At 41.0% G+C, this 144179-nt stretch overlaps 1 protein-coding gene and 1 non-coding gene across 2 annotated transcripts; both read right to left on the bottom strand.

Annotated features, from left to right (window-relative positions):
- Window positions 1-2082: 2082 nt before the first annotated feature.
- CCDC6 (coiled-coil domain containing 6) lies at window positions 2083-111956 on the bottom strand. The gene is made up of 9 exons (XM_029931726.1): window positions 111648-111956; window positions 60540-60689; window positions 43189-43317; window positions 29237-29340; window positions 27424-27584; window positions 21862-22018; window positions 19196-19296; window positions 7902-8026; window positions 2083-6387 (listed from the first exon to the last, which is right to left on the bottom strand). Exons 1-9 carry the CDS (start codon window positions 111954-111956, stop codon window positions 6193-6195), a joined length of 1431 nt encoding a protein of 476 aa, XP_029787586.1. The 3' UTR covers window positions 2083-6192.
- Window positions 11707-11810, bottom strand: LOC115286148. The gene has a single exon (XR_003905903.1). It is a non-coding gene; the product is annotated as a U6 spliceosomal RNA (small nuclear RNA).
- Window positions 111957-144179: the final 32223 nt, after the last annotated feature.

Below are 144179 nucleotides of genomic sequence, written 5' to 3' on the forward strand. Positions count from 1 at the left end.
GGGGCCCCTAGGAGTTGCCTTTTAAAAAAATAAAGAGCGCAAACAGAAATCCACAAAAGATATAAGTAGCAAATGTGTTGTTGGTTTAAATTCCAGATATTGTATCCCAAACACATGGAGAAGGCTCTCATATTCCTGTCTACTAATTCTATCATCCATTTCCCTTCAGAGTCTGGCTTTTCCTTTTTAAGTTGAAAAAATTTAAGTAATTACTAAGATCTCTTTTGAGGATAATTAGTAATCTTGAAAGTTGTACTAAATCATTTATAGGGGACCAGAAGATATGATCTTCAGAAAAAGCTCTATTTGGTTCAATAGCATTCAATGTGCTATGGAATTAGGGATGATACCAGAACACTTTGAAGGGCCAGAATTCAATCTCTCATGTCAACAAAAACATTAGACACAAAATACAATCTATCACCCACTGACTTCTTCCTCTATTTCCAAAGAGAATATTAAAAACGTTTGGGCCTAGATTAGATATTAGTGACTCAATACAATTGCATTTCCACAAAATTTCTTATTTAAATACCTAAAACAAAAACCCAGACTTATGTATATAGTTTTATTTACATAAACACAGAAGTTTCTATCAACTGTTTCAATTTCGGATGCACCAGGTGGGCATACTGCCTCTAAAAGGTATTAAAAGAAAAAAAGAGAAGCACACATGTAGCTTAAACTTTACTTACTTGTTAAAGCACTTTAAAGCCTGTTATCATCAAACTCTACCTAAAATAAGAATGGCTATCCCCATTATACAGATTCGAAAAATGAAGCTGGCAAATAAATCCAAGACTTGAATTCTTGAGGTCCTGGGTAACTCTTTGGGCAACGTTTTCTGCTAAGACCTGCTGCCAGGAGTGCAGAGGTCTTCATCACAGGGCTAACCAAATTAAAAATTCCTTCATTAAATAATAGTTAACATGGAATCTGGCTTAAGCCAGAGTGAGTCAAAAAAATCACTCGAGATTCATTTAGTCCTTTTATTCAGAAAAAGGCCTAGATTCAAAATCTGTCCTCATTAAGATTTTATTCACAACTGGGTTCTTGAAGACTAGCCTCCTAAATAGGACTATGCTCCTAAGGCAAGATTCTGCTTGGTACCGTGTTTTCCCCCACTAGATTTTAGAGGCTCACAAAAATCCAACTGAAGAATGATACTGCCCCCAAATGTGTGAAAAGTCACCTGAAACATGCATTCTAAGTTTCTTCCCAAATGAATGGCTGTGGGCTAATCTGTATCTTGTGTGAAGGAATACATTAGAGGCTTCCGTCTCCATCTTCTCATGTTAGTAAGGCAAGTATTTCACAGGTAAAGGACTGGCGTTCCAGAGAGGTTACATAACTGGCCCAGTTACAGAGCTGGTACTCAAACCTGGAAGTGATTCTGGAGCCATGCTTCCTTCCTAAAAAGTAGAAAAGTAAAGCACAGAAACTTTAAGAATAAGCTCGCAAATATACTAGATGTAATATCCAAAGCATCAATGTGTGTGTGCACGTGTCTATACACACACACACACACACACACAAAGACACACATATATATTTACCTGTAACATTTTGGGACTGTTACTTTTCATAATCTCATAGGTTTATGGTTTTAAATAGAAATATAACAGTTATGGAACAGTGCCCACAAATCATAAGCATACAGCTCAGTGAATTTTCAGAAAAAACTTAATACACTTAGTTAATCAGCACATTCCCAGCCCCTTTTGTGTCCTGTCTTTAAATTTACTTTCTAGGAGTGCCTGGACAGCTCAGTTGGTTAGTGTTGGACCCTTGACTTTGGCTCAGGTTATGATCTCACGGTTCATGAATGCAAGCCTCCTGCTTGGCTCTGCGCTGACAGTGTGGAGCCTGCTTGGGATTCTCTCTCTCTTCCTCTCTCTTTTCCTCCCCTGGTTGTGCACTCTCTCAAATAAATAAACTTAAAAAAAAAAAAAGGTGTCTACTTTCCTAGGCAGGCTTTAGTATCTAGAATCATTAGATGTCCATCAGAATCAACAGGGAAACAAGGTTCATTTTCCGACTCAAAGACCAGAAACAGAGAGAGAGGTTTTAAGGCTCAAGAGGTACATTTAAAAAAATTATCTTTATTTAGGTTTCTGATTCAGCACATGTATCAAAGACTAATCAACATAAAGAAGTAAATAAGACATTAATTGGAAGTCTTACATCTCTCTAAACTCTGACCAAAAATGTCAAGATTGCCACTATCACCAGAACTGCAACCTAGTCAAGTTGTAAACAAGCTATCATGAACAACATACAATGTGCACGGAGATGCAGAGGCAAAAGACAATGCTAGCACTTGGCTCTCCTCTCTTCCTTGTTGATGTCTTTCTGTTTGACAGTCCGCTTTTGCTTTCCATGCTAAGTTCCAAATGAAGTCCAAAGGCTCAGGGTCAACCTGATCAAACACTCTTCCGGAGGAATGCATTCTTAAACTGTTGTGCCTGCAACTTTGTTTTTGCCAGGATGAAGTTCAGATCGAGATGTACAATACAATCTCGATGACAGTGCAGACCAAGTCAAGAACTGAAGTTAAGCAGTAACTTGAGTTAAGGCATGAATGCACACACACACGTGCACACACACAGCAGCCATGCTATCCTCAACGCAGGGTTCCTTCTACTGCCTAACAAGAGACAACCAGAGCTTGGCAGTTAGCCGTAACTGCTGAGCATTCTGGAAGATGCTCCTCATTTTATGCTAACAGCTGTGTGTGTATGTGTTTTAAAAAATAGAAAAAAAGAAAAGAAAACAAGAAAAAAACAAAAAACAAAAAAGAAACAAAAACCCCTTAATCTCTAACAATGGCTCTTGAGCATGGAACTCATGTAGCAGCGTCAATGGCTGGTTCTTTAATAAATTTGGAAATAAAAGGTTGTTTCACTATGTACTTCTTTGGTAGTTACCACTACAAAGTTTTCAGTGTTGGTTACCTATAAGACAAGTACTAGACAGAAGATCAAGTTACATAGAAACGATTCTTCTGTACTGGTAAGATAAAAGTATTGCGCTCTCATAGCACAGTTACTATGCTTTTTCTTGCCTTATTGGGCATCCTCTATAAGCAAGGCTTCGTGCAGGAAAAGTTCATGTCTACCTAATAAAGGGTGATACATACTCTATTTTCCTACAATTGAACAGTTAACAAAAATTCACATTATCAATTATCTCTGGTCAAATCAGTTAGAAGCCAATTACAAAGGGACAGCAGCACTTAGTGTCAAAGCCACATTCTGGTCACACATTCATTCCATGGTTATGGTATCTCAGGAGCTTAGAATTTAAAACTCCTTTCAAATAGCAAAGGAGCAAGTTAAATTAAACCTTAAATACTTCCACCCTCTGCCAAATTTCTAGAATTCTGTCCAGAATGCCAGCATGCTTCATGAGAGAAAGCAGTTCAGAGCCCAGAGAGGTGTCAGGTATTACAGAAGTTAATTTGGTTTTGTATAAAAGGCATGGTAGTCTGGCAACAGAGTACTTATCCTATTAGCAGCACAGTGGTAGCCAAGGGTCTCTGTCAGCAAGACAGGAAAAGGAAGCTACTGAAGCTACTGCTGTTCCCGCCTGCCTTCGGGATGGCTACGGATTTTACCAAGGCCTTTGGGGCATTAGTCCAGGGTTACCCTGGGTGAGGGGGCAACAGGAATGGCAGGAACCATATTTAGCCCCCAAGAGAAGAGCCTGAGGGAAGTTAGCTTTCCATGGGTGAGGGGACACCTGCCTCTATGAGCTTGTGGTCGGAATTTTATGGGTCCCTCATGGCTAAACAATCACTAAGTAATGGCCATAGCAGGCATACCACCCATGCATGACAGGCTCTACACAGGGTCAAAAACCCTTTAAAGGACACAAAACAGCATAAATTGAAAATAGTAGTGTTTGCTTTCTCAATTCTGAATGTCCGCAGGGAGAGGCAACAGATTTATGTTTAAAAGTGCAGTTTGAAGGAGCTGTGTTCTATTTTGAAAGGAACTGACTAGTCCAGGGGCAGCACTACATTTCTGCAAAGTCTGAGTTATCAAGAACCTGCTTCTAAAAGGCGTTTGTCAGGAACGGTTTGCTCATGCCAAGTGCTTTCCGTTCACCACACGGCAATGTCTGGACTAGTGTGCTTTCAGGAGGTAACTCAACGGACAGGAAGCAGAGGGAAGCTCATTACTTTATGGACGTTCTGATGAGAGTGCAAGCTGCCATCCAACAGCATCGAATTCTATCATCTCGTGAAAGATTCTTGTAAACACAGACCATGCTTCTCCTAGGAGAAAAACCAAGAACTGTACCATGAAGGCGAAACTTGTTTACCCCTTCTCAGAATTCCTCGGAATGGCAGTGTACCGGGAGGGACAGTGGGCTGTTGGTGAGATCTCCGGGTTTGGTATGACTTCGTCTGATCGAATTAAAAACCTAAAGCCTCAATAATTAAATGCCGAACTTCTTCCCCATATTTGAGAACTGCACTATGATTATGTATATTACGTACATGTTATAAATAACATTTATATAGACCAACTGGGAAGTGAAGTTCTCAGTCCAGGGGTGGAAGCAGGAAGAGGTGACAAATCCTATTGTTGTTGCTTTTACTCTCAAGTTCTTAAAATGCTAGTCAAACACTATTATCCAACAAGACTTGTTTCATTCTGTAATTCTTAAATATGCATTCGAAGGCAAAAATGGAAGTTTCTATACTGTACACTATTAAATATCTACAATGTCACGGTTCCTTATTTTTAGGAGTGTGTTCAATAAAGAGCTAGCTATTAGAGATGGTTGTCACAAAACAGGGACTCTTAAAAATTACTGATAAATTAATTTTCAGTTCTCTGATTATATCCAACAGATACACATTCTCATCATAAAATATACATTCTCTAGTAAGTTATTTTCATCCACAGCATATATAAATATGCAAACACAAGTGGTAAAAATCACTTTACTACCAAAGTACAAAACAGTTAACTGCTGAAAAGCAAAAAATAAAGATGTTGCAAGTATTAAGAAAAGAGTGACTCACAGTGTTCCACTTCAAAGTGAAACCAAATGATTTATTTGTGCTGAATGAATGGAAATAATGTATTCAGAGTATACTTCTTTGTACACTGCACTTGCTTATACTGGGAGACGGAAGCGGTCATCAATGCTAATGTGCTACTTTCTTCTACATCTCTTTTCTGCCAAGCAATAAAGTATTCTGTGGCCATTATGCCAAGATATTCCTATAATGTTCATTTCAAATAGCATTTTCTAATATTTTGCACCTTTAAAATATTTGTTCAAACTCTATTTTAGGGGAACACAAAGAATGTAAAGGGAAAATAGCTACTTTTGTTACAATCACATTGCCCTCTGCAGCAGAAATAAAATAGCATGTTCTAACCAGCCATCAAAACCACTGGTGGGTAGGACAACATTTATCGACTCATTAGAGGGGCCGGTCTGGGTAGATTAACACTAAAGATAAGGGAAGAATCACACCTTAATATACAATAATTATCCATCCCACATGTGCGTGGAAAAAGTACAGCCATGTGATCCATCACTTCGGCCTGTTTTACAAGAGACACAGATGTTGACATATACTGAAAATAACCTATAAAAAGTGTATCTGTAGAAAGCTCTATTAAAGAGTTTATTGTCTTGGGCACTGATCCATCTAACTTTCCACTCTATACTGAAAGCTAGATTTTCAAAGGTCTGAATTGTAGTGCTGAATTATTGGAAGTTTGGTAAACACCACTATAATGGGGGAGGGGGGTGGCTGGGAGTAACAGCTCAGTAATTTTCTGCAAATTTATGAAAAAAAATATAAAAAAGATATCCCTTTTTATTTTACAAACCTAAAAGCCAGGAAAATGAAGCTCTGGGGCCAAGCAAAAATTGCACGCTGCTTCTGAATTACCAAATATTGACTAGCAGATGCTCCAGCCAGGGAATGGACGTACATGTAGATTCAAGTAAAACACTGATGGAAAAAGTCGTCTGTTTAGTGTTGTAGATCCACAACACTGGCTGCATTTCCGAAAAACACTTACAACACAATTAATAGTGAAGCCTAGATAACCTCAGTGCAATTAAGTCAGATCCAAATATGCCAGGGAAGGAAGCCTTTGGCGTCGAGGAGACGGCTCCACTGTGCGAGTCTCAACGTGAGATGCAGACCAAGCACATGCATTAAGGCTGGGAGGAGGGGTGCCCTGGATGTTGCGAAGGGGCGGGCTGCGAGGTGGCTACCGAGGGGGCCGCGGGCTGCAGGGGCGGTGGAGGTGGAGGTGGAGGGGGCTGCACTGGGGTCTGTGTGTTGGGAGACGGAGGAGGCGTAGGCCGTTTGAATTTGTCAGGACTGTTGCTTCTCCGTGGTGAAGGCCTCTGTAGACAGGACAAAACAGGAAGTCAGTCTGGGTCCACACAGCTCATTTCTAACACAGCCTGACAAGCGAGAGCTAGTTTAAAAGGGGAGCAAAAAGACCACAAACCAGCGATTTCCTGGTCTATCCCTATTGGCTTCTTAACTACTAATAAAAACTTAAGGTGGAGCCTGCACCTACACTCACGAAAAAGCTATGCACAATTACTACGAAACTTGCATTGACCAAACCACTGGACTTGGGCGGTTGCAGAAGACAGACCTAGAATTAAAAAACAGACGTCTCGGAGGGCGCCTCGGTGGCTGTCTGTTACGCATCCTACTTTGGCTCAGGTCATGATCTGGCAGTTCCTGGGTTCGAGCACCTTGTCGGGCTCTGTGCTGACAGCTTGGGTCCTGGAGTAGTGCTTCCAATTCTTTGTCTCCCTCTCTCTCTCTGCCCTCCCCCATTCACACTCTGTCTCTCTCTCTCAAAAATAAACAAACATTTAAAAAATTAATAAGGAAACAAAAAAACAAAAAAAAACCACAGAGCTGTCTTGGGGCGCCTGGGTGGCTCAGTTGGTTGAGGTCCAACTTCGGCTCAGGTTATAATCTTATGGTTCCTGGGTTTAAGCCCTGTGTTGGGCTCTGTGCTGACAGCTAACTCAGCCTGGAGCCTGTCTTCAGATTCTGTGTCTTCCTCTCTCTCTGACCCTCCCCTGCTCGTGCTTTCTCTATCTCTCTCAAAAATAAATAAAACATTTAAAAAAATTTTTAAAAAACCCCAACAGCTGTCTCATCCTCCATTTAAATCTTTTCTGCCCATTGTATGTCTCCTAGTTCCTTACATCACTCAAGTAAGTTTTCAACCTCCTAAAGGCTACACCTTAACCAAATGTTTAATAAAGCCATCAAACCACTAAAAACGGCTTCAGGAATACCTTACCACTTTTCTGGAATAAAAGTCTTCTTTTAAAGATTTTCTAATTGGACATACTTCTCTCCTATTCTCAGACCCGTTAGCTACATTTCTAGCTGTTCTATTAATCAACTAAATAACCAGTCCTAAAGAAAAAACTCCCCTGAGTGAAGTGTGAACTAAATGCACTTAAGTTCCTTCTAATTCCAGGGGAGAAAATTCTGAGTGAAACTAGAAACAAGGCTAATTTCAGAAAGAATACTGGGGATCAGTGAAGTGTGAAGATGCAGACATTGTGGCAACCAGCAATGATTTGTTATGGCAAAGAGCCGGCCAGAATTTAATCGAGGCATTGGCCAGAGTTCAAATTACATTTCACAAAGGGCAATTTTTCACAGAAAGTGAAGCTGAAATTTTGTTTCCTGGGAACAATTTTAGTTTCAACACCAGAATTTAGTATCAAGCTGCTAGGAAGTCTCTAGAGTTTGAAGGTGAACTGATGGTGGGAAGGAGAAGAAAGGTCAATGTGTAAGGGCATTGGGCCTGGTCTCCTAGGGAGGTTCCATGTTACCAGCAGCAGGAGTAAGAGGCCGCCACCTGCCCTATGCTACTTACTGTGATGCCGTGGGATGCTCCCATGTGCTGCACATGAAGACCCGGGGAATTGTAGTAAGACATTCCGGCTCTAGTCAGTGAAGTTGGTGGCGTGAAGCCAACTGTGTGACTTGCATATGATAGACCTGAAATATGACAATAACAAATATTATTTCAAACTCAATTATCTTCTGTCTTCAACCATCCAGAAGACTTTAAAATGCAAAAGTTCTCAGTCACCAATAAAAATGAACACATACGAGAAGAGTGCTGCTCACCGAATGGCCTGCTGGGTCAAAGGGGAAATAACAGTTGAGTCCTGGAACAGAACACAGCGCCCAGAGACAGGTCCATGCTTAAAAGATCAAATAATCTTCAACAAAGGGGCCAAGAATTCGTAATGGGGAAAGCATAGCCTCTTCAATAAATGGACTGAGAAAACTGGATATCCAGATGCAAAAGAATGAAAATAAATCTCTATCAAACACCATACACAAAAATCGACTCAAAATGGACCAAAGACTCAAACATAAAACCTGAAACTATAAAACTCTGAGAATAAAACAGAGAAAAAGCTTCATGACATGGGTCTTAGCATTGATTTCTCAGATGTGACACCAAAAGCACAGCCACAAAAGCAGAAACTAGACAAGTGGGACTATATCAAACTCAAAAGCTTCCAGAGCAAAGGAAACAGTCAACAGAAAGGTAATCGACGGAATATGAGAAAATATTTATAACCCATGTATCAGATAAGGGATTAGTATTCAAAATATATAAAGAACTTCTACAGTTCAGTATCAAATAAATAATACAATTAAAAATGGGCAGAGGACTTGAGTAGATATATCTCCAAAGACATGCAAATATTCAAAGGCATACGAAAAAATGCTCAATATCATGCAACATTATCCACAATAGCCAAGATATATTAACAACCTAAATTCCATCAACAGATAAGTGAATAAAGAAAACATGGTGTATACATACAATGGAGTATCACTCAGCCTTTAAAATGAAATTCTTTTAAAGGAGAACAGGGATGAACCTGGAGGACATTATGCTAATATAAACTAGTCAAAAATGGGCAAATATTGCACGATACCAATTATATGAGGTACCTAAGTCAAATCATAGGAGGAGAATACAGAGGTAGTTGCCAGGGGTTAGGAGTAGGAAAAAATAAAGAATTATTGCTCAACCAGCATAAAGTTTCAATTATACAAGAAGATTAAGTTCTGGAAATCTACTGTACAAAACCGTACCTATAGTTACAGTTTAGGAAGTGTTCTTATCCCAATTTAAAAAATAAAACAAAATCAGACCTTGTCAGGAGTCCAACTAAAATGTAGGGAAGCAGTGTAAAGACACGAGAAAAAGTAAAAATCAAATAGAAAAACATAAAGCAAAGAGGTAAAAACAAGATGCAAGAAAAGAGGAAGTGTCAAAAGAGGCATCAACAATGAGACAAAACAACAGTGTGTGTGTGTGTGTGTGTGTGTGTGTGTGTGTGTGCGTGCACGTGCGCACACACGCATGCAGCGGTTATAAAGGCAAACAAACAAAAAATTACCACTGAGAACTTTGCAACTTCAGGATATTCAACAAAGAAAACACAGCCCTATATATGCCACTGTTCCCCCAATGAAACTGATGTTTTGGGAAGAATCAACCCCCAGCTCACTCTCATGTTCTATACAATCTCCATCTAGGACCCTAGAATCATCTCCAAAGTGTTTTTAAAATACTCAAGACCAGACTTTCCTCAGATAGGTCTGGGTTGGGGTACAAACAGCTGCATTTTTCAAATAGTCCAAAATATTCAACCTAAGTAGCCCTGGTCTTAGCAACTTAGGCACTACTGGTCCTGTGGTCTGGGGCATCACTTATTTATCAGTGAATAAATATAGCTATCTTTACATCTTTGAGTTCCCAGCATCCACCAGGGTATCTAGCACAGAGTACATCCCATATGAATCACTGGAACAAAAATGGAAACAAAGGGGCAATTTGGGGAGTTTGAATAGGACTTCCTACTTTTAATCACTTTGGTTTTGTTGTTGTTTTATTTATTTAATTTCCATACAGCTACTATACAGTGGTATATTAGTTTCAGGTGTACACTATAGTGATTCAAGAACTCCAATCATCCTGTGCTCATCACAACAACTGCACTCCTTAATCCCCCCATCATATATATTTCACCAGTCCCCAACCAACCTCCCTCTGATAACCACCAGTATGTTCTCCATAGTCTGTTTCTTGGTTTTTGTCTCTCTTTCCTCTTTTTTCCTTTGCTCATTTGTTTTGTTTCTTAAATTCCACATATAAGTGAAGTCATATTGTATTTGTCTTTCTAATTTATTTCACTTTATAGTGAAAAGAGCATTATAGTCTCTTAGAGCCATCCATATTGTTGCAAATGGCAAGATTTCGTTCCTTTTTATGGCTGAATAATATTACATTTTATACAAACACACACACACACACCCGTCTTCTTTATCCATCCATCAATCGATGGACACCTGGGCTGTTTCCGTATCTTGGCTATGGTAAATAAGGCTGCTATCAAGATAGGGGTACATGCACACCTCAGAATTAATGATTTTGCTTTTTTGTGTAAATACTCCATATTTTTATCCAGTATTATTACTAGATAATAGGGTAGTTTTACATGTTAACTTTTTGAGGAATTTCCATACTGTTTTCCACAGAAGTTGCACCAGTTTGCATTCCCACCAACAGTGAAAGAGAGTTCCTTTTTCTTCACATCTTCTTACCAATACCATTTGTTTCTTTAGCCATAGGTTTGATATGATCACTCATTGTAGTTTTTGATTTGCAATTGTTGTGCATCTCTGATAATGAGTGATGTTGAGCTTCTGTTCACATGTCTGTTTGGCTATCTGCAGGTTTTCTCTGGAGAAATGTCTGTTCATGTCTTCTACCCATTTTAAATTGGATTATTTGTTTTTGGGGTGTTGAGGTTTTTTTCTAATTAAAAAAATTCTTATTTATTTTTGAGAGAGAGGGGGGGGAAGAGAGGGAGGGAGAGAGGGAGAGAGGGGGAGACGCAGAGACAGAGAGGAAGACACAGAATCTGAAGCAGGCTCCAGGCTCTGAGCTGTTAGCACAGAGTCTGACACAGGGCTTCAACTCACAAGCCATGAGATCATGACCTGAGCAGAAGTCAGATCCTTAACCAACTGAGTCACCCAGGAGCTCCTGGGTATTTTTTAAATAAGTTCTTTATATATTTTGGATATTGACCCTTTACTGGAAAGGCCATTTGCAAATATCTTCTCCCATTCAAGAGGCTGCCTTTTAGCTTTGTTGTTTCCCTTGTGTTGCAGAAAATTTTAATTTGAGGTAGTCCCAACTGTTTATTTTTGCTTTCATTTCCCTTGCCTCAGGGGACATATCTAGAAGAAGTTGCTCTTGCCAATATCTGAAACATTACTGCCTATGCTCTCTTCTAGGATTTCTTTGGTCTCAGCTTTTAATCCATCTTGAATTTATTTTTGTGTATGGTGTAAGTAAATGGTCCAATTTCATTCTTTTGCATAAAGCTGTCCAATTTTCCCAACACTATTTGTTGAAGAGACTTTTTCCCTTTGGATATTCTTTCCTGCTTTGTTGAAGATTAACTGACTGTATCACTATGGGTTTACTTCTTCTGGGTTTTCTAACCTGCTCCATTGATCCATGCATCTATTTTGGGGCCAGTACCATACTGTTCTGATTATTATAGCTTTATAATGCAACTTGGAAGTCCAGAACTATGATGCCTTCAGCTTTGCTTTTCTTTCTCAGATTTGCTTTGGCTAAAAAATATGGACACGTTACAAATTTGCATGTCATCCCTGTGCAAGGGGCATGCTAATCTTTGTATCACTCCAATTTTAGTTAATGTGCTGCTGAAATGTGTGCTATTTTTAATCACTTTGAATCTAAGATCAGCCAAAGGATGCCAAGCAACATGAACTCACTTAATCTCTCTTCTGAATTACACAAAAATAAGATGCTGTTAAGGATGCTTTTCTTTCAGCTTCCATGGCTGAGACATGCAGCCCAAGCCTACCTTTAGTTGTCTTGTCCCAGAACTTTCTTGTGCCCTCAACACCTAAGTCGAGGGTTTATTCTTGGTTTGACTATCAATTCGTGCTTCCTATTTGACATGTTTGTATTCCATTTGTGGACCTGGGTTTGACATTTACAAAATGGAGGGCTGGAGTAAAGTATAAGTGTTTGGAAACTAAGTGGTCATATTTATTTTTACCACAAGGACTTGTTCAGCTGGAGGAGGAAAGAAGAGGTTTTATTTAAACACTGATTCTGTTTCTCATGCAAGTGATGAAATTTAAGAGATAAGCTATGAAGTGGATCCTTACCTCAAGATGGAGAAGCTCATAATAATAAAAAATATACAGCCTATATTGTAGCATTACAAGGTTATTGGTATGCTAAACGCTAATTAAGAATCTTCAAAGACTCCCTACTGTCTACCTAAATTGAAGAAAAAAGAATCCCTTCTCTGGCTATTATAAAGGCCTCTCTGCACTTGGCTCCAAACTACCTCTTGATTATCAAAGCCTTTGCCTACCCCATATCAAATAAAATCAGAATCCATGGGAGCAGGACCCAAAGCAGCCAATGGGAAAAGCCACAGTGACCTTATCACTCTGGATTCTCACCTCTACTGCTCAGTTCACACCATGCCCTTTGCCCGGATGTCTTCTCTGTACCTTCTCCCATGTCAGTCAGGACCTTGATCAGCCTCTGAAGAGGCAAAATCGGCCCAGACTCTAGAGCCAACTGAACTGTCATATTAGCTCAGACTCTAGTTCTGCCTCTTGGCACCAAGTGACAGTGGACTTCAGATCCATCAACTGTAAAATGAGATTACTGTAGTGGCCTCACAAGGTTGCTGTGGGGATGAAATGAGTAAATATCACAAAGTGCTCAGAATGCCTGGCCAACTATGGCCTCATTAAGCTTCAGCTCATTAGGCTTCTTTAAGGCCCATATCAAAAGTGCTCTAAGCTGGTAGCTCTTTCTTTGTTTAATCTTTTTTTTTTTTTTCAGGTTCATTTACTTATTTTTATTCACAATTTTCTACCACCTGCTCTATGCCGCAGCCTGAATAGTGTGTATTTGGTTTTTTTTTGTTTGTTTGTTGTTTTATTTTTTTTTATTTTTTTTTTTACTTTATAAAGTTTCATATTTTTTTAACATATGCAATTATTTTCCATCCTTTACAATACAGTAGTTGCAATGACACTCAAAACAGAAAAGCAAAGTAAAAAATCAAAACACCAACTTCTGTTTCATGTAATTAGACTTATACAGAAATTAGAAGGTTGAGTAACACCTAGTTAATCACCTAATTTCACAGCTATCTGAAGTGGCAATCGTTATATAGCAGCTTATCTATGATACATTCAAGATAAATGATACAATATATTACTTGTTTAATCTCTTCTTAAACGATTTAGATTTTTTTCAATTATAACTTTTTATTTTGAAACCATTAACCACCCACATGAAGTTGCACACATACTACAGGGGGCCCGTGGACCCTGCAGCCATCCTCCTCAGGAACACCTTCCAGAAGCAAGCACAGTGTCAACCCTGAACACGGACACAGGTCTACCACTAGTGACCAAGGTAGACACTTAAGTTGGATTTCATCAGTTTTTACTGCACTCATCCTGTGTGCATGTGTGTACACAGCTCAGAGTAATTTTATCACATGTGCAGATACAAGTAACTCACCACAACCAGATGCAAAACTGCTCAACACCACAAAGAAAGCCCCTCATGCCCATCCTTACCCTGGTCACACCATCCCCCTCATCCTACAACCTGGCAATGACTGGTCTGCTCCCCATCACAGTAATGTCATCACTTTGAGAAAATTCTAGAAATGAAATTGTACAGCACATAACCCTTTGAGAATGGCATTTTTCATCTATCGTAACATTCCCCATGGTCCATCCAAGTTTTTACACATTATCAGGTTGGTTCCTTTTTACTGCTGAGTAGTTTTCCACAGAGTGGATGGACCGCCCGTCAACTACTCAATTTTTACATAAATTTATTATGCTTGGCGTTGTAAAGTTTCTTGCAAAGAGTTTCTTGTTTATTGTATTTCAGCCCCTTTCCCAGGCCCTGTTTTTGATGATAAGCTCTTAGAGGCCAGAGACCAGATCTTAGTACTTTTTGTTTTCTCTTAAGTTCTAATCATCTTGCATCTGACCCTCTGGCCCATGAATACAATACAGGATGAGATGGGGTATCTGGGTAACTTAGTTTCTTCATTTTGCCTCAAGTCACGATCCCAGGGTTGTGGGACTGAGCCCTGTGTCAGGCTCCATGTAAGCTCGGAGCTTGCTTGCAATTTTCTCTCTCTTCCATGCTCACACAATAAAAACAATTAAAAAAAAACCCCAACAAATACAGAATAAAAATCCAAATGCCTAGGCCTAAAATGCCAACTCCCAAATATCAGCCTACTCAATCAAATACTATGGCTTTTCAAAGCTATTGCTTCAATAAATTTCTCTTGCTCTCATATAGAAATGCATTAACTAAAGTAAAAACGTTAAGACTTATTTCACTGTCCACAAGCTCAAGGCTGCAAAATTAAAAGATGATTAATTAAAAGCAGTTCATGACAAAAACCACTAAGCAAAATGAGGCAAGTACAAAATATATATAATCTGTATGAAACCACCTCTTAAAGGAACATTGTAAGAGGAGGGGGGTAGGAAAAGGACACACCTGGAAATGCTAAAATATTAACTCCATCTTTGGATAGAGGGATTCTGGATGATTTTATTTCTGCTTATACCCTTCTGATTGTCTCCAAATTTTCTTTAGTATCTTTTTGCTAATGAAAAAAAAAATGCAGAACTGAACTTAAAGGAAGATATACCTTTTCTTCCTTTTAAGATTACTTTAAATTATAATTTTAAGATATTTTAGTTCTACAATTCACACTTAAAAACACTGTCCTTGCAAAACACAGACAATATAGAGGAATTTTCTCTTTAAATCTCCCTAATGTGGCTCCGTCTCCATCCCTCCATCAGGACTACTCTTGCAATGTCAGCAGTGTTTCTGTTCTGCCAGCTGCAATAACCATTCTCCACTCCTCATTTTACTTGACCTTTCAGAACATTTGATGAAGCTGACCACTCTCTTCTTATTGAAAGGCTTTGTCTTAACTTCAGTGAGATCATATTCCAATTTTCCCTTCCACTCCTGTGGTGTGGTAGCCACTTCCCAATTTCCTTTGCCAGGTTTTCCTCCTGAACTTGACCTCTAAATATTGCAGGTGCTTCAGGATCAGAAAGGAGGGCTTTTCTCTGCTCCCTTTATCTACTGTGACTAGGTGAGATCTCATCTATTTCTGTGGCTTTTTTTTTTTTTTAATAAATGTTTAGGGGGCATCTGGGTAGCTTAGTCAGTTCAGTGCCTAACTTTTGATTTCAGTTCAGGTCATGATCTCATGGTTTGTGAGATTGAGCCTCATGTGGGGCTCTGTGCTGACAGGGTAGATAGAGCCTGTTTAAGATTTTCTCTCTCACTCCCTCTGCCCCTCTCCCTCTTGCACACACTCTCTCCCTCTCAAAATAAACAAACATTTAAAATAAGTAAGTAAATGGGGCACTTGGGTGGCTCATTCTGTTGACAGCTCAGAGCCTGGAGCTTACTTTGGATTCTATGTCTCCCTCTCTCTGCCCCTGTCCCACTCAGGATCTGTCTCTCTTTGTCTCTCAAACATAACATAAACATTAAAATTTTTTTAAGTCAATAACTGATTTTAGAATAGTTTCAGGTTTACAGAAAAGTGGCAAAAATAGTACAGAGAGTTTGTATGGACAATATTCCGATTCCTGTTAATTAACATTTTATGCTAATATGACACATTTGTCACAAAAAACAGTTACTAATACATTATCATTATTACTAGTATTAACTCAGTCCATACTTTTCTGATTTCCTGAGGTTTTACCTAATGTCCTCTTTTATGTCCAGGACCCCATTTAGGATGACACTTTATATTTAATTGCCAGGTTTCCTTGGGCGCCTCTTGGCTGAAACTGTTCCTCTATTTTCCCTGTTTTTGATGAGCTTGTCAAATTAGGGGTATACTGATCAAGTATTCTGTAGACAGACTATCCTTCAATCAGGATGTGTCTTATGTTTTCCACATGGCTCAGGTGGAGTTACGGATTTTTATGGAGCAAGACCACAGCAGTCAAGTGCTACTCTCACATCAAGGGTTACATGCTCCCGACACGGGTCCCCACTGTTGATTTGGACCCCGATGGCCGTGGCTGAGGTCGCATATGTCAGGTTCTTCCATGATGATGTTACTCTTCCCCTCCCCCCTTTTCCATACTTATTCTTTGGAAGGAAGACCTTATGTGCAGCCCACGCTTAAAAGAGTGAAACGTTATTTCCACTGCCTTGACAACAGAGTATCCACAAATTATTTAGATTTCTTCTGTATGGGAGATTCGTCTCTTTTCCCTTGTTTATTTATTCATTTATTTATATTAGTATGAAGTCATAGATACTTGTTTTATTTTGGGGTTACAACCTAACATGATATTATTTCTTTTGTTCCTCAGATTGTTCTAGCCTTGGCCTCTGGGAACTCTTCTGGTTGGCTCCTGGGTCTCTTTCACATACCTTCATCTTGTTTTTTGAGCACTTCCTTACTTGGTAGCATTACCAGATTTTTCCGGTTCATCCTGTATATCCCGTTCTCCAAGCCTTAGAAACATCCAGTTCTTTTCACTGGAGAATGGAATTAAAAACCAAGTTCTGGGCAGTGGGTATGCTTGTTGCTAGTGAGATGTAGACCCTTTTACAAACTGCCTTAGTCCCCATATCTGATTTAGGCACATCAAAATATGTGCCTTTTGTCAGGCTGCATCATGTAATAGACAACCTGAAAGATAACTGTTGACAATACTCGCCACATATATAATCCATATACATAACACGACATATTATTAGAAGAGGATCTTTTGTAAATTCTAGGAAATACACTTTTCAGTCAAACTGAAAGAGAACTTAAAAACAGTTCAACAACTTAATGAAATCCAAGACTGCCAATGTTAAGCAGAAATGGTAAGGCAAGAACTGAGCCAAAATGGTCAACACAGAAATGAAAACTGCTTTTATGAACAATTCTACTAAGAAAGTGATTAGAGATTCTTAATACTAAGTAAGAACCACAACTTCTTCCAGTAACAACCAAATTGAAAAGCAAACTTGGAAATTCAGGTTTTGCTGATGAACTATGTATGGGACAGCAAGGGACTAGATTAGGAGTAATTCTGCTGCCAAGTACTAGATAAAATAGACGTCCATGATATTATAGAGCTTAAAATACGACACAAATGTTCTTCTCACTTAGGCTGGCTGAAAGAAAAAAATGTCTAGGTGTTACTTATTATTTAGTTTAAGGGAAAAGCAAATGGCTTGTCTATACAGGCACGTCCCCCACTACAGGGACAGGCGCAGTGACAGTCAAAATTACGTACAGAGTAAGATCTTCCTATAGAATATGTTACAATTGAAGTTAATATTCCCGACCAAGGTCTGACTTTTTTTTATTCAATGACCACAACATTAGACTTACTGAATTGGAAAATACATGTCTCTACGGATTTCTTCAGGTTTAAATAAATCAAACAGAAGGCTAAATTATACTTCATATGAATCAACATCACCATCACCTTTAAAAGCTACCTCCATCTTGCTTCTTCTTAATGTATGCCTTCCTTTTACATCAATAAATGAGAAGGCAAAGGCCTTTATCATGGTAATGAAACCTATGTGTTATTTGAGGAAAACTGAGAGGCAGCAAAGAAGAGCTTTTGGAGAGACTTAAAGGTCATCAGAGAACAGGAGAAACAGATTCCAGAACACCCTTTTGGGCAAGAACAAGGGGGAGATGATCATGCAATTATCCATGATATGAAGTCCTTTTGGGTTGCAAACAGCTCCTCTTTACCCTGCCCAAACCAGACAAAAAGTGCCATGCTTTGCGCTGGATGCTCTTTTGATTTCTTCTCTTAAAAAAAGTCACAGCAGTTTAGCTGAAGACTGGGATCCTAACCTCACAGCATGTCTGTGGCAACATGCATTGCTGTAGCATTTCCCACTCATCCACCTGAAGGGCATTCCTCCTCATCAATTACTGCAACAGAACAAAGTGAGGCCGCACCCTCACATGCAGCTGTTTTACTTTCCAAAACCACAAAGCCTTTCTTGTGCCACTCTTCCAAGCAGGGACATCCTTTATTCTGCTGTGAAACTCCTCCCCCCCCACACACTCTTTTTCCCCCAACTCTGTTTAAAATCTGTTTACCAGCAAGCACAAGAAACTCAGACTCGTCCCCTCAGTCACAAGACAGGATCCTTTGGCTTGCTACCTTTTCTTTCCTCCCTCCACTCCACTCCCCCTCCCCCGGCTTCCTCTTTCTTCTGCTGGATCATTTACTTGCCCTCCTGGCCTGAGAGCCCCACACTGTGCTGGTTCTGAGCCAGGGACCCTGGAGGGAAAGAGTTTTCAGGGTCAGATGAAGACAAGCACGCCTTTGAGGGAACGGCTTCTGAGGAGCAAAGCCAGCTGCAGAAGCAAAGCCAAGAGCAAGGCCAGTTCCTTCTTGTACAGCCTGCCTACTGGGGCCCAGTCCCACTCACCCATCAGTGCAAGTATCAGGAAGCATCTTGCTCTCAAGAGAATCCAGGCTCTGGAAAGAAGAGCCACCCTGCCTTGCCATTTCCTTGGATCTATGACCAATAGCCCCTGAACTTCTGAATCACTGCTTCCTCAATTTTAACATGGGAAAAATGATGCCTACACGAACTATTCTGAGGATAAAAATGAGATAATGTATGTAGAACATAAGAGAACCCACAGGAGTTACCTAATGTCCTCTTTTTTGTTCCAGGACCCCATTTAATCCTATGATCCATCTTAGACATCTATCCAATGCTTGGTCAATCCACAGGCACTTAAAATCAGTCCAAGACCATCTTTTTAAAAAGAATTTTTGGAGTTAAATTCCTTTTAAACAACAAAAAATCTAAAAACATCAGCTGGCATGGTAACATTTATGTTAAAAATTTCAGATTAAAACTCAATCTTATTTGTTTTTGAGGTTTCTGAAAAACACAGGACTGTTCTCCCTCTGTTTATGTTTATATGCTAGAAGGGAACATATTTGGGGATTTCTATTAAACGTCCCAGAAATCAGTCACAGAAGTAGCTGAGGATGTATACTCACCAGGTGATATAGGCCTGCTGGAACTTGGAGAAGGTGTGTAAGGGATCGGGCTGGACACAGTGCGAGGTCTTAATCCTTGTGCAGACATCTCATTGAAATACCTAAAACGATAAGGATATTGTCAGTACTGCCTGCATTTCGGTAGTTCCTCAGAGAGCTCCTAAGAGAAAATGTTGGAAGTTCATATCCTGAGGTCAAACTCTGGGTATTTAGAGAGTGATGTATAAAGCTAGGAGACATGTATAAAGTGGACTCAGGGGTCACACAGCTCTACTGCTTGGCAAAGCCCTCTCCCTAGGGGTACATATTAGGGAATCTGGAATGTTCTAGCTCCAGGTGGAGGTTTGCCAACAGAGCTGCTCCATAAAAAAGAGAGGACTGGACTTTCCTTCATCACACACCAGCTACGTAGAAATCTACCTCCATTATCCCAAGAATTACAGACACATCCATGTTTTGATGGCTACATTTAAATTATTATTTGAAACTCAAAACCAAACAAGTCCTCTAAGATTTATGTCATCAAATTAAAGCTTAAAGATAATGATATTTCCATGAACTGGAAGTCAATCATTTAAAAGGCAAGCTTTGCTTAACAGTCACACACCAGAACAGAGTGAAAGACACCAGCACGGCACACATACCGCAGCCACACTTGGCCACGCCATTCCTCCTGGATGTGAAGTCACTTCAGACCTGAGAGTACTCAGGCATGATCGTCAGGAACATCAGCCTTCGCACTGTGAACAAGCACAGAATGCTGACAAGGAGAGACTTCTGGTTGAGAGACTTTCCAGTAACCTTCACAGGCCGAAGGAAGGAACAGCCCCGTGTGCAGGCACCTTTATCCCTGGGGAGATCTCAGCCTTGACTGTCGATCAGTTCAAGAGAACATTAACACAGCCATTTCCATGCTGCTTTATTTGGCTCAAAGAAAACTAGGCTCCCAAATTTCACATTCATCTTTTAGCTACCCACTGCTGACTCTTCCTGACCCTCCAGAGCAGCCAACCGTGGTGGCACCTACATCCTGCTCAGCTGTGAACACTGCCTCTTCATCTTTAAGGAATAAACAGACCTGGAGATGTCTCAAGTTTCCAACTATTTTCTTTCTCTCAAATGTGATATCATCATTTCTAGCAGGGAGAGGAGAATTCTTAATTGAGCAGCTATAGTCTAGCTGGGATCATGGAACCTATGAAAGACACAGCAAGTCTTCTGGAGTGAATACCAGCTCTGGAGGCCTGAAGAAGCTTCAGTATTTTCCCCATGGTTGGAAGATACTGTTCCTCAAAGTGTGTCCTATTCAAAATCAAGTACAGGGTGCCATGTCAATACACAGCTTGCTCCATGTTTTAAGGTAGTTAATAAAAGTTTTTTAGTATTCTGAGGATGTTTTTAGTCAAATGGTTTTCAGAGGCTAAGGATTTCAGAGAGAAGGGAATAGAAAGAAATCAGTAAAATGCAAGGCTAATGACAAAAGTTTTATGATATAAACTTTTAAGAAAGAATTATCTTTATTCTTTTCAAATGAGGAAGCACATATACAGATATTTTAAGTCAGATAACCCATTATTCTGTTTTTATAAATTTTTATTATAAAAATACAGACCTTCATGATAGAAAATCTCATATTCTTCTTAAAATGATAACACTGCTGTAAATGGCAAGTTGATAAAAAGCCCTCTTAATAACTCTCTGGGTCTATTCAAATCACAGAAAGAGAAAGAAAGTGCTAATGCACTGATACTGCCCATTTGTTTTCAAAACAGTGTGTTTTGGTGTCAACAGCCAATACAACTCATGGTGGCCATTAGCAGACCCTGGTCTCAGAAACTGACTGCCCAGGCATGTTGGAGTGGATGTCCAAAGCAGCTTGGTCTCACTCTTCACACCAACACATAAGGCCAGGGCAACCCTGATCCTGAACAGAGAATTTCCTTGCACAAATGGTTCAGAGAACGCCCAATTCCCTAACCAATAGATTTCTCTGCTGACTGAACAACTTTTTCAAGTTGGACTTGTTGCTCATCTTAACAATCACCTTACTCCCAAGAACCGAAGAAGAGGAGATGGGGGGGAGGGGACTCCAGATGTGTGACCATTTCCTACAGTTAGCCAGAGAGGGCTCTCTTTTTTCAGCCCATTTCTCACTGGGGGAATATGAGGGGGTTTGACTAGAGGCCTGAACAGATAAATTCACTGCACTGGTTTTATATTGTATAAGTAGCTGCAATAAGGCTCAAAAGTCTCCAAGTTGCTAAGGTGAGGCCTTTGTCTTTCAACAACCTCCACGGGTCTCCCGTGATCTTCCATCCCAAGAGCGCTCATCCCCTCAGACTGTGCCAGCTGCTCATCCACAGCTAGGCTTCCGGAGGCTTCCCACTTTGTACAGACACAACAACTCAAACTCTCTCTACACACAACCCTCCATTTCTCTCTCTACCAAGTAGTAACTTTGCAAAGACTTGTGTGAGTGTGTGTCTTTCTGTGATTAAGGAAAATGGCCAATGCTCTGCACTTCCCCATCCTGAACATCTACTTGGATGCAGTGGTGACATCACCACCACGAGCCATCTCCTTCCACATCCAGTGGGATGCAAAAGGAGACCTCTCGGGGCCTGGTTTCCTTTATTTTTTCTGCCAGGCTCAGAGGACGTGCACACCTTTCGTCATCCATCTCCAGGCTGGACTCGCTCTCAGAGAGCTGCCGACAGAGGGCTTCCCTTCTCTCCATCTCCCTCTGCAGCTTCCTCTGCAGCCGCAAGTTCTCTTCCCGCATGTGGCGTTCCTCCTCCAGATACTGCGCCATCTTCTCGGAATCTGAAAGGCCGGAATTCTCGGTTAGACTACGGCTGGCGCTGGCGCAGTCACACCCCCACGTGAGCGTCAATGCTGAGGCCGTGGCTCTCCCCCAGCCCCCTAGAGGGGCCCGGGGAGATCTGGATCTAAGGTTTCCTCCACACATCAAAGTTTACTGACAGTTTGCATTTAGAAAAACACAGATATAAAGCGACACTGGGAGTCGTTAGGCACCTTCATTCCCACTTACTTGCCTTCTGAAGTTATGTTTGTGGAAGGGGAAATGGTGGAACTGGAGCCGAGTCAGGGCGCCGCTGGAGCCAAGGGGCAACCAGGGAAATCGAGTCAGCCCTGGGGTCCCCTCGAGGAGGCACCAATTCTGCTGGCCCTCAGCTCCAGACACACAGGGAGCCCATCAGCCTGTGTGAGAACCAGGCTACTAGAACACTTGGTACGTTAGAATTCCCTTTATAAAAATAGAAATTGAGGTAGTTAATAGCTTTAGATGAATATGTCGTCACCTCTAACTTTCAGGGTGTGTGTGACTCCACTTCCCTGACTCATGCACAGCCTCTCTGAGTCAGGCAGCAGATATAGACCCGTGTGCAGCTGGGCTCCAGGGACGGAGTCTTACTTATGACAAATGCCCATTCCTCAGGAGCTGCCCCATAGAGCGAGGCCTCCCTACCTTACGTCTCCTGGGCCTGGGCCAATTAGCCTCAGGGCTAGCCGGGATCCAGGCTGAGCCCATCAGATTCTCTGATAGGAAGCTGAAATGTGGAACTGACATCTTCATGGGGTTCTTAATGCCCTCATGCTGAGTTCCCTAGAGCTTTCACAATCCCAGCCCTTCTGAGGTCACTCTGTACAGGACTGTGGGGTACATTCTGGCACCATTCCAATGAACAGTAAAACATGCCCACTCCCAGACCTTTGCTGGTTTACATCTGACAGGATGTATTATTACTAAGTCACAAAATAATATTAATACAAAATGCAATGTCAACCCATCTTCTTGCTTCCATCCTTTTTCCCTGCCTCAGCCAATGAACCTCCTGGGAAAAGTAAAATCTCCACCTAGTTCTCATTTCTGGAAAAATAGCTATAAACTCAGAGTGGTCCTGATCATGTTGAGGAGAGGGTCCTATAGGTTACTGCTCCATATTACTAGCCCACTCCAATTTAAGAAGGAAGGAAGGTGTGGAATGCCACAGACCACTTCTTCCCCACAAAATGACCCTACATCAACTCCCCAATCCAAATTACTTTTAGTTTTAAGCACTTCTATGAAGTTCTGGTGTTTTAGAAAATAATGACTTTTGATGTTAAGTATTCAGTGGTTTCTAAGACCGCATCATTACAGGATATATAAAAGCCCTTGAGTATTCTTATTTTAGAAATGCAAACAAAAATACCAAAATTATTAAACAGTTATGTGCACTAAACACTAAATCCCTCAGTTGTTTTCAATATAACCAGAAACCCTGCTGCCTAATCCAGATGCAAAAATCTCTTTAATTGAAGGCATGCTGGGAAAATATTTACAAAGTACACTTTTAATATAAATGATTTAAATTATTTCATCCCAAATATGCAAGCATGCAGCATTTTTCATAAGCTCTACAGGAAGTATTAGATTGGCCCCTTGGAGTATTATTGTTTCTAGAACAAGAGAGGCAGCTGTTGGAGCAAGTTGCCTTTCTCTTCCATAAATAGGAAAGCTTCAGAGAAGTGAGGATTCATGAGGCTTCAAGAACAATCATTTAGGAGAAACACTGTCTTTCAGATACAATCCTTTAGCATCTGAGGAAATCAGCAGGGGAATCACTAATAATCTATATACAAGAACATCAGTCAGCAGGAGTGATGGCTGGAAGACGTTCCTGGCAGTTGGGCAATTAAACCAGAAACTAACTAGACGACAGAGAAGGCACCAGGCCCAACACCTCTGGGTGTTACAGACCCAGCTGGAGATGGCTGAAGTGGCAGTATTCCTTGGGTGCCCTCTGCTGGCACACCATCATACTGGATTTCAAGAGAAATCCGTGAGTCACGACCCTCTCGCCCTCTCTCCCAGAGTTCCCAGGATTCAGGGGCCACAGCTAATGCCTCCCCCATCTTCAGCCATCTCAGAACACTTATACAGTTAGCATCAGTAGAGGGTGACTTCCAGATAGACTCCAAAGAGGCAGTTCCCATATGATCCAAAGGTGATCTGTACATACTGCATCCCCTTTCAAGTTTACAGTTTTAGAAAATGCTGATGCCCAGATCCCACCCCAAACAAATCAAAATCCTAAGGATGATGTGATATTGAAAAGCCCCTAGGTGATTCTCATGTTCCCCCAGGGTTGAAGAACTAACTATTGGGGCAGAGGTTCAAGTTTTGATACTGCTGCGCTTGGAGGAACTGCCCAGCAGCATGGCAGGGAGGTGGCCTATCTGACCTCTGGAGGATGAGGAAAAGTCACTAACTCATCTTCTCAACCAATCCAGACCAAATGTCGGTAGCAGGGGGCCACATGCCTCCTCTTCCATTCACGTTCCTCTTCCATGCTCTGCCCTTACGAAATTGAAATAGCACTTATGGAGGTTGCTGTAGGTATCTGCAGTCTCTTCAGAGACCAAATAGTGCAGTAGGAAGAAAAGTTATGGGAATGAAAAATTCTTCCCCAGTTTCTTGTAAAAATTTTGTCTGGGGCATAAGAAAAGTATACATGAGAAAGAAAACTAACCTGCCAGCACTGGAGGGAGTTCAGAGAGGTGCCAAAAGAGATCTGTCTGACACACCAAAAACTCAAAAAATATTCTAACATAACTAGTATTTGAGAACTCACTGGTTTGTTTTCATGCAATGTATGTAGTGGTTTTCAACCCAAGGTTCACATCAGAATTCTTTGTATTAAAACAAATGCAGGATCAGGTTCTATTTCTAGAGTAAGCCTAGAATCCTGTATGAAATTAGACTGAATGATGGACCCACAAAAGATGTCCACATCCTGATCCCTGAAGCCTGGGATTATGTCACCTTACATGGCAATAGGGACTTTTCAGCTGTGACAAAGTTAAGGATTTTGGGATGGGATTTATCTTGGATTATCTGGCTGGGCCCAAGGTAATCAAAGGGTCCTTATAAGAAAGAGGCAGGGGAGAAAGAGGGAAAAGATGCGATCACGGATGCAGGTAGGAGTGATGCCAATGCAGGAAGAAACTACGACCCAAAAAGTACAGGCAGCTTCTAGAAGCTGGGAAAAAAAACAAGGAAACAGAGTCTCCCTAGACCTTTTACCAGAAACCAGCCCTGCTGACAGCCTGAGTTGATCCCAGTGAGACCTATCTTGGACTACAGACCTCCAAAACTGTAAGTTAATATAGGTGTGTTGTTTTAAGCTACTAAATTTGTGTTCATTTGTCACAGCAACAAGAGGAAACTAACACTATATATTTTTTTAACTAACACTATTTTTTAAAGGTTCCAAGGACGATTTTGGGTAACTGTCACCATCCCAGATGCACTACTAGACTAGAACCTGCAGTGAACTTTAGAGAAGACAACATTAAGAATTGCCAAAATTTTAAATGCACATTTACGTGACTCAACAAATCTGCTTCTGAAGTTTCTCCTGAAGGTGCCCTTGCTCAGGTGTCAAATGTGTAGACACAGATATCTACTGGGGTTGCAGCATCACAACTGGTGTGGGACCAGTTAAATAAATTATGATAAAAGTTACCCACGGGGGATGTGCTCCAAGACCCCCGTGGATGCCTGAAACCAAAGACGGCACCAAACCCTATATATACTATGTATTTTCCTCAACATACACACGTATGATAAAGTTTAATTTCTAAATTAGGGACAGTAAGAAGTCAGCAAAGTAATAATAAAATAGAACAATTATAACAACACAGTGTAATAAAAGTTATGTGAAGTTGTCTCGGTCTCTCTCATAGGGAGGGCGTATTCCTCAGGCACGCCCCAAGATGGGCTACTTCGGCATGAACATTATTTTGAGGTAAAAGCAATCCAAATCCAGCAGATTTAGGGAAAGCTCTTTACCTACCCCCTCCAATGCCTGCTTGTACCAGGAAGAGAGCTATAAATAGAGATTCCTCTTTACCTAAAAAACTTCTCTACATAATAGAGCAAGCTTTATTTTCCAAACATCTCTTCTCACTTGTTGTGGTCTGTCTTCCCTTTGTATCTTCAGACCCCTCCTCCCTCCTTGTCAAAATAAGCTTCATGTTGCCTGTCTTTGGAATTTCCACTTCTGTGTGGATTCCCTGTGTATTATGCTATTAAATTTTATTTTCTCCTATTAATTTGTCTCATGTCAAGTTGATTCTTAGTCTGACTAGAAGGACCTTGAAAGGCAAGGGAAGGTCTTTGTCCCCCGACACTCTCAAAATATCTAACTGTGTGTGCTCATCCTTCTTGTGATGATGAGACATGATTAAATGCCTACGTGAGGAGATGAAGTGAGGTGAATGACAGAAGCATGTGACATATCATCAGGCTACTATGGACCTTCTGACGATAAGTCAGGAGGAGGCTCATCTGCCTCCAACTGCAGGTGACCACAGGTAATGGACACAGTGGGAAGCGAAACTGGGGGTAAGAAGGCACTAGTGTATCCACATAACCGAATATCAAACAGCCTTTTAGAAAGAGAGTAAGACAGCTCTCTGCATGCATAGGCAAGGAAAAAACTATGAGATACAGTAAGCAAAAAAAAGAAAAATATGAGTGTGTTCATTGTGCTACTTTTTGTATAAAATAATTTTATCTGGAAGAACAGATAAAAACTGTATAATTGTGAGACCTAGGTGGCAGGGGTCAGGTGTGAGAGGGAGCGCTGCTTTTCCCTGCATACCTTTCATTCACTCCGTGGTCTATTCAGATCCATGTGAGCAACACAACTGCAGAAACAGGAGCAAATGCACAGGGCCCAAGGCAAGTGTTCAGAAATCTAGTTCCTTTGATTTTCAACTCAACATCTTAACATTTTCCAGAATAATCAGTATAAATTTTTAAAGCATTTGTTCCTCAAGTACAATGAACAAATGTTAGCTGATGCTAAAGTTTAGTAGTAAGAAAAATAATACTATATTCTCTGCCTTAATCCCCCAAAAGTACATTTGTTACTATAATCTTAGAGATGACCATTGGCCACAAGATTAAAAATAGTACCCGATTCTGGACTCAACTAAAATTATTTGATTTTCTGTAAGTATTCTAAACTTTTGCCTTGTCCTACTATTATAATCTCTTCCAGGATGATAGGAAGATTTCTAGACACATGTACTGGTAATGAAATACACTGTGGATTTGATTTATGCAAATTCAATGGTAAATACTGGAAAATCTTGAAACTGGGAAATGGATTAATTCCGCACTCAGAAGACCAGTGAAATCAGAGGCTACATACGCTGTAACTGAGCGGCCCTCAGCTGCTTCTTCAGTCTCTCCACTTCATTCTTTAAAAACCTGATGTGGCGCATCATGTTTTCTGGAGAGTCTATCTCCATGGAGATGTCTCTAGGCGACGGGGGAGCAGAGACCGGCTGGTCTAATTTCTCCTGCAGGATTCTTCCATGAAAAGAAAAATTCCAACAATGAATAACAGTTTGCCTTAAAAGACAAAACAACATACCCGCTGGAGGGTTTGTTTTAATAGCAAATGCCTGTAAATCACTGGAATCCACAGGGTTGCCAAATTCCTCTGCCCCTTTTATATCCACTTCTGGGCTCCCTTACCTAAGATCCAGGTCAAGGTCAAAGGGCAAGACCATAGGATCCACCCTCCTTTTTTTCTTTTCAGGGACCACTGATAATTAAGCATTAGTTAGAAAGTCTCCAACATCTGCTTCTGATTATTATGCCTGGCATACGGTAGGCACTCAGAATTATGTGCTACCTAAGTGTTCATCATGTTGGTTTGTAGGGATGGAAATACTAAAGAAATTTCACTCAGTGCTGGTGAAACTTATGAACTCTGTACTGTGAACCCCCTTGGAAGGTGGCTTTACAAAGACTCCACTTCTAAAATTCCCTCCTGAAAAACCATTCCTAAGGGCATGGCAAACTGGGCTGAAGGCCCTTTGCTTTTGGCCACAGCAGAGGCAAAAAGATAAAGAACAAAATAAAACCAAAATCATTGAGTTAATAATTGGTAGTCCCACCTTCTCTACCAATTATCATTAGTTTGAAGCACATGGAATGTGAATATTCAACAACTTTTGACGTACAGTTGATAATTTCATATTGTTTAACATAATATTTTGGTATTTATCTATATAAAACCTCCAACTGTGTTCTGCAAAGGAAGACCGACTGACAATGAACCTCCAAGTTCCCTTTTATAAGCTGCTAGGGTTTTGGTTTGGTTTGGCTTTGTAACTTTTTACCTTTAAGATTGCCCAAATGCAAACTATGAATCACCTTCGGGCCTGCGCTCGTTGAGAAAACTGGTATGTTAAATTATTGTAATGGTCCCTGCACTTATTATGTTAAGTAAATTTTAATAACTCATTAGTACCACTACAATAATGCAAAACATTTTTTTAAAACTCCATTTCTACACCCATGAACACATACCACATACAGAACCTCCCTGCCATTCTTCAAGTCCTGCTCCATCACCCCCAAAGTATGCAGTACTTAAAAATTAGGGCCTGACAGTGGCTTGCAAAAAGGGGCTCAAGAAACATTTGCTATTGAATAACATTTCACATCCATGTACCTACATTTAGCACAATTCCTAACCTTAACTATGTACAGGTTTTTCTTTACAGTAAGTTTTAAAACCAAAATTAATTATCCTATTAAAATTTTGGCTTTCCTAATGAAGTACATTCTAGAGACGTGCAATCATTAATCGCACACAGTATACATCCCAACCACGTGAGAAAACTGGGGGGCCAATTCAATAAGTAAAAAGTTGAAACTGCAGCCATCTTTCGAACAATTTAAAGGTGAAAAGTAGCATGTTGGATAACCTCTTCATAGCCTTTAACCCCAAATGAAAGGAAATTTTACTGGGACGATAAGAGAGAAATATAAAGAGGTGACCAGCATGGGAAGAGTTTAAAGGCTTTCAACACTTTATTGGTTTGGCAAATTAATTAATGAGTGCATCACCCAGGGCATTACAATGCCCCTTTTGCTGTCCCTGTCACACCCAGCTCGGCACCTCAGACATGCAAACACACCCCCATACTGAACAGCAAGACTAAACAAACCGCTTTTCAGCTTCAAGTTTGTCCATCCTTTTCCAGAGACGATTAACTAGTGCTTCTTGTTCTTGTTCCAAAGTATTTTCAAGGTCAATCTTCTCTCGTCTCAACTAAAGGAAGGAAAAAAGTTTTACCAAGAATAGAAGGCCATTTAAACTTTGTTAATGAGATTTTTTGATTGGACCATTAGGACTCTTGCTTGGAGAAATCTGCAAAGAAATGGCCAATTTCCTGGCACAGACACATTAAGCGCATCTACTTCTTAAACTTTAATTGAAAAAATCGAGACAGGTTCATTCTTTGATGTGAATGCTTCATTGCTGCCTGGTACACATGAATCACACTGCTTGTTTCAGCATTTAGTCAAGACACATGAAAGTCTTCCTTAAAGAGTGTCAGGGAGCTGAGCTTACCACTCACATCAGGACTTATCTGGGTCTGTCCCTCCCCACCCAGGTCCTGCATGTGGCTCAATGTTAAAGCAGAAAGGTTATATTACCATTTATATAAATAACTAAAACACCTTAAGACAATTCTATATACTAGTTAAAGGATGCACAATACTAGTTGCCTCTGAGCATGTAGGGAAGAGGAAGCTCTGATTTGGGGGAAAGTATGCAGTTGCAAAGGAAACCCCAAAGAGCACTGCACTTTACTCTATGAAAGAAGCAAACATGGAAAAATTCATGTAATCAATCAATATTGGGCGATATGCAAATACTGTGAACAATGCCAGCCACTGGCAATGCCCAGCCTATTGGCAGGGAACCAAAGTCAGAATTTTCTGCCCTCATGACACTCAGATTTTAGTGGGGTATAGATAGTAAGTGAAATAAGTTATATACTTTTGTGGAGAGTGAAAGCAATATGAAGACAAACAGGGCTGGCAAGAGGCACAGAGAGTGCAATACTATATTTCACAGCCACAGTAGAGGGAATATGTTATATCCTTCTTTGTATTTCTCTACATGTTTGAGATATTAAATACTTTTAACAGAATTTTTTTTTTTTGAGAGGAAGGCTATGGTACTGCTCCTATGCTGTCTCTTCAACCAGTAGCAATTCACCTTTTCAAGCACTGAGTCAACAAATTACTTTTGATTGCACAGCTGCACAGATGTCCTTAGCAGGTCACAGAGGCTCCTCACTGATCAAAGGTCCCTGTGTACACAGTAAAATGAGACCAGTACCATGTATAAACCAGAGGCTTTTAAAGCAACCAGAGCAGATCTTATCAACAGTGAATAAACCAAGATCACATGGTCAAATACCATGGAAATACCTTCCCTGCATGGGGGTAGAGACGGGGGTAGTCAGAGCATTCCATGCACTGAAGCTGGGAGCACACAAATGCACAAATGCTCATCGGAATGTCAGACACTTCCGACCTGCAGCAACCGGGACACACCCTGGAGCAGCTCACAGAAGCCCTATTAAACTGTGTGATTCTCTGCACTGACCACATGTTTGGCCAAGATTTGAAGTACAATTCACAGCCATTTAAAAAAACAAAACAAAAAAAATTCCAAGGCATTTACCCTCTAAGGATCCTGTTCCTGTTCTTAACTAAAAGCATTATAGAGAGTACCTGGTAGGAAAGGAAAAATTCAAGCAAGGCATCATTTTACAGTGGGGATGCCTAATAAACCTATACCCAATTGTTTTTAATTTTAGAGTAATCATGCGTAATGCTAATCAAGAACTCTGAAAAGCAAAATCAAGACAAAGCTGTCTGTACCCATGTACAACTATTTAATAGGCACGTGGCTGTGAGCAGATCCTTAGCCACTAAATGAGAAGCCTGGCCTAACTAACCTGTGCAGTCCCCTCCAGGACTAGCCACTATCATTCTCTGTCAGCCTTAAGATGGCAGCTGTCTTCAGTCTGAGCCACTTCAGCCCTAGACCCTTAGAGATTGGAGGAGCAAGAGAACCCTCGAAGTCCACCCTTTCATTTCAGCACCAAGGGACCACTGGCCTGGGAATGGTATGACTCCAGCAAAGCAGTATCATCAGGATAGGAATGGCAGCAGTCACCATGGTGGCCAGAAGACCTGGGCTCTGTCCAACCCTCAACTATGGAGATCCTGAAGGTAAAGTAAGATTTAGGGTAAATTATTCTGATTTGCAAGCCAACAATTCTCGGAAGCAGCAGAGCAGAGGGTAGTTTAGGGAATCTGAGATGATGCCAACACAGCTATGAGAGCAGGAGAAACAAGCTGAAAAGATGTGTGAATCCCGGGTTCCTTTCACCACTTACTAGTTGAGCTAGAAGCTGTCAATTTACTGCCCACTTCAGTGAACCAAGGCTTCCTGTGAAAGCCGGGTCTGCTGTACCAATGCTCTCCAAACTTACTTCCACGGGCAGATGTACACAGGAGGCCCCAGCTCAGCGGCTCTTACAGGGCGGTTTCATTACACAGGCAGACAGTACTGTAGGAGTCCACGTTATCTTTAGCCTTAGAAAGGGTAGGGTCTTTCAGGATTTTTTCAGTTTTAAAAAATCTCAACGTTTCAATGAATGAATGAATGAATGAATGAATGCTCTTAAAAAATTAAAAATCTCAAGTTGTCTGCATTACTGAGGAGGTCTCACTGACATGAAAGGGCAAAGAAGTTAGAGGAAATGGTATTATCATGATTAAGTATGATTATGTTTAATACTCCCTTGAGTTCTGGATCAGAGTTGCCCTTCCACCTCTCGCCTAATTCCACAACCTATATACATCTAGAACCAGAGCACACACACCAGCTCTGCCAATTCAGGTAGAAGTAGATTTTCTGTGCTCACACTGTCCTGATACTGGACAATCCTCAAAACTGACAGTGTATGTTGAGTTTACAGAGTAGTAAGTCAGAGATTCTTGCCTGAGTGGAAACAGAAGCCCAGTGACACACTGCTTTCATTATGCTGGTCTCTAACTGTCATACTCTCCCCACCTCCTTCCTAATAATATCTGAAGGCTTTTTACATTCAGTGTTCACGCAACAGGCACCCATTCATCTATTGCCAACATCAAATCCTCAGGCAAACCCAAGCCCCTCTGACTGCTGATTCTGCGAGCACTCAGCACCAGTGGATATTGCAGATTTGTATACTACTCATTTGAAAGCCTGCTTTATAATTAAGTCAGTTCAATGGACTGTCAAATTCTTTTCTTCTCTTCAGTGGCCCTCCTTTCCATTGCAAGTTAATTAACGTTAGACCAGGAGTTCTTATTATGCTCCCAAAATAAATATGGAAACTTCAGTGTTTAAACTTAGAGTATAAAAATCTAGCTGGCTCATCTCAATTCACAGCCCATCCTACCTGTAGCTTTCAGTGGGCAGATACCAACCCATCACCAAAAGGTAGGGGGCAGCCGAGAGATGGCTCCAAACACCACCACACTTCTTTCTCACAGCAGCATTTTCTGATTTAAAGAGAACTGGGACACTGGGATCGGAGCGGAGGTGTGGGAAAGAAATGGTTGGCCAAAAAGTCTCATGAGAACTTCAGCCTCATCATTGTGCTCAACTGTAGAATTCTGGAAGGTCCTAGTGGCCTTTTTTCAATCTATATTTTAAAGTTTTAGTCTAACCATATTATCATTGTTTCCACAGGAAAATGTATTTTGAACACTAAACCTATAGCTTAAAAAAGCAAATTTTGGAAGGCAGCCCATTACAACTAATCCAAGATAATAAAGGAGAGGGGAAAGACCATGGAGTAAGAGCTATCATACAGCCAGAACACAGACACAGAGTTTGTTACAACATACAGTAGAGGGCAGCTAGGTGGTGACAATGTACCCCATGTTTAAAAAAGAAATCACAGTCCTTGAAGACCTACATTAACCAAACTCTTAGTTGGCTAGATATTTTTCCTGAGAGAGAGGGAGATAATTCCTAAGAAAACAAGTGGGTACTGGGGATTGGCAAAACAATCCCCCCAAACCTTCCAAGTTAGATAGTATCTGAAGGCTACTAATAATTTAGCCCAATTTCCAATCAATTTGTTATATAATACCAGTACAGATGTTCAAAGTGGTGACCCTAGAGATACAACAGAACAACCAGGGAAAATAACAGTATAATATTCAGAAAATGACTAAATTACAGTGAAAAAAAAAATGTTTGTGCTTCCCCCCCCCCCCAAATTCATATGGTAAAGCCTTAACTGCCAAAGTATTCCACGTAGTCAGAGATGGGGCCTTTAGAAGGTGATTAGATTTAGTTGATGTCATGAGGTCAGGGCCCCTGTGATGATGGGATTCCTGCCCTTTCTAGAAGTCAAGAAAGACCTTGCAGCTTGCTGCTGTCTGCTCTCCCCCTCATGAGGGCATAAGGGGATGTGGGCAGCCTGCAACCTGGAAGAAGGTCCTCCATCACACCGGGGCCCAGATCCAACCTCGAGAACCATGGGCAAGGAGAAATAAAGCGTCTCTGTTGTTTTAGCAGCCTCAATGGGATGACCATTTTGTTTCTACAACAAGGAGTAGAGCCAATAAAAGATCTTACCTCATTCCATTCTACTTGGCCAATATATCCAAGTTAATCAAGGTTTTACATAGACTTAGGAAAGAATAGGATTCATGAGGAGGGGCTATTAAAACAGATCAGGTGCAACTCACATGAAAAGAGCTGAGTATAATACATCATGTCCTTGCTCCGTGACAAAGCCTTGTTCACAAATTAAAGCCACAGACACAGAGTTAAACTTAAAAACACTGCTGGTGCCTCTCTTGGTGTCTGTTCAGGCAATCAGTGGAATTCTGCTCAGATACAACAATGTTCCTCCTAGCTGGAAGACATCTGACCCTTGCCTTCTGAAAAAAAGGTTTTTTTTATAGAAATCAAACAGCCAATTTTTATTACAGATGAGTTAAGACAGGTGTTCACAGACCGCAGAGCCCCTAAGGTACCTATTCGATTAACCAAGCTGCAGCTGGTTTCAAAATTAAAACCAAGTTCTAGGTCATCACCACTGCTTGTGCAATGCAGAGCAAGTAAGAACTGAGGGGAGCTGGCCAGTGAAGAGCAAGAAAAAAGGAAAGAAAGGCTGCTCACTTTTAATCCAAGAAGTCAAAAATAACAGGTGAAAAATGTATGTACATCAGGAATATACTGACAGAGGAAGAAAAGGAAAAAGATGTAAAAAAAATTCATAAAGAACTATACAGCAAGATAATTAGGGCTGCCCTTTGGGTGAACAGAATATTGGTGATAATTTCTCTTCCTGCCTTTTCCTGCTCCCACCCAATTCTTTAATGAACATTTACTATTTTTGTAACAGAAGAAATTTAAAGATGTCTGATCTTAAAAGCTGACAATTTCCCAGTGCAATTTAACAATACATCCATTAACTGAAGATGGTAATTTATATATACAAAATCCAGAATAAGCCAATAAACTCTCAGAGGATAATAGTGAAGTGTGAGTTATCTGCAGTACTCTGAGAATTTTCCAGATAACCCAGGGTCAACCTTCTATACTATAGCTTCCAAAAACTTTTTCTCTACTGCTATAAAAATTAGATTTGTACTCTGATGAACAGAACTTCAGGACAATATTAATATCTCATCAATATTAACATGTAAAAATGATATTATTTCATCATTTTACCAGTTTAATCAATTTTGCTTTTGTTCAGTGATAGAAATAAAGGCATTTTATGAAAAAAAAAACCCCACATATAATTACTCAGATTTATATGGTTTCTGGACTTATGTTTTCATCACCTAACACCAGGATAATATTATACAAATTTGCAAAATGGGTTCATAATTCTAGGAGACTTTTACCAAAGAAGTACCACCGATGGAACAAGGTGTACATTCTTTTGCTACATCCAGACTGTAGAGAAGTCCTAGGAAAGAAGTCCTATCACAGTGTATGTTGCAGATACAGTATCACATCAGTGGCTACCACCAGTCCATTATCTAAAATAAGCTTAAGAAAATAACATTAGGAAAACTTCTCTTGATATGCTTTATCCAAAATGGAAGTTTCCAAGATAAATCATTACTGCATCCATCCTACTTCCTTACACAGAAATGTTGGATTTACTTAGCCATTCATTCATTAGCCATGCATGTTTAGCTAAGGAGAATGCCCTTTCTAAATCATCAACCAAATTACTACTCTGGTTATAAAGAAACAGATTTCATGTATTTCAAAGTCACAAGCAAGGAGAAAGTCTGAGTACAGTACCCTCTGGATGTTACTGCCCTTCCTGTAGCATGCCAACAGCCTTCAATTTAACCGGCAAGAGTTTGACCAGAAACACACACTGTTGGATCATGAGGATGTATCTCTTTTCTTACACAGGAAACACATTTTTAATTTTTTCCCTGCCACTATGTGACATCATCTGCACCAACTGATCCACATGGTAGATGTTATCTGATGCTTCAAAATAAAGTCTGACAAGATGAAACACTGAGTTTTTCTGCTTATTTGAAATGAGATCTAGCAAAGAAATTCTGAGGATTTTCCGCCCCCCACATCCTGCAGAAAGACTTACTTGTGTCCCTGACAGAGCTCAGAGTCTTTTTTCCCCAAGTCTGGAGTTGCGACCTCTCAGTAGGCTTCATGACATCCTGACAGCTTCTGGATTACAAAACAAATCAACTGAAAAGAGAGCCCACTAATGCTTCCTTTGAGTACTAAGGACTGCCCCCAGCTTGCCTGCTTCCAAGGCACAAAATCCCACTAATTTTTCAGCTTTGCTTTGAGACTTTTCCCTGGCTTTCCCAAATAAGCGGTAGGTAAGATGCTTGTACCCAAGCTTCTCAAGAAACCCAAACATCCTCAAGGATTTGCTACTAATTGCCACACAGCTGACTACAGGATTTATTTACTATGATTATGTCTGGTGATGCCATAATGCAGCTTGCATAAATGTGCAAGCAGAAGTTAATGTTTTATTAAAAAAATTAAAAGCAGGGTAGCAAATTATAATACCCTACCATTTAAAAAAAAGAGAATAAAGAAGGAAAAAGGTAAATTGAAGAAATATGAATAGCAGCTGTTTGAGGGGTGGACTGTAATCCAGGTAATGTTTTTGTCATTTCTGTACTTCTGTGTTTTCCAATTTTTCTTGAAAGAGCAATAGATTAATTTCATAGTACAAACATTTAATTAAAAACTCCCAAGATTTCCATAATTTGAGATTAGCATTTGAAGTCAAATTGCGAAGTATGCAGTGGTCACCAAAATTCATCTCTTTAGTGGAAGTGACTCTCCAGTAACATGGTTATTCTTTGGGGAAAAAATGGCATACAGAAACAATCAGGTACCACCCAGATGCTTTGCACTGCCATGATCTGCAAGGGCAGCTGTTAGTGTGAATGGAATCCTAACAGAACTCAGTAGGGCCACACTCCCTGTGAATTTAAAAAATACCTTGATTCCACAGCAATTAAAAAAAGGGCAACCAAAGATGCAAAACTGGATGTATTCTGAGTGAATTATTTTGTATGTAAGTAAGTCAGAAAGGCCATCTTGTATCCTTGACTAAGAATAACTATTCTAAGAGTTGGAAACCTAAAATTTTACTTTCTTCTGTAAAATTTTTATTTGAGAGGGGTGGGGGATACATGTGCATTAGCAGGGGCGGGGGGGGGGGAGAGAGAGAGAGAGAGAGAGAGAGAGAGAGAGAGAGAGAGGGAGAATTGTAAGCAGGCTTCACATTCAGCCCAAAGCCCAATGCAGGGTTCCATCCCATGACCCTGGGATCATGACCTGAGCAGAAATCAAGAGTCAGATGCTCAACTGAATGAGCCACCCAGGCGTCCCTCCTTTCTTCCTAGTAGAACTTAAAATATACTAAATGTGTCCTAAGGATTGAAATGGATCATTCTTTTAAACCCCAGCCTCTGAAACTTGCGAGTTACAGATGGTGAAAGACACTAGGATAAGTAGGTATCACCTCTGCAATGATCCTAGAAGCTGGGGTCATGTCAGGCCTCTGGAAGCACCTGATGTTGCCCGGTGACTGAAGGTAACCACTGAGGCCTACAGCTACTCGGCTGCCTCATGCACAGCTTATCTTTACAGTCGTGTATCTTACATGTATCTTACATGACTGTAAAGATAAGCTGTGCCCTCAAAGACACCAAAGATGCACCTTCTTCCTTCCTTGCCCAGTAGCAAAGAGGAAGGATTCAATTTCATATCTTCTTCATGAGCTCTGTTGTTTCCAGCATCTCTGCTCCATGCAGTGCCTGCACTTGCTTTTTACTGCATGTCTTCTCTCCCATTTGTCTCCTTTCACATCTTTGCTTCCCTGCAAGAAGGCTGGATTTAGATCTATCCAATCACGTGCGTTCATTAACAAATAATTAAACCAGGTGCTAAGAGGCTTTGGGGTGTCTCCTGGGGGCGGGTCACCGAGGCGGTACTGCTCCCATCTACCACAGCCAGGCACATGGTATCCTTCCCAATCCCTCCTCACTGGCCTTCCAAGACCAGGAGATCAGACTCCACGAGACTGGGACCTAACATCATCTTTCTTAGCAGAGTTTGTGTAGAGAGCAGGCACATAACAAAAGTGTGTTGAATTAATACAGGATATGTACCATACACATGCATTAATTAAAGCATGGAGACAAAAGAAAGCCAAAGGGGCTGGGTCACAAATGACATTTGAGCACATACTGACTCATAAATTGAAGGGTCAAGGTCAAGGGAGGTGGTAAAACATTTGTAGCTCAAATATTATGCATTCTCATTTTCCTGGAAAATGGGTAGGGCAAAGTACCATAGAAATTAGATGGAAACTTTCATTTTTAACAGCAGCAGCTACCATTTTTGGAGAGTTTACTATATGTGAGTCACCAGGGTATAGTGGTGAGGTCAACATTGTGTTTTCTCTCCTTTAATTTACTAGAAAACTTATAAGGAAGAAACACTTTGTATAATTGTTTGCTAATCGCTGTTTGTGTACCAAGTATTACAAGAGAAACACTGATCATATAGCACACCCCCTAACTGCCTGGAGGAGAAAAGTCAGGTAAGATGAAGGGGAATGGGGCCGGCGAGGGAGACAAAATGGTCCAAGCAGAGGAAACAGATCCGTGGAGAGACACGGGGGCAAGAAAGCACTGTGCATAGCAGTGCATGATTTTCAAACTGCAGGTCATGAACCATTACTGAACTGTGAAATTAGTCCACTGTGACCTACATTTTGCTAAAAATGAAAATAGGATTCAATAGAAAATCAGAAGAAATGTTGTTTTATGGAACTTTTCCCAGTCATATATACGGGTTCAAAAACATCAGTGTACTGGGTTGCTATGGTAACTTATCTCTTGCTGTGCAGTCCACCCTGGAACAATTCTGAGTGGAGGAATGAAAGAACTTCAGTATGCACAGTGTGAGGAGAGGCAGGATGCAACATGAATCCCCTCAACACACCTAGGAATTAGGTGCTAATAATGTCTATTTCACAAAGAGTTCAAATTGCTTGCCTGAAGTCATTCAGTTTATTCAGATGGAAGGAAGATTTGAACCAAGGTAAGAGCTTCCCTAAACCACACAGGATACGATATTGTCATTATAAATGGATGCTAATGAGGGGTGCCTGGCTAGCTCAGTCAGAAGAGCAGGCAATTCTTCATCTCAAGGTTGTGAGTTGGAGCCCCACACTGGGTGAAGAGATGACTTAAATAAACTTTAATATAAATAGATACATAGACAGATTAAAAAATGGATCCTAATGAATGAAATTACCATCCAATTCTGAATCCAACTTTAGACAACAGTGCCTTTGCTTTGGGAACGGGAGATAGCTCAGATAAAAGACAACCCAGAAATAACAGAGAAAACTATAATCAGTAAGCCAGCTACAGAAGAAAAGAAAGCGTCAGGCATCTGGTACCTGACAGTCAACTCTGTTCATGATGTAAATATTAGCTGAATTATGGGACTAATTCTCCATTAACTTATTCCACTTTTTTCTTTTGTACTACCTAAAACTGCTAGTCCACCTGCTTATGGCCACTATTTCCTTCTTTTCCACAATTTTCCATGCCAAGTGTGCAGAGGGCCCTTGTGAGCTGAGTTGAACTTCACTTAATATAAATAAGCTAATGTGGACTACCTTTGATGCTAGTTATCTTTCTCCAGAGAAATAAGAAAAAATCCTTCCTGGTTGGCAGAAAACATTCAAGATTAAGATATTTTGACACTAAAAGAATATTCCAAGTTCTGTTCTTACTGTTGCCTAAGAAAATGTGAATGCCAAATAAGAGGCAATGACTATGTTTATACAAAAATTCTCAAATTAGGGTTTGCAGGCAGTGACCACCAGTTAAAAAAAAAAGTCCATAATAGCACTAAAGTCATGTTGACTAGAATAATCCTAGTCTACAGTGAGGGCCCCCTGGCATGTGGGTTGCAAATGATACATCTGATAAGGGAACTGTGTATCTAGAATATATAAGGAATGCTTAGAAGTCAATAATAAAATGATCTTTAGTGGGCATTTCCCCAAAGATATAAAAATAGCCAATTAGCACCTAAAAACATTCTCAAAAATCATTAGTCACCAGGGAAATACAAAACCACCAGTTCACCTTTACCAGGATGGCTATAATCAATATGGCACAGCCACTTTAAAAACAATCCCGCAATCCCCCCCCCCCCAAAAGGTAAACATGGAGCTACCACGTAATTCGGCAAATCCACTCCTAGGTATATGCCCAAGAAAAATGAAAATATATATCCACATGAAAAACTGTACATGAATGTTCACAGCAACATTATTCCTAATAACCAAAAGAGGGAAACAACTCAAATGCCCATCAAATGATGAACATACACAAAACTGGATAAATCCACAGTGAAACATTATTCAGTCAGGAAAAAGAGTCAAGTACTGATCCATGCTATAACATGGATATAAGCCTTGTATTAAGTGAAAGAAGCCATTCACAAAAGATGACACACTACAAATGATTCCATTTTTATTCAGTATCCAGAATGAGCAAATACAGAAACAGGAAGCAGAGTACTGGCTGCTTAAGGGGAACAAGAAAATCAGAGTGATAGCTGAAGGGTACAAGGTTTCTTTTTGAGGTAATGAAAATGCTCTAAAATTGACTGGTTACACAACTCTGAATATACTAAATCCAGTGAATTGTACATTTTAAATGGATGATTTTTATGGTATGTGAATCATATCTCAATAAAGCTACCACCACCACCACTACCCCATCACCCCCAAAAAGTGAATGAGGATATTACGTAGAGGAAGAAGGTTCACATCCAGTTCCTTTTGAATCCAGTGCCCAGGCTCTGAACACTACACTGTGCATCCTTCCAAAACACAAATGACAGTTACCTGGCCAAATCTACACTTAAACTCTTCCAACAAAGCAGTGGTATACCATAAGACACATGAGATAACTGCCTTCAAATAGCTTACTGTTAAGAACTGTGTTTATTGTCAGAAGAGCAAAGGCATGTACTACATATAAACCATTATAATATGTAATGTAGTACATGCCTTTCCTCTTCTGCTAATAATACATAGATTCAGAATATATTCTATAACAAAGACTGTGACATACCATATATCATACGGATTATAATCATAAGAGGATCAGATCACATTCATGGAAACACAGATTTCTACTGGAAGAAAAAAAAAACATCCCCCCTAAGCATTGAATAAAATTATTTATAGCTAAACAAAATACAGAATAAGATCCCCAACATCCTCAACATACTAAAACAAAGGGTGGGGGGAGGGGGAAGTTCCTCTTCTTAATTAAAACAGGAACTTGAGGGGCGCCTGGGTGGCTCAGTCAGTTAAGCGTCTGACTTTGGCTCAGGTCATGATCTCACCCTCTGTGGTTTTGCGCCCCGTGTCGGGCTCTGTGCTGACAGCTCAGAGCCTGAAGCTGCTTCAGATTCTGTCTCCCTCACTCTCTGCCCTCCCCTGCCATACTGTGTCTGTTTGTCTCTCTCTCTCTCCCTCTCTCAAAAATAAACAAACATTTTAAAATGTTAAATAGGAACTTGATATCCCATATCTGAGGCTTATTTCCCGGATAAGACTTTACAATGCATATATTCCATTATGGAAATCCATTTCTTTCTTATTGAGGTCTGAAATAACCCTAAACATGTGTTAAGTCATTAACCTGGAGAGAATGTATGCCTTGGGTATCATTTTAAAGGGTTTCCATTGTAAGAAAGTCCCTGGAGTCTTTAGACAGTACAGCAACCCATTCGCTCTCTCCCACAGACTAGAAGATAAGACTGTCCTCTCTTTCTGATGCCAGACCACTACCTCCACCTTGTGGCCACAGCTAAACCCTGGGGGTCAGAGCCCCAGGGCCAAAGTCTCCTTAGGAGCTTCTGAACAAATATAAAAAAGAGCTGTTTATTACACTTAGCCATCACCATGAACGCTGTGACCAAGTGAAGTTCTCACAATTCAAAGCTCTGAGAATTCCATTTGGTCACTTGGTTAGCTCTTGATGAACAAGTACTAGTACCAAGTACTTGCTGTGTCAGGGACCTTCAACAAGAATCTTCAAAGCTTTAACTTGATCAGAACTGGTTATCACCTACCCTAGGAATTAAACAGGTGAACTTTGAACAAAATGTTTTTCAACAGTGTGTGGTAGGATTTTTCTAAATTTAGATACTGCATCTGAATTCCAAGGTACAGATTACTCTGGATGTGTATCAAATAGCCAACCTTTGAAAATAGACCTTTTTTTTTTTCTTTTACCTGGAAGGAACAGAGAAATGTTTTTAGGACCATTATTCACAATCATAGAAAACCCAGTGACATTCCTCCCTTTCATACAGGGAGATACGAGAATAACAAACATGGAAAACAAGTCAGTTAGATTAGTTTAAAACCAATCTGGACTTTCTCTCAAACCTGACATTCCCATCACCGTTTCATTCTCAGGTATAATAATGGAAATGGAATGGTCCTGGGTAGATTTCAGAACCAGTGAGCATGGACTAAGATGCACAGAAAGACCCTAAAGTTGGAATAAATCAAACAACTTTACATGAATGGTTTAGCCAAACCATTAAACTGGCAATCAGGACTGAAACTACGAAGAGCTAGAAGACCTTCATCAGTATACTAAATTTTACATGGAAACCAGATCACTGTAAAGTATGGTCAGCTTCTTATAATGATCGTAGTGAAAGTAAAATCTTAGGACATTTGATTGGGGAAAAAGCATTAGGAAGCATCTAGATTAGGGATAACAGGTACTTTTGTCTGACACACTAACACAGATGGGCTGACCATTAATGGCTGTCCACAATTCTGCACAAGACCCAGTTGGGACTCCCGAGGCGAGGACCGGGCTCAAACACCAATGTGTGCTGAGGGCAGTGGACAAAGGGGATTGTACACTATGACTTGCTGCCTTTTGTAGCTGGGTAAGCTCGCCAATCTTGATTTTAGTTTGCCCTTCTCTGTTTACGAATGGAAAAGTTGGGCCCAAGAAGGTAATGCAAGGCCATACAACTAATGAGAGGCTGAGGCAGGATAAGCAACCAAATGTGTGCATCCCTATCTTGGTGGGAAAAGATAGGATTCATACAATACTGCTGATCATTCAAAGAAGAAAAATGCTAATTGCTTCTTCTTAAGAACCCCTGAAAAAAATTTCAGTTCCACAGCAACACTGTCTCAGGAACTTTCACAGAAACTGTCCTGTGGTTAAAAACACATACTTCTCCCTTTGTAAAAGGAACCTAACATTTCCTGCCTATACATTAGTACATCACAATGTATCTCCAGAAACTTTATTAATTGCAGTTACAAAAAGGAGAGCGTGTGTGAGAGAGAACAAGTGCTGGGCAGACTTGTCAATCTTTCTACAGAAATGAAGTCTCCACTGTGGGAAGAAACAGCTGAAAACTATTTTTCACTCACATGCCCCACGGTATCTGAGGCCAAAAAGAAGTTGATAATATGAGAAAAAAGATTCTTACCTGTTCTAACGTAAGCTGCTTAGAAATGGTATCATTCTCCAGTTTTTTAATTTTCTTCATCAGTTTGTTGACCTGGAATTCCTGCTCTTGTTCGAGATGCTGTTCTAGTTCAGCTTTCTCATGCTGCAACTGGAAAATGGAAAAAAATCACAGACATGGGACTTGAGACACTCAAAAGCCACGGAGACACCAGCTCCACAAGCTGGCTACACCAAGTAAGAGGGGTCATCCCACAAGTCACAACCCTCATCTGTGTGGACACCGAAGTGCACACCTAGTGAGTAACCTGCTCCTGGGCTGCTCTAACTTACGACCAAAAGTTAAGAGCACACGTACGAAGATTCCTGGCCTGGGTCCAAAGGCCACAAATGATAAGGCAAATACACCTGAGCATCAAACCATGATTAAATACAGATTGTTTGGTTTTTAAAAACATCTAAGTTGTTGCTTCTGTAGAGAGGAATTGGTAAGCAAAGGACGAGGTAAGGATGGAAACTTCAAAATATAAAATTAACTTTTTCAAAAAATATTACTATTCAAATACACACACCCTTCAGTACTTTTCACTTTGTAACATCATAAAAATTAAATTAAAAATAGAAATTTTACACTGTCAGTTTTAATTAAATGAATTCGTTTACTCAGATTTATATGTGTGTAAAGAAGGAAGACATGTCACAATCACAAAACATATTCAGTAAATTATTTTGAATGCTCTGTCCCAATATATTATTAAGTATCCTTTAGCAAAAACCAGTACAATTAATTATCTTTCTATAATGAGACTATACATCACACCTCCCACATCTTTCCTAAAAGACCAGGAGGGAGGCCTTTTATGCAGGTAAAATATAAGGTTGGGGTGCCTGTGTGGCTCAGTCAGTTGAGCGTCCAACTCTTGATTTTGGCTCAGGTCATGATCCCAAGGTCGTGGGATCAAATCCCATGCAGGGCTCTTCATTGAGCCTGCTTAACATTCCCTCTCCCCTCTCTCCTCTCCCTTCCTGCCTTCCCCTCCTGCTGTCTCTCTAATAAAATAAAAATAAAAAATAAAAGATAAGGTTATCGTGTCACTGAAAAGTTTTTTTTATGTTTTATTTTTTGTGAGAGAGAGAGAGACAGTGTGAGCAGGGAGGGACAGAGAGATGGAGAGACAAAAGCTGGGGACAGGCTGCAGGCTCTGAGCTAGCTATAAGCACAGAGCCTGATGCAGGGCTTGAACCCACGAACTGTGAGTTCATGACCTAAGCCGAAGTCAGATGCTCAACCAACTGAGCCATTCAGGTGCCCCTGAAAAGTTTTTTTTAAAAGGTACCCCGACCATCAAACCAAAAGGGAATGAAGGAAAATAACAACTGGGGTTCTACACATTATCTCTAACATTCTCAACTGGGATGTTGTGTTGATTCATAGCAGGGGTTGGAGAGAACAACAGCAAGATGGCCTGATATTTTCAAAACCAAGGGGAGATTAGGTATAAGCTACTAAAAACAATGAAACACATAGGTGGGCTCTAAAATGACACTGCTCCCTACTTTTACCTTCAAAATCATTCCTTCAGGCAGATAACTATGTACCAGGTTCTCCATATGCATTAGGCAGGTGTGATCGCTCCCACTTCATATATGACAAAATAGGTGAGTGGACCAAGATAATTCAGCTGGAAGGTGGTGGAGTCTGGGACCTGCATTCTGCTCTGAACCCCAAGTCAGCATTCTCCCACTGGATCCTGAGCAAACCTAGGAGGAATCCACTTCACAGTCTGCTAGCGTCTAGTACATCCTTGGTGTTTAGAGAGTCACATGACCCAAAAGAAAACAGGCTGCCACGGATGGCGGCCTGGAGGATGCTGTGTCTCTTAGTAAACCCTGCATATGATGAGACAGGCAGCCCAGAAAGATTAGCCAGGCTTGAGCAACCTCCAAATGGCTGCGCTGAACCCTCACCACACTGATACAGTTACCACTGCTCTGTAAGCACACGTTTGGTTAAAAAAAAAGTTTAAAGTCTGACAGACTTCTAACACTGGAAATGTTGACTAAACAGACACTGTTCTTCCTTCAACTGTTTTTGATGTGCAACTCCAAAAACAGCTGGTCAACCTTGCAGGGACCCAGAAAAGCAGCAGATGCAAGGAGGTACTTAGTGACAAGTCTATTTTTAGCTCACTCTTTAAAACTCAGGTTCTGCAAGATCAAGCAGTAATTAAAAGAAGAAGAGAAACCAAGAGAGAACAAGAAGAGCTCCTGGCACTTCAGACACAAAAGACCCCGATGCGACAATTCCACTCATGAGGAAGAAACAGCAAAGCAGGCCTGTCCCCACCCAACACTTTTACTTCATGACACTACCTCTTTGTCCTCCATCTGTAGGTACAACGTTAGACGCAGGGGACATGGAGAGTGAAGCTGTCAGCCTTGCCCTAGAACAGTGTATGAACACCAAGCTTAAATGATATCTACTGGCTTTAGAAAAATGAACTTTAGTCTTAAAACCTTTAAACGCTTTGCATAGTAATATTTATAGTGAGTATGTTTTCCTCCAATATGCTTTCAATTGCTGCCATTTTTATTTGAAAGAACAACACCCCCCCCTTCTTTTTAGCATTATTCTTCTGCCCTGAGGTAAATTAAAACAATAAAGGATGCAATCTAATGTTGAAACAGGTCTGGCCCACAAAGCTGCAGTTGTCACAGAATGTTAATCTGAGGAAAAGGTAAGGCAGTCATTGGCTTACAGGAAAATACTCCTATTTAGACAGATGGTCTATATTGTCAATATCTGATTAGGTATTTCCTTTAAGAATACAGATTAAACTAGTAATAAAATCCATAAAAGCTCTCCATTTTAAGAGGCTTTTCCCTCTCAAGAGCTATCCCCTAAGGAAAATCTGATGGGAAAGCTGCTGTCACCAGAACTCAAGTGAGATCCCTAGGTTACAACAACCTATTTGGAAAAGATCAAGCCATCTGAGATGTCTGCCAACGATGCACGTGTGCATCATCCCCCGAAAGTCAGGGCTGGAACAAACAGCTTTGCTGCTTGCTTTGTTCTGCCGTCTCTCAGGTGACAGGCAATTTCAGGGAAGAGCATAGAATTTCTGAATAGAGCACTAGAAGCAGGAAACAGGGTTCTTCCTTGGAACAAAGAAACCACCAATACAAAGAGAAACACACAGAGAAATACAGAGACACCCCCTTCAAAGTCATGAGCGTTCCGACGAGCAAGAGAAGGAGAGAGAGCAGGAAGGGATCTTGAGGAGCTAACCACTGCAGAGTCTGCCTGAGGAACATTCAGAAACTGTTGGTTTTAAACAGATACCATGTAAATTCAAGTCATTTGGCCCCAACGGGGCTTGAACCAATATCCCCAATCCACCTGCCTGTAAGTCGTGGCTCATGACACCACAAAAACTCCAAAGGGAGCCTGATTCAGAGTGACACAAGCCAGCTTTCAGAAATAAACTCCAGTGTCGGTGGCACCTTCAATGTAGGCATAATAAAAGGTCTTAACACTTTATGAGCAACTTTAAATCTTCCAAGGTCAGTGTTCCTGAACTAGAGCAAAAATCATTCAAACTGAGAAGTAAATAAGCAAATTCTATTAATGTGTTTGAAATAAACTCATGAGTGTGCCTTAAATTACATCTAAAGCAAAATGCTTATTAGGCAGAGTAATTTTTTTAAAATCAGAATTTTCTATAAATACACTTTATAAAGTCAATCACAAAGATTATGCAAGAGTTTTATAACTCCTACTTGTGCAATATATTGTTAACATTAATAAAAAAAGCTAGAATGGAAATTATATTATGTAACAGATGATCCACTGGCAGCACATTTTCAATGGAATTAGGGCTGTATGAATAAAAGTTTGCTCCTTAGGTTTCGCCATCAAAAAACCAAAACAAAACAAAACAAAACCCAACATCACCGAAACAGCCATAAGCAAAGATACAATTTATAAACCTATAAATATTAAAACTTGAGCATTTTGTTAATCCATTCATTATAGATGAAGCCCTAAAGCAAGCTTCCAGCCTATTAAAAAAGATAAGTGCAACATTAATTTGATCTAAATTAGTCTAGGCTTAAGCATCGTTCAATCACTCACTGCCATCTTTTTTATAATTTACCGACTTTCTGGAGCCACTTCTGTGACCCAGGCCTCTTGTATAAGAGATTCCAGAATTCTTCACTATATGACCTTTACTCTGGGCAGAATTCTCACTACCAACTAAAGCACTGCAAACTCTTCACCTAAGAGAACCATCACAGGTACACATGTAGTTCGGCTGTCGGGCCAGGCCTCCCACCCAGCATGCGGCAGGTTTGCAAAACCCTAGGCTGGGTGAACCGTGTTTGCAAGTCTAGGTTTGTTGTCCATCCAGCCAATGCCAAGTGAGGCAAGCCTCCAGCCACCAGCCCCAGGATCCAGCTTTCTCAATGCAATTCAGAATAAACCCAAGATGCTCCCACATTGGTTCTCACTGGCCCAGGCTAATACTTCTGTGAACGCATCACCTCCATCCCACAACCAGCATAGAACTAACTGCACTGGACCAAGTAAAGACCACCATAGGACAATAACTACATGAAGTCATTGGGCTGTCAAACACAATTATCATATTATTCACAGAAGCTTTATAAAAAAAGTTCAAAGCTAGGTCAAAAGACATTGAGTCTTTTATGAACCAACTTTTTAACCGCTCTATGGAGCAGTCGGAGCAGAAAGTCAGCTTCCCACTTCAAATTCATTATATCACCACTAAATGTCTCTTGGGCCCACACTTATTCCCACCTCCAAACCCCTTCTGTTACTGGTACCATTATTCTCAATCAACAACTCATATCAGTTAACAATTGGCATTTAGTCAGCCTCCAGAGCAGCTGTCAAACCACCCTCTTCTTCTATGCTCATGGCCTCAATCTAGCTCAAGTCTTTTATTCTTCTTCACTGGGACACTGCCAAAGCCTCCTAATGAATCTCCCCAGATTCAGTGTAGATCATCCTGGCAGACAAACCCTAATACTTCAACACTCTGTTCAAAACCCTTCAATGGTTCCCTACTACCTGCAAAGGTATAACATCATTGGCATGACATCAAGTCCTTCTGTAATCCAATCCCTACCCAAGTTTCCCATGCTTTCCATGTTCTGGATGGTATTTCCCACTCTGCCCAAGTGATGGTCTAAGGTTCAAGAATATAAATGCCTTCAGGGTTCAGACACCTAACAAAGAATGGATGTGCCAAAGCACAGCACGTGGTTATAACTGTGTTAAAAGCAAAGTTCATGTATTTCTCTAAAGACTCTTTTCCTAAAAAAATGAATTTAAAACACTGAAACCCATGATGCTGGGCAAACACTTCTGGAGATCACTCTGGTCCCAGGGACTGCACACCCCTGCCTCCACAGTCCTGGTCATGCTGTAGCCTGAATTCTTCCCTCCAACCTAGTCAAAGTGAGTGAAGGGTCAAAAAACATCTTCCACAGTGCCTTCCCACCTGCCCCCGACATAATGTATCCTCCCCTTCTTTAAGCTGTCATGAGCACATTGTACTTGTGTGCATGATAATGTCTAGTTCAGGTTTCATACCTTTCCATTAGCTACTTCTAAAAGCAGCTAACACTTCAAGGCACGAGTTATTATGTACCAAGCATTTTATATGGCCATAACTTTGCCAGATACTATCATCTGCGTTTTACAAAGAAAAACACAGCTTAGAGAGGTCAAGTAGCTTGCCCAAAGTCATACTGCTGATGAGGGGTAAATCCAGCTCTCTGCCTTCACAGCCTTTGTCCTTATCCCTGATGTGTGTTGCTACCCTCAAGCACCTGTATACATTCTCATCACTCTTACAGGACTGCAAGCTCCATGAACAGCAGTGACTAGGATGTACCGAATTCCACTCCAGATATGTACAAATGGCTTGTCCATGCAAACAATGACTGGAGAGATAACAGCCTCACTTCCTTTACACCGTTCCCCTAGATTAAGCCTCAGGATAACAAGACAACTAGGTAAGTATAAAAGGTGCCATTACTACATATACAGTGCTCTCAGGTGACCATCACCTAAGTCAACAAATGTTAACACTGCCTGCTCCCTCCCAGAGCCTAGTGTACCCTTCCACATCACAGCTCTCCATCCCTGAGCGGTGATCACTCTCCTGATTCTCACTTACAGTAAGAGCTCCTTGCACTTTTTCTTTAAAAGAAATATTGCCTATGTATTTCTAAACATTAGTTTTGCTTAGTTTCTTGTTCATTTTCGTTCAGCTTCTTCTGCTAAATAAACTTAGGATTTCATTCACGCATATTACTGAGTCTAACAGTATTTTTACTGCCTTATGATATCCAGTTGGATAAGCACAATTTATTCCATGGACAATGGGTATTTGAGTCATTTCTGGTTTTTTACTATTACGTACAATGCCACAAAAAAACATTCTTGTATACATATGGTGCACATACACACACATTATGAAATATATACAGGACTGACTCTACTGAGTCAGAGACAATGAATGTTTCCAATATCATTAGGTAATGCCAAATTGCTCTAAAAGCAGTTGCAACCATTTCCATTCTCTGAAAGCACACAGAAGACCTCCCTGGTAATATCTTCTTAGGTTTTACTTTGCCTTTTTTGATTACTAATGTGTACCAGTTCATTTGCTTACTGCTTATGTGCCTATCTGCTTATGCAGAGTCTGTTCAAGTCTCTATCCAATTTCTTTGGGGCTGTCCATTTTTCTTACTAATTTGTAGTCTCGTGTTGGCTCTACAGGCTGCAAATATCTTCTCCCACTCTGTGGCCTGTCCTTGCATTCTCTTTGCATGATTTCCAATGACATGTCTTTGCTCTTCTTCTTTAAGCATTATTTCATGACAATACTCCCAAATTTCTGTTGACAGAAATCTATCCTGCTGCCAATCTGTAATCTCTATATGGATGTCTAGACAATTAACTTCTGACCTTCTCACTTCAAGTCTACTCCACTTATTGCCTTTCCCACCTTAAATTATGGTTTACTATTCTTCCAATCATGGAAGCCAAAATCTCTAAGTCTATTTTGCATCTGTCTTTTGTTCACACCCACTTCTAATCCATCTTTAAATCCAATAGGATATTCCTTCAAAATGTACCAAGAATCCAATGTCACCATCTTTACTACCACATCCTAGACCAACCCACCCCATCTCTCAGTGTGGATTATGGAATAGCCTTCTAATAGACACCCTAGCTCCCACCTTGGCCTCCACTCCATAATCTCTTCTTGACATAGCAATCAAGGCAAGATCATGTCACTACTTTGTTCAAACCCCTTTCCTGACCCCGAAGGCTCCCACCACAGAGTGAAAGCCAAACTCCTGACTGTGGCTCAATAGCTCTATGTGATCTGCATACTGGCCACCAAAACTCCAGTACCCATTACCTCCTCAATCTCAACTCTTACTCCTTTCCCTCCAAGACTCCACTACAACCACATTGGCCTCTCTGCTGCTTCTCCAATGTGGCAGGCATGATCCCATCCAAGGCCTTAGCACTTTCCTGTCCCCTCCAGCTTCAAAGTTCTTCCCTCAGAAATCCACTTATAGGCATACTTTTCTCCCTAACAAATACAGTAACATACTATTAATGTATTTTCTCCTTTTTTTAAGTTTATTTTTTATTTTGAGAAAGAGAAGAAAGCAAGCCTAAGTGGGGAAGGAGCAGAAAGAAAGGGACAAACACAATCCCAAGCAGGCTGCATGCTCTCAGCACAGAGCCCAATATGGTGCTAGATCTCACAAACTGTGAGCAAACATGAACTGAAATCAAGAGACAGAACTTAACACACTGAACCACCGAGGTCTCCCTCTTATGATTTGCTTAAGAGCATTTTCTTTTCTCTAGTCTTACTTTATTGTGAAAGTATGGTATATAACACCATAAATAATGTACAAAATATGCATTCATTGATCATTTATGTTATGGTACAGCCTCCAGTCAGTGGGACACTATTAGTGGTTAAGTTTTTCAGGGGAAATAAAAGTTATACACAGATGTTGATTGGGGGTGGATGGGGAGGAGGGGTTGTTCAAAGATCACCTGCATTTTGGCCTTGAATGTTTGGTACATTCTCCGTGAAACCACTTGAGCCTACAATTTTCTCACTACAAAGGGCTGCTTCTCACTTATTCAAATCCTCTAATGGTTAAAAAGTTCATGTTTTCTATTTTTCCTCAGCCAGTTGTAGAAAGTATGTTTTTCTATTAATTTGTCCATTTCATCTGAAATTTCAAACATGCTGGGCACCTGGGTTGCTCAGTTGGTTAAGCGTCCAACTTCGGCTCAAGTCATGATCTCACAGTTCATGAGTTTGAGCCCTACATTGGGCTTGTAGCTCTCAGTGCAGAGCCTGCTTTGGATCCTCTGTCCCCCTCTCTCTGTCGTTCCCCAATTCGGCACTCTCTCAAAAACATACATTAGAAAAAAGACTAAAAATAATAATGAAAATATTTCAAGTGTATTGTCATATACAATTATTTACGAGTTATTCACTCTCCTTTTTGAACAGTTGCAAAAAAACTCTGACAGGTTTCCTGTTTCCTAACAAAGATTTTAAGCTTGGTCTTTATTTCTTTGAAAATAGTAAGCATGGTTGCTCTGGAGTCTGTGTCTGTTAATTCCAGTGTCTAAAGTATCATTGAAGTCTATTTCTGTTCTCTCATTGCTACTGGTTTACATCCATGAAATCTCATATCCCCTTATATCTGGTTCTCCTTGAGTGCTCGGCAACATATTTGAAATTGTATTTATGTGAAATTTTGTGGTCTAGAATGATGGTATCTTCCAGAAAATTATGTTTTCTTCTGCCAGACACCAGAAGACTGGGTCTACCTTAATCCAAAACAAAAGCTCATGATCTCTGGTTCACCAGGTGATGCAAAACTGGTTTATTCTTGGGGCATCTGGGTAACTCAGTCGGTTGAGCATCTGACTTCCACTCAGGTCAGGATCTCACGGTTTGTGAGTTCAAGCCGCACATTGGGGTCTGTGTTAACAGCTTGGAGCCTGGAAACTGCTTCAGCTTCTGTGTCTCCCTCTCTCTCTGCCCCTCCCCTGCCCACGCTCTCTGTCTCTCTCAAAAATAAACGTTAAAAAAATTTTTTTTTAACTACAACAACTGGTTTGTTCTTATCATGAGGTTCATGATTAAAGTGAGGGTCATTTACCACTGTCTCCATCTTTGGTCAACCCTGGGCTTTAACTTCTGTAACCTCAGCTTCACACAATGACCATAGTACAGCTCAGGTTCTCTGCTGTTCCAGGAGAAATAGCAAATGCTCAGGATAAAACCAGCCCTGGGAACCTGGGTCTTCTCCATCCCTAACTCCCCCAGATCACAGTCCAGCAGGCCTTCTCCATCTTGCTAGTTCTTCATGCTTTTTTAAAAAATATTTAAGAGCATTCTGGGTAGGTTTTATTTATTCTCAGTGAGGTTTCTCTGAATAACCTAATCTGTCACCTTCTAGAGGGGAAGGCACAAATAATTTTTGCAAGGCAATAGCTAGGTCCTTCCAGAAAATTATTTTTTAAATGCTATTTTCTTGTCAACATTCTCAACATCGAGGACAAGCCTTCATTTCTTTTTTTTCTTACTTTTTATATTTTTTTTTAGAGAGAGAGCACAAGATAGGGAGAAGAGCAGAGGGAGAAGAAGAAAGAGAGAGTACAAGATGGGAAGAGGGGCAGGCGAGGAGAGAGAGGAGAGAGAGGAGAGAATCTTAAGCAGGCTCCATGTTCAGCGCAGAGCCCAATGTAGGGCTTGGCCCCACAACCCTGGGATCATGACCTGAACCAAAATTAAGTCAGATGCTCAACCAACTGAGCCACCCAGGTGCCCTATAAGCCCTCATGTCCAAACAGATGGCTCCACTACAACACTGGGCTTCCCATCCACCTAGAATACCCAGTGGACTAAGCTTGAGTTTGCCAGATTCCCCACAACATGAAGCTGTTTAAAGCATTAATGCCTCTAGAGAAATCTCGTTAGGAGAAAATCTTAAACAAAAATTTTTTAACATTTGTTTGTGTGTATGTGTGTGTGTGTGTGTGTGTGTGTGTGTGTGTGTGTGTGTGTGTTTGAGAGACAGAGAGACAAAGAGCACAAGCAGGAAAGGGGCAGAGAGAGAGATGGAGACACAGAATCCAAAGCAGGCTCCAGGCTCTAAGCTGTCAGCACAGAACCCCATGCAGGGCTTGAGCCCACAAACTGTGAGATCATGACCTGAACCAAAGTCAGACACTTAAGCGACTGAGCTACCCACACGCCCCTAGGAGAAAATTTTTAAAAGATGCTCTAGAAACAAGATAAAGAAATCCTTTAGGCCTGGAGTCAGCCAACTGCAATGAAAATGCATTTTGTAAAATCTAGCTCTTTCTTCTTCTGAGGAATACAGTGTTCAGCCCAAAGAAAGAATTCATTCTAACTTGAGACATCACCGTGAATTCAAACAAGACCACACCTTTAATGAATCAAGAGAAAGAAAGGAAAGTGAAGGTAGCTCAGTATTTTAAGGTAATTACTGATTGGGCTGACTGTCAATGGTTTTGAAATCGAAAACCTAGCCAAGAAGTGCAAAACATGGCAACACTGATAACTGCAAAGTTTTAAAGTCATTTAAAAAAGTGTTTTGAATGATGGCTAGAAAGTCCGTCTTCAGTGGAGCCAGATTCATCTTTTCAACTAGAAATAATCATGCTCCTTCTATCCTGGTGAATAAAGTGAGCTCCCACTCCAGCTTTGTCTCCTTATTTTTAATTTCATTGTCCGTCTACATTTGCTTTCTCTCTATCTGAATTTTCCCCACACTTTCTAAAGAAGTCATGAGAAGCTTGAAAGCCTCTACTATTGCCCTTACATTTAGGAGTCCACACTGGCACAGCCAATCTAGCTCTAGTCAATATACATGTACACACTTGGGAAGAAATTCCATGATTTCTTAAAGACTAAACAACTATGTCACCTTTTTAAAAAATCTTAAAAAAAATATTTATTCATTTTTGAGAGACAGAGAGAGACAAAGCATAAGTAGGGGAGGAGCAGAGAGAGAGGGAGACACAGAATCTGAAGCAGGCTCCTGGCTCTGAGCTGTCAGCACAGACCCCAACGTAGGGCTCGAACCCATTAACCATGAGATCACAATGCCTGAGCCACCTAGGTGCCCCTCATCTGCATCACGTTTATTGTATTTTCTAATCATAATGCAAATTGTGTTGGACAGACATTTCTGGCAGGCTACTAAACAGGAAAATTCTGGCTCATAATTTGGCCCCTGGACGCTGCAACATTTAAAATGCATTAAAAACATCCCGGGAGCCCTTTGCATATGTACTGGAAAATACAATGTATGAGTCCCTTGCTCCAAGAAAAGAAACAAAGAACAGACAATGCTGAAGTTCAGATAATCTGTAATGAAAACTAACACACATGTGTGCATGCACACACACGTGCATGCACCTCTGACCCTACTGTTCCATGAGCTATAGGTAACAGCAAATTTTTCAGATCAGCATTAATAGCCCTGATAAAAACCAAGAGAGTGACTGCTCTGGCCCCCTTAATGAAGTACATATTTCAAAGTCTCTTCTCTGCCACGGGGAGGGGAGAAATAGGGTTCATCTGAACAGACGCAATGGCCATCCTAGCCTAGATGCCTTTAAAATCAGCTAGAGAGTTTCATTAGCTATTTACTTCCCTCACATGTGATTTTGCTACCTGCACAAACAAAATCACTGCAGTTGGGGTGAGAGGCAGTCTCACATTCTGGTGCACATGCTTGACAAGAAGGGACCTGAAACCCTATGCTCACCGGCTGTGCCCGCAGGCATGCCTGCTACCCTAAGACACGGCCTGTCTGGGGCTGGGGAGCACACTCTCCAGAGAACACAGCCATTAAAATTGTACCTGAAGGAGAAACCACTCCTCCAGAACTGAGGGGAGGAGAAGGAAAGGGTAAACCAAGTGGTAAGCCTTTGTCTAGATGAAGAGGCAGATTCAGGGACTTACTTGAAATCTTTCTGTTAGTTTTATTCCTGTGCAAAGGGACAGAGGAATAATGCTTTTGCAGGATGTCCCTTGAACTGCTTGGCTATCAGTCATTGGGTAGTGGCACCTTCAGCAGTGGCTTTTGCCCTCAACTTCCGTCCTTTTCTGTCTCACCTTTCTGTGGATGCTAGGAGACATCAACTACACGCGTTCCAGAAGCCACTCTAACCTCAAGGACCACGTCAGTAAGTAATAATAAAGCCATTCCATCGAACAAGAGATCCAGAAGAGTGTTATTCTTAAGTACTTTGAATCATCAATAAGAATATGCCCTCCCATAAGGATATAATAATTTCTATTCTAGTGATAGTGGCATTATTTTCTGAGGACCAGAGCCAATTTCAAATATGAATCAAAATAAAAAACTATTAACCTATTTGTTATTTTAAGGTCTAAAATTTAAAAGTTGGATTAGATTGAAAAGTCAGATATACATATATATATATATATATATATATATATATATATGTAATACCCAGTACCTTTCTTATCTTAGCCCTGTTCCAGGGCTTTAAAAAAAGAAAAAGTATTCATTCATTAGCTCTTGGCAGCAGTACTGGTTGAGAAGATTGCAGACAAGAACAGGACTTCTCATAGAGCAGGAAGTAAACTTGATACATCAGGCTTATATCAAAGCAAGTGAAAAAAAATACAGGATTGCTCAAGCCATTACCAATGACAGATCTTTCAATTTGCATGATTGGTTATTGGCAGTTAACAGGGAAGTTAAGAATTATTTTAAAAAAATAGTTTTAAGACTGAGGGTCAGTGGAATAAATCTTATTAGGACTGACAAGAGAGTTAAGCCAGTTATTAAACTGGTTTGATAATACTGGTTCTTAATGATTTGATCATTCCAGAATCTTCTATCACTTGCAAATGCACCCAAGTCTACAGTGGGCTTCAGTGCACTATGGTGTATGACAGTCACAGCTACAAGAGAACTCTGAGCCAATTACACAGATGGTTCCAAAAGGTAAGGACAAAAGAGGCATCAAAATTTTTAAATTTCCCTTTTAGGAAATAAGATATTTTCTAATTACAAAAGTAATGTAGGTTGCTTTTACAAGATAATAAGGGATATAAGAAAATTAACATAACCCATAAGCTTAGCACCCAAGTATAATCACAACTAACATTTTGGAAAATAGTCTTTTAGATTTTTTTTCTAATGTACATGTTATATATCAAAATGTAATGAGTTTGTTCCCAAAACATTTCTTGCAAATTTTAATTAAAATTTCTGGTTAAACTACAACTTTTCTTTGAGGTGTTCCAGAGCTGAATTTGGTTCAGATGCAGGCTTCTGCTGAACTTAGCAAAAGTACCAGAAGGTCCTTTTTGGGACAATTCTCAATCAGATAATCAATTCCATGGTCTGGGCTCAAAAGGATGCAGATTTTTCAAACAGGTTTCCATAAAATCAAAGTATAATTTTCTGACCATCTATAGGATATATACAAAAGCAAGAAAGAAAACATGTTTTTTTTGTGTTTTTGTTTTAGTGATGCTTAACATATGTGAAAATATTTAAGCTATCTTCCAAACTTGATCTTCTAGGACATAAAGATTTCCTCTCATTCACAGTTAAACTTCCATTTGTAAAGCTATTAGATACCAGTTCTGTTATGGCAGATGGGAAGGGAAGGATCTCCTCCACAGAAATAATCTCAGCTTGTTCTCAGATCCAAAGAATCCCTTTGAAATGCACATAAAAGCACCATCCAAACACTGTGAGAGACAGTAGTCAAAGCATGGCGACAAAACCAAAACTGTTCTACAAATAACCGCCCAGTGGCCTTGTGGTGAAAAAGGTGAAATACTTTCATGGAGAACAGGTCAACTCACTCATTTGTGTACGAGCTACACCTGCACACAGTTTCCCTTCTCAGGCTTTAAAAACAAAGTCTATCTAGAAGCAGCATCCTAGAGAGCCATATTAAAGTAATTACGCAATTAGAAAAGTCTATTGGTGCCAGTTAGTCGAAGAAATCTCCAGATGGAGACCAGTTCTTCCACACTGGGAGGCAGAAAATGTGAGCCCTCAACAAAGAAGGGGATGGAATTCTGAGGGAAGCCTGGGGGAAGGATAACAGAGGGTGACAGCCCTTCCCCCTGTAGCTCAATGACCTATCTCCAACTGGCCAACACCAGAGGAGGGCCTGGCGGTTCCACCACAAAACTGTGTGTTGTGATAGCTGAGGTCTAAAGTGACAGATCGTCTGTCATGCCCAGAACACAACAGCTCTAGACCATGCCAGGGACCTCAACCTCAACTCCCTGCCACCCATCTCTTTTCAAGGGCCTAAGAACCAGGAAGGGGACATGAGGAGTATCTGTTTAATGGGTACAGAGAGTTTGGTTTTCAAGAAATTCTGGGGATGAATAGTGGTGATGGTTGCACAGCAGTGTACCTAATGCCACTGCATTATACACATAAAAATGGGTGAAATGACAAATTTTATGTTATGTATATATTTTCCTACAATGTATATATGTGTGTGAACTTTATATGTGTGTGTACATATGTATATACACACACACACACACAGCCCAAGAACCTAAGATTCCTGAGAGGACTCAGAGACATGTTAAGTATTCGTCAGGGTGCCTGGGTGGCTCAGTTGGTTAACTGTCTGGCTTCAGCTCAGGTCATGATCTCACGGTTCGTGGGTTCAAGCCCCGCATCGGGCTCTGTGCTGACAGCTAGCTCAGAGCCTGGAGCCTGTCTTCAGATTCTGTGTCTCCCTCTCTCTCTCTGCCCCTCCCCTGCTTGCACTCTCTCTCTCTAAGATAAATAAGAAACATTAAAAAAAAAAGTATTCATTTGTCCAGATTCTTCAAGTTCAACCATGACTAGCTACAGTCTTAGGAAGTGCTCCCCCAGCTCTTTCTAGAGTAGGAAGGAATCACACCTTCCCAATATATTCCTTGTTTTGACTTGGCCACATGAAGGCTAGGGCTACTATATACTACTTTTGGCAAAAAACCAGTTTATTGCATTGTTTAGTTTGTATATTTTTCAATCTCTTTAGAAAGATCCATGCCTCTGGAAAATTATAAATTAATATATGAAGATTATTTTTTCTCCTGACTAAATATAAAACTACTTAAAAAAGAATTTTTTTAATGTGTATTTATTTTGGAGAGAGACAGAGCACAAGAGGGGAAGGGGCAGAGAGAGGACAGGAGACACAGAATCTGAAGCAGGCTCCAAGGCTTCGAGCTGTCAGCACAGAGCCCAAAAAGGGCTTGAACCCAAGGACTGTGAGATCATGAGTGGAAGTCAGTCACTCAACTGACTGAGACACCCAGGCGCCCCAAACGACTTTTTTTTTTTTTTTGGATATAAGAATTATGAAAAAAATTACTATATTTCTCCAGGTTATAGGTTTAAATTCAAACTTCCTTCTCTGCTGCACAGACTGTTTGCTGACTCTTCTGTTCTCTTACTTAGTGCCTCATTTTAAGGGACATCAGTGTTTTTGGAGAAAAAGTGGGTTATGATCATAAACCACACACTACAGAACCATTCACAGTGAAGATGAATCTTTTATAGAGAAAAGAAGCATGATCTGACTAGGTTTTGACTTCTTTATAAATTATTTGGTAAAAGACTCTAAATACTAATAGTCATTTAAATTGAAAGCAAAAACTTGTTTCTTGCAGTGTTAAAAATTAGGGCACCCAATTACACACTAAGCTAAGAAAAACAAACCGTAACTGCAGCCCTTTAGTTCTAGAAGCAATATGCAGAGTAAGGTGTCTGATGTGGTGAGAGAGAGCCAAAGGTCAAACTAACCTTCTCCCTCGTTTTTTCCTCTAAATCAGAATGTGCATGAATCAGTAACGGGTTCCACGCAGAAACTGTGCCATAAATCTCTGCAGGACAATAATGATTGGCCACCTCTACTCTTCCTATTTCAACAGTCACCATCTAAATCAAATTCTGTGTAAGACAGGAACAGTATCTTTATTCAGTAATTAGGCAGAAAGATGGGGTCAAAGTTGACCAGACCACTGTCCAGTCTTAACAATAAAGTTTCTTTACCAAAGCTTCCACCTTTTCTTACAGAATTGTCCATGTTGGAAGGTAAGAAAAGGATTCAGGAAGTTTCTTAAAAGCCTCAAATATCCTTTTATTATAACCTCACGAAAACACATACTTCAACCAAATCGATGAATGAAGTTGTCAGCGGTGCCCCTGCTTGGAGGACACAAGGGGTCTACCTAGCTTTCGCTCTCATCTGATAAAGCCCGTCCGCCTGGAATAATGTTATACCTGCTCGTGACTTTGTACAAGCTGTGCTCGATAATGAAAACTTAATATCCTATTTTTTTTAATGTTTATTTTTGAGAGAGAGAGGGCGAGAGAGCGCAGAGTGGGGGAGGGGCAGAGAGAGAGGGGTACACAGAATCCGAAGCAGGCTCCAGGCTCTGAGCCAGCTAGCTAGCCCCATCATAGGACTCGAACCCACAAACCGCGAGATCATGACCCGAGCCCAAGTCAGTAGCTCAACTGACTGAGTCCCCCAGGCACCCCTCCTACTTATTCTTGAGTTCATAGTAAGTAACATACAAAATATATGCCCTAAACGAATTTTACTTTTGTAATTTACTTGTAAGCTTGGGGGGAGGGGGCAGAAAAGGAATGAGAGGCTCTGAATGAGAAAAATCAAACCTTCCTGTATGTTTTGTGTTGTCTTCTATAACCTATCCATTGTTTTAATAACCACCTAATACTTACTTGTTCAGTAATGTATTATATACCCATTTGAACATACTTGGTTTTAATTTTAACTACAGATCACGAATATCTTATACTTTTCCACTCAAATGGATATTTCAGTTTATAGACTCATGTTTTAGTGCAAAAGACCCACTTCTGCTACAAAAATATTTATGTATTCCTTACAGAATCAATATAGAGGAGAAAGAAATTCCACATTTAGTGTTCATCCTATTTCCAAAACACTAAATACAGCAATTACTCCTGTGCTAGGGCTTCAGGCTCATCAGAAACTTCTCCAAGTGCCCACAGTATACAGTACCTTACCTAAGTAGATGAGTCACAGAACCCGAGTCTCGAATATTACACTGCTTCCATCTTTACCTGGTCTTTTTAGTCTCCAAAGAACTTTAGCTACAATCCCATTAGTAAATGTTTCAAGCAAAGTGCTTGATCAAAGTCATTTTTTCCTGGAGAGGAAAACAGGCAGGGAAGATGTAAGGCGAAAAAAGATAAATTTACCTGCATCAACTTTCTGGAGAGCTCATTAGTGAGGAACTCTTCTTCCTTCTCATAATTTACAGCAAGGGTTTCTTTCTCCTTCTGCAATGCCTGAATTTTCTTGAATAAAGTGTTACTGATGAATTCTTCTTCTTGCTCAGCTCTGGCTTGCTGTTTTAAAAAGAAAAAAAAATTAAAACAGAGCAACAACAAAAAATACATTAAGCAAATAGGAAATTTACTAATGGAAATGTGTTCTTATTTGCAGAGAGGGTACACATTTCAATTAGATCTCTACTTTTAACTGTGAACCGGTACACCACAAGACACATAAACCAGAGGGGCTGAGTGGCAACCCTAAAAGCAAATCTGACTATCTCCTCAGAGGACTTCCCTGCACTACCAATGGCCCCTCTTCTTAACATTTCAAAGAAATTAATAAAGATTGTTTTACAGTTTTTAGAATCAACCCAAAGTCAATCAGTAGAATGCAGAGAGCTCATCAGATGGTACACAGGTCCAATTCTGTGCATCAATTCATGATAACTCTCTGCAAGTCACCACATCTCAAAGGTTTATAATAACATTAAAACTATCTAGGCAACTTTTTATTTTACTGAAGTAGAGAAGTTCACCTTTTGGGGATGTGACTGAAAGGACATGGATAAGCAATTGTAAAAGCAATGCAGACTATATACTCAAGGAATAGTAACTGGAAGGAAATACACCAAATGGCGATAAAGTGGCTATTGAAGTAGTAGGAATCCAGTAGGTGAAAAGTAAGGGTGGATGAGAGGAGTTTTATTTTTTTACTTTATTAATTTCTCTATTGGGAATTTTTTGGAGGGAAAGACAGGCATTACTGAATTTTAAAAACAGAAGAAAAGAGGGTCAGAATAACTCAATCAAGAAGAAAATATTCTGCTGAACCACTCCCCCAACCTATGTTTTAATAGAATACACCAAAAAAATCCTAACCATCCTTGAAGGAAAGTAATCTTTTCAGAAATAGGAAACTTGCTTCAAGTGAACTCTACTCAAAGCGTTGTTGTTTTTTTTTTTATTTTTTTTAATGTCTTTATTTTATTTTGAGAGAGACAGAGCATGAGCAGGGGAGGGGCAGAAAGAGAGGGAGACACAGAATCTGAAGCAGGCCCCAGGCTCTGAGCTGTCAGCACAGAGCCCGACACAGGGCTCAAACCCACAGACTGTGAGATCATGACCTGAGCCGAGGTCAGCTGCTTAACCAACTGAGCCACCCAGGCTCCTCTCAAAGCACTTTTTAGGCTACATCATTTTGATGCATTAGTCCCAAATAATTCATTCCTGTTTCATCAGCCAAGTCAAATAAGAAAGAGCTCTATCTTTCAAGTCACAAGCACCTGTCACTTACAAGAATACAAAAGTCAGAGGGCAGAAGACAAAAGGGCACCAGCACTAACCAATTAAGCACCTTTAATTGTAAAACCTCTGACAACCACTCCCCAGTCTGGTGGCTTAGATTTCTGGACATACTGTCTAGCTTCCCCAGCGTCCGTGCCCAAACAGACTGGGCTTCTGAGTCTGTCCTCTGTGCGCCCCTGTCAGTGGCTAACAGGAAGTCCATCAGTCCCCAGAAGTGCTTTTCAAACAATTCTACCAAAGACAGTAGCATGTCGTATTTCTACTGAGAAACAAAAAGTGGAAACTTGGGAAAAGGTTCGGCACTAAGTTCTTTAAGAGCATATTTGGGATAAGCCTGGAGAGGTGAACACTCAGGAACACATCTCAGCTAATAAATTTTTATTTCCATCCAGGAGTGCACAGGAAGGTGTCCCTAGGTTCCTGAGGGCTCCATCACACTTGATGTTTTGTTCGCCCTTCCCAGGGCCCTACTCTCCACTCCCCTGTCCAGGGTACTTACCCTCCCCCTTGAGAGGAGTCCCCACCCACCTTGACAACTCACACCCCTCCAGGTGTCCTCGGAGCACAATGGGCAGGAATCCAAAGGATGTCCAGAGGCACACCTGACACACATATCCACACTAGCTACCTGTCTTTGCTGGTTTTGACTGACAACATTTTATACAATTTGATTTTTGATTATTCTAAAAGTTACAGAACCAAAAAGGTAGAGAGGAACTGTAATGCTTTTGCTGGTGATTCCGTACTTACTATTTGAAAAGGGTGTTTGCCATAAATTATTTTCCTTATCAGGTCAGACTCAGCTCCTTGTGCGTTGCCACACACTTGGTATTTTAGACAACTGGTGTGGTCACGAGCAATAAGGGCCAGACTCAGGCTCAGCAGACCACCCTCCCTTTTTGCTGTTGGGGCCTGGAAGAAGCTGGAAATAAGAGGCTAAGCCCTAACTGTGTGCTCATGTAGCTTCCACCCCTCCCTCCCCCTTCATCTAACCATTAAGTTACAGGGACAACAGATTTCAGTGTAATATAAAACAGAGCTCTGTGATAAAAAGTAGATTAGTGGTTGCCAGGGGCTGGGGGAGGGGGTGCATGCGAGATGGAGAATGACTGCTAATGAGTGCAGGATTTCTTTTTGGGGTGATGAAAATGTTCTGAAATTAGTGCTAACAGTTTATACAACCTCATGAATATACTAAAAATCAATGAGGTGTACACCTTAAAAGGGTGAATTTTATCGTATGTGAATTATATCTCGATTAAGAAAAAGCACGCTGATAATTAGCAGGGCCTGTATTTCACGGAGCACCTGGTTTCCTTTGCAATTCTTCCCAGGAAAAGCAGCAAAACGTTAAAAGGATGGGGGCGGGGACATATTGAGGAGCCCTGGATCTGGTCTAAAGTGCCTTCCAAAGTAAGTGACACATGGCTGGTCCTAAGAGGCTGAGGCTTTAGCTAACAAAATTATTCACCATTTAGAATGGCCGCTTAATTCTAGGCAAAGCCATTAATGGAAAATGAGCACTCAGGACCCCTGAATGACAGGAGGAACTGCTCGTGGAAGCTGGTTAAAGCCTATCTAACTTCCCAGGGAGTTACCGGGGCCCTAACACAGATTTCATCAAAGGCCTCCTTTAGCTAACTTTTTGCCACTTTTTAGTTCTGTGTGTTGTCCTGCCTCCCACAGCATCTGACATCTAGAGAAGAAGCAGTGGGAACAAAAGTCCAGGTGCGCAAGCTGTAAATCCTAGCTCTCCACTTTTCTAGTTAGTCACAGGTTATTTTAGGAAGGAACACATAAATAAGGACAAAAGATAAGATGCTGTATCCAATATAGCCTCAGAGGAAATTTTCTGAAAGATTAGACAGAGTGTACTGACAACCAGGGGTAAGAAACTTGACTGTCAGAATATGAGCAGTGAGTCACACAAGTAGTCGGTGCCACCGACTTCCCCACGCCGCTCTCTCCCATGCCACATGCATGAGGGGCCCGATTTCGGCGCTAGTCCTGCTTTTTTTCCCCCTAATTCCAAAACGAGCCTTTTATGTAAGCTGTAAACGAATTATCTTTCCAGTGTATTCCCTCGCAAAGAAGTCAAGAGGCCGGTGAAGACTGGCCCAGGAGCTAGGAACCAAGCCCTAGGCACCATCCGCCAGGCACCAGCAGGCAGAAAAGCAGGTGGACAGAGCAGAGATAAAACAGACTACCGCATAAAATCTCATCAGTTGTATTAATCTATTTCCCTTTTTATCTGAAATGCTTGAAAATGTCAACATACTTAAGGAGATTCAAATTCAAAAATAAAACAGTAGTTCAAAGGCTAAATAAGTGAATCATCAAAAGAAAAAATGAACAAAAAATTAGGAATGCTTTCAAGGAGGAAACCTTTTCTTTGTGTTCTGCATGTCTGTAGAATTAAAAATTGGGAAAATCTGGGGGAAATTTTTAAAACATCTATAACCATATCTGTATGTTCACCATGGTTCGAGAAGCTGTGTTTAGAAATTGGGGAACTCTGGTACACCATACTCACATATTAGTGCTGGCTATTTTGACACTCTCCTAGCAGTAACCACTGGGGTCTGTAAATATGAGGACTGGAGCAGAAAGCAAGTCTCTGCCATTCTTTCCCCATCCTACTAGAAGTCCAATGTTTGGGAAAAAAAAATGGGGATGGGGAAGGACGGGACAGGAGAAATTTACCAAGTACTCTGGGAAAAATAAACACCAAAATTCAGCAAAAAAGTACCTTCTCCTGAGTCACCACATATTCAGGCAACCATACTCAAAGTGAGCACGATTTTCTGTGACTATGGAAAACAGCTCATTTGGACCCACTGCTATTATGATCAGGGCACAAATTTGAAAGAAGATTTCAAGGTGATTGTTTAGGCTTTCTGCTCTTTATCAACAGTATTTTGGAGATCAAGGGTAGGCAGAGAAAGGAGAATTCAAAAACTCTTAGCAGCACCACTCATTGCTGACAAGAAAATCCAAGTGCCAAAACCAGAATCATGTGGGATGATGCAATTCATGATTTATTGAGCATAAGGAAAAGAACAGTTTTCCCAAGCAAGAAATGTAGGCAATATTTAATAGCAACCATAAGCAAAGGATATAATCAAGAGACGGTACGAATGACTACCAAGATTACACATTAGCCTTCGTTTGTAAAAATTACTTTCAAGTTGACTGCTTGATTGTTTTAATAACAAAATAACCATAAAACTAAGATACCTTGCAGCTCTTATGCTTAAGAGCCCAGGCAGGCTCTATTTATTATCTTAATTATTTAAATTCAGGAATCTATTTAAATGTATTATTAATTTAAATTGACTGTTCTGCTGCCTAGTCACTTGCAATCCACATTTTAATGATCTTAACATCTCAGTTTCAAAGGGCATCAAAAACCACACTGTTACAATAGCAGGAACCAATCCAGCACAAAGCTAGGGACGTGTATAAAACCCTGTGCTCTGTCCACTGTCCCTCTACTTGGTTCACCAGAGCACATGTGGCCTATTCTGGGAGATGCTCAGAGTTCAACAGAACACAGGGCGACGGCTGGTGGCTCTAGGGATCAGGTGAGTACCAGGCATACCCGTGGGTTTATCAACACCCAGCACTGCCCTGCAGAGGTCCTGCACCAGTAACAGCGCGGGAGGGGTGGGTGGCACATGACACAGAAGATAAGTCCATGAAGTACCTTTTTTGTTTCTTCGATTAGAAGAACTAGAGAAATTATTTCAATTACATGGGTGAGAACTGGAATTTTCCACTTAGGCTGTGGAAGCACAAGGTTATACACTGCATTCTAGGCTTACTGTAAAAACAATTAATAATCAGTAAACTAAAGTACTTATTTCTTCCATTCCAGTGTTGCCAACAAAATCAGTAAGTACACAGGCATCACAGCAGAATCCTTATTAGCCCTTGCAACTGTGCTATTCTATGTATTCTACACTATGCTCAGGTCATTTACAGGACTGCAGAGTGACAGAGAAAACAACAACAAAGGATGACTTGCAGGACAAGAAGATCTCTGAGAATCTCGAGGTTAAGAAGGACTCTGCTACCAAGTTGTTGTTTTTTTTTTTAATCAACCTGTAGTGCTTTAGTGGAAGATCACTCCTCACCATTCTGGTGTCAGGCTGCTTGGTTTACAAGACGCCTGTGCCTACTTCCAGTTGTGTGACCCCCAGGAGAGCCATGTGGCCTCTCTGGACCACTCTGTGAAGTGAAAATAATGGCATCTCCCTCGGGGTTGGCTGTAAAGATATATTCATATAATTCACAGAAAGAGCTTATTAGCACAGTATCTTGCATAAGAAAGCACTCAAAAGACTCTTACAAAAAGGCTTGGTGAGAACAATGTAAGGGTTACACGGGGGATTAATGAGAAAGCAGTGAAGTCTTACGCGGAGTCCCCTTCCCTTTAACTAAAAAGTTGAAATAGAATCATGGTACATCCAGAGAAAAACAGAGGGGAACCATCAAAAAATATGGTTTGCACTTACTGTCATGAAAAGACGGCCAACAACAAATGAAATTTAAGTGAAATTCCAAAGTTGAATGTTTATATCGAAAGTGGAAAGAACCTATACTGAGTTCCCAAAGAAAAACCACATATCAAGGACACAACACACTACGAATAAGTTAACAGAAACAATTTATTTACAGCGCCACACACACGCACTAACCACCCTACCCTCAGATCAGCAAAGGTTTCAGATATTCAAATTCTCATAAAGTATAAAATAATTTTACCTGAAACTGCAAAGAAATAAAATTTGAACAAGCAGCAAGAGATCAGGCAGATTTGAAAAGAAAACAGAATGTCTTGAAATAAATGTTTAAATCCATCTTGCATTTTGTATTTCAATAGCAAATTTGACACAGCTGAAATGCAAAGACTGAAAGAAGAATTAATCCAGAATGTAACACGAAGAAACAAGAAAATGGAAAATAGCAATACATACAGGAAGGAAATGAGAAGATTTAACACACATCGTACTAAAGATTAAGAGGGAAAGAATATTTGAAGAGATGATGGCTTCAGACATCCTGAGAGTTTTCCAGAACTAATGAAAAATGTGGATCTATAGGTACAGAGAGCACCAAGAATTGGTGCTTGGACACATTTTAATCAAACTGTACAACATTAAAACAAAATCCTAAAGACAGTCTAAAGAAATGACAGATGATCCACCAACAGTCAAGCAGACTGGCCATCACTCCTCAACATCAACAGGGAAAGCAGACAATGGACTATTCTCGAAATGCTATGAGGAAACACCTGGCAAACTATACAAGGTTATCAAGGAAAACTGTCTTCCAAGAAAGAAACAAAACCCACATTTCTAATATAAATCATTACTGGTTTATCACCAACAGACCAATGCTAATAAGGCTTCTACAAGATGGACTTTCAGTAAAAATGAAGGACAATCTCAACAAAAACAGCATCTAGTCTGTGAGGTGAAAATGTCACTGACCCCTCTTGCTCACCTGCAAACCCCAATAGTTAAAACCAGAAATAGACAAGCTCACCTAACTCATGCTCTAACTATATAACGCACAGTGCTCATTTCTTATTGCATTTTTTAAAATGTTTTATTTATTTTTGATACAGACAGAGACAGAGCATGAGAGGGGGAGGGGCAGAGAGAGAAGGAGGCACGGAACACGAAGCAGGCTCCAGGCTCTGAGCTAGCCATCAGCACAGAGCCCAACACGGGGCTCGAACCCACGAACGTGAGATCTGACCTGAGCCAAAGTCGGAGACTTAACCAACTGAGCCACCCAGGCACCCCTCTTATTGCATTTTCTTGAGGCATTGACAAAGCCATTCTGCAAGGACCACTACATTCCAACTGCCAGGCTGGGAGAGTGTGTCCAGAAGACCACAGCTCACCAAATCACCTTCCCTGCCCCTGATCACGGCCGAACACAGACCGACTCCCACCCATGACCATGTGCTCCCTGGCTCCTCTCCTGCAGGAACCCCCTGAACCTCTCCTACAAAACTGCAGGTGTCCATCTTGTGGGAAGTGGGTTGTTAAGGCTTGAGCCTGCCACCTCCCCTGGCTGCCAGCACCAGAAATGAATTTCTTCCTTTCTCTTTTCCAAACCCTCCTCCCTTGAGTTATGGGCTTCTCCTGCAACAAGTCTATCTGAGATTTTCGGCAACAGTATCGGCAAACCCAGCCAGGAGCGGTGCTCTCGATTTGTCCAGCCCTGTCAGAGCCCCTGAGTAGAGGGCCACAGCGGCATGCCAGTGCCCACTCATTCTTTCCTGTGTTCGTGGCTCTGCTAGACCATTTGGTAACAAAAGTACTAAACTTTCTCTAAAATATTAGTAATAGTGGAAGTCAAAGCGGATACTGAGAATTAAAACAAGTTAAGGTCCTCATATTTCCTAAAGAAAAGATTGAGGGGTGGCTGGGTGGCTCAGTCAGTTAAGCTGACTTTTGACTTTGGCGTGGGTTATGATCTCACCATTCATGAGACTGAGTCTCACGTCAGGCTCTGTGCTAACAATGTGGGGCCTGCTTGGGATGCTCTCTCTACCCCTCCCCCACTCACACAAAGGTGTGCATGCTTTCAAAAATAAAGTATATATACATGTATATATACATGTATATATACATATTTATAAAGAAAAGATTTGGGGTGCCTGGGTGTCTCAGTCAGTTAAGCGTCTGACTCTTGGTTTTGACTCAGGTCATGATCTCATGGCTCATAAGTTCCTGCTTGTGATTCTGTTTCCCTCTCTCTGTCCCTTCCTCTCTTTCTCTCAAATATAAATAAATATTTTTTTAAAAAGACCTAACATATCTCTTTTAAATGTGCAAGGTAAAATTTCAAGGATAACTAGTAAACAAATAGAAATGGAGAGCTTCTAAACCAGTAGAAAAAAAACTAACATAAAGGGTACAAAAAAGAAAGGGTTGAAAGGAAACTATCAGTAATCATAATAAACACAAGTAAACTAACTTAGTGAGATGCGGAAAGAAGCAACACTTAAAAGACCTTAGATAGAAGGATTCTAAGTGTAGAGGTCAATAGAAGGTACACCACACAAGCAATAACCTCCGAAATGGTGGAGAGGAGATTAGTATCTGTCTTAAGCAGATTTTATGTCAAAACATACTTTAGGAAGTTCTAGCCAGCACATAAAATTTTTAAAAATTGGAAGTAAGAAGACTGGCAAAGAAAAAAACAAACTGTCATTATTGGCAGCATTATTTAAAAACTGCAAAAATTAAAAAAAATAAAATTAAATACTCTTCTGAAAATTCAAACAATTAGAAGAAAAAGACCATGGCATTTTGTGCATACCAGCCAGGAATAGAACACACATCTCAAAAAGATACTATTTAATATAGTCACGAAACTTTTCTTTTTTTAATGTTTATTTAGGGGGCGCCTGGGTGGCTCAGTCCGTTAAATGTCTGACTTGTAAGTTTGAGCCTCATGTCAGGCTCAGTGCTAATAGCTCAGAGCCTGAAGCCTGCTTTGAATTCTGTGTCTCTCCCTCTCTCTCTGCCCCTCTCCACTCAAGCTCTGTCTCTCCCTCTTTCTCAGTAATAAACATTATTTATAAATTTGTCTTATTTTATAACTTTATTTTTATATTTTATTTATTTTTGAGATAGAGAGGGAGAGACAGCGTGAGCAGGGGAGGGTCAAAGAGAGAGGGAGACACAGAATCCAAAGACAGGCTCCAGGCTTTGAGCTGTCAGCACAGAGCCCAGCGCGGGACTCAAATTCAGGAACCGTGAGATCATGACCTGAGCCGAAGCCGGACGCTTAACCAACTGAGCCACCCAGGTGCCCCTAAATTTGCCTTTTTTTAATGTTTGTTTATTTTGAGAGAGAGGCAGAGAGAGAGCACAAGCAGGGGAGGGGCAGAGAGAGAGAGAGGGAGACGCAACTGAAGCAGGCTCCAGTCTCTGAGCTGTCAGCACAGAGCCCTACACAGGGCTCAAACTCTTGAACCACAAGATCATGACCTGAGCCAAAGCTGGAGGCTTACCGCCACGCAGGCACTCACGAAACTTTTTTTAAAGTTTATTTATTTATGGGGGGCGGAGGGGAAGGGAGAGCACACCCATGGAGGAAGAGAGAGATGGAGGGAGGGAGGGAGGAAAGGAGAGAGAGATTCCCAAGCAGGCTCCCAGCTGTCAGCACGAAGCCCAGGGCGGGGCTCAATCACAAGAACTATGAGATTATGACGTGAGCAAAATTGAGGGTTGGACAGTTACAGACTGAGCCATCCAGGTGCCCCAAGTCACAAAAATTTTAAGGCGCCTAAGAATACATCAGCCAAAAGATATCAAAGACCTCTATGAGGAAAATAAGTCTTGATTGAAATATACTTCATAAAAATATATGAACAGATTACTGTAAGAGATGTCAATTCTTCCCCAGTCCATGAATTCAATGAAATTTAATCAAAATGCCAACAGGATCTTTTTTTGAGAAACGTGACAAGACCATCCTAAAATTTGTGTTACAGCACAGAGGGCAAAACAAGGCGGGACCCCCGAAGAGGCGCACCAGGAAGGACTCTGCCCCCACCACAGAGAGCCGCGTTACAAAGCTCTAGCTCCCACCTCATTCGGTGCTGGTGAGGGTGCAGAACATGCTACCACTTTGCAAACACAGTCTGGCCGTTTCTCAAGGTTAAACCTAGAATCATCATATGACTCAACCTCCTAGGTATACACTCAAGAACACTACACTTCTTTCCTGCAGAAACTTGTATACAAGTGTTCCAAGAAGCACTGCTCATTATAGCAAAAAGGTACCAAAGGTACAAAAAGTATAGTAGTGGTTTGACTAGGGCTAAATATAGGGGGAAATGAGAAATGACCACAAAAAAGTATGAGCTTTAGTTCCGAGGTGATAAAAATGTAATTAAACAGTGGCGGTGGCTACATATCTTAATAAAAACAACTGTACATTTTAAAAGTGTGAAAGTCATGGTATGTGAATTCGATCTCAATTTAAAAGGGGGGGGGGCTTAAGCTGCTCTGGGAGATACAACAAACCCTTTGGTTCCCAGGGCCTGGCCGGAGAGCCCCTGCTTCAGGAGCAGAGGTAGAAGCGTGTGGAGCAGATGGAGGAAGTCCTCAGCCCCAGGATTCAGGCAAAGATCCACTGCCTCTGAGGAAAGGGCAGGAGACTCTGTCCTGAAGACCCACAACAGATTTAAGTCAGAGACTGGGTACAGAAAAGACGGGCTGAGAAAATGGTATCTCTAGGCACACAAACCTAAGACTAGATCCGAGGAACTGAGAACCAGCCCTTCCTCTACAAGGAGCCTAGTAAGGAGAAACAAGCACAGTGGTCTGCTGCTGATAAAGGGGCAAAGGCATGAAGATTACACCTTAGCCCAGGCATTCACGCACTCTAAAAGCTGAGAAGGCAGAGCAAGAACACTGAGGAAAACGGGGTACCACAGGCCCCACTCTACATGTAACATACTGGAGGAATTTAAAGCTTGTGGTAAAATGACAGAAATACAACCACCAAGAAAACTCAAACCCAATTCAATTACTATTAGATTGATTCAATCTCACACTGATGGGCTAACAGAAGAGACATGCTCATTTCTGGGCATAAATACTTTTTCTCAGTCTTTTGCATACAATGTCTGTAAGTCAATCAAAAATTACAAAATAGGGGTGCCTGAATGGCTCAGTCAGTTAAGCGTCTGGCTTCGGCTCAGGTCATGATCTCAGAGTTCGTGGGTTCTAGCCCAGCATCAGGCTCTGTGCTGACAACTAGCTCAGAGCCTGGAGACCGCTTCAGATTCTGTGTCTCCCTCTCTCTCTCTGACCCTCCCCTGCTCAGGCTGTGTGTCTCTCTCTCCCTCTCCCTCTCCCTCTCTCTCTCTCTCTCTCTCTCTCTCTCTCTCTCTCTCAAAAATAAATAAGACATGAAAAAAGAATTTATAAAAAATTACAAAAAATTAGGGGTGCTGAGCTGGCTTAGTTGGTATCATGAGTTTGAGCCCCATGCTGGCTGTAGAGATTACTTTAAAAATAAATAAATAAAAGCAAAAAGATATGATACAAATAGGATAAAGGAATGTTTCCCCCCCTCCCCCCTCTCAAGTATGAAACCAATTTAAGGCACAGTTTTCAAAAGTATTTTGTAGTTTCTCATTTTCTCTCACTGAATTAGTTATCTCCTATTGGTCCAGATTGGTAGTACACTCAAAATGCTCTCAAGGCCCTACCTCAGTACAGCACAATTCCCAAACAGTACTTTCCCCCAAATAAATCATGACATCAATCAGCTGCCTTCCTTTCCTTATAAAACACAGCTCCGAGCAACTAGCAGCCCTTTCACCTGGCAACTGAGAGCAATCGAACTGACCTAAATTATACTAAAATGTGAAAGACTGTTTTTCTTACCCTGATGATTTCTTATGAGAGGAAAGGAGGGTATAATAGGATCCTTGGCTGAGTATTTTCACTGAGCAGTTCATTCTATCAGTTACCTTGCTACATTATATAACAAGCCATCCACAAACATAATGCTCATGAACAACAATATATTATTTGTCCTCATTCGATAGGTGTTCCCTTGGCTAGTTTCAGTGAGCTTGCTCATGCTGCTCTATTCAGCCAAAAGTTTGTTCCCCTAGTCTAATCCAAGATCAAGGGATAGGAAAAAGATTTCATCTCTTAATGAGAGAAGTAGTAAAATATTACTCAATCAAGATACTTCCCTTTTTTCAAAGCATCTTCCCTTCTTTGGAGGACACAGATTTCCTAAAAATCTCTCGAAGTTTTTCTGTAAATGGTCGGCATGAGAGAGGAGCAACTCTAGGTTTTGGTTAGTAAGTTAGATCAGTATTAAGCAGGATCACCTGCACTGTCAATGACCTAATTAAATACAGTCAGAGCTTTTTCTTTTCTTTTTTCTTTATGGATCATACACGATCAATTCTTCCTGCTAAGACCCATTTTCTTGCTTGTTAACAGCACTAGACAATACATAGTCTCCCAGTGGAATACCAACACATTTTCCCAATTACAAACACAGGAACTCATCCTGCAATATCATGATGGGTAATCTCCTCAGCATCTTGAGGAATATATAAAAAGAAATCAGACCAAAAAACTCACATCTGAATCTCAAGGCACACACATCTGTAAGAACTCCTATCATAAACTAGATGGATAGAACAGAGACACAAAGAGAGAAATGGCCATATCAGTGTCCTGTGTGTGACTCCCATCACTCATCAACTTGCACCCACTGTCCTCCTTACCTTGATGATCCTACCACCACCAGGGTATACCGTGGCTCAAAAGTCAAGGGGGAAGTTATCCATCACTCTTGGGAGATGTATTCTTAAAACTGAGGCCCCTAGGGGCACCTGGCTGGCTTAGTCTGTATGGTACACAACTCCTCATCTCGGGCTTACAAGCTTGAGCCACACATTGGTTGTAGAAATTACTCAAAAAATAAATAAAATATTAAAAATAAAAAATTGAGGCCTCTATCATTCCCCACCCCCCCAAAAAAACCCCACTAATGTCACACCCTTTATACCTCTAAGAATCTCCAAACAGCTTGAGGTTTCCAAATTTGGTGCTGGGGCAGTAACTAAGACCTGGAGAACAGGAATTTGAAATACCCACAGCTGGACATGATCGGAAAATGAGCATTACTACTCAGTTTCACCACAGAGGAAAGGTGAGCAGCAAGCACATCCTACTCGCAGGGATCAACAGGGGGAGCTATGATACAAGGGCCTCAATGGAACAGGAAGGCAGACCCCTTACAGCCAGGAAGACAGGCATCCTTCCTCCCAAAAGGTACATTCCCAAAGACAGAGGCATAATGAAGAAAATTAAAAATGATAAAACAAAAATTTGAGCAAAAAATACGGTCACTGGTAGTCACTGCAAATGATTATTATCCCAGATTGAATGCTGGACATGTGCACCATTCACCATGTGCCTAACTCACAATTTCCTTGTATGAGAAACCCTGCATTTTAAACATGTCCCACTAATTCTGACATGGGCAGGGGTGAGCCTGAACAGTACTCCCAGGAGGCATCCCTTGTCAGTAATTGGCTTCACCCTCAACACTAAGTTTCCAACCAGAATAGCTGACAAGTAGAAGCAGAAAATAAGGTGATTAGATTTTTTAAAATTTAATTTGATACATATGACAGAAAATCTACATGGCAGGCACTCTATGGATATGGCAGTGAATATCACTGCCTTCAGGAAGGGGTACATAATCCTCCTAGCAATTAGAGGAAAGTAACATCATTAATCTATACATTTAGCAGCTGGCCTTGGAGTGATCTTGGCTGCATAAAATAGCCTGAAGAATCAAGGGATTTAAAATGAGATTACATTGCACAAAAGAAAAAGGTAAGTATTTTATCCACTACAGTAACAGAAGAAATGGCCTAGCACATGAGCACTCAAACATGTGCCAAAGAAAGGGTATAAACATACACAAATATACCAACTTTATGTTATATACACATATACATATGTGTGTACATAAATACACACATATGTGTGTTTATAATGCATAATTAACTCTATGGACGCCATTCCTATACTATATGGTTATGTTAGTCAAAATTTAAGTATCGATTATATTTCTGGCACTGTAAAAGACCTGTTTCACACATTAGCTCATTTGATCCATACATGGACTTCACACATTCAGCCCCACATAAAAACAAGAGCTGAGAGAGGTCAAGCTACTTGCCCAAGGATCCAAGCTACTTAGTATCAGGACTACAATTTAACTTAAACCTTGGACTGGCCACAAAGCTCCTAGTCCTTTTCCGGCCTGCTCCACCTTTCCAATGTCTTCCCCGGGTTCGAGGGATGCAGCATCCTGATCTAGAAAGCAGTCAACTCCCCAGCACGCTATTAAAGCCAACAGGAGCTGTTCACTGAGCCCAAGAACCACAAAGCAACTCCTCTTTGGGAGGAGATACCCTGTAATTTCCTTCCCCAAACAAAGTAACTGAATGTTGAATAACTGACAGGTAAACTTTAAGAAATGCACAGAGCCACTTTTTCCTACTGCTACCACCACTGTGCCAAGTGGGAGACCACACATTTCCCGGTGGTACACACTGTTGTTCCCATGCACGTGCATGGTGACAACACGCTCTGGTAATTAGCTTTACTCCACATGCTTTGTCCCCTAATCTTTCAGAGTGAATAAAAGGTGTGTCAGGGTGAGGGAAAACAGGTCAAAGAAATCGTAGGAGCCGGTCTGCCATAGCAGGCTGGTGAGAATATGGATTCAAGTTTATTAGGAAACTGCAGGATAAGAAAAGTCACCCTCTCTAAGTGTAGAAAAGAGCTAATTAGAAGCTGGCCTACCCACTATTCTTTCAAAGGCTGTTTACGAGCTAGCTGTTGACTGGTGAAATAAATTTGGGAAGGACTCCCACTACCCTGATAAAAGGGGTGGTGCATATTAAGCTGAGGGTGCCTATGTGATCAGTCCCAGCAAAACCGTGGGTGCAGAGTCTCTACTGAGCTTCCCCAATAGACAACATTCCACGTGTGTTCTCACCTGTCGCTGGGGGGGAAGGAAGCACATCATGTAGGACTGCTGGAGAGAACTCTTCGAGGCTCATGCCTGGTTTCCTGCAGACTTCACCCATATACCTTATCCCTGTGCTGATTTTGCTGTGTAGCCTCTCACTTAGGCAAGATCAAGACTGCGTACTGAATCCTGTGAGTTCTCCTAGCAAATTATCAAACCTGGGGGCTGATCTTGGCAACCCCTGACTACCCTGCATCTAAAAATAATGCCCTGTCTTTCAAAAACCATGGGAGCCACAGAAAGGGGCACACCTCACACCCATCACACCCTAATGATTTTAGTGTAGTGGTATAATCCAAAACCTGAATTTAAGTGCACCGTAAGAGAGCCATGAGACTACTTAGCCAGAAAAATCTCCAGACTCTTAACCAACTGCCTACTTACCAGCTTCAACTGGAGATCATGAAGGTACCTCAAACATAAACAACACCAAACACATCTTGAGTAAACCTTGGTTTTTCTTTCCCTTGCTGCCTTGTGCTCAATCTATCAGAACACCCTGTTTCTAACTGAAATAAATCTAGAATGTTTCTTTCTATTCTTCCAGTTGCCTTTGTTGCAGCCACCATCTTTTACCCAGCTGACAACAGCCAGCTAGCCAGCCCTGCTGATTCTTTCCCTCTTGCTCTCATATAGTCTACGCTCTCTGCATCCAAAGTGATTTTAGAGGCAGAAAACGGCCCTCCAATGGCTTCTCAGGTTACTCAGAAATAGTGATTCCTTCCTGTAATCTGCCAACCCTCCATGATGGGAGTCCCTACCAGACTCTCCCCACCATGCTCACGACATGCCTGCCACACAGCACATCTACTCCCACACATGCCACACTCATGATTGCTAGTGGGACCCTCTACCAGATGGAGATCAGCTACCTGTCATTTCACCTCCCCCCAAAGAGGCTGTCCCTGCCACCAAACCTAAAGTCAGCCCTCAATCACACAGACCACCACATGGCTTCCTTTCCATCAGAGTATCCAATGCCACTCAAATGTTTTTCTTGTCTCCCTATCACTGTTCACCAGAATGTGGGCTTATGATGCACAGTGGGTCTGCTGGTGGCTGCTGCAGCTTCAGCCTAGAACTGTGACTGGCATACAGCAAGCACTCAAATACAGGATACATGGGCACTCTCTAAAATGCAGGAAAGCCTTCTCTTAATCTCCAAAACTTTTCTCCCTCACTCTTCTGTTGGTTAGCTGATGGTCACAGCACTGAGTCAGGTTCTTGTGACAGAAAAATGAATAAGGTACTATCACTGCCTTTGGTGCAGCTGGTCTACTAATTCTAGATCCTTCACAGCCTTCCACACCCCACGTCAGCTTCCCCAGATGCCAGTGATACCAAAACACAGCCCTCTACCTGAAAGCTCTGACTTCCATTCTCCTCTCCTGTCACCACTGCTGCACACTGCTCAGGATAACCGACAGCAGGTGACTGTTGTCCCCTCTTCTCCCCCCCCACCTGAACTTTCTTCTTCCTCCGGTCCACGGCAGGACCTCCTCATGCTCTAGTTGGACCTGTGACTACCCACCCAGACTGCATTTTCCTGCCTCTCTGTGAGTGAGGTGAGCCTGAGCCCAGAGACCATTTTTCTGGTCTACAAGAGGTAAATAGAAGCAGCATGCGACTCTGGAGTCACATCTTTAAAAAGGAAGTCTGGTCATCCACTTTCCTCCTTCCCACAGGCTGGGTTCACACCTGGCGACCACGAGGCAGCTCCTGCCAGAGGCAGGCAAACCCCACACAAGATGGCGGAGCAGCGACCCGGGAGGCGGAGGCTGGCGAGCACTGTGGGGCTGGGGCTGGTGAGTGACAGTGAGAACGCAGAGCCTCTGGAGTCTGCATCTCCCTTTCATCAGTTTAGTTTCTGCCCCAGTATAATTCCTGAGATGCAAACTCATTCGTATGAGAGAAGCAGATCTAGAAACTAAAAGCTCCCACAAGATATAATAAATTAAAATGGCAAAAGGCAAGAGGATATGTATTATGATCCCATGAGTAAAGTTTTATTTAATAAGGATATACAAGATGCATTCATCTAATAATAAAAATTATAAGTTTATTATATCATAAATGCATATAAACATCATGTATATAAATCATTGTAAATATTTTTAAAATTAATAGAACTGCACACAACAAATTTTAATAGTGCCTCTGGGATTGTTAAGGGGCTAATTTGTCACACAACATCCACAGGGCTGAGAACAGTGCCTTGTGCATACTAGGCACAAAGTTCTGTAAACATGACTATTTGCTTTGCATTTCTATGTGTAGACACACAGACACGTGCGCACACACACACACACACAGACACACACACAGCAAAGAAGGGGGGGCCCTGCCTATAAGCCCCGGACCAACATTACATTAGCATCACCTAGAATTATTAAAAGAAAAGATAAACTACCAATTACAGTAGCATCACCCAATATTCATTAGGGAAAAAATAAAAGATGAACTACTCTCCTGACACAGTGGGCCAGCTCTGAAGAGGGGGCGCCCTGGGGTTCCCAGCAGAGAAGGGACATGGCACTAGCAGTTGGGAGACTTTGGCTCTGGTCCTCGCTTTGCTGTTAACTCCTAATTAACCTTGGCAAGCTTCCTTCTTCCCTACGCCTGCATTTCTTTCTCTGTAAAACACTGAGAGAATCAAAAGTCCCTTAGGACATGGCAACTGACAAAAATCAGTCACATTCTCCACAGGAACTCTAGGGAAAACCTTTTGTCACCAGAGCACACTGAGGACAAGAAAGATGGCTAATCAGTGGGAATGAGAACCAAAATATTCTCCACTCAGTGCTCCTCCCACATCTTCCTCATCCTGCCCTCGCCCTTACCCTGCTTTGAACATCGACTCTTACGAAGTATCCTCCAAACTCAGTGGACAATTAGCAGCGAAAGAGTAGTACTCTGGTTAAACCCTCAGTAAACATAGTATTCTGGTTAAACCATAAGGGAATACAGTTCTCCCGCCAACCCAAAAGGCCCCCAGATCACGGCAGGCAGGGTAGGGTGGGAGAGATGGAGAAAGAAAATAGATTTCTTACAAGAGAGTAGAAAACACTCCTAAGAAATAAGTAATCCACTATAAAAAATACTGTGAACATGGTTATGCGTCCTTTCTACAATTTGATAAAATCAGTTCGCATTACAGGCACTCCATCCCTCTACTCTGCTTACTATATTTAAGTATTCTGTGATTAAACGTTCCTCCAGTGATTTTTGATGTTGGAAATACGCTATCTCACTGATGTGCCCAATCTCCTTGACATTCCAGATGTTTCCAATACTTCCACCTAAGAACTGTTACAATGAACATGCTTGAACTGTATCCTCCTGTACTAGCTGGACGCTCCTTCCAGCAGATTCCCCAGCGCTGGGTTTCAATACAGAGTTAAGATATGGGGATTTAAAGCAAACTGCTTCCGACATTCTTCGCAGCTACAAAGCTGTGTCTGCTTCCTGCGCAGTTGCAGGTGAGAGAATGCTAGCCAATTTACTCCCCCATTCGTCATCTGCTTGCTCGTTCAAATGTCTGGGGGTTTGGCTTCTACGCTGACTTTCTACTGAAGCCAATTCCTCTTAAGAGGGGAAAGGCGTGATGCTTTGATTAAACTGGAAGACTGGCTTTGTGATTTGGGGGCTGGCATATGAAGGTTCTCTGTTTTTCTGTGAGGGAGGAGGGAGAGATGGTTTAACTTCTAACAAGGGTTTACGGTGCAGCATAAAATTTCTAATCTGGAAGCACATGAAGATACAGTGGTCAAACTACATTACCTCCCTGATACCGAGGCCTAAGTCATTGCATCTGGTCAAAGAGGATAACCGTTAAGTAATATATGACTAGTCACTTGCCCCTGATGCTCAGTAATCTTCTGGTAGGAATTAAGGTGAAAACCTCGCACAGGTCCCCAACCTTTTAAATGCGACTCCAAACTCCAAAACACTCTGCAAACCAAAAGCTGCAACCATCGGGCAGAAAGCCAAGTAGCCTGAACTGCATTCATTTGGGGGCAAAGCCTGATCTAAAATGACATGAGGCAGCGTAGCTTTATCACACTTAGTGTGACTCATCACATGTTCTGCTGATGTGTTTGCTGATGAACTGGGATTCCAACCCATTTAGAGGCGTCATATGTGGCATGTGCCCAACACTACCTTTCCATACCCTACCTGTTAGGAGTTGAACTGTCTTCCCATCCCCTGACTGAAGATATGCTGAAGTCCTTTCTCCAATTACCAGTGAATATGACCTTATTTGGAAATAGGGTCTTTGAAGATATAATCAGATTAAGAGGAGGCCATTAGGGTGGGCCCTAATCCAGTATGATTGGCGTCCTTATAAGAAGGGAAAACAGACCGAATAAGGATGTGCCATGTGACTGCCGAGCAGAGACTGAAGTGTTGCAGTCACAGCCAGAAGCGCCTGGGACTATTAGAAACTGGCAGAGGCATGGGGTGTCCTCCCCTGAAGGTTCGACGGAGCCCAACCCTACAAAATCTTGGTTTCAGACGTTCAACCCCTAGAATCCTGAGAGAGAATGAATCTCTGTTGTTTTAAGCCACCAAACTTGTGGCACTTTGTTAAGGCAGCCATAGGAAACTAACGCACCTCCACCCTCACCACAAAAAATCCTTAACTCTCAAACACATATGGCCCCAGGGACAAGAAACAGTAGGACTGTATTTACACATGCCATTTTATTCTCCCAACTTCAAAATAACTCTAGGTATAATTCACTGTTTCTGGCAACTGGTATTTATATGAATTTGTGAAGATTTTATAATAAACTGTTTTCGTATGGGGGGAGAAGCAGGAAGACAATACATGGGACACATAGATAATTACCCTTCAAATTTAGCAAGACGGAACAGCTAAAACCACCCAGATACATCTTAACTGCTTTTCATGAGAATAAATGTCCCCCATTTCAGTGACATAGAGGCAGTATTACATTCAACACAAAACAGCTGCCAACATCCAAAATGCTGCAAAATTAACCAAGGCTAGTCATTCAGACAGAGCCCCTGTTGATACTTAACTCCGGAAAAGAAACAGGGTGAAAGCAGGGACTTTAATAATGAAGTGTATGTGTCTGTATTAAGTATATATACTCATTTCCTTACTAATTTATCTAACAAATATATGGCAATAAACGTGTAGGGCAGGCGTCAAAGGCACAAGGAATATAATAAAGTTGTACTGAGAGACAGACCTTAAACTCTAGCAGGAATGCAACAAAGGAACAAATTGGTCTCCTCCCAGTTCTGAAAATTTCTCTTTGGCTCTAACCTTAAACTTGCCTTCTGTTCCCCTACTACTTGAGACTAGAGTTCCAGCAATTTGATAATTTCTGCCAAACATATTAAAATAATCACATTGAAATATTCCATTTACAGAAAGGTGGTCTATAGATCAACCAGAGAGATACAGAGACTGATGTATGAAGGTGTTCACTGAATTGTCATCCACACAAATACAAAGAACCAATACATCAATGAACAGGAGACTAGCATGGGCAGAATAATGCCCTTCCCTGCCAAAAAAAAAAAAGATGTCTTCGTCCCAAATCCAAGAACCTGTGCCCATATAACTTACATGACCAACTGGAATTAAGGGAAGAGAATTCAGGTTGCTAATCAACTAATGTAAAACAAGGAAATTATACTGGGATATCTGGGTGGGCTCAACATCATCACAGGGGTCCTACAAAATGGCAAGTAGAGGCACAGCGGGCAGACTGATGTTATATGGGAAGGACTCCTCTTGCCATTGTTGGCCTTAAAGATCGAAGAAGGGACATCAGGGTGGCTCAGTCCATTGAGTGTCTGACTTCAGCTCAGGCCATGATCCCCTGGTTCGTGAGTTCAAGTCCCACATCAAGCTCACTGCTGTCAGCCTGTCAGTGCAGAGCCTGCTTTGGATCCTCTGTCCCCCTCTCTCTGCCCCTCCCTCACTTGCACTCTTCCCCAAAAAATATTTATTAAAAAAACAACCGGTATGCACACACATGTGTCTGTGTATGCGCACACTGCTCACACACATGCTTGTGATGGTGCAAAATTTTGTAGTAACCATTATTTTTTCAGAATTGCAGTATCCTGCAAAAAAAAAGAAAGAAACACAGGTGACCTCTAGAAATTGGACAAGGCAAGGCAATGGATTCTCCTCTACAGCCTACAGAATGGAAGGCAGCTCTGCTACACCTTGACCGCAATCCAGTGAGACCTGTGTTGGACGTCTAACCTAAGCAGAATAAATTTGTGCTGTTTCAAGTCTCTTACTAATTTGTGGTAATTTGTTACATCAGAAACAGGAAATATAGGCACTGATAAATAGTAGTTTATCCTAACAATGGAATAATTATTCTGCCACAATTAAGAACAAGGGACAATTGTCATAATACATGTTCAACAAGAAAGAACAGGCTGGGAGTCACACCACAACCCCAATTTTGCTTAAAAACTTCACACCTACCCTCAAATGCGTTAAAAAGAACCAGAAGCCCAAGCAATTGAGGTGCTTCTGAGGCATGGCACTGATGACAGTCTTTGTAGGTGAACCCGTTTTTCAGAGTTTCTGTAATAAATAGTATTTGTCATCAGAAAAAAATATTTGAAGTTGGCAGAGATCTGCTCAACTAAGGCAGCTGTGACAGACTCCTTGGTGACTGAAGCAGGGAAGGCCGGGGATGGACAAACTCTGAGGGATGAGGAAGAGCATGTAGAGGAAAAAGGAGGTTCAAAGAGCACAGAAGTTGAAAGATTCTCATCCAGGTGAACTTCAAGAACAAAGACCTTTACTGAATCTTTCCGAGACTCGGGCACACAGCGGGTGCGCGAAGCACTGGCAGTTCATCTGGAAGTTGCTGACCTGCTGAACTCTACTCCCCACTTCCAACTGCAGATCCCCAAGGCACAAAACAGTCTGCTTAGTTCTCCAATGACAACATCGCATGGTGTAAGGGGTCTGCCCCGACGCTATTCTTCCCTCAGCCCTATATTTTTAGTGATTTTGCAGAATGCAAAGTTTTCTAGGAACACATATATCATGTCAGGGCAGAAACTCCAATTGATGTTTTAGGACATACATAGGCACCAAACTGGCTGAAACAGACCCTGCCCAAAGCTGTGGACACTCCAGTGCCTGCCACATGGCATTCTGAATGTGTTTGACGATACTATGCAAAGAACATTGATATTTGGGCATAATTTCGTACTCTGTACTTGCACCAGGATACTGCAATTCTGAAAAAATAATGGTTACTACAAAATTTTGCACCATCACAAGCATGTGTGTGAGCAGTGTGCACATACACAGACACATGTGTGTGCATACCGGTTGTTTTTTCCAAAGCATCACCACTGATATGAATGCCCGCTGCCTCCTGAATGGGCTCCTTGCTACCACCATTCTCCCAACATGAAAGCTTCTGGCATCTTTTTTTTTTTAAAGGCTCTCCTCTACCTAGAAAGGATACCAGCCCCACATGTTTTTGACAGGAAGTGCTACCAAACTTTTGAAGAAACTGCTGTGTTACACAAACTATACCCGTAAAAAAAAAAAAAATCTAAGAAAGCTACCCACAAATGATCCTGCTTCCAAAACTATACAAGAAAAAGATAAAGGCCACCTATATGTAATACATGTGCAGAAATCTTGAATATATTAGCCAAATGCATATGAATACAGTAATGTATTAAAATTTAAAAATTACCTAGAAGGGTTTATCTCAGGAATAAAAGGCTAGTTCAACATTAGATGATGCATTATTGTATTTCATTACATTAAGATTTTTAAAATATCATCTCAACGGAGGCAAAACATTTGACAAAAATCCACTCGCTCGTGAGAACAAAACAAAGCAAACATCCTGTGTCCAAGCTTCTACCAAAAGCTTTCATCAGACAACATATTTAAGAATAAAGCACTAGAAGCATTCCCATTAAAGCTGGGAACAAGAGAAGGACGCCTGTTATCATCAATATTATTCAAGGTTGTACAGAACGTCCTAGCTAATGCAATAAACAGAAAGGAAGTACGCCGAGGTGCGTCTTATGTTAGGGTTAGCGCCCAAGGCCAGCACACAAGTGGGAAATGGCATAAAGTCAGTTTTCCTTTGATTATGATATGGTCGGGGTGGGGCTAGGGAACCCTGTTCTATTATTAAAAAAGAAATGCAGCAGTGGAAAGGTACAAGAAAATATCCATAGCTAACTGGCAAAAGAAGAGACTGACCAGGGCCACACATGCTCATGGAGTAGGCATGAAGGAGCCAACACTGTTTAAATTAGTACTCTCTTCTGTTTACTAGGTTTAAATAGCCAAACATGTCAAGTTAAATAGGAGTATGACCTGATTCTACGTAAGACATTGTGAGACAGGAGAGAAGGAGGAACTAGAAATCTATCATTCCAGATGACATCTGCCTAGAAGGTGCTACAGAACCAACCAATAACTGTTCAGCAGGTAACTAGAGGCCATGCAACACATTAAAAACACAAAACAAAATCATTCCTAAATATGAGAATGTAAAATAGAAAAAATCCTGCTCACATTGGCAAGAACAAGGTACCTAACAAAAAAGATTGAAGCCTGCATATGCTAAACCAAGCTTTACTAGAGGGTTAAAATAAAGCAATACAAACCTTAACAAATGGATATACAGGAGATTTAGAAGATACAAATTCTCCCCAACCTAAAATTCCCACAGGATTTAAGGGACGTGACATGTGGGAAGGAAATCATAATAGCCAGACAGCATTGAAAACAAAGTCTCAGAACTTGCCATATGGCACAGTGAAACATACTATAAAGTTGTAATAATCAAAATAGAGTTATTAACAGAGGAATATAGAGATTAAGGAATCAGAAAAGAGTGTTCATAACTAAATCTGGGTATTTATGTGATTTAGATGCCACTTCAAAGCATTTCAGTAGGATAAACAACCATATATTTAGACGACAACAAAACCAGACAGCATCCCCAAACGCGCACAGCAAGTGCCGCACCCGACAGCAGAAGGGTCTATTTTCTAGCTCCTCTTACTTCTCTTCACCCACTTGCATTGGTTTGAAGCTCTTACTCAATTGATCCAAACACTCCTCCTCATCCTTCTCCCTTCCTTTTCTTGATTGTTGTCTGGCTGGATGTTGCAAGGTAAAACTCACCATTCTCACTAGCCAGTTTCACGTTCTCTTCCATGCAACCAGATGAGCATGCATACACAGCTGTGGCCCACAGATAAGGCTACCTTTACAATCATTCAAGAAGCAAAAAAGAAAGCACCAGAAATCAGAAAGTTAAATGCTCTGCTGGACAAGAAAATGAGAAAAGCATGTACTAGTTAAGTCCCATTCCTAGCCCTTGTGACACGGTCAGGAGTCTAAGGTGACTCAAAATGTGACATCCAAGCCCCTATCTCTTCATAACCAGAAGGCTGGGCTCACCAAAGTCCAAGTCTTATGCTCACCCTCCTCTAAAAAGCAATCACATGAGATATATCAGTACCTCCACGGGGCATCCCTGGATGAAGTTTTCTCAGATGAAGACAACCCTCTTTCAGAAAATGTTCTTTGTGTGAAAGAAAAGGAAAAAGATGTGGCTAGAGTGCTCAGAGAAAAGTTTTGCACATCATCTTGGCCACCTCGAATCTTTTTCAGAAGCAGGTACGGTATAAATTAGCAGATACTGTCTCATTGTAAGATCAAACCATTACATCACATGGGGCCCTTAAGAAATCTGGGTCACTGTTATAATTACCCTCACTCCATAGGTGAGAGAAGAGTCAAGTGTGATTCAACAATTGCCAAAAGGCCATGCAACTGCACAAAGATTACCTAAAACCTCCAAAAACCAGTCCACACAGGGTAACCCAAGTCACCTAAGAAGCCTGAAAACAGGAATCTAAAGGGTAATGTTCTAAATATACTTTCTGTTCAGAATTCTTATTTATATTTTAAGGAATATGTATCTGCTGAAAGTCAATCTATTTTAAGAACACCCATATTATAAAGTGCAGATTTCTGAAAAACAAAAACCTACAAACTTTCTTTGAGAAAGAAAGGAAAGGAAGAAAGAAAGAAAAGAATGAAAGAAAAAAAGAATGAAAGAAGGAAAGGAAGAGAGAGAGAGAGAGAGAGAGAGAAAGGAGGAAAGAAAGAAAGGAGGAAAGAAAGAAAGAGCAGGAGCCTCTGATATCCAGGAGCTGGTGTGATGCTCATAGCTAAATCTCTATATTACTACAAACTCATCTGACATAGCAAGGTCATGTTCTCCTGGAGGACATAAACAATCTCATATAACATCCACATCAAACAAGGTCACTCTGGGACCATGACAAAATGAGACAAAACAAGGTCCCTTGAAGCCCACACACACCAAACATCCCCCTGTCTCAGCTGAAATGAGTGACTGCAGCCTCTTTACCAATTACAGCTGTCATCAATTCCAAACTGCCCTCTCTACTGGTAAGACATTGCCAGAGAAGGGCCCCCGCTTTTTGAAAACACCCAATCTAAAGAGAACCTGTGCTTTTGCAGACCCTCCCAAGATTACCCAACCAAAAGCCAAATCCTATAGTAAGTTCTAACACCCTCTTACTCCCAGGAAATGTTCTCCCTCACCACAAGGGGTAATACACTCCACTTGTTCCTTGACAGGGGTGTTCCTGCTGGTGTTTGGCTGAGGGGCACAAATTTCATTTTGCAAATTTCTAATTTCCTTTCCCACCTATGCTTACATCTTGGTAAAACCAAATTTAACTTCGTTAACAAACTTTTCAGAATCCTAGCTACTGCATAAAACACATTACATCCACAAGACAAAATGTCTCTGGCAGAGACGTTAAATCCATCAAGAGTTTTACTCCATTCTTTTAAAAATATAGAAATGCCTTTCACTATTAATACAGAGAATATTTCCTACCAAGGACTGAAAAGTCAGACAGCTTTTTCTTCTCAAGTTCAAAGCAAAGCAAACTGAGGCGACCCCTCACAAACTACATTTTCCAAATCTGCAAAGTTTGAAAATACCACTGTACACACTCGGGATTGTATAGCCCTGTTGTATAAATGGTTTTTCTACACACTCTAGATCCTGAGACTCATTTCAGAAAAGATCAACAGCAATAGATGCATCTCGTAGACATTAATGCTGGGGGAAAGGAGTCAAACACTAAGGAGTACACACTGTAGGAGTCCAGCTCCACAGAGTTCAAGCTCAGGACAGGGTTAGTCTTGTAGGGATGGTGACTACAGGGAGCAAAGCAAGGGCCCAGGTGTCAGTGATATTGTTTCTTGATCTGGGTACAAGTTATATGAGCACCTTCAACCTGTGGAAATTCACCAAGCTGTATACTCAGCATACATGCATATTAAACAAGTTATGATTCAAAGAGTTTAGAAAAAAAAGGGAAGGATGAAGTGTCAGCATGTCACAGAGCAGCACCCACGTAACTGAGACTCTGGAGGTAGCACAGGCCCACCGTTTAGGCCAGGTTCACAACCTGGCCAAGCCTCTTTGTCCAGCTGTAAATGAAGATAACTGACTATACTCCATAGGGTTCTTCTGAGGGTACAGAAGATGGTGCTACATGGCCTGGAGCACAGAACATGGTGATTCAACCAGACGGATGTCCTGCCTACCAGTCTCTGCCCAGCATCGTCTCTGTACAATGTGGGGAGGAGTGGTCATCTCTGACATGACCTGAGGAGATGGCACAGAGCAGATCAATGTCCAGCTGAGCCCTTCCCCCCTCCCTTTATCTATCCCTTCCTTGCCCATCCTCGCCTTCAAGGCCCATTTGAGTCTCATGAGGCTCTTCCAGCCGCCCGTGCCCTCTCTCCTCACAACTTTTCTCACAACACCTACCATTTTAGATAGCATCCATTTGTTCTCAACACCACAACAGTGCTGTACTATTCAAGCAGTACCTTTTACAGTCTTCCCTTTGTTCTCACAAACACAACCATTTAAGGGGTACTCACCTCCCAGCAATGTCCCGGGTCCCTAGCACCAAGGGTCACACTGGGTCAGAGCAGGCAGAGCTGCCCCTAAGAGAAGGTGAGGCCAGGGCCCTCTGTGAGGGGTGGGTGTGCAGTTGAGTGCGGCATGGTGTGGAAGGCTACAGATGAAGTGCTTTTAAGAGGAACATCAAGACAGCATATTCAAAAGGAAAAGGAAACTGTTGGGGCTTCAGGTGGGGGAAATTCCGCCTGCTCTGTTTCAGTGTCCCAGAGGGCAAAATGAGGTCAGACAACTGTGACCCACTCCTCTCTTCAGGGTCAGCCGGCGGTCTACTGCAACTGCAGATTCACTCTGAGCTTGTTTTTATACACTGATTCATTCCAAAATTTACCGGGGTTATTCACATAAATATGTAAGATTTTAAAAGGGAAGGAAGCATGGATGGCTGGAGGGGAAAAAGAGAAAGTCTAACAGCCAAATAAAACTAAAAGTTACACAGGTGCTCATCAACAGGCCTTTTACATTTTGAAATTTAACTCTGAGTGTCCTAGCTGCCTATTGGTTTTTGCTGCCCCAAAACTGAGGAGTTTTACTTGGTAGTGAGACCTAAGAAAACACATTCTTCCGTGAGTCCTGTGTGTCCTGTGTGTCAGGGCGGATGGCACTCAAAAATATGTATACTCCCATGTCCCTGTTCCTGAGATATACACTGAACACTCAGGAATGGAGTGACCTGATATCTGAAACCTACTTTCAGATGGTTGGGCAAAAGGCGGGGGGGGGGGGGGGGGGGGGGGGGGGGGGGGGGGGGGGGGGGGGGGGGGGGGGGGGGGGGGGGGGGGGGGGGGGGGGGGGGGGGGTGTGTATGATGTGGGAGCTGTAGGATGCCCAAAACCGATGAATTAGGTGAGGGGTATAAGGGTGTTCATTGTTCTGTCTACATTTTAACTGAAAAAAATTTTTTGGAAAAACAGGGGCAGAGGGATATATTTTATATTGTTACTCTCAAAGCAACAGGGATTCAAAAGGGTCCCATCAACTTAGGTATCCAGCTGGGTTCACTGCCCACTGTGACCTCTCCCATCTCCTTTCTCTGTACTAACAACACCCTCAGCACCCTAGTCTTTGAGTTAAACACCATGTGTCTTTGCAACAGTGACGCAACATTACCTGTTCTGCAAAAGACTAAAGTACAGCAAATCCAGAGTGATACTGGAAGGTGGGGGACAAGGAACTAGCACGGGAAATAAACTCTCCTTTTGTGACTTCCAGGTAAGAAGATGGCATCACTACCCTGCACAGGAGATGGTCAAACAGGAAGATGCACTCAGATGTAGCCCACGTCCCAAGTACCACAAGTGAAACCGGAAAGAGCACCGGCCTAGGTGGGAGCCGTCACCTCCTTCCCAATGCTCTGTATTGAGACAGCCGGCTCCCCTTTTCCTTCTCTTCACTCTTCCCAGTTCTACCCACTGAACGGGCGAATGACAGGAAAAACCTAACTAATTAGTACGGTTTACTGCAAGGTTGCTCAAGTTATAAATCCTGTCCAACAGGACTGTAATAGTAAAAGCCTGTGTTCCTTTTATTTCCTCACAGGAAGTGAACTGAACTCAATTGTGTATTTCATGAGGAAATCCATTTTATTCTTAAACTTCTAAAACATATTTGAGAATGTGGGCTAGGACCCCTGTCATGTGAACTGATGGTGACTGGAAGAGAGAGCCTGTCTTATGAAAACAGGTCTAGCCTCTGAACACAGTATACACCAGAGAAAGTTTACATGCTGTTGTCAATGTTCAAAACCCTCAACAGAGAGCCCCGGATTTTGAACAAACATAATACTTCCTAGCATTTTACAAAGACTGTCACCTTCCTACACAACCCAAGGAAGTGATCTATGCTAGCCAAAGATAGGTCTTTAGTGCTATTCCAAAAACAGTTTGAAAGAATGAAAAGTATTTTATTAGGTGAAAAAGCAAGATAGATAAGAACACATGCAATGTGTTCCCATTTCTGTATGTTTTTTAAGTGGTCAATCAATATAGGCCCACACCTGTATCTGCAGAAACCATATCCAGAAAAACACTTAAGAAAACGACTAAGAAAAGATTAACAATAGTTATATCTCTGAAGACAAACCAGGGTTAAGGATAAAAAACTACCTTTCAGAGGCACCTGGGTGGCTCAGTCAGTTAAGCATCCGACTTTGGCTCAAGTCATGATCTCACAATTTGTTAGTTCAAGCCCTGCCATCTGGCTCTGGGCTGACAGCTCGGAGCCTGGGGCCTGCTTTGGATTCTGTGTCTCCCTCTCTCTCTGCCCCTCCCCCATTCATTCTGTGTCTCTCAAAAAATGAACAAAACATTTAAAAAAAATTTTTTTAAAGAAACTACCTTTCATTTTAATATGGCCTGAAATCCACATGTACCAATTACATAATGTTTTAAACCTACCTTTCCTAAAAATATAAAACTATGTCTTTCAGTTTTAACATGGATCAACCTATGCATTTTGTATTGGAGGAATAGGAGTCTCAGATGATTTCCACAAAGAGCGTTAACAGAAGAGGGCTCAGAGGCCGGGAGACAAGTGATGAGCAGTTAGTTTTATTTTCATGACTGAATAAGGAAAGAACACAAAATGCATCTTGGGAAGAAAGCCAGTAGGCTATTCCGGCTTATCTTCATCTACAGACTTAAACCCACCAATGTGCAAAGAGACAGATCAGCCATAAGCAGGAAACACAGAAGAGCTCTCTACCTTACAAACTTGCTACATAAGCAAGCCTTGTGTGGTGGGGTTCCTGGTCCCCTCTACAGACCTGAACCAAGGTAGATAACCCAATTCTTCTCCATTCCCCTCCCTAGGCACTGATCCTTGCATAAGGAAGGGAATTATTCTACATCTGACCCTTACTGAGAGCCAGTCCAACACTCATATTAACTGGTCCCCCGGCCCCCCACGCACCTTAACCTCCACTCTGGCCCCAGCCTCTGGCCTCCCTCACTGGTATGAGCAAATCCACCTTTTCATCCAGGCTCTCCTTCCAACCCCAACATAAGCAGTCAAGGTCTGAAATATGCACAGGAGACATTTCAGAGACAGCTAATAACACAAAAATGCACAGGCTCCAATAAAGAAATGTCTAAAGTCTCTGACTCCTTCAACATGCAGATTAAGGGGATCCTTGACACACTACTAAGACACTAAGAAATCCCACTGAGGACACGTAAAGAGTCTACCACCTAAGGATCTAAGATTCTAACAGATGTGAGAAAAACATACCCTCTGCCATATCCCCCCTTTTTTCTTCCCTTGTACAAAGAAAGCACAAAATAGGCTACTCACCTTTCATCTAGAACGAGCACAGAATTAAATGTGAACCAGGGAAGAAGGGAGAAATCTGTTTTGGATACATTTACTCCTGTATCTACAGATTCTCCATCTTCGTTCCATCTCTAATCCTCCGACCAAGTCAAAAAGTTTGCTGAACAAGCAGTAAATCTTTTTATCGTGCAGTAAATCTTTTTGCCATATTTGGATTTTAAAACATGAAGACTATTGGCAAAAACATATCCTAATGAAAAACTAAAAAGGAATGGATTAAAATGCTATTTTTGCAGACCAAATTTATTCATCTAAAGGAAGTTCTAGAATGGCATAGTCACTGGAATAAAGATTATTCTTAATTTAAAAGCACATATGCCAGCAATGCTCCTTGAAGTGATGCTCCAGACACTAAATGTCCCTAAGCCGCAGGCATGGACATGGCCTTGACAAAGCCCATATTCTAGAAGGCAGTATCCTCTTTTGTGTGATATGTTTAACAAATCTTATTCAACAAAATTCTCAAGTGATTTAATTTTTATACTCTCATAAGGTTTGTCATACAAATCAGGATAAAACCACCCATCAGAACACATTTCACATTTCAGTTTTTAGTCAGAACATGTGTTTTCTGAGGGAAGAGGAAGTGTAGAGTACAAAGCAGTTTACAAACCAAGAGACCTGGGTTCGATTTCTGACAGACACTACTACTGGCTACCTGTGTGGACTTGGGTAAGCCCTGGTCTATCATTTGTAAAAAAAATAGCATTGGACTGGCAGTATATGACATTTAAGGTACTCTCAGCTCCAAATTTGAAGACAGCAAGAGATAAAGCTAAAAAAGTCGGGTCTCTTCCCTTCAAATGGATGCCTTAAATATTTTACCACTGGTTCAGGTTTTATTCACTAGTATCAGAAGACAGACTATGAACCCTGTAAAAATCTGCCCCACCTACTTCCAGATCCTTCCTCAGGCCACTTCCAGATCACACTCTGACCACAATCTTTCAGTTCCTCAAGTGTACCATGCTTCTGTGGCTGTCAGGATTTTTGCATGGCCTGTTCCCTCGGCTCAGAACATGTTTTTACCAGTCCTCTCTATGGCTGACTTATTTATCATTCAGATGATGGCAGCCCAAATGTCACCTCAGACAAGGTCTCCCTGGCTGCCCCAAACTAGTTGAGCTCCCAATTGTATCCTCTGAAAACCATATGCATATATTTTTATTGTTGTTTCTAAGTTTATTTATTTATTTTTGAGAGAGACAGACAGAGAGCACATGAGCAGGGGAAACACAGATAGCAAGGGAAAGAGAACATCCCAAGCAGTCTCTGCACTATATGCCCTGAGCCTGATGTGGGGTTTGTACTCACGAACTGTGAGATCGTGACCTGAACCAAAGTCAGGGTCAGATATTCAACCAACTAAGCCACCCGGGGGCCTCTGCATATCTTTCCAAGCATCTATCACAATCTTACCTGTGCAAGTGAAGTCAGTTGTCTGATGTCTACCCCTTCTGCCCTACCCACCCACCCCCAGCTAAAACACAAGCCCCTAGACCCTATCACAGTACCTGGCACACAGAACATTCTCAGAAATACTTATGAGATGAACAAAGATGACTGGCTAAATATGAAAGACGGTTAAGTTCAATTTAAGGTCTAGAGCTTTAAACCTATCTTGAAGCAGGGGAAATGGAAAATACTGCAGAGTAAAATAAAACCACCAAAAAAAGAGTCTGAAACTAACCAGCAGAGAAAAATAATGCCAATTAAACAAGTCCATTTAAGAAAGTTCTGCAGAGAGGAAAAGGCTACCCTCATAATACACAAAATGCAAACAACTCAGTTAACTGATCAGTTCATCATGGGAGATCTAGATGTCTAGATTCAAGATCACAGACAAAAAATAAAGTGATAGTATAGAGAAAGATGAGGGAGAAAACGATACCAGGAGATGTGCCGCTAATATTCAGCCATGAATTCGAGTTATTTAAAGAATACCTAGCATCGTGACCTCTATGATTTCTTCTGAATCTCTTTAAGATTTTTTTTTTTTTAAAGAAATCGCTACCCATGTGGGGCTCGAACTTACAGCCCTGAGATCAAAAGTTGCATGCTCTCCTGATTGAGTCAGTGCATGAATCTCTCTTAAATGCACTGTGTGTCATTTAAATAAAAACACAGTAGTAGCCATCCTACACTTTTTTCCAAAGGAGTAAATACACGGTAAAGTTTTACCTAATATGGTAATAATATTTCCTGTAGATTATGACACTAAGTATAAATGTCACTGTGGCAAACAAAAACAAAAAACCAACACCAAAAGCCAAGACAAAAGATAAATGAAAATGGGAAATATTTTTCCTAGTCAAAATTAGAAAAAAAAGCAAGTCCCTATAATATATGATTGCTAAGAAAATGGTCACGGGAAAGACCAATATCCCAACAGACAATTAAGAAAAACTGTGACGTGGGCATTTGCAGAATGCTCACCCATCCCCTTGAGTGAAATGCAGACTGCACAAAGATGCTATTTTTCATCTACTAGACTGGCAAAATCCAAGTCTGATAAAAGCATGGTATGGGGCCATCATTCTATCTCTCATATCCTACTAATGGAAGTGAGTACAAGCCCTATTAAGGGCGATTTGGCAACATCTATTCAATTACACATCTGAACCAGCAATGTCATTTCTAGGAATTTACCCAGGAATGCAGTACTGTAAAGTGAAGAAATTCCTCTGGAATCAACTTGCCCTGGTGTGATTTCTGGCCCTGCCCTTCTCTGGGGTATGACTTTGGACAAGTCACCTAATGCTTGGTGAGCCTCAGTTTCCTCATCTGTAAAATGAGATAATACTGGCTACCTCACGGGCCTGATGTGAGGATTGAGCCAATTTAAGTAGGCTTAAGAGAGTGGCTAGTATGTAATATTCTCTATATAAGCATTAGCAAATGCAATGTATCCTCTGTAACAACATGAGACCAAAGACCGAAAACAAACTGGATGCCCAATAGTAAGAGACCATCAGACAATGAATGACAATGCAACTGTAAGAAAAAATGAGGAAGTTAATGAGTGTACTGATACGGAAAATTCTCCAACATATAATTAGGTAGAAGAGAGAAAAGGCACAGAACAAAGAATCATCCACACTACCTTTTGTGTAAAAGGGAAGGGGAACACATATCATGAGATGCCTTTCTATTTAAAAAAAAAAAGTCAAAAAACTAGAATTTTTCAGGCAATTATGTGATGTGATACAGACATTAGCTAATGCTATGGTGGTAATCATTTCACGATCAACACGTACACCTTAAACTTACACAATGCTTTACGTCAATTATGTCTCAAGAAAGCCAGAAAAAAAGAACTGGGGGGAAAAAACCCAAAAAGAACATTTTTAATGGGAGAATCTTTTTCAAACCTTAGTTGAAATTAATATGTACTCACAATTGTATAGACCAACGATTCCCAAACTTTGTCGCTGGTAATTTTGAAATTACCTGGGAATCTTTAAAATTACTAATGTCTGGTTCCTATCCTCAGACACTGAAGGATGTGACCCAGGATATGACGACTTTTAAAATTCTCTGGGTGATTCTGAGGGACAGGAAAGTCTGGGATCCACAGACTGGAAGGTGAGAGTCTACTAGCTAGAGAGGTCAGATGAGTGTCCCAACAAAGAGCAAATTCTCGGAAAATAAACGAAGTCCCAAGCGTCCAGGTCAGCAGCCCATATCAACAGTAGCTGACTTAGGCAGGTAAAATTGTCTAGACCATGGGGGTCATTTCAACAGCCAGAACTCCACACATTTCTAGGCCCAGGGCTTGGCCAGCCTGCACCAGCCCCCACTGAAGCCCGTTTACCACATGGACTGGCCCTCCTGCAGAGGCCCAGGATGCATCTGGATAATTTCTGGTAAAAGGAGACTCGCTCCCTTCTACCGCACTTCAGCCAAGGAGCTAACAACCCAGGCCATCAACCTTGCTTCTACCCCACTATCCGCCCATCCCATTTATCAGCACTCTTCCACGGTCAACAATTTAGTCACATTTCACCAGATACTTTAAGTTGAGACTCCCACTACCCACCCCCCCACCCTCTTACACAGACTTCCTGTGAGGCTCAAATGAAAGAACAATGTTAAAACCAGTCTGTATCTGCTACACAAGCTACAGATTTCAAAGCTGCAGATTCTGGGCAAAGATGCTCATTTTTCTACCTGTCCAGAAGACACCTATCTGCACTCACTGCCCACAGCTTCCTGTCTGGTGCTCTCCAGCCCTGCATGGCTTCACATATGACACTACGCCAGACTTTCTAGAAGCCCTAGATGCCATCCCATCTTCCTAAGGCATGATTTCTCCAGAATGCTCATCAGACACTTCCCAGGGACAAGCTTCCAGGGAAGACTGCAAAGGATGCCTCACTTCAGACATCTTTGCAGCAGACCTGCAAAAGCCAAGGTTCTTGCGGGACCTGCACCAGACAGTGACCAGAAGTCCATACCACTGTGCAACATGAGGGCCAGGAAGCCAAACTGCATACCTTCCTGAGGGCAGAATGCATGACTAGGATGCTTGGGGGACTAGTACTAAGAAGCAGAGCAGGAGGTAAAAGGTCCCAATACCAGCTGCCAGCACACTTAGCAGGAAGAGATTTAGATCTAGGGCCAGCAGGTTCAGGGCACAGGGGTAAAGGCTTAAAGCAGAGAAGCAACGATAACACATTTGATTCCAAAGAAGTTTCTTCTGTTTACCTTTTAAACACAAATTTACTACAGGAAATACTACTTTTTTTTTTTTACATGTGATACATAATGGTATGTGGTTATAAATCCTTATCAGCGATGCAAAGTGAACTATTCATAGGTGAAACAATCTCAAGACTGACCACATGTTGATAATTGGTCAAGCCGGATGGTTTGCAAATTCATATTCCTTTTGTGTATGCTTAAAATTTTCCATAATAAAAAAAAGTTTAAACAAAACCCTCTAACATCATAAAAACAAATTTCACAGCAGGAGAATGTGAGAAATGTATTCTAACAGCATGATCAAGTGCCAGACATTCAGCAGGGACACAAGGCCACTAAGCCACTAACTTGAACAGCCATTTTTCCTCCCAAGGCATCAGCCTCCTCATCAGAGCCCTGGGGCCCATGACAAGACTGGCACTGGCCATGAACTCCTTTCTGGTGCGGGCTGGCAGCTCCTTTCTGGAGCTGTTTTCTCCTGTTGAATGCTGCATGCTCCATCAGAAGCTGCTAGTCTTGAGGGTATTCAATGAGGTGCTCAGCTCCCCACCTGGCTCTCCCCTGTAAGAAAATTCGTATCAGCCAATAAAGGATGACAAGGACACACAAGAAAGCGTTCTATGGAAGGATCTTCTGAGGCTCAAGAAAGATACCAGGAAAGTCCGCAAGAGTCAATTCAGCCACTCAGAGCTGCAGGAGCTGCTACAAGTGGAGCCTGTGGTTTCCAGCTGCCATGCCTCTGTCCATGCAGCTCTTCTCCCTGGAATGCCCTTCATTCACATCCTCCTGGGGAAATAAAAACCTACAAGTCCGCCAACATTCTGTCATCTGTGAAGTGTTTTAAGACTGCCCAGGCCAAACATAGCCCATTCCATTTTCATTTCTTCCTGAGCCAGTCCCAGGTCTGTCTGGCCCCAGAGCTCCCCACTGCCCTCCTCCTGCTCTGCAAGGGGTGACCTCTGAAGACTGCAACTCCCAGTCCGCTGAAGCCAGCTAACTGCCCCTGGAGGCAGCCAGGTTTAGGTACTGGCAAGAGATTGGAGGCTGGGAAAAGGGAGAATCAGAGTGTTTCTTCCCCTTCTTATCCACCCTGGGTAGCATTCCTCTCTGAAGGCCCAGCTGGCTCCAGCTTTCTCTTGATGTCCCCTGCCCCTGGGTTCTGATAATGCTTCCTCCTCCCTCTGTCCTCCAGAGGAGGATGGGAGTGATGTCCTGGTATTCCCACCCATCTCACTGCACCCCCAAGGAATGGTCTTCTCTGCAGCTCCCCTACTGGGGCAACCAGGCCCTGGATTCCATCCGTTCCTCTCACTCCACACGGTTTCCTCTTTACTGTGAGGCCTGCATGGCTGATTCACCACCTTCCTTCAACCGTGCCAGGGTAGCTGCTTTCTCACACCTGGCTCTCCCACCAGCCTCTACGCTTCTTCACAGCAGGCCCCGGGTCTGCTTGGGCTTTCAATGCCCTTAACCCAGGGCCAGGCACTCAGTTATTCATCACCCCCGCCCCCTAAAAGGACATCTCAGGTATAGAGCCAGCAGTTGGTAGGTATCCAAACATTGCTGAGTTAAATAAACAGCAAGGATACCTCAAAATCTTTTAAAAGTTAGACGGAGGCCACAAGAAAACTCTCAAACATTTTTAAGGGACAGAAGAAGGATGTTTTTGAGGGGAAACCGATTTTACGGATTCAATACCCATGAATGACAGCAATCTTCCCAGACAATAGGCCAAGGACTTAGGTTATGAATTTAAAAAACAAAACTGTGCTATGTTCCCAGCTCCTACAAGGAATTTCACAGACCCTTAGAGCTGCAGGAATACAACCCAGTGGTTAAGAGCAGGAGCTCCAGGGGCAGGCTACCAAGTCCTGGCCCCACCACCTACCAGCTGACCCCGGACCTCGGCTCTCTCAGCCTGTAAAAGTGGCAGTGATCATGCCCTGCAGCTTTGTTTCCAGAGCTAACTCAAACAGTGCGCCTGGTGCCATCAGTTATTACCTGCAGCCTAGCTCCAAGGTCTCCAATCCAAGTGCCATCGGAACAGGAAGGAAATAAGCAAGTGCAGCTGCTGCAGGCATGAGAAGTAGCAGAGGTGATACCCAAGACAACCAGAGCATCCGTGTCTTTCCCACCACATTCTCTTTCAGAAGTCTTCCAAATCCCCGAAGCCAAACCACTCTCTGTGGGCCACACGCAGGCTGCCAGAGCGCCATCCCTGAATCCTCAACAAGCCTTCCCAGTGAGCCGGGGAGAAGACTGAGGCCCTACAATAATACGCAGTCATCACCTGGCCCCACACACAGTGAGAGGCCAAGAGGTCCCATTCTCCCTGTGCCATCTCAGGCTCATAAGGAAAGGAGAAATGAAATGAGAGGGTTGGTAACATGTAGCCAAATAGAAGGGGACACCTGAGGCACACAAAGATGATTTCCAGAGAGGAACAAATAAATAAGGAAGTGGGTTGTGGAAGGGCAGAAAAAGTGAAAGCAAACAGAGTAGTTGAGAAAGAGGAGGACCTGAGGTCCTGAAAACCCCAATGAGCCACACTAAGGAAAGGACACTGGGATGGCTTCGTGAAGGAGAGAAAAAGGAAGAAGATGGGCCAGTCCATAATAACTGGACAAAGAGGGAAAAGGAAGTCACGTGCTGCCTGTGTCCTGCGGGATCTCAGAAGGCACATTATTCAGGAGCCAAATCTGAGAGCTAAGATAATATGATCTGTTTCTAGAGAAGAGGGCATGTTGTCTTTGGGGTCAGGTAAAGGGCCAAATGATCACAGAACCAGGAAGCAGAATGGAGATTATACTTTTAAGTCCTATGGGTTTGAAGACTGCTGGATAAAACACAGGATGCCTTGTTAAATCTGCACTTCAGATAATTTCTTAGTACACCTAGTTCCAGGCAACACTTGGAACAACATATACTAAAAAATTATTCATTGTTTATCTGAAATTTAAATATGGCTCCTCATCCAGTTTTTATTTGCCAAATCTGGCAATCCTATCTGGTTTTCAAATCTCTCTCCATTACACCAAATTCACTCAAAGAACCCTGAGGTGGAAAAACAAAGGAGCTAATGAATAAAACTGAAAGGCGGGATAATCCACACAGTGGCCTCATGGAGAATGCTGATCTGCAACACTTAAAATTGAGAGCATAAAAACAAAAAAGGTGAGCAGTGGAACCCACAGGAATGTAAGAACTAGAAAACGAATACACTGTACTAGATGAAAAGTAGCAAACCCTAATGGTTTTTATCTGTGGGCTAAGAAGTGCATTCCAACTGCCTTTTCACATCACCCAACAGAGATTCCAATGACCCAGAGCTGCAAGGCTCTGGGCCAAGCAAGAACCAACCAAATAAGGGATTAAAGTCATTAGTGCTAATCTCCCTTACCTGAAAAAGAATGGGAAGGCATTCTAAGTAGTTTGGGAGGGAAACAGAGAGACCAAAAGACTCCCAACAGTCTTGGCTTATAGCCACACCTCCTCAGTGAGAAAGTAAGGGCTTTCCTGGGTTCAAGAAGGCTTACTTTAACTTACTTACAATGCAGCTGAGTCCCTGAATTATACCAACTGTCCTCCCTGCCCCCCTTCCATCACACCAAAAGCTTTCACACTGGGACAATAAAACCACAACCGTGCCCTGGTGAAAAGCGTGTTCCCTCAACCTTCAAAAAGTCCCATTTCTATTGCTAGAGAGAGAGATCCAGAGGCAACAGAAAGAGAACAGGTCACTTGAGGAGTCCCCTGCAGACAGAAAACTACTGGCCTCCCACAGACTGGTCCTGGCTCACAAGCTGGGGCTGTCCTTCCATCACTGAGGAACTGCAAACCTGCAAAGTCAGTCAACTTCAAAGACATTCATGTTTTGGCTTCTGTTCTTTAGACCAGCAGCTCAACAGGAGTGGCATGGGCATCTCAGCCATCAAAGCCCACCCTCTGGAATCCACACTCCCTTGAAACAGGGTCAAAAGTCACAAAATAGAGAAGAAGCTTTGACTGTCTGCTGCCCACAGTGCTAAAGACAGAAAACTAGGAAAAGGCACACGTCGGCTCCTATTTCAAGAAATACAGGCCCTACAACCGACCTTCAAGGGAAAATGCATTTCTTTTAGGAAACATGTTTGCTTCTTGCTCTTTTACTTTTACACCGCCACATAGGCTGGCTTACTCCTGACTCACCAAACCCCAGGAAACTGGCCAAGTTCCTAGGCATCCTGAACTGCCAGAGAAACACAGGCCCTAAAAAGCCAGGATGCAGCGCTCCCTGAACGGAGGCCCCCAGAGAGCTCAGGGCTTCCGGCCTCACCCACCCCCTCAGCTGTCCAGAGGTTATCTTGATACCACCATCTTACCAATAACAGTTTTGATTTTGAAATACAGGTTGGAAAACAATAGGAAGTACGGGGGGGCACTAATAATCTAAATGCCATATTCCACAGGAATAATAGTTCACAAATTATGAAAACAATCTGATGTGTATGGTCTCATTTTACCCCCGCAACAGCAGTGGGGTGGAGGCAACACTGGTATTGATGCTAAAGAAGGTAATTTTAACATGCAAGTCCACCCAGGTTCACAGGCCCTGAATGCCACAGAACTTAGCTAGTAAGGTGGCTGGAGCCTCGACTGACTGGGAGCCACGTCCCGCAGGGCCTCGCACCCTCTGGTGTCCCACCCTCCTTTCCCATTGCCCAGTGCACATCGCTGAGTGAAGAGGTGGGGTGACCCAGAGGACACAGGCCAGAACAATTCCAGACACACAAATGGGGTGGGGGTGAGGGGTACTGTGCAGCTTTAAAAAAAAAAAAAAAACCTACCTCTATATGCAACAACAGAGATACTGTTTAATACTAGTAAATCTACAAACTAGAATACCAAAGAATCCAGACGCACAATACGTTTTATATAAAAAAGTTTATAGGAAGCACAATAAGCAGAACAAATCTACAGTGAAAGAAGTCAGTACAAGGTTACTTTTTGGTGGGTGATGACTGGAACAGAGGACAGGGGAGTTTGGTGGAGGAAATGCCGATAACAGCATATAGCTTGCGCAGGGTGATGATTACACTAGTGAATTCATTTGTAAGTTCATGCAGCATAAATCTGTGCATTCAAACCTTGTGCACTTTACTGTAAGCATGTCACACGTTTATGAAAAGTAAAACTGGGCACCCCCAAAACAAATTCCACAAAGTATAATGAGCATCTCCTACAGCTCAAGGCTGTGGGGAAAATGCAAATGTCCTTCAAATGGCAGAGTTTTTCTGCACGGGTCACCATGTGAGGTACCCTCAGACTGCCTGTATTCAAATCCCTGTTCTACCACTTACTGTGACCCTCGAGGTGTCGCTGACACTCCTATACCTCATTTCTTCACCCGGGACGTGGAAACAGCAGAGGGTTGCTAGGAGTTCCCACATAAAGTGTTCTGAAATGTTCCAGGCACACAGGAAAAGACGGTACCATGTAGCTACTACTATGGAGTAGGATCATCTCACAGGTGATAAGTGACAAAGTACCTGCCTTCAAATAGTTAAGGAGGAAAACACAAAGAAATGTCTGCACTAAGCAGCCAGAGCAGATTATAAAAATACAAAACCGCTCCTGTTGTTCCCCTGTCCCTTCCCCACTCCCCTTCTGCAGTCAGCTGCTGGATGGGAGCCAGGAGTGGCACCCACCAGGCTTCCTAGAGGGGTCCCACTCTCCTACCCAGTTGGCCTCCTTTCCCCACACTGAGTCAGGGAGGAATGCCCCTCCTGCCACCGCCCCTGCCCCCATCTTCCTCTAGATTAACTTCCATTTATCCTTCAGGTTGTAGCTTAAAAATCACATCCTGGACTACAGTCCCCACGTGCAGCCTGAGTCAGGGGCCCTTCACCAACTTCCCAAGTGCTGACTCATCCCACTGATATATATATATACGGCACATTGCCTAGTGATCAATGCAGGTGATCAATACATTTGTTTAAAAAGGAAAGATACCCACTATGACTGTGCTTGTCAGACTATTTTTAAGTAGAGGTTATGAAATAAGTACAAAGAGACTGATTCCAGACTGGGACAGGGGCAGAAAGGGAGGGGAGTCCAGATGGCTGTGCTATAAGCAGAGGGGAACCTACCAGGGTACACGGGACAGGCCACAGAGTGCACGGGCTGCCCCCTCCCATCACCATTTCTCTTCCGAGGCAGGGAATTTGCTACCCTGGAAACAACACTCCCTGAGGCCTGGCATCCTGGGAATTTGCCGTAGTGACAGGGTAGTCCTCCCTGACTGCTCTCACTGAAGGAACAGAAGTGCAGAAACAACAAGGAGAAAAACACCCACAACAAAATAAAGATAAAACCGATCATAAATTGATTTATACCCCACGCTCCCACAGGCTGTGTAGCCTGGCGCATATGCTCTGAAGACAGGCCTGCATTCAGATTCCGGCCCCACCTGGCTGCACTGGAATGGCTGGCGAGTTACATAACCTCTCTGAGCATTAACCGGCAAGTGGTAGCTAAACACTACTGTGGCAAGGGTTAAATAAGAAAACACAAGCAGACCCCTCCCAACAGTATCTAACCCCAAGGTAAGTGCTGCATAAATATCAGCTGTTGTCACAGCAACACCATCAGATTTGGAAATGGAGCAATGCTGGTTAATAAGAATTGTTAATTCATTTCTTCAATCTTTTGGGGTTTTTTTTAACCTTTCTTAAATTATGATCTATTTGAAATGATCTATCAAGAAAATCAAATGTTTACAACACACACACACACACACACACACACACACACACACAAAGGGGGCGCCTGACTAGTTCAGTAAGTGGAGCGTACGACTCTTGATCTAAGGGTTGTGAGTTTGAGACCCACAATAGATGTAGAGATCACTTAAAAATAAAACCTTTATAAAAATTAATTAATTTCAAAACATAAATAATTTTTTAAAAAAGCAATCATGATTTATGAGGAGTCAGGGCAAAGTCCTGTCCGCTGAAAGTGGGTTACTCCCTCCCAAAGGTTCTCCACATCTGGGTGCTTCCTCTAAATGCAAAGTAGGAAAGGTTCGAGGCCAAGGGCTGGGGTACCATCCATGTCTGCTGAATGACAAAAAACCACCAGACGTGGGAGAGCCAATAGCAATAAAAACTGGAGATGTAGCAAGATAACAGCACTTTATTAAAATCTTTTAGGTCCCAATTCATAAGTTTAACACCAGGACAATAAAAAAACAGCTAGATGCTTTTATAGATCACAGTAAATTTTTCCTTCAAATTTAAAAAAAAAAAATTTTAGTCACTAAGAATAAAGGTTACCAAGGCCTGAAGGTAAAGGGAATGGGAAGGTTTGTTTAATAGACAGTTTCTGTTTGGGATAATAAAAAACGTTCTGGAAATGGATAATGGTGAAGCCTGCTCAACACTGTGAATGTACTTAATGTCACTGGATTGGACACTTACAGTTAAACTGGTCATTTAATGTTGTGCATATTTTACTGTATTTTTTTAATGTTTATTTATTTTGAGAAAGTGTATGCGGGGGGTGGGGGGGGGACAGAGAGAGGGAAAGAGAGAATCCCAAGCAAGCTCCCTGCTGTCAGTCAGCACAGAACACAATGTGGGGCTCAAACTCATGAACTGTGAGATTATGACTGAGCTGAAATCAAGAGTCGGCTACTTAACCAACTGAGCCACACAGGCGCCCTTACCATATATATATTTTTTTTTTAACTGCACAAAGAAAAGGCACTGGCCCTCTTCTCTGGGTAGTTAAGGTATTTCTCAATAATAAGCCTACATGCATTAAGGTTCAAAATCATGTGAAACAATTAATATACTTTCCAAAAGAAAAGGCCTCAGAAGTTAGTGACTTGTACTTGAAGAAGCCCAAACCTCTACTTTATGGTATATATACATATATATATTTTTTAATTCTAATGTTTATTTACTTTTGACACACAGAGAGACAGAACATGAGCAAGGGGAGTGGCAGAGAGAGAGAGAGACCCAGAATACGAAGCAGGCTCCAGGCTCTAAACTGTCAACACAGAGCCCAACACGGTGAGGGGGGCTTAAACTCACAAACCACAAGATGACCTGAACTGAAGTCAGATGCTTAACTGACTGAGCCACCCAGGCACCCGTATACATATTTAAATTGTATTCTGGTTAACAAAGATGTTAAAATCATCTAGCCAATTTTTTTTCTCCTCAAATTTTAGTGTTTCTATAATCAGGAGTTCCTAAATGAAGCAGAGACACAATGTTTTGACTCTCAGCAAATGCCTTTGTTCAGATAAATTAAGGCCTGTCTAGTGAAGACCAAAAAAAAAAAACAAAACAAAAACCACCAAAAACAAAAATCTCAATAGAATAAAAGTTATTATTATTTGAGTTGGTATATTAGGATAACAGAAAAAAAAATCACCACTTATAAGCAAATAATGTCACAAGTTGAGAAGCTTTCTATAATTAAACACCAAATAAATTATTAGCCTTTCTAATTCAATCACAAGCCAACTGCAGAAAAAAGGCTCTTTGCTTAGGAAAGCAACACATGAAGTGTTTCATCTAGTGCACGTATTAGATTTCAAAGAAATTTCTTTAGCTCGTATGGACTCCATGTTGTTTTCACTCTGTCGCTTTCCTCTTTCCTTCTATGGATAACTTTCCTGAATCATGACCAACGTCTGTCTGAATATCCTAACATTGCTTCTCAGTACCAAGTGGCCTCATTTGATCCAAAGTGCCCTTAATTGCCCTGGAGGGTATTAGCCAGATCACCCTGGACACACACCTGGCACCCACAGGAGGCTGGTCTGATCTGGAACAGATGCGTGGAAGATTATCCTGTCAATCAACACTGCTTTAAAAAAAAAACCCAAATGGAATTTGGAATTGCTCATAAACTAGTATCTCTAATTAACTTTACTGTATGAAGTCTTTACTGTCACATGGTTTGGGATTAAAGACTTAGGAAATTCAATCCATCCAACAATATTCCATGAAAGGAACGTGGGTGGGCCTCAGGGTATAACAGGAATAGAGGGAAAACCACCTAGATTGTTTCAAACTGCAGGCAGACGCAAATTATACAATTAAGACATCAATGACACTTTTCAATCACCACCACATAAAAAATAAAATTAAAAACAAACAAAAAGCCTCCCAGTACCACCTCAACAGAGACAAACTTAGCAACTGATCTCCCATCTCCGCCTTACAAAACCTACAAGCTAATTAAACTGTGAGGAAGAGGGCACATTGAGTCCCTTGAAGGGACTCAAGACCGAGAACGTGATACAACCCTCCCTGGGACCCCTACAGGAGCTGCTGAACCTCCTTTCTTGCTTCCACCTGCACTTCACCGCTCTGGACTGGAAAGTGCTGGGGAGGGAAGGACTGCTTCCTCTGCTCTGAGCTCGCTACAGCAGCAAGCCAGCACCAAGCTGCCCGCAAGTCCAGGGTAATCCTTGGGAGGCTGCTAGAGAAGCCTTACATGGCTTCTGCATACTTCAGAGTACTGGCTCCCAAGCCCTTCAGAAGTACAGGGAGGTTGAATTGTGCCTATTTTTCAGGCTGTACTCCTCACATGCCATCTTGTGCCTGACTGACAAGGGCAAAGGGGGAAAGAAATCACAGAAAATTTCCCATCATTAAACAAGTATTATAATGAATATTAATCACTTAATGATACCTCATATATCAGAGCTAGGGACCAATAAGTAAAGGGATGAGGCATTTCTAAATAAACCATAAATTAAACGATTAACCCTTTTTGAACATTCTTCTCCCTAAAAGAGAACGCCTCTACAAAGTAAGGTTTGTAATTTACTGGAATGAGCACTGAAATAAAACTCACAGCTTGAGCTTCACAGCCATAATAGATATGAAAATTTGGCAATACTGGGGAAGAAGGAAGAGTCTGCAAGCTAACACCACTCCGAGATACTGACGATTAGAAACATTTTCCAGAGCATTAGTTTCCCTGTCAAGAAAATTTCAACTACCACCAGCAAGAACACACTGAACCTGTAAACACTGACTTCACCAGCTTTGACAAGAATTCAATCTATCTAAAAGTGGCTGCATTGTGATTGAAAACAAAAACCAACACCTACCCACTGAGGGAAGAAGTACAGGAGGAAAAGAGGAAGAGGAAGGTTACTCCTGGTTCCGCCTGGCTGTAGTTGAAAAGCTCAGATTAGCATTTCTAGGTGCAAATGCAATGATCTCTGCAATGCATTTAAGAAAAAATGCAAGTGCACTGTGTGTGACACCTATTACCAAGCCCCCGAAACTCCACTCTGCAAGCCTCACACCGACGTCTACAAGGATTCAGCCAAGTCCCCCAATCTCAAGTCCCCCAAGTATCTTGCAGATACTTCCCCAAGTAGAGCTTCAGGTCACTGGCACTTGCAGAAACACATGATAGCCCACTGTTTCCCACAGGCAGCTGTGGGGCATTTCAAAACTAACGAAAGTCGTGAGAAACACTGAAATGATCTGTCAACCATCACCAAAAATGAAGTGGTAAATCTGAACATTCCAACAGAACCACATTTTCACCTAAAACCCTGACTCAAAAATCCTTGGAAAGGTGAACCTAAAGACACTTTGTCCCCCTTTCAGAGGTGAAAAGTATCATGGATATCTAGATATAGCTACAAGGTAACCTATCACCTCACCCACCCTTAGAAACCAAGAGCTTGGGACACACATTGATTGTAATGGTCCCCCAAAGCATACAGTGTACCCATTCATCCATCTAGTCTCTTTAACCAACCCCTGTGAAGACCATGTGTGCTGTTGTTCACAACACATGCAGCAGGAGAGTGACCCTATTAGTACAAGTTCAGGAAAAGAATGGCACACTCACTCAAACAACCACTGCACCACACCACCCAGTGCCTCCAGAGTCAACCCAACATACCCTTGAGTAACTACCACATGCCAGGCACTGAGAAATGGGAGTGAATAAAGCAAAATCTGCCCCTGGAGGAAGTTATACCCCTGCTGGGGGGGGGGGGCACCTACGTGATGGGGTGGTGGAGTGACAGGTGGGTCCTGTGGGAGCACATGGAATAGGCATATAACCCACTGTGTGGCTGGCAAGGAGGCAGCGGCAGCGTGCATTGGGGTGGGGGTAGAAAAGGCAGTATAATCTACTAGGATTTCCGAGGCAGAAGGGAAGGGAGGAGTCAGGGATAGGATTAAGGGCAGGAAGTCTGTCCCAGAGGAATCAGAGAGACTAACTGAAATTCCAGCAACTAGTAAGCAGTTCAACCAAGTGAGAGCTTCAAGAACATTGAGGGGTAGGGGTGTGAAGCAAGCAGGGGCCAGAACAAGCAGGGCCTGGTCAACCACAGAAAGTTTACCTGGACCCAGAGGGTAATGGAGAGCCACTACATTTTTAAACAAGCAATGATTATTTTCAGATTTTTGCTGTAGGCCAGTCTCTTTGGTCTTGAACAAGAGTCACCACAAACCAGGTACTGGTGATTCTTCCACTCCCAGCAAAACAAAAAGAACCCTGCAAAAGACTGTCACAATCTCCTCTAATCTGTGTTTAATCAAATACAATGATGTTACATGAAACACACAGAAAAGACATATCCACATGAAGAACTTCAACTGCAACAGAAACCTAACCATACAGCAGTTGTAACAAGATTGAACTGTGTACAATGAGACCTAACTGAGGTCAGACATTTCTCAAAGTTGTGTCCAAAGTTCAGTATTTTCTATCAAGAATCTAAGGGAAAAAAAATTTTTTTAACAACAAAAAAAGACACACACCACACCTCTTTTCAAGGGTAATGTCAATGTGACAGCTTCAGAGTCTGCCAAAATGAAGTCTTAAAAAATGGAAAATAGTGTCACTAGGCTTCCAGAGTAAATAATCCCAAATCCACAACCTTTACTATATGGCAAATTTTATTGGTTAATGAGACCATAACACTGCTGGTGTTTAAAATCGCCAGGTTTTCTAATCATGCCATAACAACCTGTTTTTCTACCATAACTTCAAAATTCAGTTGTATTTCTGTATTTCCCTAAACTTCTATAATAAAGAACTAACTTTATAGAGAAAGATAAATAGTAGGCCTTTATTTTCAAACCAGGCCCATGCTATAGCTCTGAACCGTCCTAGAAAAGGCCTACACCTTAGGGACCAGCCACGCCATGTGAAGCTCTGCTTGTACTGAGAAGACCAGCAGCTCAGCCAGAACCGTAAAACCATCCAATTAGTGCCCATTGTCGCATTTCCTCATCTTCTCAGGGACCACCAGCGCTGGACACCTCTTACTACAATGAATCAGATCATCTCCAAATTACATTTTCACCCACAATACAAACAGGATAAATCTGGCCTAACATCTAAAAGCTACTTAACAGACTGAGCATTTGTTTTTTATTTTCTCCACTCCAAAAAAGAAATTATGAGCTATAATCAGCATCCTGGTTCCACTGCTGATTTACTGGGAGAAATTGGATAATCACTCAAAACATTCCATTCCACCCGTAAGCCCCAAGTAAAACACACGAGGCGCAGGCTCGTGACTCCCAGATGCACCAGGCACTTGGACACATAAACGAAAGGTCTCATCCAGTTGATTCTTCCCTAAAGATAATATTTACCTTTATCATACAGATGCTGAGAACACAGACCCACAAAACCAGTCCTTTATTAGATAGGTAGCTTGATCCCAAGTAAGGATTTATACACCAAAATTTACATGAACTGTCACTAGTTAAGATTTCTACTAACCTTTGGGCTGGTTTTTAAGAGGGCACAACAATGAGGTATCTACACACCTATCAGAATGGCCAAAATCCAAAACCAAGATAACACCAAATTCTGGCAAGGATGTGGACTAACAGGAGCATTCATTCATTCCTGGTCGGAATGCAAAATGGTACAGCTACTTTGGAAAGACATTTGAGCAGTTGCTTCACAAAAATACTCTTATCATACAATCCAATAAGTGCACTCTTTGAAATTTACCGAAAAGAGTTGAAACCTTCTGTCCACACAAAACCCTGCACACAGATTTCTCATGCAGCTCTACTCTTAATTGCCCAAAGCTGGAAACAACCAAGTCCTTCAGAGGTTAATGGATAACTATGAAGACAGTAAAAAAAAGATCAGTGGGTGCAAGGTTAGGGAGGAATGAAAAAGCACAAAACAGAGGAGTTTTAAAGCACTTGGTCTACTCTGTATGATGCTATAATGGTAGATACATGTCATTATACATTTGTCTAAACCCATAGAATGTGCAAACACCAAGATGAACCCTAATGTAAACTATGGAGACTTTGGGTGATTATGAGGGGTCAAAGTTGGTTCATCAGTTAAAACAAATGCACCACTCCTCCACCGTATGGCTGATTAGCAATGCACCTTCCTGAACATATTACATATTCGGGGACAAGGAAAGACACTCATGATCACCTTTAGTACTCAAGAATATTAAACCTAGTATTGTAAGTACAGGAACTAATAAAAGCCAGGAAAGCAAGTAATAGGATTATGACACCATCTTCCCTTTAAATAACTAAAATAGTGAAAAATCTATCAAGGTCTTCATTGACTTGAATATGGGCGTTAACGCAAAATTTCTAGGCAGCTACTAACAAGGGCTACGTTTAAGTTAGAGTGTTATGAGTTGTACAGCTTAACCTTGACAGAAACTACGACACAGTATTGTCCAATGGACTCCTTACACCCCCAGACCCATTTCACGTGTCATACACATTTCTCCTCCCAAATTGCATACCTGATATGTCAAGCCCACTTCAACACAACCTGGGTCCTAAATTCTCAAAAGCTTAAAGGAAGCTCTTCTCTGCCTTTGCCTTAATAACACCTGTCAAGTACTAAGGAACCAGGTAAGCCACAAGCATTTTTGTCTCCCTGAATATATGAATTAGAGATTAAAGAACTGAGCAGATTTTGGTACTTGCAGGCTGTCACCTAAAACCATGTTAAAACTCTACTCAGTATGGCCACATTTCACAAAGTATATTTGGCTGGATGTCACCTTTAGCTGAGGGTAAGTGCTAAGAAATAAAGCCACCACCTTACACACTCTACAAGTGCTCAAAAGACCTCTGATCTTGTACACCAGGAATGAACATGTTTGTTCATGCAAAGGCAACGTGTTTGTGTACAATTTACAGACCTACTTATAATATGGTCAACTGTCAGATACCATTTCATAGTATCTCCACCCCCTAATCCTCTTTCCCAAACAAAAACAGCCTGAATTGCTCACTGTATGCAAGAGGCTTGAGATTCTGTTTCATGTAAGTTTTACTACTTTCTATGGTTCACAGTCTCCAAGAGACTAACCCTCTCATTTACTAACTCAAACTTTAAATAAACTGCTTCCACCAACTTCCCCCTCTTCTCAAACCCCCACTCAGCAGAGACCTCTCTCTCGGCCAAGAAAGCTACAGCGAAGGCTTGGAAGTGGCTGCCTCTGCAAAGTCCTCCCTCTTCCTACCAAAAGGGCACTTCAAGAACTTGACAGTCTGAAAACACGTAAATGTTGCTCCAATTCCATTCACCAGGACTGGATTTGAGCATGCAAAGTGTCTTTCTACAATCAATTTCTATTTATGCTGCCAATCACACTGAAACTTTGGTGGAAATCTGCTTCCTAAGCAAATTCAGAATGCCATCCAGGTCCCATCTATGAGCTAGCACTGGGGAAGCACACACACCCACTCACACATACACACTCACTTCTCTGAAGACTTTTTCTGGCACAGGGGCATCCTAAACTTGCCCCATTTTTTTCCAGACTGTCATCTTTGATCCATTCCCAAATTCATGCCTTTTTCTCCATCTGAAGGTTCAGTCTAATCAGCTATGGTGTAGCAACTATGGTAATTTATCCCCTTGATTTCTTGACATTTTCTTCTCTGCTCCTGGCTGGGAAACTGTTTTGATCTGAATAGAGTTGTCTGTATGCGGATTCTGCATGTTAATGATGTGGCTAGCTGGCAGAGATATTAGGTGAGGGCAAACGGTGTACTTTTTCCAGTTATGTTTCGCCTCATCACGACCATAGTGGCCCTTCTAATCGCCGGCCTCGCTAGGAGGGAGACTACACACCTAATCTTACCCTCCTCGGGTGAGCCTCGGGCGCCAGGTAGAAACAGAACAGTCTGTTCTCTCAAGCATCTGGACTCAGTGGCTAAATATCCCTCGACACTCCACCACCAATGAAGCAAACAAACGTACATCCTCCTCGGCAAGGGAAAAGGAGTCAGTCAATACCCTTCACCACGGTTTCAGCCTGTCCAAGCTGCACACCCTTCACTCTGTCCAGGTTTAGTGGAAGATGCTGCACTCTCCTGGCTGTGCACTACCGCTGTGACGCCCCCCCCCCCGCCCCCAACCCCAAGCAAGGAAAGGACTTCCAACGGAGGTGGGAGCATCAGCTCCGGTACCCGCCCTTCCCTCTCAATCCAGGCCAGAAAACTCCACTTCCCGGATTCCCAGCCACTCTCTCCCGCCCCCTCCCCGGGCGATCAAGCCAGCGCCGTACGGATGCCAGCGAAGTGCCTAGCCCAGCTACGCGGCCCCCGCACCCCAAGGCAGGCCCCCCGAACCAACTCCGCCTGCCTTCCTCTCCCACAGCCTAGGGGTTCCCAGATTCTGGACGCACCCCTCAGGCACGCTACGACTGAAAAAAGTCCCACCCCGCCCCCCAGCCACGCCACCAGCCTCCAGCATTGCCCGGGAGGGGCCACCTCCCCAGTGGCGAAAAGAGAATGTGGGTGGTTGCCCCAGCAGCTTTCTCCCGCACCCCGCGAGGGGTCTGACCCCAGAGGGAGGCCAGACTCGCGTGGCCCCAAAGGGACACCTCCCTCTCCCCGACCCTCCGGAGGCCAGCAGTTCTCGGCACAGAGTGTGCTCGCTGCGGGTCCCCGGGAGGCTCAGGGAGTTCGGGGGCTGCCCGGTCCAGGTGCAGCCTCTCCCGGAGGCAGGCGGAGGTCCGCGCCGCTGCGCGCCCCCCCGGGGGGGCACTCACGATGGTCACGCTGGCTTTGCGCAGGTCGCGGTTTTCCTCCTGCAGCGCCTTGCACTTGAGTTTGTAGGTCTCCAGCTCGATCTTCAGCACCTTGTTCTCCTGCTGCAGCGAGGCCAGGCGGTTGGTGAGCTCCTCCAGGCGGAACGGCGAGATGACAATGCCCCCCGACTTCCCACCGCCGCCGCCTCCCCCGCCGCCGCCGCCGCCGCCGCCGCCCGAGGTCGACGAGCAGGACGACTGCATGGCGGCCGAGCTGCTGCTGTTGCCCCCCGCCCCGTCCGTGTCGCTCTCGCTGGCGCTGTCCGCCATGGCCGCGGCGGGCTGGGGAAGGGAGGAGGAGGAGGGGCAGGGAGGCGGCGGCGACGAAGGCCGGGCTGCGAATGAGTGGGCGCCGGGCGAGCACAGGGGAGCGCCGAGCTGGGCGCCTGGCAGCAGGGCGCAGACTCCGAGCGGCGGCGAGAGAAAGAGAGGGAGCTTCCCGCTGCCAAGGGACCTCCTCCGCCAGAGAACAGAGACCCCGCCCGGGCTCGGGCAGTACTGCACTAGGGCTCTCTCCAGCCGGGCCTGGCGCGCTTGCTAGGCCGCCCTACAAAGCTGGCCGAAAGCTCCGGGACCCGCCCGCCGCCACCGCCGCGGCCCGCCTCCCGGCGCCTGCCTGCGGGCCAGAGACGCGCGGGCCTGGCCGGGGCGGGAGGGCCAGGCCAGCCCCCGCACCAGCTGCGCGCCGGCGCACGTGTTCCGAGAGAGGGCCTCCCGGCCGGGACCTAAACCCCCGACCGCCCAGCCTCTTCCGGGCTCACGCCGGATCCCGGGAAAAGGAAACCCAGTTCCCCGCTAGCCTCGCAGGTGCTGGGGACACGTGGAAAGGTCACGCCGGCTCCCGCAGCCGGCCGTGGCCCCGTCTTTCGCCGACTGCGTGTGCTCCTGTCTCCCTCTGTCTGTTTCAAACACACACGCAGCCCTTTCAGTTTTATCTTCTGAGAGAGCTTAGCTGGAAAACCTAGGGTAGCGCTAAGAGAACAGAAAGTTCCCCAGCCAGGAGCCCGAGTGGGGTGAAACAACAGCAGCCACAGGTTAACCTCAAGACTGAATTTGCGGAAGAGATCTGCCACTCTTCTTTGCTCCTCCTCCTAATAATCTCTTAAACCACACTGCACTCAATTGTTTAAACAAGGTGCAACTTTTCTTTTCTTTTCCTCTTTGCATCTTGAGAACAGTGCCAGGACGTGCCACGCAATAAGATTAAGACACAAGCATTTATCTAATCTAAAAAGAAAAAAAAGAAACACTTCCTGTGGATTAAAACCCATCTCTTTAAGTGCCAGTTTTCTAAAGTAACTGCAGACAAAGCATTATGCTGTACAAATAATGATGATTAAGCGGGAATACAGCATAACCATCACCCTTACTATCATCTTGCCCACTTCTAGAAAACTTTAATAGGTTAAAAATAAAGTATTAATTACTCTGGTGTAATCTAATTCAGGGTTCTAGTTTTGAAGCAAAAGAAATTCGAAATCAAACTTTTTATTCCCCTTCTTCCCTCCCAAAGAATGGCTTGCAGGAAATCCGCCCAGCAGGTGAGATGCTTCTAAACATCTTAAACTGTTGACACAAAACAACTTTCACTTATGTATAAAAATTGGAAAGTGAAACTGACCAGACTAGTTATTACCAAGCTTAGTCAAGGGAAGAACAAACACTTGGAAGCAAAAATTAGGAAAGAAAAGGGAAAAAACAAACAGGTGTGAACATTTTCTATTCCTCTGAACTTTTGGAAATGTTTATAATGTGCTATTAAGAGGTGGACTTAATGATTTTTATTCTCACTCCTCTGTTTAAACCCAAATTTGACCTAGTGATTAGGCTGTTATTCAGAGGCTAATGGAAAATGGTACCTCGGAATAAACTAAAACTCCAAGTGTTCCAAATGACATCATCTTTTACCAAGATGGCTGCTTCTGGCAGACAGCTGAGAAATGCCAACTACAGTTAACCCACAGATTTCTCCTAGTTATTTTTTAGTGCTAAAAGACTTCCGAACTTTATCATTGTTGGTGTGGCAGGAGAAAAAAAGAAAAAGAATTGGCTTTGCTCTTAAGACATATAACCAATGTAAATTGCTAGAAGTGATCAAGTGTAATTTTCATTGAAACTTATTTCTCTCCCTCACTTTTCTTTTTGGGGATCTGGTACTAGAGACCAGCAGCTCATTAAATTAGAAACGGCTTCTGGAAAACTGACTTGCTGGGTGAAATGGAAGAGTAAAGCTAGCAGGGAGCAGCACCACAAGGAGAAACTCAGATTTAACAGCATTCTTTCCACTTTATTCAGCAGCATGATAGAATCTTAGAGCAGGTCTGGCTTCCATACTTCACAAGTTCCTATTGTTCTCTAACCCATAGTATCTTAAAACTTCCACTTTTAGAGCTTATTGCAACAGAAACATTCCTTCCAGGCAGAGCAAGGGGCATGTTGACCCTCTTTTAGCTTTATCACCAACTAACTGCTTCTGAAAGACCGACTGACTCCTTCAAGTCAGCATAGGGGTGGGATTTAAAGTGCCTGACTTTCTTAAAGGGCCCACGTTATGGTAAGCTTAAAAATGTTTTGGTCTAGAAGAGGATGTGGAGGAAAACTGCATTTTGACATGGTATTTGTAGGCAGTAATTGTGTTTAGAAGACTTTGGGGGAAAGCCATCTTCTAAAGCTTCCCTGCTGATACAGATGGGAATAAACTGGGGAATATTTTTTCACTGTGGTTTTTATTGTTATTGCAAAGCAGAAGCGTGTCTAATTTTCTACTTCTTGTAAAAGTGATTCCCCTTATAAACAGACCATTTATCACAACATTGGTTCAGTAATAGCATTACAATGGAAACACTAGTTACAAAACCAATAATATCATTATAAAACTCCTTCTGAGCTATCTAGGGGAAATGAATCAGAAGAATAGATGGCAGTGTGTGCTGCCTGGAGGAAGAAGAGACAAATTTAGATAATCACTTCCATTGGAGAAATAATGAAATTTACCTTTGCCCTAAATTCAAGCTGCAAAATATAACAACAAAGGAAAAGAATACCTTATAGTCTAACTGCAAGACACGTCAAATTCTTTGTCTAATGCCGTTTGTGCAGTTGATTTACCCATGGCCTTGAAACTTCCAATAGTAAAACTAAAATAATGAAAATTTTGTCTAGTTCTTTATTGCTATAAATAAAGTGCTGTAGATATCTAGCTACATTACTGTCACATACTATTAATTTCATTCAAACTCTGAATGGATTTGGTGGTCGCAGGCCCCATTTTTACAGTTTTGAAAAGAACTGGAATGAGCCAAATATGAGATGGCTATTACAGAGTGCCAGAATATGGATAGAATCATGGAAGAATGGGCCTCTATGGTGTTATCATTTCTTGAAATGTAGTTAATATTGAAATATATCTTGTTTATTGAAATATGGCTTTGATATAGAGGCTATGTGTAGTCTCTGAGTCTAGCACAGGGCTTCATAACCCCAACACTATTGACACGTGGATCTGGAAAGTCCTTTGTTGGAGGTTGAGGGGGTTGGGGCTTGGAGGGGGCTGTCCTGTACACTGCAGGATGTTTAGCAGCATCCCTGGCCTCCACCCACTAGATTCCAATAGGATGCCAACCAAAAATGTCTCCAAATATTACCAAATATATCCTGGAGGCAAAAGTACACCCAACTGAGAACCACTAATCTAGTAGAACAACTACTTTTGCAGGGCAAAAAAGCAGACCCAATTTGGCTTTTCTAGCAACACATTGATTAATACCACAGAGTCATCAAGAGAGTCTTCTTCTCAAGTCATATTTCCAGTGTCAACTAACCAGGAGATCTTGGGCCCAAAAGACCACATCCACACTTTATATGTTTGCTTATCTTCAGCCACCCCATTTCTTTAACTTGCGTTTCCAATATTTTACACTTACTGATGTCAAACTAGTCTTGCTCTCCAGCATCCCAAGAGACCATGACTACGAGATTAATTATATATCTGATCTATAGACTCCTGTTTGTGTTCGCTCATTATTGGTCCAAAGGAAACAAACCATTTCTACAAATGGCAGACAAAAGAAATGTTTCATCAGCTAAAGTAAATAAGATGAGAATCAAGAGTTCCAACAAAAATGAAACATATGACTTATATGTCTGGAAATTTGGCAACCTACAAAATCTAAAATTTGTCTTGACAGAGACCATACTGAATTGCTGACCTAGAAATGCTTCTTAAATGGTACTAAATACAGAACTAGAAAGAAAGTAAAGGGAAATCCCAGGCTCCAAAACAAAGAGGAAAAGTAGAAATAACCCGTGTCCACCTACAATATAAATTCTGTTATATTCATGCAATGGAATAATATATAGCAATGTGAATGAGCAAACCACAGCTACGTGAATGAAGTAACGTGAGTTGCTTGGTGAAGGAAGCCAAACATGAAAGAGGGTATGCTATATCACTGCAATTATATAAAGTTAAAAAAAACCGGGCAAAATTAATCTATGAGGTTAGATGGCAGAATAAGGATGCTTTTTGGGAGGAGATAGTGTTTGGAAAGGATACTAGAAGATATCTAGTAATGTTCTTTTTCTTTATCTAGGTACTTGTTACATAGGTATGTTCTCTTGTGAAAAGATACTGAGCTATCTATTTATGACCTATGTCCTTTCTAGATGTATCTTGCACTTCAGCAAAATGTATTAATCAAAAAAGAGGAGTGAGGCACTATAAATCAAAGTAGTAACCTGGCAGCTGAAACTGGGACAGCAGCATTGTAGATCTTGTTAAACATGCTGTTTGAGGTTAATACCCATCAGGGACAGAATATGAGGATGTATGGCCATACCAGGAAGGAAGATGTAAGTAAGATACCTACAAAATGCCAGATAGTCAAAAAGCTACACAGCACTCACAGTCTTCCTACCAGCAAACAGGAAGACAAAAGGGGATACTTCAGAGTTAAGAAAAACAAAAATCTTTGGAAAAGTTATCATCTAAACCTAAGCCTCATAAAGTTAGGGACTTCACATATATACTTAAACTACTTACATGGTCCAAAAATCCCCAAGCTGACATAGTATCTTAAAAGCTGGGGTTGCTTGGGAAGTTTTGGGGTGATGGAAATGTTCTATAATTTCACTGTGGTAGTGGCTACACAAATGTACGCATTTGTCAAATATCATAAAACATACTTAAAAAAGGAGTTTGCACTATATGTAAAATCCAACCAATAAAATAAACTGCTAAAAAAATATTTGGCATAAAAATGGTAGTATTTCTAGTGTACCTGACAGAAACAGCAAAAATTTAATCTGGAAGGAGTCTCAAAATGAAGATGGAAATTATAAAACACACAGAGAAATAATCCCTCTCAAATAAAAATTAACACAAGTAGGGGCACCTTGGTGACTCAGTAGGTTGACCAGGAACACACCTACAGCCAAAAAAGCTAGCTTTATCTAGCTTGCTGCAATAAAAGAAAATGTACATCACAAATTGTGGGAGGGATTTATTATAGGATTTGTTCTTGAACTGGGTGATTCTAAGCAAAGTTTAAGAAGACAAGTCTCAGGGCACCTAGGTTACTCAGTCAGTTGAGGATCCAACTTCATGTCAGGTCGTGATCTCACAGTTCGTGGGGTCAAGCCCTGCGTTGGCTCTGTGCAGACAGCTTGATCAGAGCCTGCTTCAGATTCTGTCTCCTTCTCTCTCTGTCCCTCCCCAGTTCATGCTCTGTCTCTCTCTGTTTCTCAATAATAAATAAATATGAAAAAAAAACTAAAAAAGAAGGCAAGTGTCAGTTCTGCATTAGGTATTGTCAGAAAGTGGAGGAAATTTGCTAATTTGAGTATCTTGGTAATTTTTATCTAAGAAACAGGAGTATGAAAGCTCGGTTAGAGTTATCATTTGGAAAAAAAGCAGTAGCCACTCATGTTCATCAAGAATAGGATATTTAGTTATTTTTATAGCTGCAGAATATCTTTCTGTCTTGTTCCAAACACCAATATGGAATGGCCTTATCTGGTCATTGCTTTTATTCTGTTAGCATTGTCTTCTTTCAATTAGGAACACCTGAACTGCCACATGAACAGTTTTTCATTTCATTAAGTGATTATTTTTAAAAATGCTCAAGGAGTGAATTAATTAGCAAATTGGAAACAGTTGAAAAAAGAATTAGCAAAGTAGAGATAGATCTGAGGAAATTAGAATGTAGCACAAAGATATAAGAGCAGAAGATAAAAGAGCGAGGTCCAACACACATGTAATGGGTATTCAGAAATTAAGGAACAAAGCAAAGGAATAGAAAAGCAATATTTAAAGTGATAATGGCTAAGAACTTTCCATAATTGAAGAAAAATATGAATGGTCATATTCACAAGATAAGATAAGAACAGAATAAGATAGGGGCAACTGGCTGGCTCAGTTGGTAGAGTGAGCAATCTTGATCTCAGTCATGAGGTTAAGCCCCACATTGGGCATGAAGCCTACTTTAAAAATAAAATGGAATAGAATGAATAACACTAGAGCTATAGCAAGAGAAATTCAAACATATGCTGGTAAAAACTCTGAAGAATAACTGCAAAAAAGTTAAAACAATCCTGCGTAAAACCAGAGAGAAAAGAGAAAATAAGGACTACCATAGTAGGTGCAATTATCTACAATTAGAGTGTCAATAGATTTCTTAATACCAGCAATAGAAGACAGAGACACTATAATAATAACATCAAAGTGGAAAGAGAAAATAGCTGTACTAGAAATGTATTCACAGCTATAATACTGTTTAAGAATAAGACTAAATTCAAGACATTTAAAAATATATATATTACCACTAACTAAAAGAATTTCTAGATGTTTTTCTAGAAGTAGTAACATACAGGTAAGAACTATGAGCAAATAAACTTGAAAGAAGGTGGATAAATTTAAACAAATACTGACTATATAAATATAAGAATAATGATGATAAATAATGGGAGATTAAAAACCAATAATAATAATTACTATTATAGGGGAACTAAAATACTGGGAAACAACAACAAAGGGGTAGAGAGGAATTGGAGTTAACGCATTCTAATGATTTTGTGATGTTCAAAAGCAGAGTAGAGATAATGATTCCCTTATGATTTTGTTAAGTAATGCATGCCAAAATTTTAAAGTAAACCACTAAAGGAATAGAAGAGGAAGTTTTAATTTACAAAGCAGTTAAGGAAATAAAGAATAGCAAATACTTCTTCAATCCACAAGGAGATTTAAAAAATAAATAAAAGGAGAAAAGAACCAGAGAAAATCAGTATAAATAGACATCACACACATACACACAAAGATGGTAGAAATGTATACAAATATATCAGGAAACATAATAACTATAATTGAATCTGCCTATAGAATCACAGAAATAATCAAAATGGAAAAAACAAATCCAGCCATATTTTTTAAAAGCCTGTAAGTCATTAAAGCCAACAACCTAAAAAATTGAAAATAAAAGGATGAAAAAAGATATATTCTACAAATATCCATCGAAAGAAAACTGAAGAAGGCATATTAAAATAGGCCTCTCAAAGAAATCAAAAGTGTTATAAGATATAAAAGGAGTACGTATCCTATAGTTAAAGGAACAAATAATCACAAAAATAAAAAAATTAAAAACACTTTTTGAATATTTATTTATTTTTCAGAAAGAGAGAGAGAGCATAAGTTGGAGAGGAGCAGAAGAAGAGGGAGAGAAGGAGAATCCCAAGCTGACAAGACAATCTGTCAGCACAGAGTCTGATGCAGGGCTCGAACTGACAAACAGTGAGATCATGACCTGAGCTAAAATCAAGAGTCAGATGCTTAACCAATTGAGCCACACAGGTGCCCCAAAACAATTACAATTTTTATGCACCCAGTAATAATATAGCATCAAATAAATGTATTAAAAACTAAAGAATTATGTGGATAAATTGACAAATCCATCATAGGTTATCATAGCACATCTCTCCATTGAAAGACTAAGCAGATGAAAAATTACAAAGAATGTAAAAGATCTAAACACAATTAACAAGCTCAATCAAATGTGCATGTATACCTATTCCCAACAACTATAAAGCAAGCATTCTATTCAGGCACACAATTTACCAAAACTGATAAGGAACTAAGCCACAAAGCAGGTCTCAACACACAGTATCTCATGTTTACTAGGTGCTTACCTCATGCCAGGTGCTGGCTAAATACTTTAGTGCTTCACGTGTATTAATTTGTTTAATCCTCACAACAACCCTCCTCAAATAGGTACTATGATTAACCCTGTTTTTAAGAGGAGGAAACTCAGGCTCAAAGAAATTAAGGAAATTGCCCCAGCTCATCAAATGATAAATTGGAAGACTGGGGTTCAAACTAATGCAGTCTGCAGACATTCACTTTCCTTCTTTTAGGGAGAAAATTTTATAAGATACACACAAGAACACATTCTCAACACCACAAATTAATAAATTTTGCTATTCGGTCATATTCCTTTTACTATTTTTCTTTTTTATAAAAGACACAGAACACTTACAGTTAGTCCTCTTAACTCAGTTTGATTCCCTGACTCTTCTCCATGATAGATATGTTTCTTTCCAGTTTATATTTTACACATTTACAATAGCCAATACTTGGGTTAAAAATGTCTTATATTGGTTTTAGTGAGAATGCATATGCAAATGTACACATACACATGGGAATCAACTTTTACAGTTATTTGGAGAAGGAAGGAAAGGACATTTTGATAAGGAAAAAAATAGGTAATGGTATAAAACAAAATATTTAGTGAGGCCAGAACATGAACTGTATGAAAGCAAGTGACTAAAGATGTATATTGTGACCAGATCTGAAGCATTATTTTTTCATGCCACAAGAATAAATTTGGATTTTATCCTGTAGGAAATAAATCAGAACAGTTGTCTTTTTCTTTCCTAAGGAGGAGGGTGGTAGGTTTAGATATTTTGAAGTAAAATAGAGACATTATAATGTTTCACTCCAAATAATTTTCCTGCTTGACCACAATGCAATCATTATTACCAATAAAATTAACAGTAATTCCCTTACTAGCATATAGAACCTTATTATTTTCAGGTAAGCTCCACACCCAGTGTGAGGACTGAACTCATAACCTGAAGATCAAGAGTCATATCTCTATTGCTTGGCCCAGCCAGGTGCTCTTAGTACCCAGCTGATATCATAATTTCCTCATTGTCATCAGCACGTCTTTTATAATTGGCTTATTCAAACCAAGGTCTAATCAAAGACCACACACCTTTGCATTGCATTTTTTTGGTCTCTGTAGTTTCTCAATTTAATAAAGCCCTTTCATTACTTTTATTGTGTCATTAAAATGCCAAAGACTTGAATATCCCACTTCTAGATTTACCCAATTCTCTCTTGCTATTGTTTTAACTTTTCCCTCTGCCGTTTGTGTTTCCTATAAACCAGAATTTAGGTCTAACACTTGTTTAGTTTCCGGTTAAACATTCCCAGCAAGAATACATCATTGGTGATGCTGTGTGCTTCCCAGTGCTACACATACAGGAAGTACATAATGTCTGGCTATTGACGAAAAATGGATGCTAAGATTAGTCCCTAAATTAAAGTGGTGATATCCAGTTTACTATTGCAACGCTATGGTTTACTGTTTCCTCCCAACAAATAATAGGCAGGGCATTTTGGCAATGGATACATTGTCATCTTGTCTCCTATCATTACAACCTAATAATTTCAACATCCATGGATGATTCTAGTTTCAATCAGTAATTTCTATAAGGGTTGCAAAATGGCAACCATGTAGTTTTGCCATTTCTTCTACATCCATATCAGTTGTCATTCTTTTGTAAGTAGGAGTCTTTTTTTATTAGCTAAGATTATTTGGCTGTCCTGATATACAATTCCTACTAGAAATATACTCTTAACCATGATTTCTTGCCTTGCCAAAGAATCAGTATCAACCTTTCTGATCATAATGCAATTAAATGATAAATTATTAATAAAACACAACTAAATTAATATATATTAAGAAATTTAGAATAGTTTCTAAATAAATTGTGGATTAGAAGTGATTTAAATATGAAAATTAACAGACATTTATAAAAATGATCCTTTAAAATCTACTTACAAAATGTGGGATACTTCTAAAGTAGCAAAACACCAGATAAACAACTAGTAAGATTAAAAGAGGAAAAAAAATAAGGGCAAATACCTATAAGCAATTATAAGCCAAAAAATAAAAAATTTAGGCAAATTTGCAATTTTTATAGGAAAAAATGATTTCCCAAGAACAAATAGAAAACTTGAAATATAACCATTGAGCAAACTGAATCAGAAGTTTAAAATGTTCCTCCAAAAAATACTTTCCTCTGAGATCTGAAAGATTTATAAGAAAGTGCTACCAAACAAGCAGAGAACAAATAATCCCTGTCTTATACAAACTGTTCCAGAGAATAGAAAACAAGGAAATAACTCAGAACTCTTTTATGAGGACAATAAACTTGATGCTAAAACCATAAAGGGCAGTGTAAAAAGAAAAAGGAAAAAAAGGTTAAAGGCTATTAGACTCCTAACTATTCGCCAAAACTGCTTTCTCCTTTTTTAAGCACTCAATCAGACAATTATCCCCCAACTTCCATTGCAGTTGAGTGTGAGCCTAGGTCAGTGTTCCTCAGAGTGGAATACAAATGGAAGTGACAAATGCCACTGCCATACATGAAAAATTAAAAAATTCAAGCACCATCCTCTTTGCTCTTTTCCTTTATGACTAACCACAGTGGTAATCCCCAGGGCCATCATAGAGAACATAAACTCAAGGTGGTAGATGCCCTGTCAGCCTGGATTCCTAAAAGACTACATGCAGCAGGTAAGATATCTGCATCTCCTATAATGACAAAGTATTAGTATCCAGAATATATAAACAACTCCCATATGTGAGTAAGAAAAAAAGCAGCCCATTAAGGGGTGAGGGGAAAGGCAAGCCATATTGACCACACAATTCAACAGAAGTAGAAAACCAACTTGTCGATAAACTGACAAAATGCTCACTCTTACTACTAGTAAGTGAAACACAAAACAATACTACTGTGATATACCCTTGCATAGCCTTCAAATCAGCAACAAAATTTAAACCTAACAATAGAGGTGCACCTGTGTGGCTCAGTTGGTTGAGTCCAACTCTTGATTTTGGCTCAGATCATGATCCCAGGAATTGTGGGATCAATACCTACATCAGGCTCTGCACTGAGTGTGGATTCTCTCCCTCTGCCCCTTTCCCACACTCATACTCTCTTTTTCTCTGAAATAATAATTTAGGGGTTCCTGGATGGTTAAGCCTTCAACTTCAGTTCAGGTCGTGATCTCGTAGTTCATGAGTACAACCCCTGCACTGGGCTCTGTGCTAACAGCTCAGAGCCTGGAGTCTGCTGAGGATTCTGTGTGTCCTTCTCTTTTTTCCCCTTCCCGATACTCTGTCTCTCACTCAAAAAAAAAAAACATTAAGAAGTTTAAAAAATAGCAATAATTTTATAAAGTCTAACAAGAGCAAATGTTGGTGAAAACATGAAGCAATAAGAACCCTCTTCTCTTATTCATTGTTGATAGAACAGTAAACTGGAGAATAATCTAGTAATATCTAATAAAGTTGAAAATGCATGTTTTTTATAATCCACCAATTCTTTAGTATGCATTCTGGAAAATAACCATACATGTACACAAAGAGATAGTAACAAGAATCTTTGCAGAATTATGTGAAACAGGGGCACCTGGGTGGCTCAGTCGGTTAAGTAACAAACTTCAGCTCAGGTCATGATCTCACAGTCCGTGGTTTTGAGCCCCATTTTGGGCCCTGTGCTGACAGCTCAGAGCCTGGAGCCTGCTCAGATTCTGTGTCTCCCTCTCACTGCCCCTCCCCCACTCATGCTCTGTTTCTGTCTCAATAATAAATAAACCTGAAAAAAAATTTTTTTAAAAAGAATTGTGTGAAACAGCAAAATATAGGAACAAATAAATGTTTATCAAGAGGAGAGTAGATAGATAAACTAATTCTAGCTGTAGCTAGAAAAATAAATTCTTTAGAACAATATGTATCAACCCAGGTAATTCTCAAAAACACATCATGAGGAAACAAAGCAAACACAAAAAACATAGTACATATAATACAGTTTAAAAGTAGACAAAACAATGATCATCTGTGAGTACGTATACAAATACTACACACATAAAGGCATGTGTACTGATAAACACCAACTTCAAGATACTGGTTGCCTCTAAGAAGGGAAAGAAGATGAAAGAGGGCTTCAACTGTGTCTGTAATGTTTTATTTCTTTTTTAAGTCTATTTATTTATTTTGAGAGAGAGAGCATGACCACAAGTGGGGGAGAGGCAAAGAGAGAGGAAAAGAGAGAATCCCAAGCAGACTCCACACTGTAAGTACAGAGCCCGATGCAGGGCTTGATTCCACAACCCCTGGGATCATGACCTGAGCCGAAATCAAGAGTTGGATGCTAAACCAACTAACTGAGCCACTCAGGGGTGCCTGTAATATTTTATTTCCTTAAAAAATTAAGTAAATAAAAAATTGGATGTCAGGGCACCTAGGTGGCTCAGTTGGTTAAGCATCTGCCTTTGACTCAGATCATGATTTCACGGTTCGTAAGCTCAAGCCCCACATCAGGCTTTCTGCTGTCAGCACAGAGCCCACTACAGATCCTCTCTCTCTCTCTCCCTGTCCCTCCTGAATCTCTCACACACTCTCTCCCTCAAAACTAAATAAACATTAAAAACTTTTTTTAAAAAAAATTGGATGCCAATGTAACAAAATGTTAAGATTTGACAAGGCTAGATAATGCATGGCAGGCTGTTTTAATACTTCTCTGTGTGTTTCAAATACAGTTTATCATTATTTTTTTTAATTTTTAAAATTTATTTATTTATTTTTGAGAGACTGAGAGAGTCAGCACAAGCAGGGGAGGGGCAGAGAGAGGAGATACAGAATCTAAAGCAGGCTCCAGGCTCTGAGCTGGCAGCACAGAGCCCGACGTGGGGCTCGAACCCACGGACTGTGAGATCATGACCTTAACTGACTGAGCCACCCAGACGCCCCCAGTTGATCATTATTATTTGTGGATTCCATATTCACGAATTTGCCCACTCCCTAAAATTTGCTACCCCCAAATCAGTATATGCAGTACAGTGGTGGTACATTGCAGACGTGTCCAGTGTTGGAAAATTTGAGTCTCCTGGTACCCGTGTTCCCAGCTAATCATAGAACAAGATGACACTTTGCCTTTCTGTCTCAGCTTGTATACCACAAACTGTCCCTGTCCTGGTCAGTCTAGTGCCTCATGTTTTACATTTTTGTGCTTTCCGTTGGTAATTTCAGTATTTAAAATGGCCCTCAAGTGTAGTGCTGAGGTACTGTTTAGTGTTCCTAAGCTCGATAAGGCTATGATGTGCTTTAGCGAGAAAATAACATGTTAATAAACTGCTTTTGGGTACGAGTTACAGGCTGTTGGCCATGAGTTCAGTGTTAATGGATAAACAAGATATATTAAATAAGGTGTCATTATAGAGATATGTACATAAAATAAGATTATGTATTGATGGGTTGATGAAAACTTTGTGACCAACAGCTCACAGGAACCTAAATCTGTATTTCTCTTAGAAGCAATAGCTCCTACTTCAGTGTTTACTAATTTACTAATTCAGTGTGTACAGAGACAGTATAGACAATAACTACCACAAACAATAACAATCAACTGAATTTAATTAAAAATATTATAATATCTATTTCCAAGAAAGATGAAGGCTGTGGTATCTCCCTCATAAATTTGGGGGAAAAAATGAAAAAAAAAAGTCAATGTAAAAAAGAAGATAGTTTACAGGATGGATCTATTTTAACTATGAAATAATTTGGTAAGGAAGACTGAGAGATGTAACAGCAATGCAGAGTTTAGCAGTTCTTAATATATTTTTCTTTGACAGACAGAATGCAAATGAGGGAGGGGCAGAGGGACAAGGAGAGACTGAATCCCAAGCAGGCTCCGCACCAGCCCAGAGGCCATGCAGGGCTCCGTCTCACCACCGTGAGATCATGATGGGAGCCGAAATCAAGAGTCGGATGCCTAACCACCTGAGCCACCCACGCACCCCAGAGGAGGAGTTCTTAAAGGGAAGAAAAAGCACAGGAAGGTGAGATGGTATGAAAACCAAATCTTATAAGGTAACTGGTTATATCATTTTGACTTTGGAAACATGTAAATGCTTTGCATAACTAAAATAAAAACAGATGTTTTAATTTAAAGAAAAAGAACTGCTAAAAATAAAAAACTAACACACAAAGGAATACAGGAATCTACTGTACTCTCCCTAGAACTCTTCTGTAAGTCTAAAATTACTTTGAAACGAAAAGTTAAAAAAACCTAACTAAATAATCTTTTTTAAAAATGTTTATTTATTTATTTTGAGAGTGAGAGAGAGCACAAGCAGAGGAGGGGCAGAGAGAGGGGGAAAAAGAGGATCCCAAGCAGGTTCCACTCTGTCAGCACAAAGACTGCTGTGGGGCTCCATCTCACAAACCATGAAATCACTACGTGAGCCAAAATCAAGAGTTGAGCCACCCAGGTGCCCCCTGAAATAAATAATCTTAATTATATAGCAAATTGGTGGCACAAGAGAAGAATTTTTAAATGTCTATATATGGTAGGCAGAACAACAGCCCCTTGAAGATGTCCTCACTTAAATATCTGAAACCTGGGAAGACATTACACTAGAGTGGTTAAAGAGACTGTGGGTGTGACTAAGATTATGGATTTTATAATAGGGAAATTATTCTGGATTATCTAGGCCTCGTTAATCACACAACCCCTTAACCAGAGAAGTTTTTTTGGCTGGAAACAGAAGAGATGGAGCAGAAAAGGATGTCAGAGAGATTCCAAGAAAGACAAGGATTCAGCATATTTTTGCTGTCACTGAGACGGAGAGAGACAGGCACACAAAGGCTTAAATAGAAGCTTCAGGAAGGTAACAGTGGCCCGATGCCCACAGCCAGCAAAGGAGTGGGAACCTCAATTCTACAGTCACAAGGTATTGATTTGTACAACAATTTGATGAGCTTAGAAGTGGATTCTTCTTCCCCAGAGCCCGAGATAGGAGTCCAGGCTGGTCAACATCTCGATATCACACTTGTGAAACCTGAAGAAGAGAAACCAGATGAACCAAACTGGATTTCTTCTGACCTACAGAACTATGAGATGAGAAATTTGTGTTGTCTTAAGCTGCTAAATTTGTGGCAATATATTATGGCAGCAATAGAAAAGGGATATGCAGCATCTGACTCTTGATTCGGGTTGTGGTGATAGTCTCACAGTCATGAGATCGAGACCCACATCTGGCTCCTAGCTAAGCAAGGAGACTACGTAGGATTCTCTCTCTCCCTCTGCCCCTTCCCATCTTGCACATATGCTCTCTCTCTCTCAAAAATATTAAAAGATTAAAAAAAGAAACACTATATTTTGGCTATATATTCCTGAAGGAGTATACTATTAGGACAAAAAGAAGTACAATAAATGTGAAACTTCATATGGAGTAGTCTTATTTTTATTAACTACATTGGCATTATTAATTGTAAACTATTAACAGATGTACCAGTCATAGTTCTGGCAAAAAAGAGCCTCAAATTGGGATGATTTGAGAAAAGTTTAATGAAAACACTACAGAAATGCGGGCAGAGTGTGAGGCAGTGCAGAGACACTTGTGCAGGAATCTATCACCCCTGTACATGAAGGGGCAGGGAAGTCATTCCCAGAACCTGTGAGGAGAGAGCTGTGAAAGAAGCTACCTGATAGAAGCAGTAAACATTTGTTGAATGAATGAATGAACTAATTTGATTAAACAGCAGATCTGAAAAAAACTTCCTATGCAAAATACATAAGCAGAAAAATAGAATTCTATGGATCTGATAAGTTTTCTTTAACCTGTCCTTGACTCCATCTTTATGCACAGATTTTTTTTAGTTGGGCCTATTGTTCCAGTTATTAATTCCCCTCTAATAAAAATATACATTCACCCCTTTTTCCACTTATGTCTTCTCCCCATAAGCAGAATTTACTTCCTGTCCAAATGAGGCTTTAAAGGTGTTTTCATGATATGAGCTTGGTCTCTTGCATACTTGTGATTCACCAATCATTGGTAGCTGCAAGTTCAAAGAGAATGTGAAACCGTGTGGAGTAGGCCTAAATTCAACTTGCATTCTGGAGCCTCTGTACAGTGCTAAGGGATGCCCAATCCAGCTGAGTCCAGACAAACATAACTAAACTAAAGCCTAAAGCAGAGCCTCCCAACCAACTCATAGTTCACTTGCACTGACTCAGAAATATCATATCAGAGGTTCTAGCTAGAGCAATTAGGCAAGAACAAGCAATAAAATGCATCTGGATTGGAAAGAAAGAAATAAAATCTCTATTCATAGATAATAGGCTTTTATATAGAAAAGTCTAAGGTGTCCACTAATAAATTATCAGAACTAATAAGTTCACTTCATTTGCAGAATTCTACATTAGTATCTAAAAATCAATTGTGGGGTGTTTAGGGGGCTCAGTTGGCTAAGCATCCAAATCATGGTTTCAGCTCAGGTCATGATCTATTGGTTCATGGGATCGAGTCTCACATTGGGGTCTGTGCCTGCTTGAGAGTCTCTGTCTCCCTCTCTCTCTCTCTGCCCCTCCCCTGTGCCATCTCTTTGTCTCTCTCTCTCAAAAATAAATAAGTAAACATTAAAAAATCAATTGTAATTCTATACACTAGTAATGAAGAATCCAAAAATGAAGCTAATAAAATAATGCCATTTACAATAGCATCAAAAAGAATAAATAGTTAGGAATAAATTTAACGGAAGAAGTGTAAGATTTATACACTAAAAACTATAAGACATTTTTGAAAGAACTTAAAGAAGACCTATGTAAGTGGAAAGACATCAATCTATTAGAAGACAATATTGGGCAATATTCCCCAAATTGATCCCTATATTCAGTGTGATGCCTAGCATAATCCCGCTGTCTCTTTCATAGAAATTGTCCAGGTAATCATAAAAATTAATATGGAAATACAAGGGATCCAGAACACCAAAACAATCTTGAAAAGAAAAACAAATTTAGAGGAGTTTCATTTCCTAATTTCAAAACTTACTGCTAAATTATGTTATCAAAACAATATGATACTGCCATAAAAATAGACCTATAGCTTAACAGAACAGATTTATGAGTCCAGAAATAAACACTTTCATTTATACTTAGCTGGTTTTTAACAAGGATGTCAAGACAATTCAATATGGAAAAAAATTGTCTTTTCTACAAATGCTAAGACAACTGCATAACTATATGTAAAAGAATGAAGCTGGACCGCTACTCCAAATCATATAGAAGAATTAACTCAAAATGGATCACAGACCTAAATATAAGGGCTAAAACTATAACATTCCTTGAAAAGAACATCTTCATGAATTTGGATTAGGCATTGGTTTCTTAGACATGACAACAAAAGTATTAGTGACATAAAATAAAAGTAGAAAAGCTGAAATTCATTAAAATGTAAAACTTTCATGCCTTAAAGGACACCATCAAAAAAATGCCAGTTATCCCACATAAGGAGAGAAAATATTTGCAAATCACATATCTGATAATTATATGTATCTAGAATATGCAGACTCTTACTCCTCAACAATAAAAAGGAATTACTCAATTTAAAAAATGAGCAGAAGAAAGAAGGGCAGAGCAGCAACATGGTGGTGCTGGGAGCTGGTGACCCTCTGGAAACGCAGAGTGGGAAAACCTCTCTGGCTCAGCATATCAACATGATTTAGGAGAAGCTGATTCCTGAGCAGCTGCAATTCACATAGCAAGTACAGCTTACCCAGTGGCAGAAGACTGGAACATCATGACCGGAGTAGGCACTGGGGCCCTGGTGTTAGGGATTTGTGGTTACACCTTCTACTCCGTGTCACAGGAGCATTTCCTAGATAAAGTGGAGAACAAGGCTAAAGCTGCCAAAGTCCAACCCCTGGTGAGGGCGTCAAGACCCTGAACCAGAGGGGGCCCTCTTCCTCTCCAACCTGGTAGAGCCCATCACATGGTGGATGATGCCCCAGGACCCTATAGAAATCCAAGCCTGCCCACAGCATCGCTGGCCTCAACCCTGGACAGTCACTATGACCAAGAAGGCAGGTATTTATGCATTTGACCATGTCAAGGGAATATTGCCCACCTCATACTCACTGTGTCCATCACTGAGTCCTTATAATTTCCTTGACAGTTGTACAACCTTGGCTTTTCTCGGCCTTTCTAACTTTGTGGTTTACCCTTTTCACCTTTCAGAGGCTGAGCTGTTATGGGAGTGGGGTTGCAACTCTGTGTAATGTTGGAACCTAAAGTGAGAAGGATGGGATCAGGCTGAAAATAATATGATCAATGGATTTGAACAGATATATCTCTAAAGAACATATACAAATGTCTAATAGCACATGAAAAGATGCTTTCTATCTTTAGTCATTAGGGAATTGCAAACAAAAATTGTGACATAGTATTTTACAGTACAAAGAAAGAAATAAACAAAATAGGCATTGTCAAGGGTTGTTGCAGGAGTGGAAAAATTGGAACTTCCATATATTGCTGGTTGGATTGTAAAATTGGCAGCCACTTTGGAAAACAGGTTGGAAGTTTCTCAAAATGTTAAACATGGAGTTACTATGTCACCTAACAATTTCATTTCTAGGTATATATCCAAGAGAATCGAAAACATCTGTCCGTAGAGAAAATTGGATGCAAATGTTCTTAGCAGCATTACTCACAATAGTCAAAAAAAGTTGAAACAACCAAAATGTCAATGAACTGATGAACGGGTATATAAATGTGGTATATCCATACATTAACTATTATTAGGCCATTAAAATGAATAAAATACTTAGACATGCTATGACATGGATAAACCTTGAAAATATTTTGCTAACTGAAAGAAGCCAGATAATAAAAGGCATATATGATTCCAATACTATAAAATGTCCAGAATAGGGATAACCAGAGAGACAGAAAGTAGATTCACAGTTTCTACAAACTTGGGGATGGGAGAAATAAGGGATGACTGTAATGAATATTAAGGTCACATATACAAAAATGAAAGCTTCACAATTAGTTTTTTAAATGCATATTCGCAAAGCATTCTCAGATCACAAAGCAGGGTCTGGTGAGCTTTAGTGGAATCTCATCCAGGTTTTACTCTACCTTTCCTTCCTCCCTCCTTTTACTTTGAACTTTTCACTATGGAGGTTTTAAACGATTTAAAATAGGTAGTATAATGGACTTCCCATTTGTTTGAGTAGATAATCAGACATACCCATCATCTACCTTCAACAATTATCAATACGTGGGCAATTATTTTTCAACAATAGTCCCATTGATCACTGTGTTAGGTTTGGTACTCTGAGAAGGAAATGTGAAGACAGGATAAAATGGACAACAGGACAACAGATTTATTGGGGGAAAATACCTTTGAAGGAAGGGTGCCCAAGGAGGCTAGGGGAACTGTCAGACTGTCCAACCTTTGTGGAGTAGAGAAAGGAGGCAAAAAATATCAGTCGGAAAAGTTTTAGACCTCAAGTGCAGTTTTAAAGAACTTTCAGTAAAGCCAATGGAGAATTCCTGAGCCAATGTAACATGTCAAATGAATCCCTAGTCTCCTAGGAACTGGCCTGCCTTAGACCTCTGCTGCACTAAGTCACTGGCTGGCAATATTCCATGAGAATCATGGCCTCCGTAGAAACTGGTGAAGAGTCAATTTCAGAGTGCTCGTCAACTGGGTGCATTTTCTACATTCACCTAGTGCTTTCACAGACAAAATCACACATAAGCAAATGTAAATGTTTGAATTACTCCCTATTTGGTTGCACTGGAATAAATTTTTAGTTTCAAAACAAGCAAAAGAGAAGAACAGACAATAGGAAGGGAAAGTTCCACCTCCCCTTCAAGTAGCACTGAAAAAACACATTGTAAAACTATGGAAGCCTGGTAGGTCATTTGACTCGGAAAGATTATGTGCCATGAACGTTCCTGGGCTGGAGTTCAATCTCATTTCATGATATTGATCAATGTCTACATGATTGAAAGAATGATGTAGAATCAAACATGTCTTTGATATTAAACTTTCGTAGTCAAAACTGAAAGGGAATTCTCTACAGAAGTTTAAGCCATCTGAAGAACGACCTTTTTCCTTTGATTTTTCAGATTGTTTGCTCTAAGCACTTCATGTATTTTTCTTGCTTTTTCCCGCAAAGATCATCAACTTAGAAAGAAATCTGTTAGGTTTCTCAGGAATGGCTGACAACTTAGGAATACATTTCTTTTGTCCTTGAAGGCCTTGAGTTCCCTATTCCCCACAGGAAAACAAAAACGATAAAGCAATATATGGTGTTGGCAATATGAAGCAGTATTTCCTTAGTCCAGCAAATTTATGAAGAAAGTTTCCTCATATTTCTGTAATTTGGGAAGGAATGAGACAGTATAGGAAAAAGTGCCAAATGGACATAGGAGATTGGGTTATTCAGGTTTTGTTTTTAGTTTATTGTGATAGTTTTATAAGTTCAGGCCCTATAGCATTCCCTGAAATGAATACTTATTGGAGTCAATTCCAAAATAAATTTTAGAGACTATAGAGTCTTCTGCACTAAAATTTTAATTTTTGTAACTATGTGATCAATTATTAAGAAGTATTAGTTCACCTTTTAACTTTCATATATGCATTTTATTTTCCTTCACAACTCTTAGTGATTTGGCCTGTTTAAATATGAACTTACTGGACTATAAAAGACTATAAATATAATTTTATGGATAATAATTTCACATTTTTGCAAATAAACCTTCACTTGTTACGATTGGTTATTCATTCTTTTAATGAAGGATACTCTAATATATTTCTAAAGTAATGTTTGCAGTGGTAATATATGATAATTAGTTATTAGGCAGTTAATTACTGTTTTTTGAAACTCTTGGAGAAGATGGTGAATTTTCAGTTTAATTCTTATGTAATAACATCATAATTACAGAAATAAATTGCCTTTTGTAGATGGTAATTAAAACTCTGTTTTTCCCTTCTTTTACTGAGGAGATTAGAAACAGTTTCTTGCTTTTGGTTTTGAGAATTTTTACTTTATTTCTAAGAATAGAAACTGTCTTCTTAGTAAAAAAAAAATCCTTACTTTTTTAATTAAAGAGAAAGAAGGAAGCATTTACTTTGCCTTTTTAGAAGGAAATGTAGTTCAGCCCTAGTTAATGAGGATGAATGGTCCTTTACAAAAGAATATCAGATAATAAATGTAGAAGAGATAATATAATTAGAGCCAGAATTCTGCATCCCCTGTTCCATTGAGGTAATTGATGCAGGCACAAGGGTCATCTATAGTTGCTAAGTAATTGAGTGAAAAGTTGTTGAAAAACAGAATACGCTCATGATGCCAAAGCTATCTTTACAATGAAGCAATCTGACAGTCACCACCTTAACCCAGCCATCAAATTTAGAATCATTAATAGTAGGATGGCTGTGTGTCTATTAATAGGATGCAATATGACATATGCAGGGCCATCTATGAAACATACATGCCACAAATGTTTAACCCAAATTAAATTCAGTCTTTAGATTTGATTTCCAGTTTATAAATACAAGTGATAGAAGATCAAGTTGAACACACTGTAAGAAAACAATAAATCAGATCCAGAAGGTAAGGCATTCTACAACACAACTGCCTGCCCTCATAAAATACTCAACATCATCAAAGATGAGTTGAAACAATGTTCTATATCAAAAATATGTAAGAGACATAACAGCCAATTGTAATGGATGGACTTGATTGGGTCCTAGTCTAAAAAAAAAAAAAAGCTATGGAAGATTTTTTAGAATTTTTAGAGAAATTTGGGTGCCTGAGTGGCTCAGTAGGTTAAGCATCTGAGTTCAAGCCCCACATCTGGCTCACTTCTCTCAGCACAGAGCCCACTCTGTCCCCTTCTATCTCCCTCTCTCTGTCCCCCTCGCTCTCTGCCCCTCCCCCGCTCTTACTCTCAAAAATAAAAATTAAATTAAAAAAACCAAATTGTTAGAGAAATTTGAATTTTGACTGGGTATTGGATGATCCTAGAAAACTGGTGTTAACTTTTTACTTATAGTAATAGCATTATGGTTATGTTGATTTTTTTTTTTTAATTTTTAGGAGATGCACACTGATATATGTAGAGGTAAACTGATCGGTTGTCTGCAACTTCTTTTCAAATGGTTTAACAAAATGAAATGCTTATATATACATATACAAATGTACATGTAAAATATATTTTTAGGGGCACCCGGGTGGCTCAGTCTGTTAAGCGTCCAGCTTTGGCTCAGGTCATGATCTCATGGTTCATGGGTTCGAGCCTGGCGTCAGGCTCTGTGCTCACAGCTAGCTCAGAGCCTGGAGCCTGTTTCAGATTCTGTGTCTCCCTCTCTCTCTGACCCTCCCCTGCTCATGCTCTCTCTCTCTGTCTCTCAAAAATAAATAAAAAACAGAAAAAGAAATATTTTAAAGGGTAAAATGTTTAAAAATTGTTTGACTAGAAATGGTTGGTATATCGGTGGTTATTGTACAATACAAATACAATTTCAACATCCTACAGATGCCTAAAGCTTCAATTTCTATTTGTTAGCTGACCATTATTTACTGCAAGTTATAAAACTGTATTAGAGACTTAAGAATATGTAGGAACTTAGCAGACCCGAGAAAAAGTAGAAAGAAGGTACAAGCTTTGGTCTCTTAGTATCACGCATGGTATGGCCAAGTTCCTTGCATAGAAGCAAAAATCTTATCTGAACTGAGATAATTTGTAGAGTGCTACCGTGCTACCTCATTGCAGTTTCCTATGGAAGAAAAATAATTCTCCACCATACTAAAATTATCCAAGAATATAAATAAAAATAGACAAAAAGGAAAGATAGGCTCAAGACTGATATGCTACCTTCAAGTCCTATTGTCGTGACTCTTGCTCAGTTAGATACTCAGAATGCTGGCTTATAGACATCATTGTAGCTTTCTGAATCCTCGAATGAAGAGATCTTCAACACATTAGTTTGAGTTCTATGAAATTGCTGATATGTGACCATTTCTGACCAGCAAAAGTAGACATTTGATATGGTTGACTTATTACTTGAGTCTCCTCTATGTACTTGACAAAGGGACACCCAGTCTTTTCGTACACAATGGAAAGATTAAGGAAGCCCATTTCATTTTCAGACAGCTTTCTTGGGATGGTCATTCTTCTATTCACATGAAATTTGCCACTCTGTAAGTATCACTTTCTCTTCATGACCCCACATTCCACAGGTGGTACAATTTTAAGTTTTTAAAAGTTACTTATTTGTTATTAATTAATTAATTTATTTATTTTGAGAGAGTGAGAGAGAGAGAGCAGAGGAAAGGGGCAGAGGGAAAGGGAAAGGGAAAGAAATGGAAAATCTTAAGCAGGTGCCACACTCAGCACAGAGCTCCACATGGGACTCAATTCCATGACTCTGGATCATGACCTGAGCCAAAATCAAAAGTCAAACGCTCAATTAACTGAACTACCCAGTCACCCCCTCAAGTTTTTTTTTTATAATCTTCTATGAATTTCCTCTGGAGTAGCTTCTATTTTTCAGTGGCCCAGAATCCATTGATCTTGAAACCACTGACATTTGGAATCAGATAATTCTTTGTTGTAGGGGAGTGTTCTTTCCACTGTAGGCAGTTTAGCAGCATACCTGGCCTTCATGAACTAGATGACAGTTGCAACCCCCACCCCCACCCCCATCACTGGTTGTGACAAACAAAATTATTTAAAAATATCTCCTGGGGACAAAATAGCCTTTGCCAGAGAAATACCGGTCTAGCCACCAAAGCAAATGAACAAACAAATAAGAAATTCCAGATATAACAAAGACTTAAACTTTCTATTTGAAAAACAAAAGATCCTTGTACCTTGGGGATAAGCAGATTGCTCACCATAATAAAGGAAGAATTATTTGTAGTTCAGAAGGGAGAGGAGAAGGATGAGAGCAGAGAGAGGAAGGTGTTAAAAAAAATTCAACTACTGGGGAAAGGTGGAGATTTTATTGGCTTTATTCAATGATTTAGGAATTAGGCAGTATTCCATCTAGCAAGCAGAAAGGAGGAGCTGTACAAAATGGAAGACTTTTTTAGGCAGAAACTGGGTGCGACAAGGAAATTATCAGTAAAAGAAAAAAAAGGATTATTTCAGACAAGGTCACCTTCTTTAGGGAGGAGGGCGGGTCTATTATGCAAATTACCTCCCTCGTGCTGATCTGGAAACTCTGGATTGACTTGTTAAGGTCACATTTTCCCAGTTAAGTCTTGGTTTGCTGTCCAGGGGGCAGGAAATTCATTTTGGGCCTGGTTTGTGTGTTTGTGTGTTTGTTTGTTTTTAACAAAGCATAACCCGGGGAAAGTCCTGGTGTTTCCTGTCTGTAGGAATTTCAGCACAGAATAGTCAAATCTGGGGCCTTGTTTACTCTGTAACAGTCTTAAATGACATTTACTATACCCTGGAAAGCTTTGGGTCAGGTTGTTATGATTTGTGACCTTAAGAAAGGGACTTCACTCCTTATCTGGGTTGAAGTAGTGCAAAAAGCAAACAGTTTGTGCACAACAGAAGCCTGGAGAGTGGAATCTACAGGAAGGTTTCCACCTTACTCGAGAGGCAGACTAGAGATTCAGACCCGTCTGCCAGGTTCTTCAGAGCCTGTGCCATCCCAGCTGGCACCTGTGAATTAGGTACATCCTCACCACCAGAGCAGGCGAGGACTCTACTCTCTCTTGTTTTGGACATCTATTAATACACTCTAAAATTTTTCTCCCAGCCACATTACAGTGATGATTCCTGTGTGTGTGTGCGTGCAAGGGTGTTATTTAATAGTTAAAAGCACTGACTCTAGCATTAGATTGTTTGAATTCAAATAATGGCACTGTCACTTTACCTCTGCCACCGTGTTTTGCTACTTTTTTGAGCTTCACCATTCTCCTATGCTATAATAGCAATAACAATACTGTCTCATGATGCTTCCTGTGAAAATTAAATGTGCTTGAGTACATAGCACACATTAGAATCTGAAAAGGCACAAACCATTAACAAATGTTTGCTATAATTATTTAGTTCTTACTCATCTGAAAACAGGGTTTCTTTCATATGTGCTAACTTTCATACTTCTTCCATCATGACTTATGTTTTCCTTGTTGTTTAGCTCTATGTGCAGGAATGCATCATCTTTCCTTAATTTCACCTTGTTGAGAGTGTGGCTCCCTGAGTCATATAGCTTTGGTGTCAATGTCAACTCTACCTGCCTCCTACCGGAATCATGAGAATTAATAAAAACAATTGTGGCAAAAGACTAAATCAGTCATTCTCACCTGGGGGTGATTTTGCCCCCCAGGTGACATTTGGACATATTTGAAGATATTTTTGGGTGTCATAACTGAAGGCTGTTACTAGCACCTAGTGGGTAGAGGCTTAGTGATGCTGCTAAACTTTTTACAATGCACAGGGCAGCTCTTCACAATAAAGAATTATCTGGCCCAAAATGTTAACAGCACTGAGGTTGAGAAATCATGCATTAAATTGCAAACTTCAGTTGTTATCTGTTCTAACATCAAACAAACCTGTTGACATAATCTTGAATCCTGACTCTGGCCTCTATTATCATAGCTTCTCTCCTTGCCTTAGATTATGCCCAAATTTGATCAGCACACCATCTAAATTGTCATCCAAATTACTAACAAAAATTGATAGTATATAAGGATGGAATACTCCAGTCAGATTACTGTTGAAGCAGGATACGTGGTGGTTACACATGAATGCACCTGTATGAAATCTGCTAGAGTCCAAGTCCCATCTCGATGAGTACTAGCTGTGTGAGTGTGGAAGTTATTTAAATAATATGTGCTTCCACTTTCTCACTGATAAAATGGAGAGGAATAATAATATTCCCACATAGTTTCAGCTAGGATTAAATGGTATTAGAGCAGGTAAAGCATTTAGTCTGGTGAGTAATCCATAGGAAGTGTTTGTGTTAATCAATTGTCAACACTAACTGAGTATTTTTTAGGTATATTTGCCCGAGGAGTTATATATACATGCTCTGGTCTGTACACTAATACAAACCACACTTTGCCATTTTGTCAAAATAGTATTAATACTACCAGTCATATGCTTTGTTGAAATCCTCACACTATGCACATTTTATTAAAAATATTAATCTAATAACTTTTCTTCTAAAACCACTGTTGTACTTCAAAAATAATTAGGGATGTGCCTGGACTTTCAGTATTAGCTCTACGTGTTTAGTCACTCGAAGGTACATTCATTCATGTGAGGGGGCCAGCAGCAGGCCTTCCCAAGATGGCTGCTTTGGCATGAACATTATTTTAAGTTAAAAGCAATCCAAGCTCAGCGGATTCCGAGAAAGCTCTTTACCTCCCCCTCAACTGCCTTCTTGTACCAAGAATGGAGCTATAAGCAGAGATTCATGTTTACCTAAGAAACTTACCTACATAATAGGGCAGCGTTTGTTCTCCAAACATCTCCTCTCACCTTCCTGCTGATGGTCTGTTTCCCTTTTGTATCCTCAGACCCCTACCCCTCTTCTTATTCACATAAACTTCATGTTGCCTATCTTTGGAATTTCCACATATATGTGGATTCCCTGTACGTATGTTATTAAATTTTATTTTCTCCTGTTAAACTGTCTCATATCAATTTGATTCTTAGTCCAGCTAGAAGGACCTTGAATAGAGGAGTAAATTCTTCCTCTCCCACAGCAGAGGGATGAGGGAGATCAAGTATGCTACCTGTATGCCACTGAAATGATTTTGGATTTTCTTTTGAATGAAATAGGAAGCCATTGGAAGGTTTGAACAAGACTCTACTGCGGTGGAGAGAAAGTGGTTGGGGATATAGATGAAACAGGAATGACCATGCATTCATAATTAATTGTTGAACTTGAATGATGAGTAAGTACAGAGTTTTGTTATGCTATTCTTCCTCTTTTATGTTTGTTTAAAAATTTCCATAATAAAAATGAAAGAAACAAAAAAGAACTCTTTAGCTGCTGTGTTAACAGTAGATGGAAGATGATGAAGTTTTGGAGTGATGGTGGGGTGGTCCAGAGCTGACAGCCAAGAAAGAATTCTTGAAGATATCTTTGGTGCAAAAAGGTGATTTTATTAAAGCCTGGGGACAGGACCCATGGGCAGGAAGAGTTGTACTGGGATCATGACAGGTAATTCATTATATACCCTCAGGCTAGGAGGGTGGCAGGGATAGAGTAAATCTCTAAGGAATTTTGGAAGCAAGGTTTCCAGGACCGTGAGGGGCTAGCTGCTGCTAAGGAAGCACCATTTATTACCATTTAATTAAGCCTCAGTCATGAGACTCTTCAGATGTATATAATGGGGACATAAGCTTGAAGTATGATTGTCAGCATATATCTTGGGGCAGTTGAGATAAAGGAAGTAGACTTATGGAATCCTTGAGGTTGGGATAATATTAAGCTGAGATTCCCTTTTGCCCCTAGCAAAGTATCATCATTCAGGTAGCAGACACCTAGAGGGAGTCTTCTCTGCTGGTTTCAAGGACTTATAAGTGGGCTGTAGGCAGTAAGGATATTTAATTCTTCATTTGCTTTAGTTCCCCTCATTACCATGGCAAGCACTTAAACCCCTTTCCTTTTTTCTTGGGTAGCCAGAAGTGTCCAAGGAATATCACACACGTTCCACATGGGGAGGGGGTGTGCTAGCCTATATTTTACCCTCACCTTGCCCTTCACTCCCTCATCAGAAGAGAGGCAAATGGAGAAGAAAAGGTGACCAGTTAGAAGGCTCCTGCACTTATTCAGGGGACAATTGGGGTGGTTATGGTGAAGGTGTTGGGAAGTGGGTGGGTTCCAAATATATTCTTAAGGGAAAGCAGAAAGAATTGGTTCTTGGATGTGGATATGGAGTGGGAGAGAAACAAGAGTCAAGAATGACTAAGCAATTGGAAAAGCAGAGTATTTATTAACTGAGATGGAATAGAATGAGGGATACAGGGAAAGAGAAGAAGTTTAGTTGTTATAGTCTTGGGAGGTTTTAGATGCATATTAAAGTAAGTAGAGATGTCAAGTAAACAGCTGGCTCTAAGAATCTGAAGTTTGGAGGCAGGCAAGGGTCAGAGATAGAAGTTTGGAGCTAGTAATGTATAAAAAGCATTGAGAGCCTTGAGAGATCACCAAGTGCAGTGTTCTCTGATTCTTCTGAAAAATAGCCCTTCCTCCTACAAAACCCAGACACACTGAAGTTGGTTCTCTGAATGTAGGAACAATGGACTATCCGAAAAATGATCATCCTCAGTGCTCTGAGTGCACACAGATTAATCACTTTTATGAGAGCTTCCAAGTACTATTTAATAAATTGTATGGTCCTAGTCCACATTAACGGGAATCCACTTGTTCTGGCCACATGAAAAGAAGTAATTTTACGTCTTGAAGGGTACAATGGAAGATAAATTCAGTCATTCTCTTTTTCAATGTCAGTAATCTCAGCAGTTTTTTTTTTTTATCAAATATCAGTTGTTTCATTTATTAATATGCTTGTCAGTCACCCTTCTAACAACCTGCCAGTGAAAATGCCCACAACTATTTAAGCTCAAACCGTTTATATGAGGGCTTGAAAGAGTAAGATTGCTTCCTCAGTCTGAGCCTGCTAATCAAATGTTCCGTGGGGTCTTCTAGATTTTTCTCTACAGATATTCATAGTGTTTTCCAAACAAATTGATCATTATAACCACCAGAGGTGATTGTTGGGCCCCAACTTTGGAAACTCTGAGTCAAAAAGTCTGGGGTGGAGCACAGGTATTTGTACTTTTTTTTAAAAAATAGTTTATTGTCAAATTGGTTTCCATATAACACCCAGTGCTTCTCCCCACAAGTGCCCCACACCGTGACTATCACCCCCTCCCTCTTCAGTCCATGGTTCATTTTCAGTATTCAGTAGTCTCCCTTGATCTGTGTCCCTCACTCTCCCCCACTCTCTTTCCACCTTCCTCTCCCCATGGTCCCCTGCCAGGTCTCTCCTGTTAGACCTATGAATGCAAACATATGGTATCTACCCTTCTCTGCCTGACTTATTTTGCTTAGCATGACACCCTCGAGGTCCATCCACTTTGCTACAAATGGCCATATTTCATTCTTCCTCATTGCCATATAGTACTCCATTGTATATATATACACCACATCTTCTTGATCCATTCATCAGTTGATGGACATTTAGGCTCCTTCCATGATTTGGCTATTGTAGAAATTGCCGCTATGAACATTGGGGTACATGTGCCCCTATGCATCAGCACTTCTGTATCCATTGGGTAGATCTCTAGCAGTGCTTTTGCTGAGTCATAGGGGAGTTCTATTGATAATTTTTTGAGGAGCCTCCACACTGTTTTCCAGAGCAGCTGCACCAGTTTACATTCCCACCAACAGTGTAGGAGGGTGACCTTTTCTCCACATCCTCGCCAGCATCTATAGTCTCTTTATTAGTTCATTTTAGCCACATTGACCAGTGTGAGGTGGTATCTCAGTGTCACTTTGATCTGTATTTTCCTGATGCTGAGTGACGCTTAGCATTGTTTCATGTGTCTGTTGGCCATTTGGATGTCCTCTTTGGAGAAGTGTCTCTTCATGTCTTCTGCCCATTTCTTCACTGGATTATTCGGGATTTTTTTTGAGTGGATAGGCCTGGATTGCAATATACTTTCCTCTTAGGACTGCCTTTGCTCCTAAGGGAGTTTGGATTGTTGTAGTTTCATTTTCATTTGTTTCCATATATTTTTTAATTTCTTCTCTAATTGCCTGATTAGTCCAATCATTCTTTAGTAGGGTGGTTTTTAGTCTCCACATTTTTGGAGGTTTTCCAGACTTTTTCCTGTGGTTGATTTCAAGTTTCATAGCATTGTGATCTGAAAGTGTGCATGGTATAATCTCAATTTGTTTATATTTACGGAAGGCTGCTCTATGTGATCTATCTTGGAGAATGTGCCATGTGCACTTTAGAAGAAAGTGAATTCCCCAGCTTCAGGATGCAGAGTTCTAAATATATTCATTAATTCCATTTGTTCCCATGTGTCGTTCAGGTCTATTGTTTCTTTAGTGATTTTTTTGGTCTGGTTGACCTATCCATTGCTGTAAGTGGAGTATAAAAATTCCCTGTAATAAGCACATTCTTATCAATAAGATTGTTTCTATTTGTGATTAATTGTTTCATGTATTTGGGTGCTCCCAAATTCAGCACATAGATGTTTATAATTGTTAGCTCTTCCTGATGGAGGACCCTGTAATTATTATATGATGTCCTTCTTCATCTCTTGTTACTGGCTTTACGTTAAAGTCCAGTTTGTCCAATATAAGTATAGCTACTCCAGCTTTCTTTTGACTTCAGTCGCATCACAGATATTTCTCCATCCCCTTACTTTCAATCTGAAGGTGTCTTCATGTCTAAAATGAGTCTCTTATAGACAGCAAATAGATGGATTTTGTTATTTTATCCATTCTGCTACACTGTGTTGTTTGATTGGAGCATTTAGTTCATTTACATTCAGTGTTATTATTGAAAAATGTGGGTATAGTGAATCTAAACCTTTTAAGTTAGTAGGCCTCTGGTGGGGTTTAGATTTAAACACTCCCTTAAGAGTAAAAACAGAAAAAAGAAGATACTTTCTGTCAAATTGAGATCCTGCCACTATGGCACTTGGGAAACCAGAGAGAATGATTTTGATATTTCAGGGAAAGGAGCTGGAGAATAAATAGAATAGAATAATTTTGAGAGTTTTAGGGCCTGGGTCAGGTAATTTTTCTGTCTTTCACAGTAATGAACTGCTTGAATTCTATCTGTGGACTTCTTGGGAGTGTCTGTGGACCTCATGCTGAGAATCTCAGCTCTTAATATATTTTGCACAGTAAAGCCAAAAACATAGACTAGAGTTTATCACTTCCCTGGTGAAACTACTCAGTGGCTTCACCACTTAAAGCCCAGACTTTTTTGACATTGTCCTCCCCCAAAGCTCCCTGTTATGTGTAATAGGCTCACTCCTCCAACTTCATAACTCTTTTCCTCCACTCTCACCATTTTCTGTAGAGCCACATTGGCTTTCTTTCTGTATTGATCTCATGGCCTTTGCATCTACTCTTCTCTATACTTGCAATATCTTCCCTCAGTCTTCACTGCACTGATTTTAACTCCACAATTTAGTCTCAGGTATAATGTTGCCATCTTATTTTTGGTATAATGTTTAGTGCCAGCTAGTATTTTTCTGTGTATTCATTTGTTTACTGGTTTATTATAGATTTTGTGTCACTACAGTGTACCCCATGAGAATAGAAACCGTATCAGATTTCTTTAGGAGTGAAACAGCTACGTTTAGAATAGAGTTTGACTCAAAGTGCCCATTCAGTAAATTTTTGCTGAATCAAAGTGCCCATTCAATAACTTTTTGCTGAATCAATAAATGAATAAACAAGAGAGAAATTGGCAAGCTGGTGAGGACTAAGTGGATGAAGGTGGTCATCTCAGGGACAGGGCCGCTGAGATCAGAGGGGAGACAAAGGCTTGTGGGGGTTTTCTTATACTCTTTCCCACCATAAAAGGAGAAAAATGATTACGGATGACCTTAAGTTTTCTCTTTTTTAAGCCATTTAAAAAATTTTACTTATTTATTTTGAGAGAGCCAGAGAGCACCAGTCAGAAAACGGCAGAGAGGGAGAGAGAATCCCAAGCAGGCTCTGTGCTGCCAGGGCAGAGCCCAACATGAGGCTTGATTTCATGAAACAGCAAGATAATGATCTGAGCCAAAACCAAGAGTCAGATGGTTGAACAACTGAGCCACTCAGGTGCCCCTTTAATTATTTTTTTAAACGTTTATTTATTTTCAAGAAATGGAGAGAGCACAGGAGGCAGGTGAGAGGCAGAGTGAGATGGTGGACAGAGAATCCAAAGTGGAGTCTGTGCTGATAGCTGAGAGCCCAATGTGGGGCTCGAACTCATGAACCATGAGATCATGATCTGAGCTTAACTGACTGAGTCACCCAGGCACCCCCCAAATTTTCTAAAATAAACATTTTCACTTAGAAATCAGAAAAGTGAAATACAATGTAAATAGTTACTTACCAAGATTTGCATTTTCATAAAACTCTGGCCTTCATATTCTTACATAAACACCATTGTTTTTGTTTTCTACCAAGGACTTAATCATCTATTTTGGTATAAAGTCATATATTATCTACTCAAAGCCATGCCTACTACACCTCTAAACATTTCATTAAATCCAATTATACAGCAAAACACTCCCAAAATAAACTTAGATTGTATTGCAGCTTCACTTAACAGTATATAAAATGCTGTGTTGTGACAGGTATCAACTATC

This window comes from Suricata suricatta, chromosome 2 (genome assembly GCF_006229205.1).
Source record: "Suricata suricatta isolate VVHF042 chromosome 2, meerkat_22Aug2017_6uvM2_HiC, whole genome shotgun sequence".
Lineage (NCBI taxonomy): Eukaryota > Metazoa > Chordata > Mammalia > Carnivora > Herpestidae > Suricata > Suricata suricatta.

Bases quoted from the DNA above. Each gene is read 5' to 3' on its own strand.
- CCDC6 (XM_029931726.1), bottom strand. From the start codon at position 111,956: ATGGCGGACAGCGCCAGCGAGAGCGACACGGACGGGGCGGGGGGCAAC. The intron at 27,585-29,236 runs GTTTGTTTAGTC...TTTTCATGGAAG, and splicing joins AAACTTGAAGCTGAAAAGCG to AATCCTGCAGGAGAAATTAG. The intron at 6,388-7,901 runs GTAAGTAGCATA...TCCTGTCTACAG, and splicing joins GAGCATCCCACGGCATCACA to AGGCCTTCACCACGGAGAAG.